This window comes from Citrus sinensis, chromosome 2 (genome assembly GCF_022201045.2).
Source record: "Citrus sinensis cultivar Valencia sweet orange chromosome 2, DVS_A1.0, whole genome shotgun sequence".
Taxonomy (NCBI): Eukaryota; Viridiplantae; Streptophyta; class Magnoliopsida; order Sapindales; family Rutaceae; genus Citrus; species Citrus sinensis.
The window spans coordinates 10,424,644-10,545,869 of NC_068557.1; the positions used below are offsets into that span (position 1 = coordinate 10,424,644).

The window sequence follows — 121,226 nt, forward strand, 5'->3', positions numbered from 1 at the left end:
TGAAAGGAAATTAGCCACTCATAATTGAACTAGGGGAAAAATAGGAATTTATTAAAATACAAAGAAAATATAAGATGGAGAAGGAATTACAGAAAATGGATCCCAAAAATGGATTCAGAGATATCAAATTAGGGGGGGAGGCCTCCTTTTTATAGATACATGGAGTAAATCATGGCCATCGGATTAAAAACAGTTTGGACGCTCAGGATTGCGCCACATCATCAGTCAACAGTCCACGGTTTGACCACGCGGATGAACAGTAACACGGCTTGACTCGGATGAACAGTAACGCGGTTTGGTTGAAAATAATCCTGTGTGATGCATGTACCGTACGCGAGATTTTTCATCCACTGATATGCTGCCGCATCACCATCAACAGTACATAAGAATTTTAGCCCAACAGGATCGTGACAACTCATCAGTCAATGCCACATCATCGGTCAATGCCACGTCATCGATCCGTCTATGTGAATATTGTTGTGAACAGTAACGTAGTTAGTACCGTACACGTGAATAGTACCGTACATATGAATAGTGCCATTTTTCCTTTTATGCTCCTCCTAAGGTTTTCGACCGTCCTGAGTTCAAAAACGATGTCCGTTTTGCCGTCTGATCTCTCATTTATTGTGAAATGACTATAATGCCCCTAAAATACATAAAATACTTAATTAAAATAAAACACATGTAATTAAATCACAAGAAGGTTAAATACATAAAAGTAAGGGTTGTTAGTAAGACTTGAAATGTAAAATGATGGTTTTATCCTTTATAAATATGCATTTTCTAACACTCAACACACCCCCCAACCAGCTTATTGCTAGTCCCTAGCAAATAAAGCGAAAACAAAATTCAAATGCAAAATATTTTTTTTTTAATAGAAACACTCGTATTTATTCAATCAAATTAATGATAGCAATCAAATAAAAGTATAAGCATTATCTCCAGTCTAAAGTAACATCACACCCACATCAACCATCCACATGAATCAACCCAGTAGACTTTGTTATAGCTACTTTCAAGAATGACATGTCAAACCCCAAAATCTCACTGGAAGTAGTGACACTCTCACAAAGAAATTAAACCCAATAAAAATAGTCACTCCAATGAATGATAATTGAGAGAAAATAATGAAAAAGTGATATCACATGCTCTCACCAAGATGAAATAAATATGTCCTCAGCTTAAAAATAATACGATCTCAAGTCAAATAAAAACTGTTAGTCAACCCAATTTATTTTTTTATTTTTTTATATGCACCACTACATCTTTTTAGCCCATATAACTAGCTTCTACTTCAGATTATAGTTCCCTAAAATCAGGAAGGACTTTTATTAGGATGTAACGTAGGCTAGGGACATGGTTAACAAAGAAAGGAAATAAGGAAAATAAAGTGTATGTTTGAGAAAAATGCAGAGAATTTTTTTTTTTTTTGGAAGTTGCAAGGTGGATTTCACCTATTATTGTTATTTTTATTCTTTTGAAACAACAACTTTTGTTTTGTTTTTTTTTTCTCTTTTTTTTTTGCTTTTATTTGGCACAACTTCACTGAACAAAATAATTATTTACATTTTTCTCAAACATAAATAGGTGATGGACCTTATAAGACATCGGGTAATACTCCAAATCGAAGTGGGTCAAGATGATAAGTTGACAAAGAAAATATTTTTTTTTTAAAGGCTCAAAAGGGTTAACTATGGATATATCACAAAAGGGATGGCTAAAAAGGCTCAAACGGGACAAAGATGGCCTTTCCATCGTCTTTTAGGGCTCTAAATAATCATCCATATCTACTAGTTAGATGGGCCTCCCAATGTAGCAACACACATTTTTTTTTTTTAAGGGTTAACTCAAAAGAAATCTAAAGATCGTATATAAAATAATAAACTGTTAAGCTATATAAAGAATGGGCAAAAAGGTTACTCTCCAAGAAAAATGATAGGCTCAAAAACTCACTTGGTACTTATTATGACATGTTCATTCCTTCAAGAAACTTGGCATAAGATGGAACTTGTTTAATAGCATCAAGTAAAGGGATGTTAACACTTACCTGTTTGAAGATTTCAAGAATCTCACTTGTGGATTTTCCCTTCTTGCCTTTAGCTAACCTCTGAGGGAATGGAGCTTTGGGAACGTATTCTCGTGGGTTGGTTTCTTCTTTCTCCTCCGGTGATGAGTCGTCAACATTTATAGGTACAATTTGATTTTCTTTTTTCGCCGGCATCTCCACTTTATTGTCGACTTCTTTTCCTTTTCGCAAGGTCATGACTGCTTTGACCTCTCCATGCTGCTGTGGTGAACTAGTACTTGCTTCATGCACTCCTTTAGGGTTAGGCACTGGTTGACTTGGAAACTTGCCTTTCTCAACAGTCATTGCCAAGGTCTGAACTGAAGAAGCAAGTTGTCCCACCATCTTCTCGAGGCTTGAAACTGATTAAGCTTGTGAGTTGAAGCCTGCTCTCAACTCATTTCCTAGTCCATCAATGGTGCGGTTCTGTTGCTCAATCGTGGAGTGAGTAACATTCCTGAAATTATGGAATGCATCCTCCCATGGTCTAGGTTGAGAGTGGTTCTGGTTTTGATTGTATGGTCTAAATGGTGGCTGAGAGGCTTGAGGATTTTGTGGAATTGGTGGAGCTGGAGCTGCTGGTCCGTTCTGTTGGAATCCTTGAGACCATGAAAAATTGGGGTGGTCTCTCCATCCAGGGTTATATGTGTTGGAGTATGGGTTGTAATTCGATGGTTTTCTCATTACACCTATGGCATTAGCTTGATCTGAGTATGAGTCATGGTCATGTGGCTCTGTTGATTTAGCAGTCGATAATGATGCTATTTGTCGAGAGAGACCTTCAATTATCGCTTTGACTTCTTTAATTTCTGAACTTGATTCGCCAATGTGAACCTCATTTACTCCTTTAATTCTTCTAGTATTCCTGAGTGATCAACTCCGTTGTTGGGAATTATCCGCTTGTTGCTGGAAGAATTCCCAAATCTCTTATGCACTTTTTGACATTAGCTCTCCTCCATTTGTTGCCATTAGCCATTCTTGCACATTCGGTAGTAATCCCTCCAAAAAGTATTGACATTGGTGCCATTTCTCGTACCCATGATGTGGACACTTCAAGAGTAGCCCATTGAATCGCTCCCATGTTTCGAAAAACTGCTCGTCCTCTCTCTGGGTAAACTCCGAGATTTCCCTGCGAATAGCGTTGGTTTTATGCACTGGGAAATATTTATTCAAAAATTTTGTAACCATTTGTTCCCATGATGTAATGCTATTAGCAGGCAAAGTATTTAACCATGAACGAGCTCTATCCTTTAAAGAAAATGGGAATAATCTGAGTTTAACATCATCGTCTGAAAAATACTCATATTTAAATGTTTGACAAATGGCATGAAAATCATTCAGATGATTATATGGGTCCTCATTTTCTAAGCCATAGAATGTGGGGAGACAATTTAGCACACTAGGTTTTAGTTCAAAACTTCTAGCAGCTACATTTGGGTATTTATGCATGATGTGCTCAAATTAGTTAAGGAACTAAAATAGTCCTTAAATGGCCTCTCTTGTGGTGCTTGTAAATCCATTCCAAATTTATTCTTAATGTGCTTTTGTGTGCGAAGTGTTTTTTCTAGTTCAAGGTCTATAGGTTCAAGATTAGGAAATAATGACCTACGACCATGCATGCAAAACAAATAAAATAAAAATAAAGATGGGGATAAAACAAATAAAAATAAAGAAGAGGGAGAAATTACGATACTAACCTTATTGCGCTATTACAACCTTTCTATAAAAATACACAAAAATAAATACGTGAAATAAATTAACTAAAAATTAAATTAAAAAAAATTACAAAGAAAAATAAATTCAAAATTAAATTACAGAATTTTAAAGAAGAGAAAGAGAAAAGAAATACTAACCTTTAAATGTAGATTCACTTTTTTTTTCTTTTTCTTTTTTTTTAATAAAAAAAATACAAGAAAAAAAAATAAAAGAAATTATTCACAAAAATTAATTCTATGAATTAAAATTACTTACCTCCCCGGCAACGGTGCCAAAAACTTGTTGTGCAAATTTTAATGTACTCGCAAGCGCACGAATCTATTGCAGTATAGATCAATGGTGACGAGTGTCGATCCCACGAGGAGGTAGATTTTAATTATGTGTAGAACTAATTTTGTAAATGAGTGGTTGGATTTATGGTGGAAGTGATTTGGAATATGCTAAAACTTAAATTAAAATGGCGAGAATAAATTCTAAAATTGGAATTGCAATTGAGAGAATAAATTGTAGAGAAAATCTATTAAATTGACATACTTGGGTATCTGGATCCGTATCAAGATGCATCATGGGCTAAATAATCCGTATTAATGCCAATTAAATCATGAGGGGGGAATCCACACCTCATGAACCACGCTCTAATCAATATGGTGCTAAGGGCTTATCGTGCCAAATAATAATAACCTTGTACTAGAGGGCCGGTGAAACCAAGGCGGTACTAGACAAGATTAGTATTATTTGTCGACGAGAAGTCAAAACATCCACAAAAACTAGAGGGGAAGAGAAAATAAATTTACCAAATTAAGCCCATGACACATGTTGAGACTTCACCTTCAGCCCAAGCTTGAAAGGAAATTAGCCACTCATAATTGAACTAGGAGCAAAATAGGAATTTATTAAAATACAAAGATAATACAAGATGGAGAAGGAATTACAGAAAATGGATCCCAAAAATGGATTCAGAGATATCAAATTAGAGGGGGAGGCCCCCTTTTTATAGATACATGGAGTAAATCATGGCCATCGGATTAAAAACAGTTTGGACGCTCAGGATTGCGCCACATCATCAGTCAACAGTCCACGGTTTGACTCGGATGAACAGTAACGCGGCTTGACTCGGATGAACAGTAACGCGGTTTGGTTAAAAATAATCCTGTGTGATGCATGTACCGTACGCGAGATTTTTCATCCACTGATATGCTGCCGCATCACCATCAACAGTACATAAGAATTTTAGCCCAACAGGATCGTGACAACTCATCAGTCAATGCCACATCATCGGTCAATGCCACGTCATCGATCCGTCTATGTGAACATTGTTGTGAACAGTAACGTAGTTAGTACCGTACACGTGAATAGTACCGTACATATGAATAGTGCCATTTTTCCTTTTATGCTCCTCCTAAGGTTTTCGACCGTCCTGAGTTCAAAAACGATGTTCGTTTTGCCATCTGATCTCTCCTTTATTGTGAAATGACTATAATGCCCCTAAAATACATAAAATACTTAATTAAAATAAAACACATGTAATTAAATCACAAGAAGGTTAAATACATAAAAGTAAGGGTTGTTAGTAAGACTTGAAATGTAAAATGACGGTTTTCTCCATTATAAATATGCATTTTCTAACACTCAACACTGTTGCCGGGGAGGTAAGTCATTTTAATTCGTAGAATTTATTTTTGTAAATAATTTATTTTAATTTTTTTCTTGTGATTTTTTTATTTAAAAAAAGAAAAAAATGAATCTACATTTCGAGGTAAGAATTTCTTTTTTTTTCTCTTCTTTAAAATTCTGTAATTTTCAAGTTATTTTTCTTTGTAATTTTTTTGTTTATCTTACTAATTTGTTTTTAGTTAATTTATTTCACGTAATTTTTAGTGTGTTTTCATAGTAAGGTTGTAACAGCGTGATAAGGTTAGTATCTTAATTTCTTCTTCTTCTTTATTTTTATTTGGTTTGTTCTCATTTTTTTTATTATTCTTTGCATGCATGGTCAAAGGTCACTATTAACTAATCTTGAGCCTATAGACATTGAACTCGAAAAAACACTTTGCACACACAAACATGTTAAAAATAAAATTGAAATGAATTTGCAACAACGACAACAAGCACCACATGAGAGGCCATTTAAGGACTACTTCAGTCCCTTAGCTAATTTGAGTACATCATGCATAAGATATCCAAATGTAGCTGCTAGGAGTTTTGAACTAAAACCTAGTGTGCTAAATTATCTCCCAACATTCTATGGCCTAGAAAATGAGGACTCATATAATCATCTGAATGATTTTCATGCTGTTTGTTAAACTTTTAAATATGAGAATTTTTCAGACGATGATGTTAAACTTAGACTATTCTCATTTTCTTTAAAGGATATAACTCGTTCATGGCTCAATACATTGCCTGCTAATAGCATTACATCATGGGAACAAATGGTAACACAATTTTTGAATAAATATTTTCCAGTGCATAAAACCAATGATATTTACAGGGACATCTCAGAATTTACCCAGAGAGAGGACGAGCAGTTTTTCGAAACATGTGAGTGATTCAATGGGCTACTCTTGAAGTGTCCACATCATGGGTACAAGAAATAGCACTAATGTCAATACTTTATGAAGGGATTATTGTCACTTGTAGAATAGCTAATGGCAACAAGTGGAGGAGAGCTAATGTCAACCCACGAGAATACGTTCCTAAAGCTCCATTTCCTCAGAGGCTAGCTAAAGAAAAGAAGGGAAAATCCAAAGGTGAGATTCTTCAAATCTTCAAACAGGTAAGTGTTAACATTCATTTACTTGATGCTATAAAACAAGTTTCATCTTATGTCAAGTATCTTAAAGACCTTTGTACTAAAAGAGAAACATTCATGTTCAAAAGAAGGCATTTTTAACAGAAAACATTAGTTCTATACTCCAACACAAAATTCCTCTAAAATGCAAGGACCTAGGCTCCCTCACTATCTCATGTAGCATAGGAAACTACACAATTGAGAATGCTTTGTTGGATTTAGGAGCTAATGTAAATCTGTTACCCTACTTAGTAGTTGTGAAACTTAGACTGGGAGAATTACACCTAACTCCAGTAGTGTTACAGCTTGCAGATCGGTCCACAAAAATACTTCGTGTTATTGTGGAGGACATGCTTATCTAGGTAGATAAGTTTTATTTTCCTGTTGATTTCATTGTAATTGACACTCAACCAATCCAAGATTCAAGGAAGCACATCCCCATTATTCTAGGCCGACCTTTTTTGGCAACTGCCTATGCTCACATTCAATGCAGGACCACAAATATGCAGTTGTCCTTTGGCAACATGACTATGGAACTAAACATCTTCAACATTGCCAAACAACCCCATAATGCAGATGATGGAATTGTTGATGTGGATTTAATAGAAACATACTAAACCTTGATGAAAATACTAAACCTACTAGGGAAATGCAATGTCGGTTAAATCCTAACATGAAAGAAGTTGTTAGAACTGAAGTCCTTAAGCTATTAGATGCAGGTATCATTTACCCTATTTCTGATAGTTCATGGGTCAGTCATGTGCAAGTTATCCCTAAAAAGTTAGGAGTCACAGTAGTTACCAATGCTGATAATGAATTGATACCAACTAGAGTAACTACAGGATGGCGTGTTTGCATTGAATTTAGAAAATTGAATTCTGTCACACGTAAAAACGATTTTCCTTTACCATTTATCTATCAAATGCTTGATAGATTAGCAGGCCATGAATTTTATTACTTTCTAGATGACTACTCAGAATATAATCAGATTCCCATAGAACCAAAAGATCAAGAGAAAATCACTTTCACTTGCCCTTTTGACACTTTTGCATATAGGAGGATGCCATTTGGATTATGTAATGTACCTGCAACATTTCAACGATGCATGTTGAGCATTTTTTTTGATATAGTTGAACGATTCTCTAAAGTCTTTATGGATGACTTTTCTGTTTTTGGTGACTCATTTGATTAATGTTTACAGCATCTAACGCTAGTTCTACAGAGATGTATCGAGAAGAACTTAGTCTTAAATTGGGAGAAGTGTCATTTTATGGTAAAATAATGTATTGTTCTCGGTCACATCATTTCGAGCAAAGGTATTGAGGTTGACAAAGGCAAGGTGGATCTCATTTCCAATCTTCCTCCACCTAAAACAGTCAGAGAAGTAAGATCTTTCATTGGGCATGCTGGTTTTTATAAACGTTTCATTAAAGCTTTTAGCAAAGTTTTTAGACCCTTATGCAATCTACTTGCTAAGGATGTACCTTTTTATTTTTGATGATTCATGTCTCGTGGTATTTGAAAAACTAATGCAATTGTTGACATCATCACCCATCATTCAGCCCCAAACTGGAACTTACCATTTGAACTCATGTGTGATGCATATGATTATGCAGTAGAAGCAATATTAGGACAAAGAGTTTATCGAATTCTCCATGTTATTTACTATGCTGGTATGACATTGAATGATGAACAGTTGAACTATTCAACTACTGAAAAAGAAATGCTGGTAGTAGTGCTTACATTGAAAAAATTTTGATCTTATCTCATTAGTTGTAAAATAATTGTGTTTACAGATCATGATGCTCTTAAATATCTTCTCACAAAGAAAGATGCAAAAGCTAGACTAATTCGTTGGGTGTTACTTTTGCAGGAATTTGACTTGGAATTTAAATATAAGAAAGGCACATAAAATGTTGTGGCTGACCATCTCTTTCATCTCTATTTTGACACGATTATGGAACCATTACCATTGAATGAGTCATTTCCAGATGAACAATTAATGAATGTGGAAGTATTACCATGGTATGCTGATATAGTTAATTATCTTGTTACAGGTCAACTTCCAGAGCATTGGACCAAGCAAGACAAGGCTAAATTTTTTACAGAAATAAAGAATTTCTTTTGGGATGATCCTTATATGTTCAAGTATTATGTAGACCAAATTGTTAGACGATGTGTCCCAGAAAGTGAAATTCAAAATATCCTTTTATTCTGCCATGAACAAGTTTGTGGAGGTCATGTCAGCGTTAAGAAAACAGCTACTAAATTTTTACAATGTGGTTTTTATTGGCCAACTATATTTCGAGATACTTACACTTTTTGCTCTTCATGTGATAGGTGTCAACGAATGGGGAGCATTACATGAAGGAATATGATGCTACTAAATCCAATTTTAGCGGTTGAGATTTTTGATGTGTGGGGTATCGACTTCATGGGACCTTTTCCTCATTCTTTTGGCCACCAATACATATTGGTTGCTGTTGACTACGTATCGAAATGGGTAGAAGCAATTCCATGTAGAACTAATGATCACAAGGTGGTGATAGGAGTTTTGAAAAATAATATTGTTTCACGCTTTGGATTCCCTCGAGCAATAATCAGTGATGGTGGTGCCCACTTTTGTAACAAAGCATTTAAAGCTCTTTCGACAAAGTATTCTATCACTCACAAAGTGGCGACTCCATATCATCCACAAATCAATGGCCAAGTTGAGATTTCCAATTGAGAAATAAAGCACATATTGGAAAAGACGGCGAGGCCAGACAGAAAAGATTAGTCATTAAGACTTGATGATGCATTATAGGCATATAGAACGGCTTTCAAGACCCCGATTGGGATGTCACCCTATTGGCTAGTGTATGGAAAAGTTTGCCACCTACCCGTGGAACTCTAGCATCGTGCATACTAGGCCATCAAGAAATTCAACTTTGACATGCAACATGCTAGCTCAGAAAGAAGATTACAACTGGCAGAACATGAGGAAATTCGCAATGATGCATACAAAAATGTCAAGATTTACAAGCAACGAATGAAAGTATTTCATGACAAGCAAATTATGAGAAAATCTTTCACTCCAGGTCAGAAAGTGCTTTTATTCAATTCTCGCTTGCAGCTATTCCCAAGTAAGTAACGCTCTCGATGGTCTGGCCCCTTTATTGTTCACACTGTTTTTCCACATAGGGCAATTGAAATTAAGGACCCAAATAATGGTGTCACGTTTAAAGTTAATGGTCAAAGATTAAGTCATATTTAGAGTACCAACCACATGGAGAGGACACCGAAATAAATTTGAGTGACCCACCAAATTTGAATTGAGATTTTTCTTTCTTTTCGGTGTTTTATTTATTTATTTTTCTTTCCTTTTACTATTCTTTTGCTAATTGAAATTATTTTTGCATAAGTGAGTTTAACTGTTAAGTTTTCTCTTATCATTGTTAATTATGAGTGCCTCATATAAACAGTTCCTCTTGGACATTCTTAGGCAACTTCAAAGTGTAAAATCTCATCTCAAAAGGCAGATTCGATTTTGTAAGACACATCATATTTGGGTTCTACAACCACCAGAGTTAGTATCCCATGTTGAAGATTTAGAAAGCCAACTCAGAGATATTGAAGGAGGTGTCTACAACATCCAGTTGGAGCTTGAGGTAAATTCAATAAGAGGACGATTGTAATTTTCTTTCTGTGTTTTAATTTATTTTTCTGTTTGTGTGCTTTGGTTTGTTACCCCGGTGAAGTGGCGGATAACGGTACTCCGTGATAATCAAGTCGGTTACCTCAGTTTCCCGTAACAACTGATATTCTAAGGTGAAGGTATGGACAGAAATGAGATTTTAGCAAAGCTTCACAATCAATTCCATTCACTTCCTCAGAATACCCTTCTTACAATCTATAAACCTCAGTCCGAATGTATGCGATTGCTTATGAGGAATAACATACTTGCTGACATCTGCTGGTTAATCGAGGCAAAAGTACGAGTGGCATGTGAGTTACCTCTAAAATTTATTGCATACATGTCTGGTTGTGGTAAAGAAAATTATGCAAGAAAATGAAGAGATCGAAGAATTTCTGTTGCTTGTCATAAGTGTGCCAGAATAAGATGCGATAAAAAACCATGTTCGTTAGGAATGATGTCTGATAACAGGGTAGATAAGATTCAATTCATTAGGGATGACTTGAATAAGGAGTCATTGGATGATATCCTTTTGTCTCTTGAAACACATCCCAGTGGATATGTGCAAGGAGCGATTCTCCAGTTATGGTCATTATTCCAGAAAGAGCATGCACGATATAGTCTCGGGAATCTGACTATAAACGACCATGTTTGCCAGTTTATAAGAAAACTAAATGGGAAGCCTATCCTCGACCCATAGAGGGCGTTCAAGCTGTTTCTGGACGTAAAACTAGAGGAAGATGTGAGCCACAGTCGCAACTACCTATAAATATCTTTTTACTTCACTGTTGTTTTATTTCACTGTTATTTTATCATTTGCATTATTGTCTTTAATAATTTTATTTTGTCATTTTTTTCCTTTTTACTGTTTGCTTTTTTACTCTCGAGTCATGTGCTTCATGCGTTAATTGACACTGACATGCTACCTCATACACAGCTGTGACCCACTATCACCAAGATCCTTAAATATGATTTGTTTTGTTTAGCACTCACAAATTATTTTTAAGAAGTATCTCAATGGCAGCTACTCCCAATAAACAATTCAAGAACATTTGTGTGCTTTCTGGATTTAACTATGACAAACATAAAGAGTTCGTTGAAGCAGCCATAGATTTTGGTCGCAGTATAGCAGAGAGAAAATTACACCTAGTGTATAGAGGAGGTAACCGAGGGTTATCAAAATTGGTCTCAGTAGCTGCTTTTGTCAGAGGAAGCCAAGTGTTAAGCATAATCCCAAGAGCCCTAAAACATTTGGGCAGTTTGTCTGACTCACCGACTGGAGAAGAGTTAGTCATCTTAGGTATGCAAGAAAGAATAATTGAAATGTTTAATCATGGTGATACTTTTATTTTCCTACCAAGAGATCTTGCAACTCTAGAGGCACTTATTACATTAGCATCTTAGGCCCACCTGCACATTCACCATAAACCCATCGGTTTGTTAAATGTCAATAACTTTTATGATGGTTTCATCGCATTTCTTAACCATGCAATAAAAAACTATTTCATTCCTTTCACAGCGAAAAAACTTTTTATTTGTGCTCACACTGTTAATGAGCTACTTGATCTGTTACAAGCTTATCGACCAGAGCCAGAGCCCAGGACCTTAGTGTTGGAGTCTCCAAATAATGATGGTAACAATAGCCGTAGTAAGAAGTACAAATTAGATTTAACTCTCTACTTCTAAATATTTTCTTCTGTAGTGCACCACCCAGGTGATGTCTTCTAAACTCTACTTCTTTCCTTTACAACATTGAGGACAATGTTTTGTTCTGGTTGGGGGGAGGGAATAGTTGACAATTGTGGAATCTTGGTTAAATTTTTACTAATTTTTTGTTATAGAGAATAACAGTGGCTAACTTTTTGTGTTGAAGATGGCTGAATATGGAGTGTAGTTACTCTAGAAATGCATCTTCTTCGTTTAAAAAAAAAGCAAAAAATAAAAAATAAAAAATTCCGGACATTTTCTTTTTCTTTGACAATCATTTTCTTTTAACTTCTTCTTTCTAATTTCTCCCTTATAAATATACACTTTCAAATTTTTTGAGTCGAAAATGGCTGAATATAGAGTGTAGTGCCTCTAGAAACGCATCTTCTTAAAAAAACCATTTTCTTTTTCTATTATTTTAAGTGTCACTTTTCTAATTAACTTTTCTGCATCATTTTCAGCTTTCTGCATGCATATTTTCTTTTCAAGTTTAGAATAGGTTGGGGGGTAGAATGTCATTTGAACCTTAAAAAAAAAAAGTTTTGTGATTTATTTTAACATTGGATGACATGATGATTTTCAAATTTTAGTATTTGTACTATCTTTGGTCTTAAGTGATGTTACACCATGTTTGCTAATCTACATGTTGATGTCGGAGATAAATATGAGTTGCTTGAAGGAAGGCACATGTCATAATGAATACCAAGTGAGTTTTTGAGCCTATTATTTTTCTTGGAGAGTAACCCCTTTTTTGCCCAGTCTTCATACAGCTTATCAATTTATTATTTTATATGATCTCTAGATTTCTTTTGAGTCAACCTTCTAAAAAAAATTAAGATAAAAAAAAGAAAAAAATGTGTGTTGCTACATCTTGATGTCCATCTAACTAGTAGATATTGAAGATTATTTAGAGCCCTAAAAGACGACAGAAATGCCATCATTGGTCCATTTGAGCCTTTCTAGCCATCCTTTTTATGAAATATCCATAGTTAACCCTTTTGAGCCTTAAAAAAAAAATTCTTTGTCAAACTTATCATCTTGACCCACTTTGATTTGGAGTATTACCCGATATCTTACAAGTTTCATCACCTATTTATGTTTGAGAAAAAATGTAAATAATTATTATGTTCAGTGAAGTTGTGCCAAACAAAAGCAAAAAAAAAAAAAAAACAACAACAACAACAAATTATTGTTTAAAAAAAATAACAATAATAGGTGAAATCCACCTTGCAACTTCCAAAAAAAAAATCTCTACCTTTTTCTCAAACATATATGTTGTTTTCCTTATTTCACCTCATTTGTTAGCCATGTCCCTAGCCTACGTTACGTCCTAATAAAAATCCTTGATTTTAGGGAACTATAGTCTGAAGTAGAAGCTAGATATATGGGCTAAAAAGATATAGTGATACATATAAATAAATAAATAAAGAGAAAAAAATTAATAAATAAATTGGGTTGACTAGGATTTTTATTTGACTTGAGATAGTATTATTTCTAAGCTGAGGGCATATTTCTTTCATCTTGGTGAGAGCGTGTGATATCATTTCTTTATTATTTTATCTCAATTACCATTCATTGGAGTGACTATTTTTATTGGGTTTAATTTCTTTGTGAGAGCGTCACTACTACCAGTGAGATTTTGGGGTTTGACATGTCATTCTTAAAAGTAGCTGTGATAAAGTCTACTGGGCTGATTCATGTGGATGGTTGATGTGGGTGTGATGTTTCTTTAGACCGAAGATAATGCTTATACTTTTATTTGATTGTTATCATTAGTCTGATTGAATAAACAAGATTGTTTAAAAATAAATAAATAAATAAAAATAAAAAATAAAAAAAATTATTTTGGGTTTGAATTTTGTTTTCGCTTTATTTGCTAGGGACTAGCAATAAGCTAGTTGGGGGGTGTGTTGAGTGTTAGAAAATGTATATTTATAAAGGAGAAATCGTCATTACATTTCAAGTCTTACTTTTATGTATTTAAACTTCTTGTGATTTAATTATGTGTGTTTTATTTTAATTAAATATTTTATGTATTTTAGGGGTATCATGGTCATTTCACAATGAATGAGAGCTCAGACGGCAAAACGGACATAAATTTTGAACTCAAGACAATCGAAAACCTTAGAAGTAGCATAAAAGGAAATATGGCACTGTTCACATGTATGGTACTATTCACATGAACGGTATTGTCAATGTTACTGTTCACGACACTGTTCACATATACGGAACGATGATGTGGCATTGACCGATGACGTGACATTGACCGATGATGTGGCATTGACGGATGAGGTGTCACGATTCCATTGGAGAAAATTCTTATGCACTGTTGATCGGTGACGTGGCAACATGTTAGTGGACCAAAAATCGCGCGTACGGTACATGCATATACACAGAATTATTTTCAACCAAACCGTGTCACTGTTCAAGCCGGTTGACTGTTCAAACCGCGTGGTCAAACCATGTCACTATTCAAACCGCGTGGTCAAACCGCATACTATTGACTGATGACATGGCACAATCCTGAGCGTCCAAACTGTTTTTAATCTGATGGCCATGATTTACTCAATGTATCTATAAAAAAGAGCCCTCCCCCCCTAAATTGGGCATCCTTGATTCCATTTTTGGGCTCTATTTTCTGTAAGTCCTTCTCCATATTGTAATTTCTACATATTTTCATAAATTTCCATTTTCCCCTAATTCAATTATGAGTAGCTAATTTTCTTTGGAGCTTGGGTTGACGGTGAAGTCTCAACATGTGTCATGGGCTTTATTTGGTAAATTTATTTTCTTTTTCCCTCTAATTTTTGTGGATGTTTTGACTTTTCGTTAACAAATAATCATAATCTTGTCTAGATACCGCCCTGGTTTCACCGGCTCCCTAGTACAAGGTTATTATTATTTGGCACAATAAGCCTTTAGCACCATATTGATTAGAGCGTGGTGCATGAGATGTGGATTCCCCCCTCATGATTTAATTGGCATTAATAAGGAATATTTAGCCCATGGTGCATGTTGATGCGGATCAAGATACCCAAGTGCTTCATTTTAATAGAATTCGCTTCAATTTATTATCGCCATTTCAATTCAAATTTAGGATAATCTAAGTTATTTTCACCACAAATCCATCCACCAATTTAGAAAATTAATTTTACAACATAATTAAAATCCACCTCCTCGTGGGATCGACACTCTTCATCATTAGTCTATTCTACAATAGATTCGTGCACTTGAGAGTTTAATAAAATTTTCACAACACATGTCATTCTTGAAAATAGTTGTGACAAAGTCTACTGGACTGATTCATGCAGATGGTTGATGTAGGAGTGATATTTCTTTAGACTAGAGATAATGCTTATACTTTTATTTGATTGCTATCATTAGTCTGATTGAATAAACACGATTGTTTTTTTTTTTAATTATTTTAGATTTGAATTTTGTTTTCTCTTTATTTGCTAGGGACTAGCAATAAGCTGGTTGGGGGGTGCGTTGAGTGTTAGAAAATGTATGTTTATAAAGGACAAAATCATCATTTTACATTTCAAGTCTTACTAACACCTTTACTTTTATGTATTTAAGCTTCTTGTGATTTAATTATGTGTGTTTTATTTTAATTAAGTATTTTATGTATTTTAGGGGCATCATGGTCATTTCATAATGAACGAGAGATCAAACAGTAAAACAGACATCACTTTTGATTTCAGGACAGTTGAAAACCTTGGGAGGAGCATAAAAAGAAAATGTCACTGTTCACATGTGTACTATTCACATGAACGGTACTGTCGATGTTACTGTTCACGACACTGTTCACATATACGGAATGATGACGTGGCATTGGCCGATGATGTGCATTGACTGATGAGGTGTCACGATTCTAGTGGACAAAATTCTTATGCACTGTTGATCGGTGACATGGCAGCATGTTAGTGGATCAAAAATCACGCGTACAGTACATACATAAACATGGGATTATTTACAACCAAACCACGTCACTATTCAAGCCGCCTCACTATTCAAACCGTGTGGTCAAACCGCGTACTGTTGACTGATGACGTGGCGTAATTCTGAGCGTCCAAAATATTTTTAATCCAATAGTCATGATTTACTCAGTGTATCTATAAAAAGGGGGCTCTCCCCCCTAATTTGGCATCCTTAAATTCATTTTTGAGTTCAATTTTCTGTAATTCTTTCACCATCTTGTATTTTCTACATATTTTAATAAATTTCCATTTTACTCCAATTCAATTATGAGTAGCTAATTTTCTTTCAAACTTGGATTGAAGGTGAAGTCTCAACATGTGCCATGAGCTTTATTTGGTAAATTTATTTTCTCTTCCCCTCTAATTATTGTACATGTTTTGACTTTTCGTCGACAAATAGTAATAATCTTGTCTAGATACCGCCCTGGTTTCATCGGCTCCCTAGTACAAGGTTATTATTATTTGGCACAATAAGTCCTTAGCACCTTATTGATTACAGTGTGGTTCATAAGGAGTGGAAATCCCCCTCATGATTTAATTGGCACTAATAAGGAATATTTAGCCCATGGTGCATGTTGATGCAGATCCAGATACCCAAGTGCTTCAATTATAATAGTTTCCAATCTAATTTAATTCCACCATTCCAATTTAAATTTTAAGATAGTCTAAATCACTTTCACCACAAATCCAACCACCCTCACAGAAAATTAATTCTACATATAATTAAAATTCACCTCTTCGTGGGATCGACACTCTTCACCATTAATATATTCTACAATAGATTTGTGCACTTGTGAGTTCAATAAAATTTGTACAACAGCTGCTTTGGTCTTCGATCTTATTTTATTATCTACCATAAAAAACTGATATGCTAGTAATTTATATATTATTTTTATGTTTTCTTAACTCAGTTTTAAGTTAAATTATATTTTATTATATTAATTTTTATTTTAATCTTCATATTTTGTTATTAAGGAATATTATGAACATTCAAGTGAAAGGAAGCTTAAAAAGGAAACAAATTGGCGCTTTAGGAAATAATTGCGGATTGTGAAAGAAAAGAAGAAAGAATAATGCTTAAAGGATAATTATTAGATTTAGTACCAAATAATGTTATAGATTCATTAGCTAATTGTACAAGTCACGTGAATGATTACATAAAGCATTGGCATTTGATTCACGTGCATGGGCTTAGAAAGTAGGCTAGGTTTGTTTCGTTTTAAATCCTTTTGATTTAAGGATTTGTGGGCTGAGCAATAATATAAAACGAAGGAGAAGCAAAACCGAGAAAAAAAGGATAAGCCTCCCAATGAAATTGATTTAGGATGGTTGTGTAGAATAAATAGAGTATCTTCCGGAGGTCATAACTTAGGCTATTAGTATTTGTTTTTTTACTATCATATATTGCTTTGAATCTTACGATGAGACAAACCAAACTCAAAATTATTTATGATGTTTGTCCTATGGTCGGGTCGAAAATTCTGCTTATTTCCTATTCATTTTCAATTTCAAGTTATTTTCCTATTTTTGTTACTTTTAGGATTTTTATCTTTTCTTTTTTAGATATCGGATTTAGATGCCACTTGTTTTGGTTTCCTTATTTAGATTAGAGAAATTTTATTATAAAATAATATTTTACATTTATCTATTTTGATAAATTTACTATATTTAGGGTTAGTATAAAAGGAGATAAATATTCTAATTTTGCTCATTCAAACTTTTATAATAAAACTTTAATTATTCAGAAATTTGGTTTCCTTTATCAATTAATCTTTTGCGTTTTTGCATCCTCTCACAGTCGCACACAAGATCAGATTCCTTAAGTTATTTCCATAAATCAGTAATTGTAGTTAGGTCAACAAACTCCAATTTTATTTCAGACTCAGTTTCATTTGACACAGACAACGTACATAGCCACAATTTCAAATCAACATAGATCCAGTAATTTTTTTTTTTTGCTAATGAAGTTACTTTTGAAAATTACATGTTCTTTTAATTAATAAGTATTTTAGCCATAATTCTGTACGGTCTAAATCAAGATGACCTATTCTCATTACTTTTCTTCTTTTTGAAGATAAAAGTCAAAATTCACAATCTTGAATGCGCTGACATTGTTTGGAAAATTGAAAAAAAAAGTTGTTTAAATGCAAACGCACACACTATATGCAACTTCGTGTTGATTTTATAAAGAATTTATTTCTTGCATTGCTCTCTGGTAAAATATTGAACGGAGAAAACAATATAGGAGAATGAGTCATAACTCGGTCTCTGATTGGAATTTGGAATGAGAAATATATAAAACACACTTATCACCAACGTCAAATTAATTGAGTTCTAGCTAAATTTGTTGAATTTATTTACCAAACACTCATAAAAATCATTAATAATAGTTGGTTTGAACCTGAAATCACCATTACTGGTCCATTCGCACAATTGATCTGATAAAAATGGAGAGCAAAGCAAGAAATCACAACCTTTTGATCATGTATTCATGCCTCATACTGTTGACATTGCAGACTAGTTTCCCAGAGACAGATAAATTACTGCAAAACCAACAGCTTAATGATTTGGATGAGCCGCTTGTTTCAGCTTCAGGGAAATTCATGCTGGGATTCTTTAGCCCTTACTTTAGTACAAATAGGCCGGCGAAAGAGAGTGGGTGCTATAAGCCACCAGTGTGGGTTCCAACCGGAGCACCCCAATCTCTCATAATGAATCGGCAAGTCTTAGGATCGATAGCAATGAATTAAATTAATTAAAGTGTATTTAAAAAACTTCATATTCAAATTTTATGTGTTAACTTTTCCAAAATATCTGTTGAAATATATGGATTGAAATAAAAAAAAAATGATGTAATCAAACTTCGTTTTGAGGACCAAGACTTAAAATTGATATATCTGTGTGTGTGTGCGTGTGTATAGAGTCATCATATACATACATGAATAAGTAATATATATTGGGTTGAGATGTCCAAAATTAAATTCATAGCCATGCTTTTTTCAGCAGGACTGAAGGAGTTTGCATAAAAACTTAAAACAAAACCATATGAATTTGACTCAAAGTAGATAATAGATATCTTAATTACTCGACAGCCACTCGCAAACAGAATGACCAATTCTAATAATTGAGTCAAAAAAAAAAATTTCCTTGTTCTTGGTGCTCAACAAATATTGTAGCTAAACAGTGTCGATTAGGATATATACCAATAGTTAGTCAATTATACAAGTTTTTGTTTGGGGAATAAAATAGGGTGACCACGATAAGGTGTTTGCTCAGACGCTATCGTTCTCTTCTCAAAGTAAAATGTGAGCAAATAGTTGATAGACTATTAGGAGAAAATTTTGGCGACCTTGAGCATACTATCTTGACTAGGATATTATTTGGTGAGCTTGAGTAAGCTCCCTGAACTAGGTGGTAATTTTGAAGACCTCGAATAGATCACTTCGACTAGGATATTATTTGGTGGTCTCGAGCACATCACTTGGACCAGAAGATTATTTGGTCACCTTGAGCACGAGATTATTTGGTAACCTCGAGCAGATCATCTCTATGAGAAGGTCACCAAGAAGCAAGACTCATTCAAAACAAACCACCACAGATCTCCTCAGAAAAATCAGGGTAAAAATTTGATCCATTAATGGTTATTGCCATGATCTAAGGTCGTGGGTTTCAAGTGTTTATAAAACCCCAGGAAAATCACGCCAAGGAGATTCTCTTTCTCTCTCTGGGACTGGCAACTCATTGGATCTTTTTCTCTCTCTCTCTCTCTCTATCACTGAGAAATTTCTTTCTCTCACAACTTCATTTTCTTTAAGACTGATTATTTTCAAATTCTTTTCCCTAAAATTTGCTTAAAAGTTTTTATTTAAAGCAATCATAATTAAGCCACGTGAATTGTGGCACAAGTTTTTCTAAGTAGACTTAGATCACTGACTTGAGTATCGGAGGGTTAATATCCAAAAAATATCTGGCACCTCTTATCATTTTTTCTGGTTTCTGGTACTTGTTGATCATTAGCTTGTAGTTATCTGCTCATCGATTATCTACTCATGGTCGGAGGATCTTCTTGGACATTGACATGTTGTTTCCCCACCAAACCAGTTTAATGGTGACGCATGAGTTTGATATGAAGTCGCTAACTCGATCAGATTTCAGCATCAACAATTTTAATATGGTGACAGGATATATTATTATTACGATAATATTTACAAAGGATGGTTAGAAGTATATATTCTCCTTAGTCAATCCAAATCTTCGAATTAATAATATTCAAAAAGTAGTAAAAGTCTTCTTAGATTAAAGATTCATTTGAAGCTGCCTTGAAAAGTCCAGATATCAGCCGTGGGGCCACGTGGGGCTGATTTTTATTACCACCTACATCTCTCACAGGTCCTAATAATTAAGCCAACATTTTGGTAGCTCGTTTACTATGTTGATTGTTTCTGTAATGAAACCAGCAGTTCAATTAATGGCCATCAAATCAACAACAAAGAATAATCACACCCTTTTGAGCTTGATTTCATTCTTATTAGTACTGTTACCAGGGCTTTGCTACTGCCAGACAGACAAATTACAACAAGGGCAAGTCCTGAAAGATGGGGAGGAGCTTGTTTCAGCTTTTGGCAACTTCAGGTTGGGATTCTTTAGCCCTTACGGCACGAGAAACCGTTACTTGGCAATATATTACAAGAAGCCTAGAGATAGAGCTGCCGATGTCTCATTCGACAGTTATAGCAGGTGTAGACCTGTTTGCTATGCAATTGGGAATCGACCAAGGAAATATCCATACAGCCCAGCAATAAAAAAGCAGCCAGTTTGGATTGCCAACCGCGAGACCCCAGTCTTACGAAATGAATCAGCAAGTCTTATTATAGATAGTACTGATGGAAATTTGAAAATTTTACGCAATGGAAAAAATCCCATTGGGATAAGTTCAGTTCGAAGAGCAGGTAATACAACGAGTGCTACTCTACTGAAAAATGGCAATTTGGTGCTATATGAGATGAATTCGGATGGATTATCTATAAGGAGGGGGCTTTGGCAAAGCTTCGATTATCCGACTCACGCACTTCTGCCAGGGATGAAACTGGGGATTAACTTGCAAACGGGGCATCAATGGTTTCTCCAAAGTAGCGAATCTGCCGAAGGTTCATACCGTCTTGGTCTTGGGACCGACCCCAATATGACAAGCAAGTTAGTCATTTGGAAAAATGATAAAGTTGTTTGGACAAGTGCTATTTGGCTCAACAACTCCTTACCTTCCTATACTCGAAGCAGTGATGATGAAATCAACAACTCCTTACCTTCCTATACTCGAAGCAGTGATGATGGAATCAACAACTGCTTACCTTCCTATAGGGGGAGCCGTGATGATGATAGCAACTACTGCTGCAATCCAGCGATATTTGATTATGGATTCTATAACTTCAGCTACACTTCAAATGAACAAGAGAGATACTTGACTTATTCTGTAAATGAAGATGTCACATCATTTCCAGTGTTAACTATTGATTCCGCCGTCTCAGGGATGACATTGGAATAGATATTTCATGCACTTTTTTCGGAGGATGTGAAGATCAGACCACTTCTTATGGCTCTGGCCCCCCATTTTACAATAAAGAATCAGAAGGTAAATCTGCTTCAATGTTGAAGTAATTATTATTATTTTTAATTTTAATAGAGAATATGGATATGATTTCTGTGCTGATCGTTCTAAAGACATAGTCCCATTACTGAATATTCCGATCAGTGGCAGGTGGAAAAAAGAAGTGGTGGTTCTGGTTAATTATTGCAGCAGCTGTAGTTCTAGGGGTCTGCCTATTGCTTTACTTAGGCTATGTAATACGTAGAAAATACTTCGACGCTAAAGGTATGCAATCTTCTTTGAAAAATATATCTGCTTTCATCATTTGACAGTAATTAATTATCATCACAACTGTTAATTACATGCATTAGTTCATTCATAATATTGGTAATTAGCGTTTCATCGCAAATCAAGTATTTTACTTTTTGGTTTATTGCAGAGGAGAAACGGTGGATGTCTTTAGTCATTGTGGTTGGGGTGGTTTCAGTGGTGCCTCTGTTGAGCTACGTGTCTTTTCTGCTACTGAAAAAACTCAAGGCCAAAGGTAATCACTAGGAACAGTCTATTTGTTTATTTATCTTTACATCCTTAATGATGGACCAAACAAACATAAGCATTACATGAACTATACTTTCCATACCTCTCAACTAGTTGAAGGAATGGTGAATCGGCAAAAGCTATTGCGGGAACTTGGACACAACGTGTCGCTTCCCATCATATTTGGGAACAGAAAAACACAAGTTCATAATGATCAAACCGTGAAGCGTGACTTGAAGATATTTGATTTCCAAACCATTGCTGCTGCTACCGACAACTTCTCACCTGCCAATAGGCTTGGACAGGGTGGTTTTGGTCCTGTTTATAACGTAAAATATTCTTGTCTCGTTTGTTTTTGGTTGATGTATTTAGAGTATAATTAGTAATTCGAGACAGAGCCAATATGATTTCAGGGGAAGCTACTGGATGGGCAAGAAATAGCAATAAAGAGACTCTCAAAAAGTTCGGGACAGGGAATAGTGGAGTTCAAGAACGAAGCTAAACTCATTGCAAAACTTCAGCACACTAATCTTGTGAGGCTTATAGGATGTTCACTTCAGGGAGGTGAAAGGCTTTTGGTATATGAATACTTGCCTAACAAAAGCTTGGATTTCTTTATTTTCCGTATGCCTATGTTGATATGAAGTTTTTGCATGTACATAAACTTCCCCCCCCCCCCCCCCACCCCCTTGTTGACTACTCATTTGAAGCAGTCCACCTTGTGTTTTTTTTTTTTTAATATTATATATTATGAGACAGATTCTAGTAGAAAAAGTTTATTAGATTGGAAGAAGCGCTTCTACATAATTGAAGGGATCGTTCAAGGGCTTCTATATCTCCATAAATATTCAAGATTAAGGGCTATTCATAGAGATTTGAAAGTAAGCAATATCTTACTTGATGAACAAATGAATCCGAAAATATCTGATTTTGGCATGGCTAGAACTTACGCGATGAATGAACTGGAAGCAAATACAAACAGAATTGTTGGAACGCAGTAAGTATATGCATGTTGTATTTCCTGGAACTCATAGAGCATGATTACTAACTAGTGCATAAATAAATTTATTTCCTTAATTTCAATGACTGATTATTGCTCATTTATTTTGCAGTGGCTATATGTCTCCAGAGTATGTGATGAATGGCATTGTCTCAATGAAATCTGATGTGTATAGCTTCGGAGTTTTGGTACTGGAAATTGTAAGTAGCAAGAAGAACAACGGTTCTTATGACACAGAACGCCCACTCAACCTAGTCGGCTATGTGAGTAATAAAAAAATCCCCTGTTTATTTAATCAAAAATAGAGCAAGATTAGTTTATTTAAGCAAAACTTTCCCCTGTTTCAGGCCTGGCAGCTATGGAATGAAGGCAAAGCTTTGGAGTTAATGGACCCAACATTGGATGAATCATGCTCTTCCGACGAAGTTATGAGATGTATTCATGTGGGTCTTTTGTGTGTTCAAGACCGAGCAGCTGATAGACGAACAATGTCGGATGTGGTTTCCATGCTTACCAACGATACCATGGCTCTGCCTAAACCAAAGCAACCGGCATTTTTCATTAATATTTCTTCTGATTATGAAGAGCCAGACGTTACTGAAATCAAGTTAGAAGTTTGTTCTGTGAATGATGTGACGATATCAAGGATGGAAGGTAGATGAGTCTATCCTACAGTAGTATCATTATTTAAGAATAATCTGAGTGATTTAGTATGATAATTTGTTCGCCCATTTTATGATTTCATATAATGAATGTATGACTTACTATTTCGGGTGACATTTTGGGATAACTTTTGGAATAAGCGGCATCACTCTGCCGTCTATTGTAAGACTTTCAGATGTATCAAAGAGTAATTGAGTACAAAAATTTTTCGTTTTTCATTCTAAAAACATATTGTGAAGAGTTTCGTTATATAGGGGTTAGCTTTTGATGTGTAAATTAACAAGTATACTAGTCGGTATAAGTAATATAATGAAAAGTAGAGTATCGTCCCACAGAAATTATATGTCATATTAGTTATTGAAATTATTTTAATCCTAATTTATTTGAACAATCGAATAGACGAATTTAGATTAAAATAAAATAACTAAAAATTAAATAAATATGCAGGCAATAATAGAAATCACCAAGAGATTAAAATACTAGGATATCTGATTTCACCACAACTAATCTAATTTAATCCTCCATCTTCAATATCCTCTCTCGAGTAATATTAAAAATACTTTCACATATTAACCCACCATTATCTCTATGTGAATTTAAATATGCAAAATTATATTAAGCTCTATGGAAATTCTTAAAAAAACTGCATGAATCACGTTGGCATATCTCTGTCTTTCGTTCAATTCATGGCATACATTACACAGAGTAAAAATACATAAATCTCCTCTCGATCTCATTATGTATCCTCAAGTCATTTAAATATTGGCCAGATATTTAAAAGCATTAAGCACAATAATGAACACTCAATCATGGAATAATAAATTAAAAATACCACAGATTTATAGAATTCAATCTTTATAGTTAGGCTACATCGTAACTGTAACACCCCAGCCCGAACTACGAGGGCAAATATGTTCACAACTCACATATGAATTTAAGTAACTCTTTACAAACAATAAAATTCAAGCCTCAAAAACAAAAGCCAGCCGAATACCTTAAAAATTTAACCAAACCATCTACCATCCTCAATTCAAATCCATCTTCTCACTCATCACGAATTAATCATGACTTCTGGAAACTAAATCACAATAAACTATAATGAGTACAAAACCCAGTAAGCAAACTAGTTTTTCTTATATGAAAATATATACATACTTATACATAATGCAATAGATGATATGCCATGATCTTTTGGAAATACTGTAAAACAAATTCATAAAAATCTCTTTTTTTCGCTTTCAAACTTTCTCATTTTCTTTCAATGAAATACATATTCTGCAATTGTAGCACTTTGTGCTGCGCGTGGCACTTTGCACCATGCGTGGCACTTTGCGGCGTTCTGTCCCTCAAGAGGTGGCCCCCACACAACTTCAAGAGGTGGCCCCCAATGCAAAATCTCATAAAACAGAAATTTTGTTTGCTAAAATCCACTTTCTCATTCATAAACTCAATGCATTTTCGTGCTCATGCCAATGAACCATCACACATACACATGCCTATGTGCATAATCACGCCCAATACTTAATAACACATCATATAAACACATGAGCAGAGACATATAAATCTATATTTGTACATATCAAAATAGGCTTTTCATAGAAGTCAAACATATATATTGTTTATTGTGATTCGTTTTAAAGTCTAGTTTACTTACCTTTTGGCATCCTCATGTAAAAAATACGTACTGATACCGTCAACCTAAAATCATCAATAAATCCTCATAAGACATAATCAAATCTCAATCATAAACTCTAATGTCCTCAAATATCTCAATTTAAACATCTCCTAAGCTCAACCTCAATGTTCTCAATAATTGGCCCTCAAAACAGAACAGTCTATATTCTCTGATTTTTAATAAATTATTCTCTTATTGGAAAAATCTCAAATTTTACAGACCATATGCTGACACATTGAAAGCTCATTGATAAAAATTTCATAACATAATTCCTTCAAAAACTATTGAAAATAATTGACGTTTCAGACATCATTAATACAGTCAAATAATTTTCTGTTTTGAACACACTTGCTTTAAAAATACAAAACCATTTATTGCTTTATCATAAAATCATGAAAATTTCCCGAATAATACTAGACATATATAAAAATCATTGGCCCAAATTTCATAATATTTGAAGAAGTCTAGCTATGGTAAAAATAATTTCGTAATTCACGTTATGCACTGAAATCAGAAATTTTCAGGTTTTCAGACTTGAATTTGAAAAATCGTAACTAATTGAAATCTTATCCGATTAACTTGAAACAAGTTTCAAAACATTCTAGACGATGTCTAGTTTAACATATCCAAAAATCAAAATCAAAATCAATTTGTACAAATTACTAAGATTTTCGTAATAATTCACTGTCAGCATATTTCTGCAAAATCTTAAGTTTCTACTTCTATTGCAATCATACTTCTCCATAACAAATTAATAAAAACCAAGAATTAAAACTTACCTCCAAATCCAAATCTTCTCTCAATAATACCCAATTCAAATTATGCAATTTGATCTCATGTGTTGTCATGACTGAACAAAGAAGAAGAATATTTTCTTCTTTTCTTTTTCTTTTCTTTTCTCTCCATCTCTCTCTCCTTTTTTTGTCATTTTTTTTTTGTCTTAGCCGATTTCTCCTTCTTCCTCTCTCATAATGAAAAAGATATCTTGTTCTATTTATACTAGGGTAAAAGGGATCACTAAAAACTAAAAAGACTTAAATATCCTTAGAAGATTTGTGGTATTATAGTAACCCTAGTAAAATAAACTAGTTCATGGGAATATAAAAAGAATCCATAAATTTAATTAGGAACATTCAAGCAAAATAATCGAGAAGAGAGAAAGAAAAACTCAAAAATTAATGCATCTTCCTCCTCCTCCTTATTCATGCTACTCTCGGCTTTGGCTTAAGATTTGCAGCTGCTGCTCTATTCTTTTTTTCTCTTCTTGGCTCCAATTTTTTGCAGCTGCCCTTATCTTTTTTTTCTCGGTTTTGCTTCTCCTCCGTTTTATATTATTGCTCAGCCCACGAATCCTTAAATCAAAAGGATTTAAAATGAAACAAACCTAGCCCACTTTCTTAGCCCATGCACGTGAATCAAATGCCAATGCTTTATGTAATCATTCACGTGACTTGTACAATTAGCCAATGAATCTATAACATTATGTGGTGCTAAATCTAATAATTATCCTTTAAGCATTATTCTTTCTTCTTTTCTTTCACAATCCACAATTATTTCCCTAAATGCCAATTTGTTTCCTTTTTAAGCTTCCTTTCACTTGAATATTCCTAATATTCTACAATAATAAAATATGAAGATTAAAATAAAATTAATATAATAAAATACAATAACAAAATATGAAGATTAAAATAAAAATTAATATAATAAAATATAATTTAACTTAAAATTGAGTTAAGAAAACATAAAAATAATATATAAATTACTAGCATATCAGCTTTCTATAGCAGATAATAAAATAAGATCGAAGACCAAGGGAGCTATGGTTTTGTATTGCTACAGAATAAAATGAAATTATAATCTAATCATGCAAAATAAACATAATAAACAACTTTGAAATTGTACATGCATTTTTGTTAAATTTGAGTGAAACAAACTAGTAATACATAGTTGGGCCCACTATGTTCCACTTTGGGCCTTGGTCCATTGCTTTTCAAATAATTTTTTTTAATTTTTGTTGACCATTTATGTTCAAATCCTAAGAGAATCAGAGGTTACATAACCGATATATATGTTATTAGTAGAAATAATTTTATTTGTAGAAAACTTGAATAAGAATTTTTTTTTTTTGAAGACTTCAATAAGAAAGTTGAGTTTTATGAATTTCAATTTTTTCTTAAATTCCTTGTGTCATTAATATTATTACTGTTGTTGTTGTTGTTGTTGTTGTTGTTGTTTGGTGATAAAAAGAGAGAGGAATTAATAAAGAAAAAAGAATTTTTGGGGGAATTTGCCCAAGTGGACGTGCTCTCCTTATTTTTCTCAACCAACCATTTTACTTGTAAGATGCAGTGACTAAACTACCCTGACCAAGCCCTAGTCAATTAGAGGAAGCCAACACGATAGAAAAGGGGAAGCGACTATGGTGAGACCATTAACGAACCGAGCTCTCGATCTCTCTAAGGCATAAAGAAGAGAACCAAGAATAAGATAAATAAAACCTCATCATCATCATCCTAATATTTACATTATGATTATGAATATTCACCATCCATTTCATCACCTGTATCATCATCATCATCATTTCAACTACATGTGAAACTACAAATTTACTTTTTTAGTAAATCCATAAACTCACTTGAGCGTTGAAAGGTTAACACCGGAAAAACTTTTGGTTCCTTTTAACATACTTTGTGATTTTAGATTTTAGTAGGTTATCTATAAGTGGATGCAAGGCAATCTCAACGATTGACAAGCTATTTCCCCACCAAGTAAATTTAATGCTTACTTAGGGGCCTAGTATCAATCTGCTAATTGACTCGACTAGATTTCGGCATCAACATTTGGTGCCGTCTGTAGGGTCGGTACAAAAAGCTAACTCATTGTCTCTGTCAATTTTTCATCTGGCTGAAGGAATTAAAGGCAGAATATTACCATGCATTAATTCATGAGGTCCCTCAAACAAAGACGCCAATCAAAACCAGATGGAAAACTGCCTGTGAAAGCTTTGACTTATTTATCTCTCCGGTTTCTAAGTGAATCTTTATTAAAACTTAAGCTGCAATTGCTATGATGATTAGTTATCAAGAATGAGATGCTTGGAAATTCTTCAGTAACATACATGCATGCTTCAGTAATATGCATGATATCCTTGATAAAAGAAATGACTATTATCTTTGGGAATTCGTTGAAAATGTTTTCTTATAAAATAGCTTGCCAGAATGGGCATCATTCATAATTGATTGAGTAAGATACATTCTATTACAAATGAATTTATTTTGTACTTTCCCACAACATTGGCATAATGCCTTAAATAAGTAACAATTAGCTTTGTTCTGGCTACTTAGATTTGTAATGTCGTTATCATCATTATTTAGGTGACACATTTATATTCACTGATTGATTATTCTCGTTTCATTGGACTCTAGACATAAACTCTGTCCAAAAGAATAATTGATTTGCGGCGTATCAATATTCAAGTTCCTAAATAAACGTTACTCATGTAGTTACTATTTGGTGATAAGCACAAAAAATCCATAGATCTTTGGTTTCTTCAAGATATTTTCTTCTGGTTTTAAACCATAATTTGACCATGTAGCTCGTTTTTGTGTGAAGAATATGCACGGAAAGCATTCAGAAAAACTCTAGTATGAAATTCAGATCAGGTGCAATTGCTTTTTGATGTTAATTTGATATTTACCTTTCAAATTCGTTTGTTAATTTGAGATATCTACTAGATGGGGTTTTGACTCGTCATCCTCAGCCATTTTCTAGTACAAAAACTATGTGTTACAACATATGTAATTTAGTTCTATATCATCATAGCATATGCGTATGATTTAATTGTTTAAATACATGTACTTTCATGAATTATGCATTAAACTGGTCTTTAAAAAGTTTTAGATCAATGAAATGATCTTAAAATGTATTATTTGTGGCCAAATACTAAAATAAATGTGCGAAATCATTAGTAGAAAATGGATTACCATTATCTCAATAAACGGCTAACCGTTTTCGGGTAGAAATCTTGACAAGCATTCTGGAAGCTGTCGCTTCGCCGATATCTATATAACGGCTCGTCATTTTCATGAAAAATTTTGGGATCTCTCTGGACGCTATCGGTTTGCCGATAGCATAATAACGGCTCGCCGTTTGAATGAAAAATTTTGGGAGCTCTCTGGACTCTTTTGGTTCGCCGATATCTATATAACGGCTCGTCGTTATCACGCGTTAAGTGCACAGTGACCCATCTTCTTCCCCATTTCGTTTTTGTCCTTAACTCTCTCTTTCTCAACCTGCGACTACCACCACCTCTTCCTCTCAAATCCATCATTCTTCTTGCTATTTCTAACCAAATTGAACCATTCAAACCTCATATTATCTTCCTTAGAACCTTTTCAACCAATTAAAACCGATTTTCACATCAAAAATTGAAAAATCCCAAATTGAAAACCCTAGAACTAGCTGCACTACTCTTGTCAAATTTGACCTAAATTTCTTCCATTTTCCATCCAATTTCAACTTGTAATCACTCTCTCATCTCTCAAACTTCCTTTCTACTGATTTAAATTCTTTCAAAATCATAAATGGCTTCACGACCGAGGCGTGTCCGAACCAAGCAACCAGCTCCAAGCAATCCCAGTTCCTACAGGCCTCTTTCTCAAGATTTTGACATCCTGCATTTTCCAAATGGTCAACTGGCTCAACGATTTCACGAGAAATTCATGGGAAAAGCGGTAACTACCTCATTCTATATGATATTGATGATTTATCTGATATTACTATATGTGGTATAACTTTGGCTCAAATGCTAAGACAATAGGATGAAGCCTTAGGCATTGAAGAACAAGTCTATGAAAACTTAGTTATGGTGTTTTACTCTAATATGAAGATTTCGGTTAATCGAAAAGATAGGATCGTAACACATGTTGGAAGTGTTAGAATTGAGTTCGATATGTTTAAGCTTGGTCGTATTCTTGGAATCTTTAATGAGGGGCTAGACCTGTATACTGCCAGAAAAGAGCTTCATTTTAACCAGTTTACTCACTTTAAGGGCGTTAGAAATATCTGTAGACACAGTGATCTTTCTGATGAGGTCTGCTCATTGTCCTTTCGGTCTCAGTTGTTACTTTTCCAGGTCCGTACTCTTCACAGTATTATCCAGCACATGATTACACCTAGGTAGAGACACAGTGATGAGGTGACTAGATTAGATGTTGGTTTATTTGACTCTCTCATCCGAGGAAGGAAAGTGCACCATTCATTCACTATTATACGTCACATGCTCTCCACCCATGCTGTGTCTAACAGGTCTCTTCCATATGGTAGCATTATCAGTAAGATTCTGAGATACTTTCGTGTTCCTTTGACCAAACCTGTCTATATTGAGACCAAAAAGATGGGTAGAGAAATAATTTTGGGGATTGGTTTTCATTAGAGGCAAGGAAAATGGATCAAGGTTAATTCCTCTAAGAATCAAGATACTTTGGTAGCTCCGAATGATAACCTTATGCTCAATGACGTTTATTCCGAGGATGAGTTACCTGACTTTCAACTTGGAGCTCGACCTCATGCCCCTCGACGTGCAGCTGCAGCTCCATCTCAGGATGAGGAGCCAGCCGAGCCGGCTGTGCCTCCTACAGCATCTTCTGCTTCTGAGGACCACCTTTAGCCGCTCTTCGACAAAGTGGATGCACTCTCCCAGCAGCAGCAGCACCTTCAATCAGACTTTGTGACCTTTCGGTAGCAGATATTAGATCAGCATATGGAGTTACTTGCTGGACAGCGCCGTATTCTTGGTTACCTTGGTTATGACCCCGGCAGTTCCTCTTCACCGCCCCCATCTTAGTTTTCTGTCCCTATGCATTTCGCACAAACATTATTCATCTCATGTAGTTGTTGTGATACTATTTGATTTTTTAATGTGGTTGTAATGCTTTTATAATGATTTTGTTGGATATGTGGACTTTGTTTATCATTTAATTGATTTTGATGACATGTTTGATATTTTTTTTTTTTTTTTGCTTATGGTAATGTTGAATTTGTTGGTATGAAGGTTGGTTGCTAAATTGAAGTTTATATGGGAGTGTTTTAACTATTTTGTTATTGAGGATATGTTCTTTTTTAAGGGGAGATTCTGCCGAAATGTTTTGCCATGGGTAATCTCTGAACTTCTCTTTTCACGCTCATTTCTTTTTTATGATGAAGGGGTAGATAATTTATAAATAATTTGATGAATAATTTTTCTTTTTATTAAATTTATTTTTTTGGTTAAAAATTGATGGGCACATATTTAGAGGGAGCTAAACTCTACAAATATTTTACTTAGGAGAAGCACATATTTAGGGGGAGGAAAATTGGACAAGCATTTTCTTGAAAAGTTTGTCGTCATCAAAAGCTCAAATTATTCTTTCATTTAGTTTTCATACTATAAAGGTTTTATATTCAATAAAAAGTAATTTTATGATCTTCTTGGTAATGATTTAAATTGAAAAAGTTTTGAAACCTTTGAAATTAGCAAATATTACTTAAAATTCTGAAATGGACTTAATTGTCAAGATTTATAAAGTTTTGGGACATAGTATAATTTTATAAAGTTTTGAGCCAAACTGTAAATTCTGCAAAATAGTTCATTGTAAGTCATTGTAGAAAACGGCGATCCGACATCTTGATAATGACTAGCGGACATCGAACATAATTGAAGATTAGCCTCTGGACACTAACGGTGATCCGACATCTTGATAATGGATAACCGACATTGAACAGAATTGAAAGATTAGCCTCTGGACACTAATGGCGATCCGACATCCTGAAACCGGCGATCCGAAAATTTGAAAAATCAGCCCAACGTTCATATTGACCAATCAGAATGACGATTTGACATTTAGTTAACGGCGACCCGATAGTGAGCAAAAAGTCAATAACGGCTAGTTTTCATATCCAACTATAAATAAGTTCAATCAAATTCAAACTTTAAAGATTCCAACAATTGTCATTGAGCAAATTATTTAGCATACAAGTTTCTTTGAGCTTTAAATTCTTGTATTCATCTCATTTACTCACACTTTAGATTTTCATTTGTAATCAAACACATTGTGTGAGAGAGATTTATTTTTGTAATATTTTTGAAAAATAAATTGAGAAGTTGTAAGTGTTGAGATACACTTGGGATAAAAATTTGGCGATAATCTTTTTGTGTAAAGGTTTATTGACGTCTTGGAAGTCAATTGTAAGAGCAGTTGAAGCCTTGGAGGCTTGCTTAGTGGAATATTTAAGCCTGGTGAGCTTGGAGGCGTGGACGTAGGCACGGTTAGCCGAACCACGTAAAAATCACGTGTTTGATTTCTCTTCCCTTACTCTTTTATTATCTTGCTAGATTAAATTTATTGTTTTTGATTTCATTAAGGCAATAGATTTAATTGTTGTGTAGTTTGCTTAGTTTTTTTTTTAATAACCCAATTCACCCCCCTCTTGGGTTGCGTAGATAGTATTTCAGTTTGGGCTTCAAAGATCTGTCATGTTTCAACCAAGCTCTCTTACTAAGCAAGGTTGGAGAATTATGCAAGCTCTTGATTCTTTGGTGGCCAATATCTTGAAAGCCAGGTATTTTAAGTACTCAAACTTTATGGAGGCTAATTTGGGATCAAAGCCTTCCTACATCTGGAGAAGCATCATATGGGGAAGAGAAGTATTGGTAAAGGGTTGTAGATGGAGAGTAGGTAATGGACAGCAGCTGAAAGTCTTTGAGAGCAGCTGGATTCCTAAACCTACGACTTTTAAACCAATAACTCCTCCAAGCTTGCCGAAAGGAACTCTTATTGCTGAGCTAATTAATGGAGACAACCAGTGGAATGAGGAATTAATATACCAATATTTTGGCAAGGAGGATGTAGATGCAATTATGCAAATTCCTCTACTAAGAAAACAAAATGATGATAAGTTGATTTGGCATTATGATCAAAGAGGGCAGTATTTAGTGAAAAGTGGCTATCAGGTGGCTCTAAAACAAAAACATTTGGATTTCCCAAGCTACTCAAATTCTCATTCAAACTATTGGAACTCTATTTAGAAGATGGTAGTCCCTGAGAAAGTAAAAATCTTCCTATGGAGAACAGCTAAGGATCTGCTACCCACTGCTAAAAATCTATGGAAGAAAAAAGTGGTGCAGGAGGCAACATGCCAAATATACAGAAACCAAATGGAGAGTATCGCTCATGCTCTTTTGGATTGCAAGATAGCAAGAAAGGGTTGGCAAAATTCCCCTTTTGGTAAGCCAGTTCAAAGAGAAATGTCTTCGGATGTAATCGGCATTATCCAATTTTTACACCAGCAGCAAAATGAGTTAAGTGGTGAATTAATTGCTTCTCTTCTTTGGGTGATATAAAATGCCAGAAATAAAATGTTGTTTGAAGGGATCAATGAAGATCCAGTGAGGTTGGTAGCTAAAGCATTTTCTGTGGCTGATTCTATCAAAAGAATTAGAACACTAAAGTTGAATTTTTGTACTGAGAAGGCTACTACAAAACATCAGTAGTGGTGTCCACCAGGAGAGGGATGAGTGAAAATTAATGTGGATGCTGCAATGGATAAGGAAATTATGTTAGCTGGGCTGGGAGTTGTAATCAGAAACTCTAGAGGAGAAGTCATTGATGTTGCTGTCAAAATTGAGAAAAATGATGGGAATGTGGAGACGGCGAAAGCAAGTGTTGCTATGTGGGGATTACAGGTGGCTTTCAAGGCTGGAGCAGCCTCTGTGGACTTAGAGTCAGACTTAAAGGGTGTTATAGAACTAATCAACAACAAAGTGGGCACACTGACTAAAACTTTTTGGGTGATCTTCGACATTTTGGAAACCAAGAATTGTTTTCAAAATTTCAAAGCTCCACATTTACCTAAAAGTTGTAACATTATAGCTCACTCTATGGCCAAGTTAGTTTAAGGAAAATTGACTCCTTTGTATGGCTGGATGAAATTCCAGCTGATGTTCTGTGTTTCCTCGCTTCTTGAGTAATGAAAGGCGTACTTTCTTTTTTAAAAAAAAACAAGGATAAATCCATGTATATCTTCTATAGTCATTCACAAAGCTAATATAATACTTGTAGCTACTTTGAGAGAGCACTGGGGAAGTTCCTCAAAGATTTGTGTGGATAAACTCAAGAATATATGTGGTTTTTGTATATGTAATTGAAAAATATAATATGTGATTCTTTCCCAACTAACAAGTTTCACACAAACTATAAGCATAATACTTTAAGGATTGAAGAGAGACTTTAGAACAATTATAGAATTTTAGCAACTGCATTAAAACATTGAAATTTAGATGTCCAAACCTTTTATTTAACAAAACTAACTAGGGGTGGGCAAATAATTCGATCTGATCCGATCCGATCCGACTCGATCTAATACGAAAAATAGCGGGTTTGGATCAGATCAAATTATTCAGCTAACCTGATTAGACAGCATTTACCCAACTCGATCGGATTATGATCGGATCAGATGAAACATGATCCAATCCAAAAACCCATGATCGGATCAGATGAAACATGATCCAATCCAAAAACCCAATCGGATTGGCTAAAAAAACAATTAACAAATAAAAAACAAAATAAAGTTATAACACACGCACACTGTGCACATAGCCACAAATTGTTTCTCACTGCCTTCACAAATCATAGCCTCACGACCATCACCCTTACATTCACGACTTCACACAAACACACGCACATTGCAAAAGCCAAAAGCAAAGCGGCAGCCGGTAGCAAACGCAGATAAGACACAGACGAAGCGCAGCCCACGCACGCAGCCACCTAACCAGTGATCGGATCTACTGCTCTGCGACCCACGACCCAATCTGCTGCTTCTGGATCTGCTATTACCGGATCTACTGCTACTGCCTCCACTATCACCAAGTTTCTCCGAGAACCGACAATTCGAATTCTTTTTTTTTTAATGCTTTGATGGTATATAAATATAATAGATATTGTTTGTTAATTGTTAAGTATATGTATTATTAAATGTTAATAATAAAATTAGGGAAATTCTTGTATTGAAAATTTTAGAGCTTGATTGATTAAGTCCATGGAAGCTTAAATTATAAGTATGAATTGATTTTTTTTCATTTGTTTTTAATGATAGATTAGGTAGATTAAAAATCAAAATTAAATATTCTGTTATATTTGATTTGTGTAGTAGCTTCACCCGATCCAAATTAACTAGAATTCAACCTGATTATTTGACTCGATTTGATCCGATCCTAACATGTTCGGATTAGATCGGGTTACAGTTTCAGGTTGAGTTTGGATCAATTCTTTTCTAACCCAATCAACCCAAAATCCAATCAAGTTGATTTGAACCCGATCCGAACCCGAAAATACCCACCCCTAGGACTAATTGATCAATATTTTGTGTACAATTAGGAGTAACAGCATTGAAACAAGTTTTGGTAGAAGCGCTACACTTATTTGACACCTTATTGTTTTTTACAAAAGAAAACATAGACAAAGGTTTCTTAAGATCAACAACTAATAAATATGACTTAATAGAAGCAAAAACTGAAGGATGTGGATTGGATTTAAATTACAGCTTGTATAGTTCTTTCTCAGCAAGTCCCTGCAGAAGAACTTGCCTCTTCACTTCATCCTTCACAAAACAAACGTTGTCACAAAATTCAACAAAGATGTTATCGTCTGAGGTTAGTTTAGACATGCTTAAAAGATTATTAGTAATAGAGGGCACAAGAAGTATATCCTTTAAGACAATGTGAGTAGTACTAGAACCAGAAAAATTGATAAATGCATTATCAATATGAGTGATAATTAGACCTTGACCATTGCTTATAATAAGTTGATCAGTACCTTTGAATTCTTCTCTAATTTGCATGTTGGTCCATGTTGTTCGTCAGGTGATGTATAGTTCTACTATCCAAATACTAGCCTTCATCAGCAAGTCCTTCAAAATTGGCTATATAGGTAGCTCTAGGAGAATATTGAAAATTAAATCCAGGCATGTATGCAGGAGATATTCCATTCATGTATTCATTATAACTAGGCATATAAGGTGACAAATAGTGAAGTGCTTCAAAATTAGCCACATAACCACTCTTTGGACCTTTTCCCTTGCCATATATTCTAGGTGGTAATGGAACAAAATCTTCATTGAATCTATACTCATCAACACAATGTCCAGGCTTAAAACAAATTTGACATATTACAATTTCATCAGAAACACCAATAGTGTTTGGAGCTCCGCCAAAGTTAGATGGCATAATGGGAGACATGTTATTAAACACTCATTTTCCCTTCAAGTACTATATATTTTAACCTCTACCATAACCACTTAAACTAGAGCATCCTCCATTAAAACCATTAAGACCAAAAAAGTTTTTTTGGAGGAAAACTTCCACCAACACAAGATCCTCTTCCATCAAAATTACCATGATAATTGCTTGGAAACCTCTTGCATAATTGTAATACCCGAAATTTTCTTTTTGGAAAAAGAAAAAGAATTATGAGAGGAGAAAAATTCTTACGTACAAAAACTTTCTTTCCTTATTAATAAGGATTATTATACTTAATTGGGGTTCATGGGGTAATTTTGGAAAAGATTTATTCTTTCCAAAATTAATAGAGTTTCCTATGGTTCCCTCTTCCATAACCCTAAATTCATAGTGGCATTTTTCCTATTTTCTCATATCTTAGAATTTGAAATGTTTCTTGGGAGAGAGTTTTAACGATTAATAAGCTTTACTATCCCTACGCTATACTTGATTTCCTATCATTGTGCTCTATTAAGGGTTTTATTTGCACGATTTTAGAATATTACAAGCTTTTTGGCATGATTTAGGATGTGTTTAAGTTGTTTTAATGTATTAATTTATTATTGAATCATGTTAGTTAATCCTTGATGCAATAAACACACTAAACAATTCTGGACAGCATGAACATTTCGAAATAACATATATTATATGAATAATTTTTAAGAAGAGCCTTATCTCTTTGTAAACTATATATAAACACACACACACACATGTATGTATGTGTGCATTTGTGTGTGGTCATTCTCTAGTGCGGACATCATCATTTTATTTTCATGCGGATACACATTAAAAATGTGGAGTTTAAGAGAGTGAGTTTTTAACTTTCTTAAACCCCACAGTTTTATAGTTCATTAAAAAATTAACTCTTTTAAACCTTGCAGTTTAAAAGTATGTTCGTATTAAAAAAAATGCCGTTGTCCTCACCTAAGAATATATATATTTCTCCGTGTGTGTAAGATTTGACCTTATTTTCAATTTTATATGGATTTTTTATGCTAGCACTATTACATTAGAAAACTGTGATTTCAGCATAATGACCAACATACAAAATTATTTGTGGTGTCAAATAAACTCGACAAATGTTGAAATTTTAAACAAAGATTAATATACCGTCTAGTATTTTTCAATTTTAATTTCATTATTTTCTGATCAATATATAACTTTATAAAAATCTCAGAACCCAAATAATTTCGTTAAGATACTGTGAGACAATTTTTAACTTGTCAAGAAACAAATAACTTTTAAAATGCTTTTGGCATTAGATCCTCTTGAAAATTTTATGGGAGATACCCATGGATGTTCAAAACAGTTATGTATAATATTGTGTCATTTTGATTATTAAGTTAAGAGTTAAAATTCAGATAATCAGACTTGTACAAGTATGAATTAGAAAATCAAGTTCTTGGAATAAGTTGTCAATAGTTATATCTTACATTTGTTTAAAGTGTTTGAGGCTGTTAGAGGCCTTGACATGTGTTTAAATCATTGCTTTTTTGTCGAGGTAAGTAATTTCATTCCCGATGTATTGGATATAATTATTTTGATGTTATTATAAATGCATGTATTCTTTATAGTTCTTTAAAAATTAATTAATTTTCATAACAAAATTAGTTTATGTTTTTCAAATTTGAAAATTATGTTTTTTTTTATTCTAATAGAATACTATAAATGCCTTTAATTATGTAATTTGTTTTGCTAAATATTATCCTTTATGAAATTGTCTATAAAATATTATAATGGAATTTGTTTTGCAAACCTAATTCATTGTTATGATCTTTTATAAGTCTGATAAGAATGTTTTGATCACGTATACAATAAAAATTATTTATGGTTGTTTAGGGGTCACCTATTGAGACTATATGGGGGCCACCTCTCAAAGGCTAGGGAGCCGCAAAGTACTACATGCAATAAAAAGTGCCATGTGCAAGTCATTACATATGAAAAATAAATTTAAATATTTTGGCTCATTGTCCATAACTATTCTGATTTTGATTCTGATCATATTATAACATATATATGTTTTGGACTAGTACTGGATTTCTATTCTGAATGTGTACATGATATACTAATTTTGATTCTGTTTCTGGCTGGGTCAACGGGAGTATAGATGGCACTTTATGACATGAGCTATCATTTTGTTTTCTGTATATATGCTATATGATTTGCTCCCATTATTAATTATGTTTATGATATTATGAATTACTATGAATTTAGTCATCTTGTTGTAACATATTATTTTATGAAACATATGTTTTTGATATTCCAAATTATTATGAATTTATGTCATCTTGTTGTAACATATTATTCTATGATTTAAAACATATGTTTTGATAAAAAGAAGGCTTGCAATATTTTTGGTACCCGATAAGGTTAGCGCGTTGGGAATGGTTTTACTTATTGAGTTGACGGCTTATCTCTCGTCATTACTTTTTGCTTATTAAGTAGCTTTTTGATAAATGTGCTTATCTTTTGAGGTAGAAATTTATTCACTTTTGTTAGTTAAATAAGAGAAGGATGAACTTCTGTTTCCTTAAGTTTGTCTAATTCTAAATCTGTATTTGGGGAGTTTTGAGGCTTTTATTGTATTTATGTCTTTGGGAGAATATTTTGTATTAGAGCTATGGATTTGACAATTTGATTAGTAAAAGTTAAGGTATTTCAATTTGAGATTTTTGGTGTAAGAATTGCGATTTGTAAGTAACCTCATTTACCACGTTCTTGTTGGGAAAGTGACTACCACAAGCAGCTATAAATTAAGCAGAAACAAAACTCCTCCTTCTTTGTGCGATTAAAATATAATGTGCACCACAAATAAATAGACATAAAAATAAACCTATAAATCCAAAGCAATAAAATCAACCACAAGAGACACAGATTTTACGTGAAAAACCCAATGTGGGAAAAATCACAGGACTATAGTTCGATATAATCTTCCACTATATTAATGAGATTACAATAAAAATTCTTCTCTAGATAATACTAGAGGCTACCAACATCAAGAATCTCAATATTTTGGTTTACAGTAACAGCCTAAAAATTGTCTCTCTAAGAAGTGGCTATCTCAAATACTAGCTAACGAGAGGATAAAATAAAAATCAAGACCAGTAGCATTGTAGAGGGCGATGCCAGGAACTTACCCTTAAAATTTGGGAGAAACCGAAGTTAATTTCGCCTTCCGATCGCCCAATTAAAGATTGCAAATCTTGCCTCCTAATTATAGTAACCAGCCACTGGCTTCTCTCTCTCTCTCTCTTGTCTTTTTCTTCTCCACTCGTCTTTTTGCAATGCCTCAAATTAGGGCTACCGCTTGCTTTTAAAGCCAAATTTCATGGCAATTTTCATCTAAGTCCAAAGCTTAATATTAATTGAACATCAAGCAAGCCTTTTTAGATTTTGGGCTTTTGGGCCCACAAATGAGATGAACCCAACAGGTTCTCCGTACGTGTTAGACATAAAGTGTTACAATAACTACATCTTCTATAGTTTCCCCTTATTTGTGCAAGATTAGCATTAAACATGCTTTGTGCAAAATTAGCATTAAAAACAGTTTTGGCGTCATACTCTGTTGTCGGCCAAATGATTTGGGCTTGCTTTTTAGATGGTGGAAATTTTTTTTAATTATTTGTTTACATAATTATTCTTTGTTTGTGATTTATGTCACACGTTAAAAGATTTTTTTTTTATAAAAATATTAAAACATAAACAGTAAGCACATTTAACCATAGTTGAAATGTACTGCTCAAGTTGAGATTCATGAGTGAGCAGCAATGCATATGCATCATCAAACTCCATTGTACAAGCAGTAATAAAAGAGGCTAAATCTAGATAACCTGCTCCAAGTCCATTAAGAATGTGCATCAACATTCTCTATCCCTCAAAAGACTACTAATAGTCCAGCACAAGCAAGCTTATCAGCTAATGCTTTCATCTTCATACAATAATCTTCTATAGTCATTGATTCATTCTTTATAGTAACTATATCATACTTAAGTTGAAGCACTCTAGCCTCAGATTGTACTCGAAATTTCTTCTCAAGTGTTTTGCATACAACATAAGAACTATCAAGATTAATAATAAGATGTTAACATATATGTTTTCATAATGTTGATTTTGATGATAACAAATAAGATTAAGAATGATTAATCTTTTAAACTCAAATTATTTTTTATACATTTTAAATAAATCATTATTTTCACCTTATAAAGGTTTTATATTTAATGGAAAAATAATTTTATGAAATTAGTTGTTTTTTAAGTTTATGGTTTAATTGAAAGAGTTTTGAAAACTTTGAAATCAACAAGTATTGCTTAAAATTTTGGAGGACTTATTTGAAAAGTTTCATAGCATTTTGGGCCGTATCATAATTTCAGAAAGTTTTGGGAATAGCAAGCATTATTTAGAGATTCTGTAATTGGAGATATTTGCAAAACAATATAACATTTTGGGCCATAATACAGTTTTATAAAGTTTTGGGATCAAATATAATTTTGAAGAATATTGTTAACATAAATATTTTTTTATTATTGATTTTGATGATAACAAACTTGATTAAGATTGATTAATCTTTTAAAAACTCAAAATAGTTTTCATATACTTTTAAATCATCATTCTCACTTTATAAAGGCTTTATATTCTATGAAAATGTTTATGGTTATTCTCATGTTAATGGTTTCAATTGAAAAAGCTTTGATATTTTTTATAATAACAAGTATTGCTTAAAATCCTGAAAATGGACCTAATTGACAAGTTTTATAAAGTTTTGGGCCATCGTATAATTTTACAACGTTTTGGGGTCAAACTATAATTTTACAAAAATAGTTTACTGTAGCAGTTACTGTAGAAAATGACGATCCGACATCTTGATAAACGGCTCGCTGACATCGAACAGAATTGAAGATTAGTCTCTGGACACTAACGGCGATCCGACATCTAGATAACGGCGATCCGACAATTTGAAAATTAAGCTCAACGGTCATATTGACCAGTCAAATGGTGATCCGACATCTAGTTAACGGCGATCCGATAGTGAGCAGAAAATCAATAACGGCTAGTTTTCAACTCCAACTATAAATAAGCTCATTCAAATTCAAACAAGATTGATCACAACACGACCATTGAGCTTATATTCGATAATACAATCTTCATAGAGCTTTAAAACACATTCTTGCTTCATCTATTCACACACTGGGAATTGATTTGTAATCTTAAATATTGTGTGAGAGAAAAATAATTTTTAATCTTTTACTTTGAGTGATTGTAAGTGTTGGGATACACTTGGGTTAAGAGATTGGGGATAACCTCTTGTTGTAAAGGTTCATTGACACATTGGAAGTGAAGTGTAAGCATTTGAAGCCTTGAAGGCTTGCTTAGTGAAATCCTCAAGCCCAGAAAACTTGGAGGCGTGGACGTAGGCGAGGTTGGCCGAACCACGTAAAAATCTTCGTGTTTGAATCTCTTTTCCCTTATCTTTTTATATTGTAATTGATTTAATTGTTATTCCATTAAATTCATTTTAGATTTGCATGATAATTTGTTTTAGAATCAAATAATTTTTAAAATCTCAATTCACCCTCCCTCTTGGGTTGTACACTTTTATTTCATTTGGTATCAGAGCTTGGTTCTCTTATTAGGACTTAACCGTCTAGAGTAAAAGATCCATGGCAACCTAAAATGACTCAACCTTTAGGGAAGGGCAGTCCACAACTAGACCACCGTTCTTTGACGGAAATGACTATCCATATTGGAAAACTAGGATGAGAATTTATTTACAAGCACTAAATTATGAAATTTGGGAAGTTGTATGTGATGGTCAGTTTTTTTCCCTAACTAAAAATGAAGTCGGGGAAGATATTCTAAAACTTTCAAGGGAATAGAATGAATTGGGAAAGAGAAAAGCTTCTCTAAATTCCAAAGCTAAGAATGCTTTATTTTGTGCACTTGGTAAGAAAGAATTTCATCAAGTATCTAGTTGTGAAAGTGCCAATGAAATTTGGCACAAACTTGAAGTAGTCTATGAAGGCACAAATCAAGTGAAAGAGTCGAAAATTAGTAGGTACACTCGACAATATGAGTTGTTCTAAATAGAACAAAATGAGAGTGTGTACTCTATGTATACAAGATTTACGGACATAGTAAACACCCTATGAGCCTTAGGAAAGACCTTCTCAAATAGCGAGAAAGTTAAGAAAATCATTAGGTCACTTCCAAAAGAATGGAGACCTAAAAGAACTGTTATTGAAGAGGTTAAAGATTTAAATACTTTACCTATTGATGATTTAATTGGTTCTCTCATTTCATATGAAGAAGATTTGGCAGCAGAAAAAGGGCATGAGGAGAAGAAGAAAAGCATTGCTCTTAAAGTTTCAAAATATAAGAGTGATGGGGAGAGTGAACCGAATGATGAAGAGTTGGCCATGCTAGCAAGGAGGTTTAGAAAATTCTTCAAGAAAATTGGAGAGCGAAGAAATTTCAGAAACTTCAAGAACCAAAGGGAGAAGAAAGAGGTAATCACATGCTATGAATGCAAAAAGCCTAGCCATATAAGATCAGAGTGCCCACTTATCAACAAACTTAAGAAGAAAGCCATGGTTGCAACTTGGGATGATAGCAAGGAAGATTCAAGTGATGAAGAAGGATCAAACCTAGCGCTTATGGCAATAGGAGAGGATGATGATCTCAATAAAGTAAATGATCCCACCTATGATGAATTGTATGATGCTTTTAAAGAATTGCATAATGAGTTGATAAAGATTGGCAAAAAGAATGTATGTCTTAAAAAGGAAATGACAAAGGTTAAAAATGAAAATGAATATCTAAATGCAAAAATTACATGCCTAGAAGTAGAGAACAAAACATTGCATGATGAAATTGCATTATCAAATGAGAAACCTAGCATCTCACATGAGCATTTAGAATCACACATAGATGATTTGAAAAATGAAAACGAAACGCTTAAGAAAAAGAGCAATGAGTTGAATGAGATTGTTTTGAAATTTACAAATGAGCAAAAGATGTTGAATAATATGCTTAGTTCACAAAAATGTATGTTTGACAAAGGAGGTATTGGTTATAAGCCAAACTTGAAACAAAAATATTATAAAAACTACTTTTTGAAGAGTACATCCAGTAACAATTAAATTGTATGTCATTTTTGTAATTAAGATGGTCATATGAAAAATAGATGTCCAGTAAAAAGAAATGCATATTATGGTATGAAATACATTTGGGTTCCAAAAGGAATCACTACTAACTCTCAAGGACCCAAAAAGTTTTGGGTACCTAAAACTTGAGATTTTCTTTGTAGGGCTTGAAGAATAAGAAAAATAAATGGTACTTGGACAGTGGTTGTTCAAAGCACATGACCGGAAACTATGTATGGTTCTCAAGCTTCACCAAAATTGAAAATGGTGGAGACGTATCTTTTGGAGACAACTCAAAAGGAAAAATTCTTGGAATTGGAAATGTTGGTAAAGTTTCCTCAACTCTAATTGAGAATGTATGTTTGGTTGAGAACTTGAAATACAACTTAATTAGTATTAGTCAATTATGTGACAAAGGTTATAAAGTTATCTTTGATAAATTTAGTTGTGTTATTGAGAATTCATGTGATGGCAAGATCTTATTTATTGGGAATAGATGTGGTAATGTTTATATCATTGACATAGAATGTGCATCTACTCTTGATAAATACTTTTCAGCATTGCATGATGATAGTTGGTTATGGCATAGAAGGTTAGGACATGCAAGTATGGATTTGATTTCAAAAATTTCGAAAAATGATCTTGTCAATTTGGAAAACAAATCAAAACATCTTTTAAAAATAAAAATCATATTTCTACTTCAAAACCACTTCAACTTCTTCACATATATTTATTTGGGCCCTCTAGATATGCTAGTCTAAATGGCATATATTATGCATTTGTGATAGTGGATGATTATTCTAGATATACATGGGTATTATTTTTAGCTAATAAGGATGATGTTATTGACGCCTTTAAAGTGCTTTGTAAGAAAATTCATATGAGCTTTGGAAAAATAGAAAACCCAATATTGGTTATTTCAAAGTTTTTGGATGCAAATGTTTTATTTTGAACACAAAAGATAATCTTGGCAAATTTGATCCAAAATTCGATGTGGGTATTTTTTTGGATATTCAAACTCAAGCAAAGCTTATAGAGTTTATAACAAAAGAACTCTAGTTGTAGAAGAATCGATGCATGTTACTTTTGATGAATCTAACCCCTCCTCTACGGAGAAAGTTGTTGATAATGATGTAGATGAAGACTTACAAAAAGAATCATCAAAAGATAACCAAAAGGATGCGTCTCATGGGAATCAAGATGAGCAACATGAAGAAATGAATGTAAAGCAAAATGAAGGTACTTCTCAATCACTCCTCAAAGAGTGGAGTTATGTTTCTTCTCACCCTAAGGATGTAATTTTAGGAGATCCCTCACGAGGTGTTACAACTAGATCATCACTTAGGAATACTTGTGAGCATAATGCATTTATTTCTCAAATTGAACCCAAATCCTTTGCGGATGCGGAAAATGATGAATCTTGGATTATGGAAATGCAAGAGGAGTTAAATCAATTTGAAAGAAACAATGTATGGGAATTAGTTCCTAAACCGGAACAACAATCTGTCATAGGTACTAAATGGGTATTTAGAAATAAGATGGATGAATCCGGTGTGGTTGTAAGGAATAAAGCTAGATTAGTGGCTCAAGGTTACAACCAAAAAGAAGGAATTGATTTTAATGAAACATATGCACTCGTAGCTAGACTAGAATCAATTAGAATGTTGTTGGCATTTGCATGTCATAAAAGATTTCATTTTATTTCAAATAAATGTGAAAAGTGCTTTCTTGAATGGTTATATTATGGAAGAAGCGTATGTAAAACAACCCCCTGGTTTTGAAAATGAAAAATTTTCAAATCATGTTTACAAGTTATTTAAAGCTTTGTATAGCTTAAAACAAGCACCTAGAGCATGGTGTGATAGGCTTAAGAATTTCTTGTTAGAAAATAATTTTTCAATGGGTAAAGTGGATACTACTCTCTTTGTCAAACATAAGAACAAAGACATAGTTGTTGTTCAACTTTATGTTGATGATATTATTTTTGGTTCTACTAATGAATTGTTGTGTAAAGAATTTTCATCTTGCATGAGTAATGAATTTGAAATGAATATAATGGCACTACTAGAAAAATGGGCTTTACTGACACCAATTTAGTGTCAGTAATTACTTTTGCTGACACTTATTAATTGTGTCAGTAATGCTCAAGCCAGAACACACTGACACTAATCTTTGGTGTCAGTGATTTTTGCGTCAGTATTTTGTGTCACTATAGTATCACCACCATAGTGATACTATGATGTTAGTATCAGTTGATACTATTTTTATGTCAGTATTTTGTGTCACTAGAGAGTCACAAGGATAGTGACTCAATCGCGTTAGCATTTAATGATACTATTTACATGTCACTGATTTATGTGACTACAGTATCAGGAATCCACTGACTCAGTAACATCAAAAATTCTTATCGTCATTTAAATAATTAGTGTCAGTATTAACGGTGCTATACCGGTTGTGTTTTATTTTTTTTAATGACATTATTCATGTTTATTTTATAATTAAAATAAACCCAAAATATATTAAACATACCAAATCTTGTAATGCAATTCACATAATACACATTTCAAATACATCAGTTAAATTAAAATAGTTCAAATACATCATTGTTTGGGGGTAAAAAACATGTTCAAGTACAAAATTAAGCTTTGAACAAGTAGTATACACGATAAAGTACTAAATTAATTTCGGAAAATTTAGCCAAGAAGAAAAAACAGATAACAATGTCACTGATTTTGGAGTCCGCATATGCCTTCATTTTTTTTCCACCTACAAGTATATAAAATCAATTAGCACACCACAAAAAATAAATCACAGATTTGTTTTAAGGAAAAATAATCATAAATTACTTGTATGTTACCTCGCGATTGTAGGCTGTAATTAACTTGGCAACGTATGTAGCCCACTGATCACGAAGTCGCGAGAGGTCCTTGACAGTGTATTCCTCAACTCCCTTGAACTTTAATTTTAAAACAACAAGTTATTCACCGAAAATCCTTGACTAAACTACTTAATTATCATTCATTTAAATACATTTGTGTGTTAACAATTAAAGCCAACAAATAAACTCCAACAATGTTACTGTTTTATCCAAAATTATATAGGTAAATACTGAACATCCTGATCATGGTAATTCCAAAAAAAAAAACAACTTGTGAACCCCAACAACAATAATATTTGATAGCCGAAGCAACTTGTGAACCCCAACAGTACGCGATTTAATACAAATATGGATGTAGATACAAAACCTTAATTAGGATGACAACTTATCCTCATCAAAGTAAAGTACAAGCAACGACACCATAGCACATCCCCACTAACAACTACTTTGCAACCCAAACAATTGTTTTGTGTTGGGATATGCAGTACATTGTGTATATCCCAAATCCTAATTCATGTCTATATGGATATTCATATAATCTATTCAACAGTATGCAACATAGTCACCATTATAAGTACCCTCACAGTTTATAAAATGCATACAATACGCAATAAAAAGATAACTGTAAAGAAGCACACAGGTGTTTGAGCTGATTCATTTCACAATAAATTAAAACAATATGATACAGTATTGTAAAAATCATTTTCAATACTTACATTATTTTTCAGAACGTTCACATTTGTGACGATATCTTGCATGTATTTCATCACATAGTAACCACATTCAAAGCTGCTCGGCTACCTCGGACACTACAAGATCAAAATTACATTAATTTTTTACTGTACGTTAACAATAATTAGTTAGGTTTGTCTGATTTTTACCTTGACAGGTATCCATTGAACATTGGCCTTTGTATCAGAATTTAAACTCTGATGTATTCGAATCCCCCTACAATTAAGAGACATAGCTAACGTTAGCAAATAATTAGCATAAAACATAAAAATAAAATAGCATGATCAAAGATACAAATAACAAACTTAACTGATTGACAATCTGCATTAGCTCTTCATCAAGACTACCTTCCAAAGGATCAAGGTAATAGGTTGTACGTCTCACCATATCAATTGCCAATAACACCCAGTGGGCACTAAACAAAGTAAAAATTGTTCTCACACATGAATTACAAGTAAAAGTGATTAATCTACAAATTAAAGAATATTACTAGCAAATGAAAAAGGTTATACCCAGGGTTATACGGGAATACGATGACTTGTCCCAATTCTGCCAAGCCTAACAGTTTTGAAATGTATTGAGTCCTGTCTTTGAAACTGACCCTTGGATATAGCTTCTCAAAAAGCCCAAACTGAACTGGTTTAGTACTTCCATTGCTCTCCATCTCCTCATACAGGTGTCTAAGAGGAAACAAATATATATAACGAAGTAAGTTTAAATATAGGAAACAAAATAATAGGGCCAAGTTTACTAAAACATAAGTTATGATTTACCGTACTTGATCCATATGTTAATGATGCAGTTTGAGACCTCTTTAAACTCGATGATTTCAGCACAAATCATTTTGTCCAAGTGTGTTTCCCAAATTTCACCAAAGGTTGCTGTGTCATGCCGAATCCTGATCAACCGAGGTAAAGAATTCTCGATGAACATGGTAAACATGTTCATATATTCACTCTTGTCATTCTTTCTTGATCGTGCTGTTGCCCGTGTATTCTTCACACATACATTGAGGTCTTTTGCTGCTGGTCTGATGACTCGGGGTTCTTTTTTGGCTATTTCTGTTGGTCTGATGACTCGGGGTTCTTTTTTGGCTACTTCTGCTGGTATGATGACTCTGGGTTCTTTTTTGGCTACTTCTGCTGGTCTGATGACTGGTGGTTCTTTGTTGGGTACTTTGTCATGACAGGAGAACTGCCTATCTAGTACTTTAGGAGTTAGTCGAGGAGATCTTCTCGGTGTGGGCTTTGAAGTAATTTCACAGTCTACTTTTTCGGGGGTTTGTTGAGGAGTTGCTTGGGAAATTGTGGTGGGACTGTCCTTGATTTTACTCTTCATAGATTTTGGAGTCGACTTACCCGATGGGAAATCAGCCTTTGCAATAATCAAAATACATACCATTAGTAGTAATACATGCATATACAAATGGAAATAAAATAATGACATGTAACAGGCCATATACCTTTCTTTTTCCAAGAGTTTCAGGGGATTGTTGATCATTGTCAATCTGAACACCAGTGGAAGTTTTGGGCTTAGGAAAGTTAGAACTTCCAACTTCAGTATTGCTGTACGCATTTAACCTTGCATTCATGCGTTCTAATTGAGCAGACATGAATTGGAAACTCTCTTGATACATCTTTCTTTCTCTTGCTAACTCAGTGGCATCAGGGACATGAAAGTACATAGATGGGGTGACGAATTGCCCCACTCCTTGCACCCTACTTCCATTTGGCTGCTTCTGAAGAGCTTCACCTAGAATGTCATGTGACCCTTGTGATTGGAATGTTCCTTGTTCAACATGACTCTTCAGCTCATTCTACAAAAAAAAAAAATATTGTAAATCCGCAATTACGAGTACAAGACATCAGCTAAACTAAACTAATATCCTTCTTGAATCTTTAACAAAGAGCAAATCCATATACAGTTCAAATTGAAACTACAGAAAATATTACAAGACAACACCTCAAACAAGTTTTAACCTTTTAATATGCGAAGAAATAAGTTCTGATGAAATCTTACTGAGTTTCTATCAATTGTAAATGTTGCCATACAATTATTACAAAAAGCAGTATAGATGTACGTTAATATCTACCCCCCCACACACATATTATAAAGAAAATTCATAAGAATTAAGTATACAAGTGACTTACTATTTTCTCAGCAATTGGCGTCACATCAGAAGCATATTTGCCATCTCGGTCTGCTCGTGCCATTAACCAAGCTTCACTGCGATCAATCTCCCGCTCAGAAACTCCACTCTCATTTTTCTGTTACAAGGTGACATAAAACATAAATAATTGATTCTATTATATTATACGCATTAGATTACTTATGTTACTGTAATTACTCTATATTACCACACTTACTTTTCTATACAACATGCCACCATATCCTGTGCTACCCAAGCGATGGTTGTAGACATTCTTTGCTCTTTTGTCTTTTGCCTTCTTACTTTTTTCCTGCACAAACAGTTTATATGAAGAACAAAAAGTTACCACTGATTATTAGTAACTACCAACAATTAAATCAGGTAATATTAACAAACAACACACCTGAAATTGTTCAGACAAAACTTTGTCAACAAAAAGTTTCCAATCTTCTTTTTTAATGCTTGGATATTCAATAGGAGGCAACCTTAGTGACTTTCGATCGTCCTTGTTAGGTAGAACGAATTCAGTTGCCAGTTCACAACGAAAGTTTCTTGATGCAACCCCCATCCACTTTAATACTTGGCTTTTGCATTTCAAGCTCAATTTGAATTTTTTCTGTCAACCAATAACATGGATTAGCAACAACTTTAAAAAAATCTGGAAGTTATATAAAATCTTTAAACATACTATGAAACAAGAAAACAAAACCTGAAAATGAACCCACAAAGTTTCCTTCATCTCCAGTGGCACACGCCTCCAATCATCAAGTAAAATTGAAATTGTTTCACGTACAATGACTCCAATGTAACTCCTAAGATCATTTCTTCCCTTTCCAACCGGAACACCATAAGAATTGTACTCAATTGCAGCTTCATGACTAACTTCTTGTTTTTGCAAACCTTTTTTTTTTTGTTTGTTTTCTTCTCCTTGGTCTTCCGTCGAGCTCCGGAAGTGTGAACTCAACATCGTCAGCCATCTCCTACAATCCTGAAAATGATTAAAATAAATAAGTCTATCATTTAGATTAATAAGTTAATACAAGAGCAATAGCATATAATGAAATAAATAAATCACTTACTGGAAAACTTTGAAAATTGGTGCTGGAAACTAACTACAATAATGCATTCATTGATTTTCTAAATCAATAGCTATTGGAATAGCATCACAATCTTTTCTGTCATAAATTCCTTCATCATCTTTCTCATCCAACTCACATACTGGAAGTTTGTTAGATAATGGAGAAAATACATCCACGTCTTCACATCTTTCCCCATTTAACTTATAAGCTTTGTCGGTCACTGAACAAACTATTGATTTATTATTCTCTAGCTGGTCCTTTACATAAAATACTTGCTTTGCATGACAAGCCAGAATAAAGCAATCAGATTTATAGCCAATCCGATTTAAATCAACTACAGTGAAACCTAAATTGTCAGTGCAAACCCCTCTATCATCTACCCAATCACACTTGAAAAGTGTTTTTTTAACCATTAGATAATCAAGCTGCCAAATCTCATCAATGACTCCATAAAACGTCATGTCTCCAAAATGAGGACTTTTATCTTTTGAGCTTGAAATCTGTAGAGTGTTAGCAACAACCCTAACACCACTATTTTGGGTCACACGATTACAGTCTCGGTCCCTCGTTGTAAAATTGAAGCCATTTATCTCGTAGCCAGAGAAGGTCACCACGCTTGAGCGTGGTTTGTTTGCTAACCAGCACACTATTTCGTCAATCGGCACATTATTTGCTTTATCATGTGCCACCTATAAATTAATTTAACAAGTACAGTAATTAGTAACATGTAGAAAAATCTTGTTAAGTTTATATCCTATATTGTATTTAGTTAAGTAATTCTAACCTTTGCTTGTAACCAACCAGAAAATGTTCGTATGTGTTCATTTTGCAACCACAGATTTGTTTTTGCCTTATAAGGGTTTCTTGATGCCAAATAATGCATATGCTCCCTACAGTGAAACATATTAAGATTTAAAAACTAGTATATTAATCTAATAATACAATAGTAATATTTTTTTGAAAAATTAACAACTTACTCGATATATATTTGGATTTCAGGGGTGTTCATTAGAACACACCGGTGTGCTTGTGCCAACAAAGGATCATCAACCACCTTTATGTTTGCACCTCCCAAAGGCTTTTCGATAGATAAATCAGTTAGACAACCAGTAGGCAGCCCAATAACATCACAATTTGAGAGGTACTCAGCACAAAATGCAAGTGCTTCTTCTGCAATATAACTTTCTACAATACAACACTCAGGGTGGTAGCGATTACGAACATAATCCTTGAGAGTTTTCCTTTGTCTCTCAAAAGGATACATCCATCGAAGATAAACAGGCCCACATAACCTAACTTGTTCAACTAAGTGGACTGTTAAATGGATCATTATGTCAAAAAAGCTAGGTGGGAAGTACTGCTGCAGTAAGCATAAAGTGATTACAAGTTCCTCTTGCAATTGGTCAAGAGTATTAGGATCTACCACTTTACAGCACAATGTATTAAAAAAGAAGCACATCCTGATTATGGCCGTTCTCACATTTATAGGCAAACAGTTTCGAATGGCTAGTGGTAGAAATTGTTGCATCAAAGTATGACAGTCATGGGACTTAAGGCCTTGAAGCCGACAATCATCTATTGAAACAAGGTTTTGGACATTGGAAGAATACCCATCAGGGACTTTCACACTCAGCAAGGTTTCACAAAACTGTTTTTTTTCTTTTTTACTCAAAGTATAAGGAGCTGGAGGTAGGACTTTGTTTTTTTTGTTTGTTTCATCAGGAACTAGTTTTCCCCTGATCTTCAAAGACTCAAGATCTTTTCTAGCATTAATCCCATCTTTTGTTTTGCCTGGTTGATGAAGTAATGTGCCATATATGTTTTCGCACACATTTTTTTCAATGTGCATCACATCTAATTGATGGCAAACTAATAAATGCTTCCAATAATCTAACTCAAAAAAGATTGACTTTTTTTTGTACAATTTTTCAGTTATGTTCTCATCATCACCACCACCACCACCGCCATCATGTTTCCGCTTTTTGGCCTTCTTTTCCCCGAACTTAATATCTATATCTTCCACCATATTAAAGATTTCCTCACCAGACAAAGTTTTAGGAGGCTCATTCCACTCTTGCTTCCCATTAAAAACCTTTTTCAGTTTCCGAAATAGGTGATCGAGTGGTAGAAAGCGGCGATGGCCCATATATGACATTTTCCTACTATGTGGCAGCCAACATGCACAAGTGTCTATCCCACAAATTGGGCAAGCATAATAGCCCTTAACAGTACAACCAGAGAGGTTTCCGTATGCTGGAAAGTCACTAATTGTCCACATCAAGACAACCCGTAAATTAAAGGTTTCATTTCTATAAGAATCATAAACATCAATACCTACATCCCATAGAGTTTTTAAGTCCTCAATCAAAGGTGCTAGGTATACATCTAGATCATTTCCAGGTTGTTTAGGGCCAGATATCAAAAGTGACAACATCAAAAACTTTCTCTTCATACACAACCATGGAGGAAGATTATATGTTATTAATATAACAGGCCAACAACTATAAGTAGTGCTAAGTGTACTATGTGGGTTAACCCCATCAGTTGAGAGAGCTAAACGGAGATTTCTAGGTTCTTGTGCAAATTTTGGCCACTTATTGTCAATTAGTTGCCAGGCTGGTGAGTCTGCTGGGTGGCGAAGTTTGCCATCTCTAATTCTTTTATTAGCATGCCATGTTAAATTTTGAGCTGTTTGTGGTGATTGAAACAATCTTTTCAACCTAGGAATAGGTGGAAAATACCATAATACCTTTTTAGGAACCCCTTTCCTAAATTTTGTTGAGCTATCTTTTTTTTTTTGATACCTAGATGCTCCACAATTTGGGCATTCAGCAAGATCAGCAAATTCATTCCTATACAAAATGCAGTCATTTGGACATGCATGTATTTTTTCATACTCTAAGCCTAGCACTTTCATTGTTTTCTTAACCTCGTACATTGACATAGGTAGAGTATTATTATTTGGCAAAATATCAGCAAGGACTTCTAACAAAGCAGAAAACCCTTTATCGGACCACCCATAGTTCCCTTTCACATTGTAAAGTCTCATTAAACTAGATAACTTTGAATGTTTTTCACCCGGGTACAAAGGCTTTTCAGCATCTTCAAGCATATCCTTAAAAGAACTAGGATCTCTATCACAATGCTCGTAAGCATCTTTGACCATGTCAATTATATTACTGTAATCATGACATCTAAATCTTTGACTATGTGAATGGTCTTCACAGTTTGTAAATGTAGATTTAGAGTCAGTCTCACCATGCCAAGTCCAAACAATATATCTTGGGAGAAAACCTTTTTCAAATAAATGATCCTTCACTTGTTGAGGAGTATGAAACTCCATATTACAACAAAAGGTGCAAGGACATCTAATTGACATTCGATTTTCAGCATTCAAAATGGCAAAATCTAAGAAATCAGCAACTCCAGAACGATACTCTACAGACAATCTATCACAAGTTATCCAACTTCTGTCCATTTCAAATATTTTACCTGTTCACATATGTAATGTTAGTTTAAGTTTAATTAAATTGCATGATTAATTTAAAGTTCAATGTTATTATGATTATAGTTGTAATAATAAACTTATAATTCTGGAAAATCATTAATAGCCCTATAAATCATTAATTATAATAATAATTTAGACAAAATCCTGAAATTGAAACAAAATAAGTTTTGAAACTTAAATAGGAGATTAATAGGTAAGATGGGTGCTAATGGCTTTTTAAGTAGTCGAACTAATTCATAAGTCAAGTAACTAACAAAAGTTAAGAGTTCAAATAAATAATGTCTTCATACCACTTTGCAAGCCATTTTTTAAGATTCTATAAATCATTTTTTAACTTCAAATACAACATGCAGAACTACTTTAAAACAAGCATTTCTTTATTGAATCAAACACAAATCATCAACTTTATACAATCTCAAAATACTCACAACCACGAACTTAATTAATTCATATCATAGTCATTGTCTCTATTACAAATCGTCCAACCAAAACAGAATAAATAAACAAGTAGGATTATATAACAAAATTTGCCTCTCTTTACATGAAATAGAGATGTAAATAGTTTGTAACCACTAAATACACAGTCATTCAGCCAATATAACACCCAAACAATCATCTCCTAATCACAAAGGCAAAAGCTAAAATCAAATTTCATATTTTAGTACATTCAAAATCAACTAACTTATTGCTCAAAGTTAAGAAACGGAGCTAACAGTTTATTTCAGAAACTAAAAAAAATGCACATTCTTAGTTTTAAATAACAATGACAGTAAATCACATGCACAAAAGTTTGAAACTGACCTCAAATTTGGCAGAAAAAACAGAGTCGCAGCAGCAAGTGTTTTGAGTTTAAGTAATGCACCACTTCAAATGCCTGTATTTTTGGACTGCATGTGAGTGAAGATATAGAAAAATAAGAATTCAAGTTACGAATAAATAAATAAATAAATAAATAAAATATATTTGGAAAACAAAACCCACCAGGGTTGCACGACTGTTCAATTTCTGAATATCTGAAACAACCCAAAAATAAAAATTCAAAAATATTATTCATAAGCCAAATTAAAACAAACCCAATAATTAAATTGCACAAAAAAATAAAACATTCTGCCATTACCAGTTGATAACCTCCTCTACAGTTCTTTCTCTGGACTTAACTTGTCAGGGAGAATGAGATTACCTGAATACCGAACCGATGGTGCCACTTCACCCCTTGTCGATGGCTTTTACTTGCTTGCCTAGTATAGGCACTGGATGGTTAAGTTGGAGAAAAACCCCTTCGATAACAAGCGATTAGGGTTTTGGTTTGTGTCTCAATTTGGGGAAAATGGAAAAACGAATCAGAGTTTTAGGTTTTCATTATCTATCTAAATTAATTGAATTTAATTTGTAAATGGATAGTGCAAAACAGAAGAGATCGAGAAGAGAAAAACGAAAGCGAAAGTGAACGATGAAAGCAAGATAGAGACAATCGATATAGTCTAGATGGGGAGAACAAGTGTGTTTTATGTTATTGTTATTTATATTTTCATTTTTTAATAATTTAAATATTATTATGACTTTGACTCATCGAGATTTGATGGTCTGTGCTCCAAACATTAAAGCTTTAAATCTTAGAGCTCCCAGGTTCGAGTTGGAGCTAAAACAAAATTTTTATGAATTTTTTTTATCATTGATACTTTAGTGTTAGTGATTTTTGATGTTTAGTTTACTGACACCCTAGTATCATTAATCTCTGATTCCTATTTGTCAAAAGCAGAAAATGGTGCATATGTACATAAGTACTGACACTTTTTGCAAAGTGTCAGTAACGAAGTGTCAGTAAAGCTCATTTTTCTAGTAGTGTGGGAGAGTTGAAGTACTTCCTTGGGCTGCAAATAAAACAAAATGAGGAAGGAATTTTCATAAATCAAGCCAAGTATGTAAAAGATCTACTCAAAAGATTCGGCATTGATGACTCAAAGACCAAAAATACTCCGATGAGCACAACAACCAAGCTTAACAAAGATGAAAAAGGCCAAGAAGTGGATATCAAAATGTATCGAGGTATGATCGGATCTTTACTTTATTTAATTGCATGTAGACCCGATATCATGTTTAGTGTATGTTTGTGTGCAAGATTTCAATCATGTCCCAAGGAATCTCATTTACTTGCTGTAAAACGAATCTTCCACTATTTAATGAATCAAGCTTTCATTTAATCTATTACCACCTAATCTATAACTAACTGTTTGATTATCGAAGATAGAAAACTAAATAGAATATAGAGCACAATAAACATGCATCACTAACTAAGTTGAGCTGTCAATGATCTAGTACTTCCTCAATCGTCCTGCTGACTTGGCTTCTTAGTCATCCTTTGTGTTGACTCATCTTGATTTAAGAAGATGAGATGTGCTTCCTTAATATCATGGAACCCGCTGTCTTGGATGCTGAAAACCCATTTAGTTTTGATAATATCACATAAATTCAAGTTTAAAAGGATAATTTTTTAAAATTAATGATGTGGCGCAAAATGATTTATCCAACAGTAAACATGAAAATGAAAAGCCAAAATGCTGAAGTGTCAATACATCGTGGATCAGTGCTTCTCTCTCTCTTTCTCCCTTCAGATCTGCGGTCTTTCCTTTCTTCCACAATAACAAAAACCAAAATAAAAAAATTAATAAAATATTTATATAATATATATGTATGTACGTATGTATTACAGACTTAGCTATGGTGCAACTGTAATATCATACCACAGTTGCACCCAACTATTGGATTTCTCAGCATAGCTGGATCCAATAGATGGGTGCACCATAGCCATATATTACACTCTCTCTCGGAACTGTAATTTATAAATTCTGACAAAATTTGCTTTGATTGATCTCCCTCCCTCTCTTTCTCTCTCTCGTTTTGTTTTGTTGAATCAAAATTTTCCCTTTCCTTTACTTTAAACGCGTTTTGTTCGTGGTTAGGGTTTTCGATTTCTTATTTTCTTTCATTTTCTTTCGTTTTCTCTCTCACTTTGACGAGAAAACAAACACCACCACCAAGACAACGGCTTCAACGGTACGCTTTTTTTCCCCCCCTATTTTTTTTTATCTCATTCACATTTCTGTTTTTCCCTTTAACCAAAATTCAATAAGTTAGTCATCCTTTGTGTTGACTCATCTTGACTTAAGAAGCTGAGATGTGCTTCCTTAATTATCATGGAACCCCCCGTCTTGGATGCTGAAACCCCATTAATATTGGTTTTGATAATGTTTATTACCAAAGCCTGGTCCTTGGGAAAGGCTTGCTTGCTTCAGATGTGGTCCTTTTCACAGATCCTGAATCAAAACCAACTGTTCAAATCTTTGCTAATGAAGACTGGAAAAAAGGGAGAGATACGAGGGGATTGTACAGCTTTCAATGTCAACTTAAACCTAGTTTCATCCTAAACGGTAGCATGTACTAAATAAGCGTGGTAAATAATACGCATGCAAATATTTAATATCTGTTGTTCTTTTTACATTAATTCTTTCATGTGTGAATGATCATGATCATAAGCATTGGTAGACTAGTAACCGTTGGTGGCTGAAGGTGCACTGGTAAACTAATCCATCCGTCCAATGTCTCCGAACCGAAAACCAACCAACCAACATCATCGAGAGAGAAGTCATCAAATTACGCGATGAGAAAGATGAATGAATATAATAATATTCACACGACATTGTTCCATTAAGCTGTATCTATATAAATTTCTTAGTTTTTGTTCGGCACACACCGTACACAGTATCATGCACAAGTATACACGAGCACCAGCAATTTTCATTTTTCACAGTATTGAGTGGCACCTGGGGATTTTTTAACGGCAGCACTTAACCCTGTATGAATTGTCCTGATAAGAAGAATTAAGACGGGTGGTCGTGTACAACACCAACAATCAAATTACAATCACCGGACAAAGGTGAAAAAAGACAAATCTTATGCAGTGTGTTTGCCTCTGCAATCTTCTTTATCTCCATATCAGCTATCGCAAATTCAAGAATTCCACACAAGCACCAGCATATAATAATGGAGTATTCAAATTATGAAAGCTCATTTTTAGCTACCTCATATTTCGAAGAGCAAGAATCATAGACCTGACATTACCATGAAAGTAAGGAGCATGTGTTCATGAACACGAGGAATGCTTGCAAATTTTGAGGTTGCATTTCGCAGAGATGGTGATGGGGTTGATGTTGCTTCTTTGCATCATGTTTGTAGATACAGAATATAGCTGGCAATTAGGCCAGAACAAACAAGTGGACGCGCAGGATTAGCCAGTGAAAGGAAAGTGTACAAAGTCCCGAACTTTTTCAAGCCAAACAACTCGGAGGCAGCTAACACATCATATACTTGTATCCCCATGACAGCGCTTAGAACTTTCTTGGTCGTGTTGGTGGGGGTTACTTTTTTTTTTGGTTTTTTTTCTTGATAGAAGCACATGGTTGTTGAATTCACTTGTAAATTTTACTTCAGATGTGGTCTTTCTATTCATTCTGGTGACATAATTGAATAGGGACTATGATTGGCTCATCTGATCAAGATTATCAATCACTGTCCCCCATCCAGAACCCAATAGAAGTATAAATTGGGCATCAACAATAAACAAATTACCCAAATTCTGCAATTTTTAATACACTTCAAAATTTGCCCCTTGCATGTCCTCTTATAAATAAAATAAAAAGTTACACTGAAATTCACATTGGAAACAAGCTAAAGTATACACCCATTATAAAGATCACAATCTACAAGAGGACCCAGATGGAACAGCAACCTTCCTCAACTCCATTCTCAATATTTTGCCAGCAGCACTTTTAGGTATAGCATTGATGAAAGCTACGCGCCTTATTTTCTTGTACGGTGACACCTACAATCAAATAATAATAAGCATTCAAAACTCTTTAAATGGTTACAATATTTGTAGCAATTATCTGTCAGCATTACAAATTATAATACAGCATAATTACATATATATGAAATTGGAACACCCAAGTTAACAGTTGTATAGGAAGCACCTGTCTTGCCACAAATTCCATTATTTCTGCCTCATTGAGACTGCTGTGCGGCTGCCTTACCACAAAAGCCATGGGCACCTGACCAGCTTCTTCATCAGGATATCTGCAAATATGAATTTTCTGTTAATCAGAATTTACTCTATATTCTTAGCCGAACAACACAATGGCTATTATAAGAATTCAAGGAAAAATAAATAAATAAGGGCTTATAAACTAGTTACGGAATGACTGCAGCGTCAGCAACCTCCGGATGGGACAGAAGCAAGTGTTCTAGTTCTGCAGGGGCAACCTACACAATGTAACAACAACGGAAATGGAAATGGAAATATTAGCTGTATGATCTTAACAAACCAAATCAATAGAGGAAAAACAAGAATTTAAGCAATTTAAGACACCTGATATCCCTTATATTTGATCAAATCCTTCAGTCTATCCACAATAAAAAGGAAACCATCCTCATCAATGTAACAAAGATCACCAGTCCTCATCCACCCATCTGGTAACAAAGTAGCTGAAGTAACTTCTGGTTCTCCAACATATCCTGAAGAAATCAATTCGACAAATGTGCTACTCTAATCACAGCAGTATCTACCAATCTTTCAATTGTAACATGTCAATTATATTAGTTGTTGCAATAACTGAATTTACTCGAAATGGGGCAAGAATATACCTTTCATTATTGTAGGTCCTCTAATCGAAAGCTCCCCTTCTTTACCTGGAGGCAACGAATCCCCTGTTTCAGGATCCACAATTTTTGCTTCAAGACCAGCAGAAAGCCTCCCCGTTGACCCCCAACGCCGACATTCGTCCGGACCCACCGTCCGGAAAACTCCCGCCGTCGATTCAGTCAATCCGTAAGCCTTCATCATCAACAACCGCGCCACTACACAGCTTAAAGTTTGCATTTGTGCGCCAATATATTTTCCTAAAAGGAAATTAAATAATAAAAATGAAAACCAACACTGACCTGCACCAAAACCACTTTCGGGAACTTCGAAGCGAACGCCATGATCGTGTCCTTTCCCAGTGGAGCCGCGCCGCACGCTACGGTCTCAAGCGAACTCAAATCATAGCCGTCCGTTGAACCGCCTTTGGACATGGCCACTACTATCGGCGGCGTCACTGCCGCGTGTGTAACTCTGAACTCCTCCACGGCCTTCAACATCATCTTCAAATCAAACCTCTGCATCACCACCGCCGTCTCCATCAACGCGGCCGCCCTGAAGCAAAAGAATAAGCCGTAAATATGAAAATACGGCATCGTAAACAGCATTACCGCCGGAGACACTCGCTTTGGCGAAGAAGCGAACGAGGACGCAACAGCTGCCGTCAAGTTCCTGTGAGTCAACATCACTCCTTTCACTCTTCCCGTCGTTCCGGAAGAGTACATGATCGCCGCCACGTCGGATTGACACACTTTGGCGCGGTCGAGCTCGTGTTTCGAATTCCAACTCATAGTCATTGAGTCGAACTCGGGGGAGTCGATAAGGATGGTTCGGTGCTTGAGTTTGGCCAGCTTGTGAACCACTGATGACGTGGCGAATGCAATGACCGGATTAGATAACTGAATCTGGCGAGAAATCTCTGACTCGGTGTTGACTGGATTCGCCGGAGAAATAATAACGCCGAGTGAGAGTAGAGAGAAGTAGAGAATCGGTATTTCGATGGAGTTTGTAGAGAGTACAAAAGCGGTGTCGTTTTTGGAGAGTCTGGTTACGTTCTGGAGATAAGAAGCTAGTGAGTTGGTTCGGCGAGTGAACTCGGAGAAAGAAACGCGCAGGCCGGTGACTGAGTTGATCAAAGCGACAGTGTCGTCATCACGCCAAGGCAAGGTGGCTCTGAGTGAGGAAACGTAATCAACGGCAGAGATTGGCGCGTCTTCCGGTGGAAGATCAATGGGGGGCCTCAGGCTGTGAAATGTTTTCGTTGCTGAGTTGAAGCCGCTCTTCGTATCGAACAGTTGCGGGGTCTTTTTCTCCATCCGGACACGCTTTAGAGAGTATTTTCAATATTGTAACGGCGGCAGTTTATAAGGTAAAGTTCGAACTTTGTTGTTGGAAACATCAAGTGGTCGACAAAAGGTTTTGTCAGCAGCTCTTATCATTTTTGGCTTGAGTAGATAGCAAAGGAAAATTAATAATACTACTTTTAAGTCATTGGGCACTCCTAGCATGCCAATGGTCACGGCCCCGCCGTGGATTTATCATTATCAAATCCCACTTATAAAAAATTTAAATTATCAAACTCACCCATAACAACTTACAATAAATTTTAATTTTTTAAAAAAAATTTATATGTTGTAGATTTTAACAATTACTAAATCCACCCTCATAATAGATTTTTTTGTGAGTTTTCTCATTTAAAATCATGAATATAAAAAAAATATTTTTAATAATAAATAAAAACTTAAATTATATAATTCAAACTATAAATAAACAATAATAGCCTAAAAAATCCATAAACATTATTCAATTCTAAATTTTATCAATGTAAATAAGAAATTAAAATTTCAACATTAAAAAAATACACAAAAAATATTAATTTAGAACTAAATATTTCTATTGTAGGCAAATGATAATCACTAATATCAATGCCTTCCTTCATATTTTTATCAATATACAAGTATTATCAATAATATTAAAAAATAGATTTTATACAAAAACAAGCAAAATCAATTAAAGTAAAATAAAATATTAGTAACAAAAATTATAAAATTTCTACTTACTGAAAGTTTATTGTATATATGTTGCAGTGAGATAAGTTAGGTTTAGGAATTAGAAATTTTAACTTATATATATTTATGATTAAATTTTTTAATGTGATTATTCTTATTAAAATAAAAAATATAAATAACTAAAATAAAGAATGTGGGTTATTGGATATTTGTGCTGATACTCAGTAGAAATTTTTTCTCAATACCAAGTCCATTGGCAACCCACAATAAATTTAAGTTTGAAATACTAAACCCGCCCGCAACTCACAAAATTACCCACAATAGATAATTTTTTACTTGTGAATTTAGACAAATTTATGAATTTACGGATAATTTTACCATCCCTAGACAGTACCGATTTTGAGTGTAACTTGCCACACCTTTGTTATCTTTTTGTAAATTAACAAGCCACGTTTTCAGTTGTTTTTTTTTTTTCCCCCAAACAACTCTCCCTCGTGTCGTAACAAGTATTAATGTGACGGTATCAGACACTTCTCATATCAATTTTATCAGTTCTTTAAAGATTTGAAGAATAAGCGCAAATGTATATGGATATTAGATTTAGGCAGTAAAACAGTTTTATTACTGAACCTTTTGCAGAGATTATATTTGGCAGTTACGAGTTCTTTGTATTGAAGAATGAAAGATTTTTGAATTATATATTTATTTATAAACTAAATTAGATCCACATCGGTAGAGTTTAATTTTTATATTCTATTAACTATGACAACCGTACTTAACTTGAAAATTTAAACTAGTGACTATCCTTTGAGGAGTTCCTTTTTAGTGTTGTGGGAATTATTTTTATATATTTTTTTAATATTTTATATTATTATAATTTTATTACATTAATATAATTACGAAAAGTATCTGCGACCATCAACATCTGCCATTTGCCCATCTCTAACCGACTAGCGGTCGTCGACTGCCATATTGTCGAGTATGTATATGTTATAAAAGTATTTCACTTGTTATTTTTGTTACTTTAATGGAAAAAGAAAAAGACATCAATGCCTTTTAAGAAATTTCTTGCACAAGTAGTCAATGAGCGATAAATAAATAATTTATAGTTGACGAATGATTGACAATCAATCGATAAGTAAAGTGTTAAATTGAGATATGTTTTTAATTTCGAAAATAAATCTCATCTAAATGCCGAATATGCTTTTTAAACTTACTTAACCAATTGATCTTCATTATTATTTGAACAAGTTATCTTTTAGTTCCGGAGATAGCATTTCTATTCTGCATATTCTGGAATTTTAAAAAATTTAAACAACTTAGAGATGGATAAAGAGGTAAGAATTTATATAGTATGCATCAAAAGTCCATTGATGAGAAGGATTTAAAGAAAGTTTGAACCCAATTCCGGCACTGATATGAACATAATCTTTTACCTTTTGTTTTTTACTTGTCAAAGAGAGAAGCTGGGCTCCCAATTTAAAAAGAGTTATTTTTATTCGGTAACAAATTGATCAATAACTTTTTAATTATAAAAGCACTTTCATAGAAGCGGGGAGAATCCGCACCAAACCAAACACACCCTTAGCAAGTGAAAAGTCCACTTCGCCCTTCCCTGGTAGGAACAAGGAGACTCAGATTTTTTTTGGTTTCCCTCCAATCCGATTAGACAGTAACGACATCGTTTGTCCATCAAACCCACGGCCTCCGGAACCTTCTCTTATCCTACCCGACACATACACCATATAAACGCAAAACTGAAAGCAACAGCAACGTACCAAAAAATTAAAAAAAAAAAAATCCAAAACTAAAAATCTCACGAATACTCACTCTTACTTTCATCGCCGATTCTAAAAATTCGCAATCCTAAAGCTAACCCTAACCCAATATCATTTTTCATGGAAGCTTCTTGTTCTTTACGCAGCAGCAAATTCATTTCGCCGCCAATTCGGCCTCCGCATCACCCTCTTTCAATTGCATCCACTATCTCAATCTCGGTCATCAGAGACCCTAATTTCGGTTCTTCATTGCGACTGGTTCGCAGAAAAAACCGGTTCTCGATTCGCGTCTCCAGCTCCGATACTTTGGTCGCTGGCTCGCGCGAAGTTGTGAGCAAGAAAGAGGAGGATCTTGGTGACTTGAAATCTTGGATGCATAAGAATGGATTGCCTCCTTGTAAAGTTATTCTTAAAGAAAAGCCTTCGCATAATGAGAAACACAGGCCTATTCATTACGTTGCTGCAAGTGAAGATCTTCAGGTTAAATTTTGTTCTTGTGTTTTATTCTGGTTTCTTGAGTTAGGTTTTATGATATATTTTTCCCTTTGAAATAGGCGGGTGATGTGGCGTTCTCGGTGCCAAATTCGTTGGTAGTGACGCTTGAGAGAGTGCTAGGGAACGAGACCATTGGTAAGGTGCATTGTTTTGTTGACGGGTTTATTTTTATTTTAATCAAGTTCATGATGTGTAGTGACATTGAATCGTGTTGGATGCTTGAGTATCTTGATTTCTTAGCAGTAACTTGTAATGTCTTGGTATAATCTTGATGTTGAGGTTGGCTTGATGAGTGAGATGCTGAGAGATACAGAGGAGTCGGAAGTCTTTGAGTAGTACTGCAATAAGTTGAGCAGCCATTTAAGTTTCTTCTTGCTCACTTCCACTCATCTCACTTTTCTCTCTCTTGAGTTCTATTTATACGGAGTGCTAATTTATTTTTATTAATTAATTTTCAGAACAAGGACAGGTTCGTTCTGATTAGTAAGCAAGAGCAGAACCACTGTTCTATAATGCAGTAGCAATTACAAGATAAATAATATGCTTATTAATATAAAATTTCCAAAAATAACTGATATAAATCACCTGCTTTTGTTTTGTCACTACATGATGCTTGTCGATTTTGTAAACAATGTGAGTATTTTCTTGTGTTGGGATCTTGTTGGCTGGGATGGTGAGCATTTTTAATTGATATGGGAAAGGGCAATTACTTAGAAGAATTTGTGGTTTGATTTTGGTAATTTGTTTCTGTGCCTGATGCCAAATTTTGCCACCAACAGTGTAGTTGAAACAATTTTGAATTGAAGAGTCCGTGGGGCATACTAGAAAACAATGGATTTAAAAGTATATTAGTAGAACAAGAATGAATTTAAATTTATACTAGAAGCTGTCTATAAATGCTATTTTGGCAATACATTTATCTTGGATGAACTCCTGTGAGCTATAATAATGGTAGGACCATACTGAAGAAGCCATAGGAAGTACGCTTTCAACTTTGTAAGAGAAGAGTAATGCTTAGTTTAGTGCATTCTGAGAATGTGGCTTACAGTAATTTTGGACATTTCAATGTCTGTGTAACAGTTGTTCTGCTCAACTAGGTCAAGCAGATCTCTCTTGTACCATGATCAACTATGGTAGTATAATATCATCATTAACTATATCAATTGAATTTAGTAACAAGCAAACTTGATTTAGGTGTATGATTTAGTTCCATCTGCTTTTTTATTATGCAGCGGAACTACTAACTACCAACAAATTGTCGGAGTTGGCATGCTTAGCATTATATCTAATGTATGAGAAGAAACAAGGAAAAAAGTCATTTTGGCTTCCATATATCAGAGAACTTGATCGTCAACGAGGGAGAGGCCAACTAGCTGTGGAATCACCACTTCTGTGGTCGGAAACTGAATTGGCTTACCTAACAGGTAGCCCCACTAAGGTATTTTTGGCTTATTCGCTTAGTTGAAAGATTAGTGCTACTAACATTGTGCTACATGCCATCCTCTCATATCTGAGTTTTATTATTGTTTAGTGGTTCCAAAAGGTTTAAAGATGATTTTTGGGATTAATGACTTAGGCTGAAATTCTTGAGAGGGCCGAAGGAATTAAAAGAGAGTACAATGAGCTTGACACTGTTTGGTTCATGGCTGGGTCTCTATTTCAGGTTATATTCTTGCACTTGTTTTACCGCTACTAGAAATAAGTACGTTTTGTTTCGATGACCAAATATATTATTGCTTTAGTAGTTTGTCATGGTGCGCATGATCTGACATAAGTTGATTACTTTATGTGCATTTTGCAGCAATACCCATATGATATACCAACTGAGGCCTTTACATTTGAGATTTTTAAACAAGCTTTTGTTGCTGTCCAGTCTTGTGTGGTGCATTTGCAGGTATTTCTTTGTTTAGCTGGGAATCCTTGTGACATATATGAATTAATACACAATGCTTTAATTGCTTGTTTGTATGTTTCATGTGTTTACATGGTAGGCCTTCTGTTTGGCTTCAATTTTGTTGATTTGTTGCATTTGATATTTTGTAATCTTAATGTTCCTAGGCATCATTGCCTTTAGAGCCTGACATCGAAATATTTGAATTAGTAGTTAAAGGAAGCCGTTTGCATTCTGTTACTGTGAGTAATATTGTTATCAATTGCTCATCATCCGGGTTGCATTTTGTTCTTAACAGCCTTTTTTATCAATAAGCAATTGATTGGCACTCCATGAAGTTGTTATCACTGAACCGATGCTTAATTCATCTAGCGTTGTGGCTGCACACCACAAATGGGAACTGAATCATTTGCTAGCCATTTGGTGCATCTCCAAACATCATGTACAACCACTCGCACTCCCCTTTCTCCTACACATAACCCAAAAGAGGTGGGGCCGGGGGAGGGTGGGGGAGTAGTAATAATAAATAAAAGGGGGATAGAGACCCAAACATTTTTGCTCTCGTTTTGCTTTATAAAATAAGCATTCTATTGATTAATTAAGGCTTCTTCCTTCTCAGAAAGTCAGTTTGGCTCGGAGATTTGCTTTGGTTCCTCTTGGACCTCCATTGCTAGCTTACAGTAGCAAATGCAAGGCAATGTTAGCAGCTGTTGATGATGCTGTTCAATTGGTGGTTGATCGTCCATACAAGGCTGGGGAATCGATTGTTGTGTGGTATAACATCAGCTTTACTGGCCATGATTTCAAGTTGCTTTTTTAGTGTTTTTGGTAATAAAGACTTGCCTCCTTGTGGCACCATTTGTATGCTTGATTATAACATAAGAGTTTATATCTTCTTTTGTAGGTGTGGCCCTCAGCCTAATTCAAAATTGCTCATAAACTATGGTTTTGTTGATGAAGATAATCCATATGACCGTTTAGTGGTTGAGGTATAATTTTTACCCTTTGGTCTCTCATGCTTGCAATTTTGCTTTTGTAAAGCCAATCTTGTTATGCTTTCTGTACTACTGTATATTTTCCAGGCAGCTTTGAATACCGAGGATCCTCAATATCAGGATAAGAGAATGGTTGCCCAAAGAAATGGGAAATTATCAGTGCAGGTTTTTCATGTATGGACCTGAACCTTTTACACAATTAATGAAGTTTTCTGTATTCATTTTAGTTAATGAGATCCTCCTGCAGGTGCATGCGGGGAGGGAAAAAGAAGCTATTTCAGATATGCTTCCTTATTTGCGATTGGGCTATGTTTCTGATACATCTGAGATGCAATCTGTCATTTCTTCTCTTGGTCCAATTTGTCCAGTAAGTTCCTCTCTTTCAAGCCCTCTCTTTCTTGGCCTAATTAAATTTGTATATCAGATTCTTAAATGTTACTAACTTGAAATAAAACTTAGCATTCTCTATGTAGAACTCAAGGGCCTTTAGAATAGATAGTCCTAATTAGCCCTGTTTCAAGGTTAAATGTTTTTCTAGTCTTGCTTATCCTCCCGCCTCATCCATTTTTTTCTTGCGTAATTACTTGAGACTAGGATGTGACATATTGTGACTTGTATGGTTTTGCCTTTTCTTTATATTTAAGTCGTCTAAATTTAACTCTGTTTTTTGAGTTAATAATTTTATAATCCAGGCAAAAGAGTTAAATGCTACATATAGTCTATTCAAATGGGAAATGAAATATTTGACCATGATATTTTTGGGATCTTATAGGTGAGTCCTTGTATGGAACGGGCAGTATTAGACCAACTTGCCGATTATTTCAAGGCAAGACTAGCTGGCTACCCAGCTACCTTGAGTGAAGATGAGGCTATGGTAACATCTGCTCAATATCCTTTGATTGTTTAGCCCTATTCTATTGTTTACTAGGTTTTAATTGAAACAGTTTCATTTCGTCAGTTGACAGATTATAACTTGCACCCTAAGAAGCGAGTTGCTACGCAGCTTGTTAGGATGGAGAAGAAAATGCTCAATGCATGCCTACAGGTGACAGCTGATATGATAATGCTGTTACCTGACGTCACTGTTTCTCCGTGCCCAGCACCTTATGCTCCTTTATTGAATTGAAAGGCATCTCTCTCTCTCTCTCTCACAGAGTCAAACACACAAACACGCTGGCTTGCAATCTGCTGTACAGTTGTTGCTTCTATAATTGTTCATCAGATTTATAAGGATTGTGATAACTTATGCAGAAATTGCTACTCTCGTAGTGGTTTTGCAAATTTGTGGAACTTCTTTGCAGTACGTGGGAATTACAGGTTCTAATGTGAAAACATAAAACAGGTCAGTGGATTGAAACCTACAAAAATTATGATAAATAATTTTTTCTTGTATAACTGTGCTTGATAGGCCAAGCTAATTGATGAGATGCATTTGTGTGTATATGTTAGAACACTTAATTGAGCCATTTTCTTACTTGACGAAGCATAAAGTAACAAAATAAGAATTTCTAAAACTAACCAATGATTGGAAAAACAGAAAAAGTAACATTGTGGATAAAAGCTCCCTAATATCTTTGAAAATGCTAGGCGAGAGGTTGGCATTGCACTTTTGCATGGCCTTGTTGAAAAGTTTGGATTAGTTTTGAAAGACTAGTCTACTTAAAAGTCATTTTATCAGTTGGTAAAGTATAGTTGATTTGATTGAATGCATCTTTTGCTTCGTTGAATGATAATTCTATTTTATGTCCTAAATCCAATTTATTTTCTTGTTTGCAGTTAGATTTAAGCTGTTACAGCTGGGGCAACCAAGGGTTACAGGTAGTTGTCACTGGCTGTTAGGTCTTAAAGAGAGACACCTGTGCTGGTTCATTTGACTGGAACAGTTTAATCCATTTAGTTTACTCTGGTTAATCTTAAGTGCCCGTAGAATTGTCATTCGGTAGAGAAGGGATTGAAATCACATTGTTAACTGTGGGTTTGCACAGATGCATTGGCCATTCTTTGTAAATGGAGTTGTGGATGACCATTGTCAGCTAGATGTTTCTGTAATCTGGTTTTCTGTAATATAGAAAGGATACTTCTTTTCCATGTGGTTTGTGGTTGCATGATCCAAGAGTTCTGTCCCATACCTCACAAGGGACAAAGAACAGTCGGATTTGCAACTTGGAATCATATTATTAACAAGTTGGCCCCTTGATTTGCGTAAAATTGTGCACCAGCCTCGAATCTCCAGTCTTAGCACTGGGTTATATGAAGTGTGCATGAGTCCTAAATTTTGTGGTGTACTAACTAGAAGATGTCGGAAATGATGAGAAGGTTATTTTCAGCCAGTGTGGTAACATACTTTATTATCGAAGAATGAAGGTAACAATCTTTTTCATTGTTAACAAAATTGAGTAAAAGAGGTTTAATAAGATTGTAGATCAACAGACATTTAGCTAAAGGGAAAAAATCAATTCGGCAAAACTAACCTAATTCAAAAATCGAAATGCCAGATCCTGAACCTATCAAAATCTTACAAGGTGTTTAGAAGGTAATGAGTTTTATCATAAATGCAATTTGGTTCTCCACATTTCTCCGATAACCTTCCTTGGCTGTGGATTTTCTGGTCCTCTGTCTCGCTGCCCAGAAGTAAAATACAGCCATCCATCCCAGAAGCCAGTCAAGGTGGTTTTTATACGGTAAGGAAGCTTTCCGATAACTGACCATGTCTGAAATTGACAAAAGAAGATAAAACTTTCAAATATTAACAGAGATTAACTGCCATCATCATCGAAGACAGGTAGATGTTGAACTATATGGAATGGTAACATAGTCAATAAACCCAAAGTTATCTCCTTGCTTTCTTCGAACAGAGGACATCAACTCGCATGTGAACCCCAAAATCTGGATTGCAGGGATGGCTTGTATAAAGAAAACATGATAATAAGTTTGTCACAGTCTCAATGCAACAGTTGCACACATAAGAAAACACAGTATTAAGTTGCATGCAGATTCAATGCAAGATGCAAGTTCTATTGACTGACCATTTATGTTCCTGGTAGTATTTTATTACATTTACAGGGAAAAAATAAGAAACAAAATCATAGACTCGAATAGAATGAAACAGAAAGGATGACAATGAATATCAAGTGGAAACCACATTCTTCTTGCTTACAGGCATTACAGTTGAGCACTTGATATATTGAAATGAACCCAAAATTTGGTAATAAAGAGAATACGAAATAAGAAGTGACTGCAGACACATATAGAAGCCACTGGTTGAGGAAAAACAAGGAAAATTTCGGCCAATGTGAAAGGACTGACTGATAAAACCATAAGGAGAAGCCCGTCTAGAAAAAGAGGAAAAACTTGTTTTAGTTTGAAGATGGGTGGAAAGAATGGAGCAGAGAAGAGATAAGCAAGATGGCAAATAAATTCAAGTTTGACATGTCCCTAGATAAACAGAGATCACTGTGACCTCTCACGGCCATGAGGCACATAGATAAAATCCGCACCAAAAATAAACCAATACATTAATGAACATGCATTATATTTCACTTTGGAGGCCTGTAGTGATAGATGATTACCAGTGAGTCTAAGTGGAATTGAAAAACTTCTCCAACCAGGATCATCCTTTTGGTCATGGGGTGCTTTTCCGTTGTACCACCTGTTATGATAATTGAATTATTGACAATTACCCAAGCACACTCTATATGAGAGTTGGGCTTTGGCATTGGAGGTAACACTTTCCACTTCATTTCATCATCCAACATATAAACATCACCATAAACTACCTGAAACGAAAACGAAACAATCCCATCATAAAGGAGACATATAAATGATGCATACGAAACTAAAGTGGAACATTCATGAATATAAGTAATAAACGGCATTTTTTATTCATTACACAAAGTTATATGTCAACTGTACTGTAGATCCAAGTACTCTACATATGAATGAAGCATACATCAGGAACATCACAACATGGTCACAACCAATTCAAATGCAATAGCAACTGAAACACAATCATCATCTTATATACCTCATGCCTGCGTGAGCATTTGAAAATTGGAGACCCAGGTTTGGCCATGAAATCACCCTCTTGACCACCAACAACAAAAAGACGATCATTAAACACAAAGCAAGCCCTGTTAGAAAATTGATTTTTCATGATCAGGAATTGTGATTCTGAATTTGAAATTATATTCCCATGGCACTTGAATCACATAGAAGTTTAAATCCTCCACGCTAGAAACTAATGACAGATATATAACATGAGGGAAGCCCGCAAACCTATGTGGTCCACCACGAGGAATAGGTATTTCAGTCCTCCATGCTTTCTCCAATGCCTTTCCATCCTTTACTGCAATACTCCAGTGCTCCAATCCAGGTGTGTGGCGATTCTCTTTGCTGCCACCCATCACATGAAGGCGGCCCCTCCATAACTGAGTTGCTGGAGAATATCTGAAAACACTCCTGTTAAAATATTTCATCTATCTGACATAAAATCAGCAACTGATAGGATCCAATTATATACCTGGGAGATGGTAATGGGGGCATGCTGTCCCATTTCCTTGTCTCTGAGTCAAGAACAAATGTACGAGATGTAGGCCCTCTGCATTGAGGGCCATATTGTCCTGAAACTATATATATGTATCTCCCGTCGCTTACAACACCCAAGTGTGAATGCGCCATATCTTTTGGCATATCAAATCTGTCTACCCATTTGTTATCTGTGAAATTATATACATCTACATGAGAATGCACCTATTGAACAAAACACAGGCATAAACAGACCCATCAATTTTGAAATCACAGAAACAACATTCAATTGTTTAATTGGAAAGATTCAATGATGTGAAATCTAAGAGACTAACACCACAATTCAGAAGTTCAAAGATTCAGTTGTGAATTAATGCTCACATAGTCAAGACTGCCATATCCTGCAAAGACATAGAAGAGATTCTTAATCTGAATAGCTGCTCCATCAAGACGAGGCACCGGTGCTGATGGCATTTGCTCCCATTCTAAATCTGGCGCTGGTAGATCAGCAAATGTTGCTGACAGGAATCTCTCAGCATCCTGGCCCTTCTTATCTATCACAGCTACTGATTTTCTCTACAGACAGGAGATTCATGGTTAATTTACCAATACCAATTTGTAAGTCAAGGTTACGTTCTTTTGGTGGGTACCACAGCAAAATGATTAACAAGAAGAACTTCACTAACAGAATCATAAAATAAAACAAAATAATTCAAAATATTTTATTTGAAACAAAAATTTCACTTAATTGTTTCACTTAAGGTGACATTCCCTTTTTTTCGAACTAAAACACTACATAAGAAAACACCATTTATCGATTCATTTCCTTGTATCAGTAACCTAACATAAGGAAAACAAAAAGCATAAGAACCCCACTTCCTAAATCCATTCGAACAAAAAAAAAGGAAGGAATTTCTATCAAAACTAAAAAAATTTAACATATGCAATACAAGAGGGAGAGAATCGGAACCTGTCGATCAATTTTGGTAGCATTAACATGTGGTATAACTACGACACCGGATTTCTCAAGAGCCCAGTTCGATGCGACTGATAAATGTGCAGATGATGATGAAAAAGAAGAAGAAGAAGAAGCCCACATGAAATCAGCAATGAGTGCAGCTCCTAAAAGACCAAGAACACATAAAAACCAACATCCTGTTTTCGTGTATGTGTGCTGCTTGTGGTGATCAAACCTCGCCATTTTTTACACAAGTTCATGGATGGAACTAGCAATTGGTTATTTCTCGTTTTATATAATATATGTGAAATCAAAAGAGAGAAAGAGAATGCTTGAAGTTGAAGGAGAAAATCTCAAGCAGCACAAGAGTTGGGCGCCAACAGTTTTTTGTTTACTTTCAGTTCCGCAGTTTTGTTTCTGCACATGTTTGGATTTGTGCTTGTGCTCCGTTTGTCGCCTCACTGTAAGGATAATTTCACTCTAGTCCAGATATTTCCATATTTTATCTATTATCTTTGTAGGCTTTTTTTTTTTTTTGAAAATAACATTTAAAGATAGAATAAACATTTGGTTGCTGAATTTTAGTAAAATTACAATGATGGATCTCCAATAAGCGCCTCTCACCCAATCCGATTACAAATTTACAATTTACTAGTTTAAGGCTCAATGAGAAGAAGATAACACACACATCTTATTTAACAAAACATCTCACATCGCATTCTTAAATTATTTTATAAGTTTTGGTTCCCCTAATTAACTAGATATGTTTTGGGTTGTAAGGTCTAATAACAAAATCATAACAGGCTGTGTACGCAAAATAAACAATATTTATTTAGTTGTTGGGTTTGGATTGTTACATAATTCATAGAAAATTATGATAGATTGTGTATTTAAAACATATTATATCTACTTAGTTGTTGGGCTTGAACTGTTAAATATCCAATGAAATTTATTTTAACCCTGAGAGAAGAACCAAGGAAGCAACATGGCGCGTTTATATTGTTGGTGGAGCTTTTCATTTTGCATTTTTGATATGATACAATGACTGGTTAAATAACCAATGGGAAATTATTCTTTTGTTTTTTTTTTCCTATGAGAAGAACCAAGGAAGCAATGTGGCATGCTTGTAGGTGGAGCTTTTCATTTCACATATTTGATATGATACATTCACTTGACACAAATAAGATATAAAATTATGAGGGAGTTGAGGTTAGGTTGGTCAAAATTGACACAATTATTAGAACGAGTAAAATTCAAATCATTTATTTAACAATTGTATCGAGTTTAGATTTTGATATGATAATTCTTTAATGTGATGATCAACAATTTGATTAACTATAATATAATGACTTACTTTTCATTCAACAAAATTATGTTATATTTACTATATTTAAAAAAAAAGTTGAATTTTAAACAAAATTAGTTAGAGTTTGAGTTAGTTGTACAATAAATAATTTAGACAATGTATTAAAAACATGTTAAACGAGTAAAATTTGACACAATAATAAATAACTAGGGTTAGTGTCTAAAAAATATTGAATTGATTAATAGCCAACATAGTTTTTAACTTTAAAATGGTATGTTAGGGTTGTCACCTCCTTCAGTTACCAAAAAGAAAAGAAATCTTATGAATTTCTGCCTTAGTGTCTAGCTAGGTTTAGGATAAAAGTATGGATAAAGTAAAATCTTCCTTGTGCTTGGCAATGTAAAATAGTTACTGATTCGAAAACCATGATAGTAATTAATTCAATGCAACGATATGGAGACAAGTTTTTTTTGTGGTTAATAATTAAAAGAAGGAACACCTTTTAACTAAGACCCCCGACATTGGCTTGTGCAGCTGAAGATGATGGCATTCGCAGCCTCCTTTATCGCTTCTTTGGAAGTCTCTCTCTTCTGCTTAGCTTCCAACTTGTAATGTCTGTCTGTGTATATATGCATGTATGTATATATACACTAATAAAAGCAAACTATAACGTGTCTCAGAATGGTCACTTCATCTAACTCGTGTCCAAATTATATATACTTTCCCCATTTGTGTGTCCATTTGGCCTGAAAAATGTTGTCTCCACACAAATCAATTATGTTTTTTGACCGATAAGTATATCACATCTCTCTCTTCTCAACTCCAAATCACTAACTCGTAACATTAATTCATGTGTGCATGAGTATTTGTTATCAAAAAAGGGACACTTCATTTTCACTCACGTCACAATTATCTATGCGTCCACAGCGTACATTCGGATAAATTCTATTGGCAAGAAAATGTTTTCTGTGCATGATCATTTACGTTTACTGTACTGTGCATCTCAGATAAATATCAGTACTCCCTTTTTAGTTATTGTCAAAAATTATGTACACGAATATTCTTTTCCAAAGGAAGTAATACATAAGGCGGCCTTTAGAAATAGGAACATCAAGCAACTCAACAAAACTTAACAACATTATTCTTTAAAATACGAAAATACTGAAACTTTGGTCCTCATAATTCCATACAACAATCAAAGAGAGTCAACCACTCCTTGCACACATGTAGATAGACAGACGGATAAGAGAGACTCATGCATCTCCAAGCATGCATCATTTCTACTCATAAATTAGCCACTTCATTCTCATTCTTATCAATATCATTTACGATTTATCAAATATGGATAGGTCTTACTAACTTTAAAAATATTGTCTAAAGAAGATCAAGTTACATTTATTAGCAATGTGCATTCAACTCCCATTTTTGGTTGTTACCAAAAAATGAAAGCACTTACAATGGACTCCCCCACATTTTAAAGTGATAGCATTAATGTGCTTGTTAGTTGAGGATAGAGATGGCAAAACCCCGGGCCGGGTCCGGGTATTGCCATGACCGGACCCTGCCCGGATGCAACCGGTCCGGATTTTAATCCGGGTACCCGGATTTTATATTTTTTAATATTTTATGTGTATATATTTTTTATTTTTTGATAATTTTATAAGTTTTAAATTTATTTCAATAAAATTTGACATGAAAATATAAACTTTAAGTGTTTAAAACTTTATATATGTATAATAAATAAGTCAAATAAATATAAAATATTTAAAATAATATATTTTATAATTTTTTTTAATAAAATTCGGGTTCCGGGTTTATCAAGTGATGCCCAAGACCGACCCGGCTTCATACCCGGACCGGGTATTACCCGGCCCGCAACACCCGGGTACGGTCCGGGTCCGGACCGGGCGGGTATTTTTGCCACCTCTAGTTGAGGAGGCCTGAGATAGGGCTGTGTTCGTGTGGGTAAGTGTTCACGAGTGCCCCTATTGGGCTTAGAGATATGATATTAATTGTTCATATAGTGAAACTATTGGCACATTTTCATTATCCCTATAAAAACATACTTGAAATAAAATTACAGATAAGAACATATAAGAATTAAACATATAAACTTTTTTTTATAATCATTTCTTTTTTTTTTAATTTTCTACCTCTTACTTCTATTTAACTAAAATAGATCACACAAATTTAGAATAAGTATTGTTCTTTTTCTATTTCTTATTTATTATATATTCCTGTATTTATGATTGCTTTCAAATTATAATTTAAAATATGTATGATTTAAGCTATTGATTAACATTAAAAAATTTATCACCTAGAAAATTTTTTAATTGCATGTAGGGTTACAATAAGATTGCAAAAGAAATGAAAAATAGCACAATACTACTTTTGGCTCTAACAATTAAAAAACTAAATGAAAAAAAATAAATGTGTGTATTTAAAAAAAAGAGAATATTTTTTGAAATTTCACGAGAAGATTAGAGGAGTGCCAATAGTCTATCATATATATATATATATATATATACACACAAGTATATTTTTTTAGCATGCATGGATACCCTCACTAACTACAAGTGAGTTTGTAAATGCAAGAATCTTTACTGAGTGAGTGAACAACATTCATGCCTCTCACTCTCAATGATTCTGCGTGGCAAATTAAAAAGTTGTGTATTTGTGGAAGGTTTTACACTTTTGAAGAGTAAATTGAAGATTGTTATTTCAAGTGGAAGGTTTATCCGTAGAAGCTTTATCTTTATAATAAATAAATAAACTTATAAAGGAAAGCATTTTGGGTGTGAAAAATAATATTAACAAAAGGGATTTCGATACGTGCTCTCCGAATGTTGTGTAACCTATTACCTCCCAAGATCCAACACCAATCAATTAAATATTCAATTTTGGACCAAGTGGGTAAGCTTTGACGTGGATTTAGATAAGCCAAAATCTAAGGTTTGGCCATGCATTTAATCCAACAAAAATGTGCTGATTGTTAGTTGATGAGGCCTTCGAGCTATATTCGAGTAGGTAATTAGTGGGCTCATAGAAGGTGCTCAGAAGTGGATCTATTGGGCTTGGAGATCTGGTAATAATTTTACGTGTGTGTGTGTGTGTGTGTATATATGTATATAAATGAAACGTTTGGTGCATGTAGATTTTTAATATAGCACTTTATAAAGGAATCATAAAAAAATGGCCATAAGGGGAGTTTGATCCTCCAATGAAAGATCATTTACCAACCTAATTCTTATTACTATCATGATTACTCTACCTTAACCTTACTTTAAAAAATAAATAGAGGTAATGCTCTAATTGCTACTTCCGCGACATATATTATATATAAAAGAAAATGATATAGTAGTTGGTGGGTGCTGAGGTCACTGGTTTAGTCTGTAAAATTTATTGAGTTAATAGCCAGTTCAATTGATAAATTTAAGAAAGAAAAAAAAAGCAAATGAATAAGGATTTAGTTACTAATAGATAGTATATTGATATGGTCATCTAGAAAATGATTTTTTAGTATTTTATTCTTAAGGTTATTTATATTTTTTTTGAGTTGTCATCATGGTTTGATTTGACCAACTAATTTAAATTGTTATCATAGTTCATTTTAACTAAGTAAAAATAATTATTGTGCTTACATAATTTGAGTGGAACATGGGTTCTGTTGTGCTCATAATTTTTAGGTTCAAGTTCTGTAAGTTAGTATTTAAACTAGCTTCAGTGTCAATAATAGTAGGCTAATATTTTATTTGACAACTGAGTATTTGTCATTGGCGGTATTTGTTACTTTAAAGTACCAAAAACATATTTATGGAGATTTGGACTTTCTCGAATTAACTCATTTATCACTTGTTCCTTTTATTATGTACAATTTGTGCCTATAACATTTGCAATGACAATCCAAAAAATAATTTTTTTAGTAATTTTATTCTTAGGTTATCTTTATCTCTTTTGAGTTGTTATCGTAGTTTATTTTGACTAAGTTAAAATAATCCTTGTGCTTACATAATTCTAGGGAACATGGGTTCTATTGTGCTTATAGTCTTTATGTCCAAGTTAAGCTAGTATTTACATTAGCATCGATGTCAATATTTTACTTGGCAATTGCGTAGTTGTAATTAGAGGTATTTGGTCCCTCAAAGAACTAAATACATGTTTATGGAGGTTTGGATTTCCTTGAATTAACTCATTTATCATTTATTCTTTTTATTTTGTCTGATTTCCCCTTGTAGTTAATTTGTGTCTATAACATTTGCAATGATAATCTAAAAAAATATTTTTTAAGTAATTTTATTCTTAAGTTATCTTTATTTCTTTTTAGTTATTATCTTAGGTTATTTTGACTACGTAAAAGCAGTTGTTGTGCTTACATAATTCTAGGAAACATGGGTAACATGGGTTCTGTTGTGCCTATAATCTTTAGACCCAAGTTCTGAAAGCTAGTATTTAAACTAGCAACAATATGAATAATGGTAGGCTGAAATATTTTATTTGGCAGATAGATAGTTGCAATTGGAGGTATTTGGTCCCTCAAAATACCAAAAACATGTTTATAGAGGTTTGGGTTTCCTCGAATTAACTCATTTATCACTTGTTCCTTTTATTTTGTTTAATTTCTTGTTGTAGACAATTTGTGCCCATAACATTTGCAATGAAAAGAATTTTTTAAGTAATTTTATTATTAAGTTATTTGTGTCTCATTTGAGTTGTTATCGTAGTTTATTTTCACCAAATCAAAATAGTTGTTGTGCTTCTAGTGTGCTCATAATCTTCAGGTTCAAGTCCTATAAGCTAGTATTTAAAGCAGCATCTATTTCAATAATGGTAGGTTGAATTATTTTATTTGCCAGATAGATAATTGCAATTGGAGGTTTTTGGTCCTTCAAAATACCCTAAAACATGTTTATGAAGGTTTGGGCTTCCTTGAATCAATTTATTTATCACTTGTTCTTTTTACTTTGTTTAATTACCCATTGTAGACAATTTGTATCTATAACATTTGCAATGATAATCTGAAAAATAATTTTTAAGTAATTTTATTATTAGGGTATCCTTATCTCTTTTGAGTTCTTGGTTTATTTAGTAGTAGTGCTTGCGTAATTATAGGGAACATGAGTTCTATTGTGCTCATAATTTTTAAGCCCAAGTTCTGTAAACTAATATTTAAACTAGCATCAATATTAATAATGGTAGGTTGAAATATTTTATTTTGTAGCCTAGTAGTTGTAATTGGAGGTATTTGGCCCCTCAAAATACTAAAACATGTTTGTGAAGGTTTGGGATTTCTCGAATTAACTCATCTATCATTTGTTCTTTTTATGTTGTTTGATTATCCATTGTAGACGATTTGCGTCTATAATATTTGCAATGATAATCTGAAGAAAAAAATTTTAAGTAATTTTTTTGTTAACAATTACAATGATAATCTAAAAAATAATAAAAATAATTTTAAAGTAATTTTATTCTTAGGTTATCTTTATCTCTTTTGAGTTTTTATCTTAGTTTATTTTCATTAAGTAAAAGTAGTAGTTGTGCTTACATAATTCTAGGGAACATGAGTTCTATTGTGCTCGTAATCTTTAGGCCTAAGTTCTGTAAGCAAGTATTTAAACTAGCATTAATGTCAATAACAGTAAGGGGAAGTCGTTGGCCCCTCAAAGTATCAAAAACATGTTTGTGGAGGTTTAGGATTCCTCGAATTAACCCATCTATTAGTTGTTATTTTTATTTTTATTTTTTTGATTACTCATTGTAGATAAATTGTGTCTAAAACATTTGCAATGATAATTTGAATTTTTTTTTCAAGTAGTTTTATTCTTAGGTTATCTTTATCTCATTTGATTTGTTATCATAGTTTATTTCGACTAAATAAAAATAATTGTCGTGCTTACATAATTATGGGGAACATGGGTTCTATTGCGCTCATAATTATTAGGTTCAAGTCTTATAAGCTAGTATTTAAACTAGCATGAATGTCAATAATGATAGGCTAAAATATTTTATTTGGCAATTGAGTAGTTGTAATCGGCAGTGTTTGGTCCTTCAAAGTAGCAAAAATATTTTTATGGAAATTCCAATTTCCTCAAATCAACTTATTTATCACTTGTTCATTTTATTTTGTTTGATTTCCTGTTGCAGACAACTTGTATCAATAACATTTACAGTGATAATCTAAAAAATAATAAAAATAATTTTTTAAGTAATTTTATTCTTAGGTTATATTTATCACTTTTGAGTTCTTATCTTAGTTTGTTTTGACTAAGTGAAAGCAGTAATTGTGCTTACATAATTCTAGTGAATATGAGTCCTATTGTGCTCATAATATTTAGGCTCAAGTTCTGTAAGCAATTATTTAAACTAGCATCAATGTCAATAATGGTAAAATGAAATATTTTATTTGGCAGCTAAGTAGTTGTAAGTGGAGGTATTTGGTCCCTCAAAGTACCAAAAACATGTTTGTGGAGGTTTGAGTTTCCTTGAATTAACCCATTTATCATTTTTTTTTAAATTTTATTTGATTGCCCGTTGTACACAATTTGTTTCTATAATATTTGCAATGATAATATGAAAATAACTTAAGTAATTTTATTCTTATATTATCTTTATCTTATTTGACTTGTTATTATAGTTTATTTTGACTAAGTAAAAATAGTTGTTGTGCCTACATAATTCTAAAGAACATGGATTCCACTATGCTCATAATCTCTAGGCCTATGTTCTGTAAGCTAGTTTTTAAGCTGGCATAAATGTCAATAATGGTAGACTAAAATATTTTATTTGGCAAGTGAGTAGTAGTAATTAAAGGTATTTGGTATCTCAAAGTACCAAAAACATGTTTATGAAGGTTTGGATTTCCTCAAATTAACTCAATTATCACATATTCTATTTATTTTGTCTGATTTCCCCTTGTAGACAATTTGTGAATATAACATTTGCAATGATAAGTTAAAAAATAATTTTTTAAGTAATTTATTCTTAGGTTATCTTGATTTCATTTGAGTTTTTTTTCTTATTTTATTATGGCTAACTAAAAGTAGTTGTTGCGCCTACGTAATTCTAGGAAACATTTTGTTCTAGTGTGTTCATAATCTTTAAGCCCAAGTTCTGTTATCTAATATTAAAACAAGTGCCAATGTCAACAGTGATAGACTAAAATATTTTATTTGCCAATTGGGTCATTGTAAGTTGAGGTATTTGGTCCATGAAAGTACTAAATATATGTTTATGGAGATTTGGACTTCTTAAATTAACCCATTTATCACTTGCTTCTTTTTTTTAAATTTTGTTTGATTACCCCTTGTATGCAGTTTGTGTTTATAACATTTGCAATGATAATTTGAAAAATAATTTTTAAAGTAATTTTATTATTAGGTTATCTTCATCTCATTTGAGTTATTATCATAGTTTATTTCAACTAAGTAAAAATAATTGTCATGCTTAATAATTTTGGGGAACATAGGTTCTGTTGTGCCCATAATTTTTAGGTCCAAGTTCTGTAAGATAGTATTTAAACTAGCTTCAGTGTCAATAATAGTAGGCTAATATTTTATTCGACAACTGAGTATTTGTCATTGGCGGTATTGGTTACTTCAAAGTACCAAAAACATGTTTATGGAGATTTGGACTTTCTCGAATTAACTCATTTATCACTTGTTCCTTTTTATTTTGTACAATTTGTGCTTATAACATTTGCAATGACCATCCAAAAATAATTTTTTTAGTAATTTTATTCTTAGGTTATTTTTATCTCTTTTGAGTTGTTATCGTAGTTTATTTTGACTACGTTAAAATAATCCTTGTGCTTACATAATTCTAGGGAACATGGGTTCTATTGTACTTATAATCTTTAGGTCCAAGTTAAGCTAGCATTTACATTAGCATTGATATCAATATTTTACTTGGCAATTGAGTAGTTGTAATTAGAGGTATTTGGTCCCTCAAAGTACCAAATGCATGTTTATGGAGGTTTGAATTTTCTCGAATTAACTCATTTATCATTTATTCTTTTTATTTTGTCTGATTTCCCCTTGTAGTTAATTTGTGTCTAATCTAAAAAATATTTTTTAAGTAATTTTATTCTTAAGTTATCTTTATTTCTTTTCACTTCTTATTTTAGGTTATTATGACTAAGTAAAAGCAGTTGTTGTGCTTACATAATTCTAGGAAACATGGGTCGTGTTGTGCTTATAATCTTTAGACCCAAGTTCTGAAAGCTAGTATTTAAACCGACAGCAATGTAAACAATGGTAGGCTGAAATATGTTATTTGGCATATATATAGTTGCAATTGGAGGTATTTGGTCCCTCAAAATACCAAAAACATGTTTATGAAGGTTTGGGTTTCCTCGAACTGACTCATTTATCACTTGTTCCTAAATGGGTTAATAAACACTTGTTCTGTTTATTTTGTCTGATTTCCCATTGTAGACAATTTGTGACTATAACATTTGCAATGAAAAGTTAAAAAATAATTTTTTAAGTAATTTATTCTTAGGTTATCTTGATCTCATTTGAGTTTTTTTCTTATTTTATTATGGCTAACTAAAAGTAGTTATTGGGACTACGTAATTCTAGGAAATATTTGTTCTAGTGCGTTCATAAACTTTAGGCCGAAGTTCTGTGAGCGAATATTAAAACAAGTGCCAATGTCAACAGTGATAAGCTAAAATATTTTATTTGCCAATTGGGTCACTGTAAGTGGAGGTCTTTGGTCCCTGAAAGTACCAAACATATGTTTATGAAGATTTGGCCTTCCTAAATTAACCCATTTATCACTTTTTTTTTTAAATTTTGTTTCAGTACCCTTGTATGCAGTTTGTGTTTATAACATTTGCAACGATAATTTGAAAAATATTTTTTAAAGTAATTTTATTATTAGGTTTTCTTTATCTCATTTGAGTTATTATCATAGTTTATTTCGACTAAGTAAAAATAATTGTCGTGCTTACATAATTCTGGGGAACATGGGTTTTGTTGCGCTCATAATCTTTAAGTCCAAGTCTTGTAAGCTTGTATTTAAACTAGCATCAATGTCAATAATGATAGGCTGAAATATTTTATTTGGCAACTGAGTAGTTGCAATTGGAGGCATTTGGTCTCTCAAAGTAACAAAAATATGTTCATGCAGGTTGCGGTTTCCTCAAATTAACTCATTTATCACTTGTTTGTTTTATTTTGTTTGATTTCCCATTGTAGACAACTTGTGTTTATAACATTTGCAGTGATGGTCTAAAAAATTGTTTTTATTATTTTTTAGATTCTCACTGTAAATGTTAAAGTAATTTTATTCTTATGTTATCTTGATATCTTTTGAATTCTTATCTTAGTTTATTTTGACTAATGTTAGGGAACATGGGTTTTATTGTGCTCACAATCTTTAAGCCGAAGTTCTGTAAGCTAGTATGTAAACTAGCATCAATGTTAATAATGGTGTACTGAAATATTTTATTAAGCAATTGAGTAGTTGTAAGTGGAGGTACCTAGTCCTTTAAAGTACCAAAAACATGTTTTTAGAGGTTTGAGTTTTCTCGAATTAACTCATTTATCACTTGTTTATTTAATTACCGGTTGTAGACAATTTGTGTCTATGACATTTGTAATGATAATCTAAAAATAATTTTTTAATTAATTTTACTCTTAGGTTATCTCTATTTCATTTGAGTTTTTATCATAGTTTATTTTGATTAAATAAAAATAGTTGTTGTGCTTACATAATTCTAGGGAGCGTAAGTTCTACCATGCTCATAATTTCTAAGCCCAAGTTCTGTAAGTTAGGATTCAAATCGACATCAATGTCAATAATGGTAGACTGAAATATTTTATTTGGCGAGTGAGTAGTTATAATTGGAGGTATTTGAAACCTCAAAGTATTAAAAACATGTTTATCAAGGTTCAGGTTTACTCAAATTAACTCATTCATCACTTATTCTTTTTATTTTGTCTAATTTTCTGTTGTAGACAATTTGTGTTGGTAACAATTGCAATGATAATCTAAAAAATAACTTTTTAAGTAATTTTATTCTTAGGTTATCTTTATCTCTTTTGAGTTCTTATCTTATTTTATTTTGACTAAGTAAAAGTAGTTGTTCTGCTCATATAATTATAGGGAACATTAGCTCTATTGTGTTTATAATCTTTAGGCTCAAGTTCTATGAGCTAGTATTTACACTGGCATCATTATCTGCAATGGTACATTGAAATACTTTATTTGGTAATTGAGTAGTGGTAATTGGAGGTATTTAGTCTCTCAAAGTACCAAAAACATGTTTATGTAGATTTGAGTTTTCTCAAATTAACTCATTTATAACTTGTTTTTCTTATTTTGTTTGATTTCTTGTTGTAGACAATTTGTGTCTCTAACAGTTACAACGATATTCTAAAAAAATATTTTTTATATAATTTTATTCTTAAGTTATCATTATCTCTTTTGATTTCTTATCTCAATTTACTTTGACTAATTAAAAGTAGATATTGTGCTTGCATAATTCGAGTGAACATGCATTCTATTGTGCTTATACTCTTTATACTCAAGCCCTTAAAGATAATATTTAAACTAGCATTAATGTCAATAATGGGGGGTAGAAATATTTTATTTGACAACTAACTAGATGTAAGTCGAGGTACGCGGTCCCTCAAAATACCAAAAACATGCTTATGCATGTTTGAGTTTCCTCAAATTAATCTATTTATCACTTGTTCTTTTTATTTTGTTTGATTACCCGTTGTAGACAATTTGTATATATAACATTTGCAATGAGAAATATGAAAATAATTTTTTAAGTAATTTTATCCTTACATTATCTTTATCTCATTTGACTTGTTATCATAGTTTATTTTGACTAAGTTAAAGTAGTTGTCGTGCTTACATAATTCTAGAGAACATGGGTTTTATAGTCTCATAACTCTAAGCCCAAGCTTTGTAAGCTAGTATTTAAACCGGTATCAATGTCAATAATGGAAGACCAAAATATTTTATTTGGCAAGTGAGTAGTTTTAATTGGAGATATTTGGTCCCTCAAAGTACCAAAAACATGTTTATGGACATTCAGGCTTCCTCAAATTAACTCATTTGTCACTTGTTCTTTTTATTTTGGCTGATTTTCCGTTGTAAATAATTTGTATCTACAACATTTGCAATAATAATCTAAAAAATATTTTTTTATGTGATTTTATTCTTAGATTATCTTTATCTCTTTGAGTACTTATCTTAGGTTATTTTAAGTAAGTGGTTGTTGTCACTACAAGAAAAAAAGGCCTACAATGACAGTTCCTTGTGTGACGGTTTTTTATCTGGAGACCTACAATGATGGATTTGTGTTAGATTTTATTTCTATCATGCAATTATGACATAATTGTGATATAAATTTCGTCTATCAAAAACTTAGGATAGACTCATGATAGATTTTTTAACTATCAAGAATTTATGATTGATATTTAATTTTGACTTCAGTTATTCGGGTTTGACTGTATTTTTTAAAATTATTTTATTACAAAAAATTAGTATTAAAAGGAAACGCAGTCTTTTCTTTTGCAACCAAAACGACAACGTCTTTTTGGCACGCAAAACGACAACGTCTTTTTGGCACGCAAAACGACAACGTCTTTTTGGCACGCAAAACGACAACGTCTCTTTGTCGAATATAAAATTTATAATTCTGAATAAAAGTTGTGACTTTTGGGAAAAAAAAACATAAAATGCAGAGTTTTAAAGAGATAACTCATTTTAAGTGTGAGAAATTCACTCTCACACTCAAAACACACAAAAGACTTCGAAAAATTAAGAGAAAATGAAGAAACCCACGACAAACCCAGAACAAACCAAAATCATTCGAAGTCATTCTCATTGCCTACCATTCTCGCCGCTATTTTCGATGTCGTTCGTCTGCCATTCTCACTCATTCGCCATTCGAGCTCTGCCGAAACCTGCTTTTGTCAAAGATTTCACCCTTTCGTTTGAACACAATTTCTACTCTGCGCTAGAGATATTTGAAGTCCCAGTTTCTGCCATTGTCATTGCTTCTACTTTGGATTTGTTGATAAACCCTAACAATTTCCATTGTACCTATCTATTTCGCCAGCAAAGCCCTAACGGAAGAACTGATTTCTTTGCACTGTGAAATCATCAGTTCATTGGTATGAAATTCATCATTACCTTTAATTTTTGTTTATTTTTGTTGATTTTCTGTATTTGTATGTTTGTATAAAAATGAGACTTCTAAAAATATTTTCAATTTAGGAGCATTTGTTGGGGACTTGACTTTTGAGGAAGATACGAGTAAATATGTGGAAGTATTTGTTTAATTACTTTGAGGTCTGATCTCTATTGGATATTTAGAATAAAGATCAAGAAATTTATGCCATTTTAAAGAAAGAGTTGATTCTTGATAAACCAGATTCTTGTTCTTTTTAGAAGGTTATTTTGTGAATTCAATTTGTTTTTAATTGAATCTGTTGTTGTTTTTGGTAGCGATGATATATGGTTTGAAGAACTTAAGGAAGAGCTTGAAGAATGCAAGAACCATGAAGTAAGCAGAAGCTTTAATATTTGTTCTTTTTATGCTAATAGGTAGCCAATCTTTTAGTGATTATATGTTTAGTTGTTAGTTTAACAACTTAGGCATGGTGCTACTTTTAACATTGATTCATTCTTTGGGAAATAATCAGTTGAGAGATTGACATAAAGTACAAGCTTAAGAATTCAATTGTTGTTGTTGATCTGTGCATTGTTTGAACTGAAAATTTGAAAGCTTGTAAGTGATTAGGTAGCTGTTTGTTGGATGTTGATTAGACCTGTAAGTGTATAATACTTCTTGAGCTTACATTAATGCAAGTTATTCAGATTTCTGGGTTTAGAAATTAACTTGTTAAATAGTTGATGCACAAATCAGATGATTACATTATCCAGTTCAATTTTTATTTTATTTTGATAATACATTTATCCATCAAATAGAAAGGAATGAAAAGTGAGTTTAGAAAGTACCACTTGTCATTGTCTTATAGTTTGATGTAGAATGTGCATAAGCTAACTGTAACATCCCATATTCCTTTAACTGTGATTTTATTAACTCTTAAGTTTAAAACCAATATTATATATTTAGCCATTTTTAAAAGCCTATTTTCTCTATTACTTAACTAAATAGCTTAAACAATATGTTTGCTTGTCATTCTCATGTGTAAGAAATGGAGTCAAAAGACATTGCCATTATCCACCATTTGAGAAAAAGAAACAGAACCTGATACAAAGTTTAAAAAGCTTTTTTGATTTCACCAATTGAGCTTCAATTTCTTTAGTTTCAATGTCAATTTGAAACATATCTTGCCAAGGCTTTAGAACCATTCTTGCATGTTAAATTATCCAAGCTTGGCAGCCTCAAATCCATCAAAATTATAAGTCTACCTTAAATTGCTTTATATGTATGTTAATTTACTCTCCTTTCTATAGTTGGTGTAAGTTTGAAGCCATTGTGAGCTATTCTTATGCTATCTCAGAACTCTTGACTCACCATTGTAGTCCAACCACTGATTTTTCTCCTTTTATGATTTAGGGAGAGTAGAACTGGTGTGGGGGATAAAAATCTGGTTGTTTTGAGTAGTCTTTTTGGCAGAAGACAATGGGCTTCCTTTTGTTTTAGGTAAAACCCCTTGATTTCTCAATAACTTCTTATGATTTTGTTTAATGGTAGTGTGATTGATTATTATTTCTTTGATCTTTTATGTTTTGAGTAGTCTTTTTGGCAATTCCAAGGCTGAGGTTAATACTTGAGAAGGTGGCAGAAAGCTTTAACAGGCTACAAAGTTAAAGCTTGTGATTTAGGTAGGTAACTTTGGGCAACTAATGTTCTGTTTTTGTAGTTCACTTACATAGTGCATAGATACTTTTTTACAATTCAATAGAAAGACAACATATTCTGATGCTGAATTAGATGAAGTTCGTATTGAGTGGACAAACCATGTTTCTGAATTACTTGCTATTATGTGAGGTAAGCCTTACCTATTATGTTGTTATAGTGAGTTCATTAATGAAACAAATTAATTTACCAAACTTTTGTTCATTGAAAACAAACTTTGCTAGCTATTATTCTAATCTATATGAGTTGTCACAGACTTTGAATTTGTTATATTTTACTTGTGCAGTTACCTAGCTTCTTACACTTGCTATGTTGGAATTTGATGAAGATGGTGGGTATTGCTGGAGTTCGCTACCTTTTTTATTTGATGCAAAAACAGGTCCTGAATATTGAGGCAACTTTGCATATTTAGCTTCTTCTTATATTGGTATTTGTTGTATGCTTCACCAAAACTGTTAGAATGGATTTTCTTAGTCTGATCAGTGTTGTTGGCTTCATCTTTTGTTGCTGGAAATGAACTGTATTCTTGGCTTTCTTTGTGTTGCTCTAAATGACTATATTATTGGCTTCCTTTTGTTGCTGGAAATGAACCGATCATGGTACATTAGTCTTGTACATGTTGCAGGAATTTAGTTTTTATGTTGTTACAATACTCTTCTATTTATGTTGGACTTGTCACTTGTATTTGGATAAATTATGTTTGTTCACAATTATCAATAATTAACCAATGTTATTTATTTTGTTTTCTTTGTCAATGAATTTTTAATTGCAATTAATTTTAATAATCTAATTAATTAGCTAAATTATGAAATATTAATTTCTAAATCAATTGTAGGATTTTTATTAAAATGATAATAATTTCAAGGTACAAACAAAATAGTTATTTTTATTAATTATAATTTCAAATTTCCAATTAATTGAAAAAAATCAATTAATTATAATTTCCATTTTCGCTGCAAATTGAACATTTCCTACCAAAATTTAAAAAATAGCCCGCGAAATTCAAAAAAGGCAACCCAAATTCAAAATTATTATATTTCCCTCTAATTAAAATTATGATGGTTGTGTGACTGACTATATCCATCATAGGTTATAATTGGTATTATTCTGTCATCAATTCTTGACGCTGGCTACAATGACGGTATGACCAACTGTCATCCACCCCATACTATGACAGTTTTTGCCTGTCATCGTAGGTACTTTTTCTTGTAGTGTGTGCGTACATAAGTCTTGGAAACATGGGTTCTATTTTGCCTATAATCTTTAGCCCCCAAGTTATATAAGCTAGTATTTAAACCAGTATTAATGTCAATAATGGTAGGCTGAAATATTTTATTTGGCAAGTGAGTAGTTGTAATTGGAGGTATTTGGTCTCTCAAAGTACAGAATACATGTTTATGGACATTTGAGTTTTCTCGAATTAACTCATTTATCACTTGTTTTTTTATTTTATTTTGTTTGATTTCTTGTTGTAGACAATTTGTGTCTATAACATTTGCAATGATAATCTAAAAATTAATTTTTTAAGTAATTTTATTCTTAAGTTATCTTTATCTCTTTTGAGTTCTTATCATAGGTTGTTTTGACTAAATAAAAGTCATTGTTGTGCATGCATAATCGTAGCGAGCATGGGTTTTATTGTGTCCATAATCTTTAGGCCCAAGTTCTGGAAGCTAGTATTTAGACTAGTATTAATGTCAACAACAATAGGCTAAAATATTTTATTTGGCAATTGAGTAGTTGTAATTGGAGGTATTTGGTCACTTAAAGTACCAAAAACATGTTTATAGAGGTTATGGTTTCTTCAAATTAACTCATTTATCACTTGTTCTTTTTATTTTGTTTGATTTCCTATATTGTAGACAATTTGTGTCTATAACACCTACAACATTACTCTAAAAAAATAATTTTTTAAGTATTTCATTCTTAGGTTATCTTTATCTCTTTTGCATTTTTATCTTTAGTTATTTTGACTAAGTAAAAGTAGTTGTTGTACTTACATATTTATAGGAAACATGAGTTCTATTGTATAGTCAATCGGCCAAAGTTTTGTAAATTAGTATTTATAACTGCAGCAATATCAATAATGATATGTTGAAATATTTTATTTGGCAGCTAAGTAGCTATAATTGGAGGTATTTGGTCCCTTAGGCTATGTTTGGGAGATAGGATTAAGTGTATGATTAGACTAATTATTGGGACAAAATATTAATACCATGTTTGGCATGCTCACTTGGATTGGGCTAATGGACTAAATTCAAATTTTAATCTTAAATTCATGGGATTGCTAATCCTAATTTTCATGTGGGTTTAGTTGGGACTAGATAATGTCAAGAAAAATATTTGTCCATTTATAATATCTTCCATAATTTATTACACTATTTTATTTATAACTTTAAAATTATTTATTTATTTATTTATTGTTTTTAATTAAGTAATTTATTTTTTATTCATGATTTACTTAAAAGTTATTAATTAATTTATTATTTGAATAATTTTATTTAATGAATTGATATAACTCTTTTGAAATAACCTATAATTTAAATAATTTATACTTCTTTATTTGTGTGTGAGTGTATATATTTCTTATTAGTTTTATTTTTAATTAATTATAATATTTCTTGTTAAATATCTATAAATAGTTGATATTTAAATTCAAATATTAATGTAAATACTATTTAATTTTATGTAAATTTAATTTAGCATGATCTAATCTGATACCATACCAAACATAAGTCAGCACTATATATAATCCAACCTAATTTAATCCATTTTAATATAATCCAATTCTAATAGTTAGTCCAATCCAATCTTGCATGCCAAATATAGCCTCAAAGTACTAAAAATATATTTTTGCAATTTGGGTTTCCTTGAATTAACTCATTTATCACTTGTTCTTTTATTTTGTTTTATTTCCCATTGTAGACAATTTGTGTTTATAACATTTGATATGATAATCTAAAAAATAATTTTTTAACTAATTTTATTCTTATGTTATCTTTTTCTCTTTTTAGTTCTTAATTTATTTTCACTAAGTGAAAGTGGTTGTTGTGCTTACATAGTCCTAGATAACATGGTTCTAAGTACTAAAAACATATTTACGGCGGTTTTGGTTTTCTCAAATTAACTCATTTATCGCTTGTTCTTTTTTATTTTGTTTGATTCCCCGTTGTAGACAATTCGAGTTTGTAACATGTACAATGATAATGTAAAAACTAATAAAAATAAGATAAAAGGACATCTACACCCCCAAGTCTTGTGAAAATGATCACCAACACCCCCAAGATTTCAAAAAGGAACACTAAGACCCCCTTTAGACTATTAACCCTTTACCACTATTATTCCACCAAAGTTGATTTGAAAATTTATAATAAATACAAATACTATATAAATAATGTAATTTATATAGTAGACTAGCAATATTAAAATATTTTGATATTTTAATGAATTTAAATATGTAAATTATTATATTTATTTTAATAATATAGTTTTTTATTGTATAGATTTTAAATAAATATTTGCATTAATTACATTTTACAATAAAAAAAATCTCACATGCTAATAATGTTAAAATTATAATCTAGAATATTCAAAATAATTTAAATTTTAATATATTAATTTTAATGTTATGATTCTATTTATTATATAATTTGCTTTAATATAATAAAAAATATCTAATAGATTGTAAATATTAAAATATTTGTTAAATATTGAAAATTTTTCAATATATATATATATATTGTTAAATTTTTTTAATATTATATTTCTATTTATTATAAAACATTAGAGAATTTTTTTTGGGATAATAGAAATAAACGGTATTATGATTAAAAAGGAGTTTTGGTGCCCATTTTTTAAATTTTGGGGGTGTTGACTATTTCCTCGAACTTTGGGGACGTGGATGTCTTTTTTCCTAAAAATATTGTTCTAATTAATTTTATTCTTAAGTTATGTTTATCTCTTTTTAATTCTTATTTTAGTTTATTTTGACTAAGTAAAAGTAGTCTTTGTGGCATAATTCTAGGGAATATAGATTCTATTGTGCTTATAATCTTTAGGTCATTTGAAACCAAGTCAACCAATGGTAGTTGGCAAAGAGCAAAGAAGAGTAATGGTGTCACAGTGGGGAATCAATGGGAACAAATGGAGGTTCTTCAATTCTTTTGATTGACTCCATTGAATGCATGTTGGGTTGGAGAGAGCTAAAGTTGGTGATGGAAAATACAATGATTAAGGGACAGTTGAGAAGACTTTTGCTTCAAAAATTTTACCCTTGAGGACAAGTGTATTTTCTAAAGGGAAGGGAATGATATAATCTTTTTTAAAAAAAAAATTTCCAATAATTTTATTCTTAGGTTATCTTTGCCTCTTTTGAGTTGTTAATATAGTTTATTTTGACTAAATAACATGGGTTTTATTATGCTTATATTCTGTAAGTCAGCAAGTTAGTATCTAAACTAACTAGCATTAATGTAAAAAATAATAGGCCAAAATATTTTATTTCGCAATTGGGTAGCTGCAGTTGGAGATATTTAGTCTCTTGAATTACTTAAAAAACATGTTTACAGAGGTTTAGATTTCCTCGAATTAACTCATTGATCATTTTTTGTTTTGTTTGATTTCCCGTTGCAGACAATTTGTACCTATAGCATATATCCTCATTATGGATCTGATCTACAAAGTTAAAATAAAACGATTAATAAATTAATTGTGCTTTAACCATTAAGGTTAGACATTAACTTCCAATTGCTCTTTATATTCTTATATCTAAATCAGAGAATGACATTCGTTACTTTTATTATTGTTAAATGTTACAATTTTACCTTAAAAACAACTAAACTTATTAATAAAGGATGGTAAATTTCTAAGCCCTTACTCATGAAATAATAACAGTTACAACCAAACGAATTTTTTTTCCAAACCAAGCACAACTTTCGGGGGTAAAAAAATAAAAAATAGTTGTTATTTTGAAAGAGAACAAAAGGGTTACAATCAATAAAATCTTACAATTTAAAAGCACATCATTATAATTTATAAATGTACCTGAGCTATAGCAACTTACTGATCCAATAATAAAATTATAAGGACGGTTCATGCACGCTACATGATATTGTGAGAATTTGTCAAGAAGAATCAGAGGATGAGCAGCCTGATACGTACGTACATCTATACAGCCAATTAAAGAATCTCATTTCAATCAGAAAGCATCCTATCCCTAGGGAAAAGTCGCTAGTGATGAGCCGAGACGTATTGTAAAACAAGCTAATGAAATAAACAATCTCCTGTCTAAGCGTCAGCAAAGAAATTAAGGTTGATGCTGATCTGAAAAGAAATTTAGGTATGGGTTGGCAAAATATTTAATGTTCTATAATAGGTACTGACTGGCTCGATTGATAGCTAGTAAGATCTCTTGCGGTGCTGTCATTAATCGAGCGATGATAGACCGCTGATTGGTATAATCACACAGAAGAAAAATATATAATGAATTGTAAATTTTTTATAATATCTTTTTTTAAGTTGAAATAAATAAAATGACGTTGTTTTGTCTGAGTTTAATTCTTTCATTTTTTGGTCTTATACCTCACCTACAAACGACGTTATTTTAAATGAGTTTTTATCAAAATCTAGCTAATGTTGAGTTCCCAAATCATTTTCCATACATAAAATTCAATCATTCAACTGGGAATCGCTGGGTTCAAAACCCTTTCCAAATGAACAACGATATCATGCCATGTATCTTATTAATATATTTCGACTCCCATCTAATTGGTCGGAATAGGCCAATCATATCCCCTCAAGATTAATGAATGATGATTGGACCATTTGTTCTCAGAAATTAAAGAAGTCGCACGTGATTGGATAAATTTCAACAAAGAAAATTTTCAGGAAACGAATATCAAACCGATAAGCCCAAAATAATAGTACCACGTGGCGGCCAATCCCATCAAATGACGCTACAAATCTCTCCCTAGATCCACGTCTTCATCTGACCATCCACGCGTCCTCATCGGCTTATGCAACCAACGCCATACACCCCACTCTGAACCACGAGCGTGAAACAAACGTGCGGCAAGAAGTGACTGTACAATGTTCTCCACGCGCGTAAAAGAGAGTGGAATATTAAAGGCACCTGTTGTTTTGGTAGCAAGATGAAGATGTTGTCTGGTAATAAGAGTCCACCACGTTGCACTTTCTGGAAGCTCCCTAAAAGTATTTTCATTTACAATTTTTATTTTATTTTAAAAATTTGACACAACAGCAACAGCGCGTTATTCTCAAGGACAAAAAAGCCCAGGTGTACCATTCTGTCGGCCAGTGCTGGGTACGTTCTGATTTCTCAATGGCTGAGACGTGGGACCAGGGCTAACGTTCGATTACGTGGGATCATGCTACTTTGGGAGTGGGTCCCATGAAAATAGAGAGGTCTCCCTACAGCTGCGAGTGTTGCCCTAGACACGTGGTGCTATCGCAAATGTATGTACTCTTTTGCATGATCATGACTGCTATCTGAGCTTCTCTTTTTCTCCTTTCTCAGTGTCTCTGCAAAAGTGAAAGAGAGAGAGAGAGAGAGAGAGCTGAAATGGAAGGTAAAGGGTGTGGTAGTGGGACTGGGAGCTGGTGCATGCTAAGATGCGCAGGTGGTGCGCATGATAGAACGGGTATCGATCGGATGATGCTCGGATTCCGTCCGATTGCACCGAAACCGATGACCGGAGGGAGTACTGGTTCGGGTAACTTGTTAAGTGACAACAAGAACCTGGTGATTAGTAGTAAGAGATCTAAAAGAAAATACGTTAGGGTTCGAAAGAATAATTATAGTTACAGATCAAGAAAGAACAAGAAAGCTGATCATGGAGGATGTGAAAGTAAAGATGAGATTGTGACGTTACAGTTGTTGCCTGAGAAAGAGAAAGCTGTCGACGATTCGGAGGATTCAACGAGAAGATCATCATCAGAATCTTGGTGGTGCAATATCGACACTGGTGGTTGTACGGGAAGAGAAAACGTGCAGGTGTCAAGGACGAATGAAGGAGAGACGGACATGTGGCTAGGGTTTGGAGGTATGGTGAGAGATCAGACGGTGGTGGTGGTGGAGTCATGGGTGACAGTGGAGAGCGCGTCGGGGGTATGCATGGAAGAAGGGAGAGGGTTTGGGAGTCGCGAGGACGTGGAGATAATGAAGAATCTAGAGAACGACACGTGTCCGGGGTTTGTATCGGATGGCCTAAGTTATAAGGTTATGTGGGTGAATGAAGCGTACAAGAAGATGGTGACGATGGTGAGGAAAGAAAACGACGTCGTCGTATCAGCTGGGAGCGTAGTAGTAGTGATGGTTTCGTTGGTGATGAAAGTGAAGTTGCCGCGTTTTTTCACTTCGTTAACGTGCAGGGTTAGAGTAGAGTACACGTGGCAGAATGAGAAGTACTCGAAGATAATACCTTGTGATATTTGGAGAATGGAGTGTGGAGGGTTTGCATGGAGACTCGACGTTGATGCTGCGCTCAGTTTGGGTCGTTGAAGAAACTCATGAAAACCAATAATCAGGTACATCAATGTGCTGAATGGTCAAATCCCAAATGTGCATAGTAATCTCGGTAAAGAAAAATTAACACAAAACAAAATTAAGTTGGCATAATTAGATTTAATCAGATGCCATTGCGACCACTAAGTTTTGTTTACGTGTGTGTGTGTGTGTGTGTGTGTGTGTGTGTGTATAGATATATACACAAAGACTTATATAAAATAATCCCAGAAATCGGGGAATGTGATGTGGGAAGATGGGGCTAGGTGGTAACGTAGGATTTGTTGATTGGAGTATGTATAAGAGATAAGTACATGGGTATAATTAATTAAAGTTATTATTTTCTATCTTGTTTGCTAATCGTTCATAGGCAGAGAGAGCGGAGCTGAGGGAAAAGGCAATTGTGAAAACAATAACTAAAAGGAAGTCTAAACAGAGAACTGAAGAGGAAAAGAGAAACATTGGTAACATCAGTCAATACATGTAGCATTTAGACAATTAATGCCACTACAACTAATAATAAGCTACAAAAAGTTAATAATGTACTAGCACAATTATGCAAATGCAAACTACATGCTAAGCACATTTCGAATACAATTACCATCACAAATAATAATGTTTTGTATCAATATTATTTCTTAACTAATACAATTTATTCTGTTGCTGCCAGGTAGGATAGAGGGGTCCAAGTTGAGTTGGAATTATAGTCCGGTTGTTATTGATAGCTAACTAGTTAATGAAGATGTTGTCCTTACTTTTTGGAACGGTCGGTCGAGTCCATCGTGCTTCATGCACAAACTTAAAACATGTCATAGCTGAAGGGGCAAATGACATAAAGTTTACAAATCGTACGATTAATAAAACTGATGAGGGCTTAAAACAAGCACATTTAATTAATTTTAGTTTGTTGAAAAGTCAAATTAGAAAGGCAACCTAGCTTGTAATATAGCTCTACTTGCAAAAATAATAAGTTTCATATTTAAGATGTGGTATAGAAAATTGACTAGGGTTTTTGGAGAATAGCTTGAGAGTTTGTATTTTGTGGGAGCTAATGTCTGCTAGGAGAGAAAATTTATGTGGGATAGATTTAATAGGACCATCCACTGGTGGGCCTAATATAACTGCAGTTAAACTAATTTTATAAGATGACAACAAAAACAAAGAACGACAGTTGTACGTTAGCAGCAATGGTTGCGTTAAAGTCTATTAGGCACACTGGATTGGATTGGATTGGATTAGATTAATTATTTGGATTGGACTAGATTAAATTAGATTGAATTAAATTGGATTATATTATGAGTTGTATTATATTTGGTACAATATCGGATTGGACAATGTTAAATCATAGTTAAATACAAAAAAATATTTATGAATATTTAAGAGTAATAATTAAAATTAATTTAAAAGTAATTAACAAGAGCATTAAATATGTAGTAAATTAGTTATTGGGTAGTCATAATTATAATAAACAAATATAAATTAATAGAACTATTTAATTATTTAATTAATTTTTATTAGATATTTTAGATATATTTTATTTTATCAAAAGTTAGCAAATAATGTATATGTAAAATCAACTATTTACTTGTATTATTAATTTTCATGATTATTTTTAATATTACATTGGTGATTATTAAATTTAATAAAATCAATTATTATAACGAATTATTAAATAGTTAATTTTATTGGAGTAAAAGTACCAATTTAATTAGACTATAAAAACAAAATAAAAAATAAATTGAAGTAAATCATGAATAAAATAATTAATTAATTAAATAAATTTTAGGTTTAATTAATTAAATTTTAGGTTACAAGTAAAAAATACTGTTATTTATGAAAGAAATATGAATAAATCTTTTTCTCTTATCCTAATCCCATCTAAACCCACTTATAAATTGGGATTGTTAATCCCATGATTTAAGGACTAAATTTAAATTTAGTCCTCCCTAATCCAATCCAAGGAAAGTAGCCAAACATGGGATAAAATATTTAATCCCAAAGTTAATCCAATCCCATGCTTAATCCTACGGATCAGGGATTTGGGTTGATTTTTTTTTCTTCTCTCATCCTGATCAAATTAGAATTAGAGAAGAAATTTTCCTTTTTAGTGATAAAAGATAATGATAAAAAAAGAGATATTAAGTTTCTAAGAAACTGAGAAACATTAAACATAAATGGATATAAATAATGACTAACATAGACGAATTAAAGATAAGAATTATCTGTTTAAATAATATAAACGAAAAGTTACTGATTAGAATGTGAAAATCATTAGAAATAATAAGAAAATAATTTTAATAGTATGTATTTAGAAATGGGGCTTGATGAGATAAAAATTGGGACGTAATAGCTCTAGCCATCTGTTAAGACCAAATTTTAAGAAGTCTAAAACACTTCAATATAGTTTAAATAGCCCATCCTCTCAAAAAAAAAAAAAAAATAGCCCATGCATTTTTAAAAGAAAAAAAGGTTAATTTCGCATAACTCCCTTCATTAATTAGTTATCTTCCAAGTTACCTTTTACTTTTAAAAATCCGAATTTACCCTTCACTTTTGTTAAGTAGACCAAAAAAAAAAAAAAAAATCAACCCCCATCCAGTTTTTCTTATCTTTTGACTAAATATAGGGTAATTTGAGTTTTTTTTAAAATAAAAAGGATGATTTAAAGATAGTCAATTTAAGGGGAGGTAATTCAAAATTTACCCTAATTTTTTCTTTTAAATGATGGGGATATTTTGATCACACTTTTTTGTGTAAATCCACCTGACTTCTAAAAGTATTTACAACAAGAATAAATTTTTATAATTAATTAATTAAATCATTCTCATAACTTTTTTTTCTTACTTTAGTTTGTCTGACAATCATTAATCATTCAAGTTGCTTTAACATAAGTTTTATTTGACTATTATACCCTTATGACATAAAATGAACAAATTGTCCTAATAAATATATGTTCTTGTATCTAATAGTTTAAGTATTTAATTTTGTGACTTATATTTATGATTTATAATCTAACATTTTTAAATAAAATCTAATAATATTTAGTACTCTACATGTAAAGTATATAAATTTGACAATTTGATCATTTACATGAGTATAAAACCAAAAGACATTATGTTAGTTTAATTAAAGATTAATAATCATACTAATAAATTAGCATTGACAAATCATTTAGAAAATAATGAATGTTGCATAAAAATTAAAAAAAATTGAAGTTAAAGTAAATTTTGGTGCTTTATAAGGGTAAAATGGTCAAATAAAATTAAATTATATAAAATTAAAAAAAGATAGATTCAATTAATTACTTCTCTAAAATTCTTTTTATTTGAAATTTTAAAAAACTATGCAAACTTTTATAATCATTTTTCTAAAAGCTAGGTGGGTTAACAAAATGTATGGATGGAAATATCACTTACTCTCTTTAAAATTGAAAACTTAGATTAGAAGGTGCTATAAATTAGAATTTGGCCATTCTTAAAACAATTTAAAAGCTCACAAGGAGGGACTTCATTTGGTCCGCCTATGGGACCATCCAATAATAAAAGATCATGTATAGTTATAATTATTTTTATTCTTTATTATATATTGGATATTTTAAAATTTAGTATATATTGTTCAAAATATTATTGGGTGGATGCATCGATAACGTGGTGTGTACATCTCATATAAGACCTTCATTCTTCTGCTAGGAACTAATAATAACATAATGGAAGAGCACCTAACGCTTCGAAATAAATAATTAAAACTAGGAAGTATATATGGGAATTATATATAAAGTTATTGATTCCTTGCAGCGAAAATTTTATACAAACACACACAAACACACAAGAATCATGTAAATAGTTTTAAATAACTTGCATCCTCTAATCTTAGTTGATAGATAGGCTTGGAACTATTATAAGTACATTCAAATAGTAATTCTTTTAGAAATTAATGAAAGTGATATGCGAACATGTACATAGGTGCATATACATATTTCTTTATTTGTAGTACATCATATATTATCATAGGGGTAAAAGCTCGTTTTATTCCTATATTTTAAGGTTAGTATCCATTTCATCTTTATATTTTTAAAAATGCCTCAAAACATCCATACCTTTAAATTATTCACATCCCTGCTGTTACTTTTTGTTTTTTTTTACTTACTTTTACAATATTACCAATTTACAATAATGTTTCTTTTTATGAAATTAATATAAAAAAATAAATTATCAATTTAACCTCAAAAATAAAATGAAAACAAAAAGAATATCTATTAATTTTTGTGAAAGCCTTACACGTGTCCCAAAAAAAATTATTGTAAAAATAATTAAATTACCTATTTTTTTGGACATTACTAAAAAATAATTAATATATTAACTCCTCAGCAGTGTGTTCCAAAAAAAGTAACATATATTAATTTTATTTCTATTTTATTTTTTGAGATTAAATTGATAATTAATTTTTTTTTCATTTTACTAATGTCCAAAAAAAATGTTGTAGGAGGGTAATATTGTAAAAATCAAGCCAAAAGCAACAAAAAATAAGAGGAAATGTGCTAATAATTTAACATCGGGGATGTTTTGAGTTATTTTAAAAAATATAGGAACTAAACGGGTATTAATCTCAACATATAGTGACTAAATGAGATTTTATCCTTATCAGAGCATTCCCATGTCATGCTGAACTTTATTTGTTTCGGTAAGAACCTCATTTTTAGAGAACTTACAAAAGATAAAACATACATAACCTTCAAACTATTCTACTTATAAGGCCTTGTAAAAATACTTAACATTTACGATTAAAACGTAAAACAAACAACTGTAAACAATAAGTTTATCCCCAACAAATGGTGGAGGGTTTGAGTTCGAGTCTTTATCTGTGATTATGAAAGTATTGCTTGTGATTTCCATATTAGGCGTTGATAGTAGGTTTTTGTAAGAACTTAGGAACACCGTTTACACTGTACATAAGAAAAAAAGTTAAATACTGCAAATAATTGTACAATTAGCATATTGTTATAGATCAACAACAATATCCCCGTTGGTGATACTAAAGCTCTGCGTATATTTATAGCATAATTATTGAATATGTTTACAGCTCAAATCGAAAAAATTTCCAACAAATTTAATTATCTCATTCTTTTTGCTTAATTGATGAACCATCTTTATCAGTTGCTAATCGATGTTGTTATTGTGGCAAAAGCCTTGTTAAAATGAAGGAAGACTAGCCAGAAAGCAGCAGCGGATCAAAGAAGCTTCCGACAAAGTGTGGACTCTAAGTGTATATATCTATTATATATAGACATATGTATATATATAGCAAGTAGCCAAGTTAGTAAATTAAGTATTGAATAATTGAAGTAGTTTAATCTCCGATGACAAGTGGTGGATGCATGAGTCCAAGTACTCAAGAAATAATAAAATAAAAATTTACCAATCAAATTAACAGCTGATTGAGACAGATAGATGTGTTTGGATTGGCTGGACAGCTTGCAGAAATGAAGCTAAGAGTCGAGACGACAAAACAAATATTTTTTGTCGGTAGCAAGTCAAGAATAGGCTGTTAATTTGTATATGTTATCTGTAAACAAGTAGCTAGTTTTCTAATATTATGATCTGATCTTTTGTAACAATTTAGTGGCTTTTGCTGCTGACTTGATGTGATCAGGGACCGGCCGTATAGGTAAATAGGTGATCGGCAGGGCACGGCTACTAAACATACATGTATCACATACATGCAAGTAATAGAAAAATAAAAAATATATAGCAATTGTTTGGCTGCTACAAACATTTATTAATAATAATAATAATAATAATAATAATTGGGAATTAAATAATAATAATAAATAATATATTATTTAAATATAATAAATAAAATAATACTAAAATAATAATTATTTTAGTAGTAAAAGCCACATAATAATAAAAAATTAGTTTCAAATTTAATGAACTCAATTTCAAGATCAAAGGTAGAAGTTCTATATTTATTGGTTCATTATTTGTAAGATTTTGATGATTGCAAGTTAATGATCCTGTGTTTCATATTCATTAACCTAATTTTCAAGTTACTTTGGTTTTGATTTTAATGGTCCTAATTTCAAGAATAATGATAGATGTTTCATATTTATTGGTCCATAATTTGCACGACTTTCGAGGTTGCAAGTTCATGATCCTTTGTTTCATATTCATAACCTTAGGTTTCAAGTTCCACTTGTTTCATATTTAATGGTCATGATTTCAAGATTAATGGTAGGAGTTTTATATTTATTGGTTCATAATTTGCATCACTGTTAGGGTTACAAGTTAATAATCCTATACTTCATGTTTATTGCCTTAAGTTTCAAGTTACTCTGGTTTCTATTTTAATGGTCATGATTTCAAGAATAATGGTAGGTGTTTAATATTTATTAGTCCATAATTTGCATGACTTTCAGGGATACAAGTTAATAATCATTTGTTTCATATTCATCGCGTTAGGTTTCAAGTTCCACGGGTTTCATGTTTAATAGTCTTGATTTCTAGATTAATGGTGCTATTGTATATTTATTGGTTCATAACCTGCATTATTATTAGGGTTGCAAGTTAATGATCTCATGTTTAATGTTCGTTGTCCAAAGTTTCAAGTTTCTTTGGTTTCAAGTTAGTGGTCCCGATTTCAAGATTAATGGTAGGTGTTTCATATTTATTGGTCCACAATTGCATGACTTTCAAGGTTGCAAGTTAATGATCCCATAATTCATATCATTGGCCAAAGTTTCAACTTTCTCTGGTTTCAGGTTTGATGGTCTTTATTTTAAGATTAATGGTTGGTGTTTCATATTTATCGGCATAATTTGCACCACCGTTAGGGTTGGAAGTTAATGATCCTATATTTCATGTTTATTACCTTAAGTTTCAAGTTTCCTTAGTTTCATGTTTAATGGTCCTGATTTCATGATTAATAGTTGATGTTTTATATTTATTAGTCCATAATCTGCATCGCTGTCAGGGTTGCAAGTTAATGATCCCATATTTCATGTTCATTGCCCAAAGTTTCGAGTTCCTCTGGTTTCAAGTTTAATGATCATGATTTCAAGATTAATGAAAGTTGTTTCATATTTATTGGTCCATTATTGCAATGGTTTATTTATTGCAAGTTTATGATTCCATGTTTCATGTTCATTTCCCTAAGCTTTAAATTACATTAGTTTGAAGTTTAATGGCCCCAATCTTAGGATTAATGGTAGGTGTTTCATATTGATGGTTGATCAATTTTTTTTTTTAATATGAAGCCTAACCAGCATATGGTAGAGCGATATTTTCCGCTAAAGGCCGATCAAAAGCCATTAAGGCTCGGCCCAAGTCCAGCCCGTTCAAAATAAAAAATATAATAAGAATGCACTAGGATATGTTATATGTCATTAATCTGCCATTTTGTATAAAAATTTAACATGAGCATTGCAAGTAGATCATTAGATTTAACAACAGTCATCGTACCAATACTATTTACTTAGTCTTAAATCTAACCATTCAATTGATCACCATATATATTACAACTTATTAACAACTAAATTTTTTAAGCTTTTGCTGACAATATATGAATTGACATTAATGGAAGTGTAAGAAATAAACTAGCATATTCAACATCTAAAAATTCACAACATGATCACATGAGAAAGTGATGGACCACCTTTGTAACTTTTGACTTTTTGTCAATAATAATGGGATAAAATGGAGGAGAGAAAAAGCCTTCAGGTTAGAGAGAGGCCAACAAACAAGGACCCATTTCAAAACTTTATATTGTTTTGATTTGTTAGGACACTTAGACCCATTTTAGTGGTTTAATTATTCAACTGCAAAGTTCATTTCTATCATAAAATCTTGGACTCTTAAAATTGTCAAACGGTGAGTTTGTATGAGTGATGAAGGGCTGATAATCAAATATATATATATATATATATATATATATATATATATATATATATATATAAGACCAGCTTTGTAGTGATCAATAAAAGCAAATTCATAACAAGTACATTGACATGCATAAGAAATATTTAATTGTGATAAAATTGGTGACATGTAAACTATTTTGTAGGTGGACTAATTGAGGAGAGAAGAAAAAAAAATACATGAAGAGAGATGATTATTACTCCAAAGTTGAGGGAGTTTGAGGAGATGATAAGATTGAAGAAAATTTAAATTGATAGTAGCTACTTATACAATTGCTGTTATAACAACAGCAAGCTGCATAAGGAACTAATTATACTGCAGTTGCTGCTGCTGCATAAGCAACAACAACTGCTTATGGAGCAGTAGCAGCAACAATTTATGCAGCAGTAGCAGCAACAATTTAGAGATGTTTTAGCATTTAATGCAATATATAAGAAAAATACATACAACAAACTTGTAGTCACATCTATCGGTGTAAATCATCTTAAAAGAACCACCTTATTTGGATTTGCAATACTTTTTATGAAATTGTTAAATCATATGTATGGCTTTTATGGATTTTTTTGTCAGTAATGAAACAGAAAAAACCCATGAGTATCATAACTGACGGTGATAAAGCAATATTGAAGACTATAAAAAAATCATGGGTGGATGTGTACATCGCTTGTGCTATTGGCATCTTGAGAGGAATGCACAAGCAAATGTGAACAAAGATAAGTTCACGTCAAAATTTCTAGAGTTAATGTTCAAACCAATGTCCACTAATGAGTTTGAGTGACAATAGTTCTCTATAGTCTATGATCTGGAACTGGACTAAAATCCTTGGGTTTAAAATATGTATGTAAAGCATGAAAAATGGGAAAAGCTTATTTAAAAGGTATATTTTTCGACGGAATGCGAACCACCCAAAGGTGTGCGAGCTTGAATTCATACTTGGGTTGGTTTGTTGAATACAAGTTGAAATTATATGATTTCATTAGACAAATTCATTGTGCAGTGTATTGCATTAGGCACAAAGAAGTGCAAGATGAGTTTGACACAAACTACACAGCCCTTATCCTTATAATACATCTGCACAACATTGAAAAACATTCGTTAGAAATGTATATAAGGAATGTATTTCAGTGGGTTCGGACGAATATTCTTAATGAAGCCACACTCATTATGCTTTAATGTGCCAAGATTAGTGATTCCTATATCTATACTCTGACAAAATTTCAGCATCCTGAACGAAAATGGATAGTGGTAGTTTATAATGAAAAAGTTAATATCAGTTGTTCATACAAGATGATGGAATTTACAGGTATTCCGTGTAGGTATATATTTCACGTCATAAAGTTAGACCAACTAGTTCGTATACCACTTCCCTTGAGTCTTGCTCGATGTATCAAATCAAAGAAGGTTAGTACAGTGATGAAAATGACTGCTGCAACCTTACATATCGATAAGGAAATGTCAAAACTAGCAAAGTTCGGCTCACTAACAGTATGTAATAATCTGTCTTTTCACTGTAAAGAATAAGCAAAGTTATATAATAGTGTTAGGAGATTCAATGGCTGACAGTTTGCTTTGAACAAATGCTTGTCGATGATAAATCAGCAAAGTAAGCCAAATATAACGTACTTCAAAGAGGTTTGAAGTTGAAAGATCCAATTTTTTTATTAGTAAAAGTTATGCCAAAACTGGAAAACATAATAGGGTTAGAAATCGCAAATGTAGTCAATGTTTTCAGCCTGGGTATACAAAATAGATTTGCCAATTAAATACGTCAATGTGCATATAGACTAATGAAGGTGACTGCAATGTTAGCGCTAGAGGTTGTGCATCCAATGACATGTACTCAATGCCTCTTAGTTATAATGTGTTTACACCAATTGATTAGATGGCATCAACCTCGCAAAGTTCCCTAGAATTTACATTCGAGGTAACTCATCCTTGGATGCATGACATTTCAGAAGAAACTGATGTCCGCTACGACAACCGCAACGCATTTGGTATAACTTCTAAAACTGATGCTAGCATATACAATAATTGGTGGCCTCATCATAACTTGCAAGTGATCAGCTACTTTATTTAATTTGCTTAACTAACTTCCTATGTTGTTTAACTAATTTGGATTTAAGTTGTGCATAGTTGAAGATGATATACATCTTTAGACGATGCGAGATTGTCGCTAACGAAGCATTCTGACTTTGACCGTAGGTGGGAGAGCGAGCTTCTTGAAAGTCAATGTTTTAGTATTATCATGTATGAGTGAACGATGACAATACTATGATATTATGCATAGTTGGTTATAATAGGAACATTAACAATAATTATTTTACTTTGAGTAACATATATTTATTATCGTTACGACCGTAGAAACATGTTTTCCCTTACTAAAAAAATTTGTGAGAAGAACGCATGACAGTAAAAAAAAAGAAGAATTGGTCTTAACTATCTGATAGTCTTAACATCAATTAAAAAAAAAGCAGTCCCAGTTTTCCAAAATTCTTAATATCTTGTCAACTATCTTGCATTGTAAACAACAATAACAACCTATTAGATAACAAATAATCAAAGTAGTGCACAAAATCCATTTAACATAGACTGGCCATGAAAACAATGTTCAATGAACTTCGACACATTCCAGTTGGAAGCAAATTTTAACAATTACGTTTGACTAGCGAACAATTTAGGGTCATTTGTATCTACAACATTCTTCATACTTTTCACCTTGACTGACTTTTCCTGGAACTATTCTTATGGTCTTTTTATAGTGGGTACATTATAATTTTTTACTATTGATGCCAACTTCAAATCATTTAGATAATTAACAGGGTTAGTGTACTCTGCATTAGCTAACATCAACAATTGATCGCGTTATTCATTGAACGGAGAGTTCATAAATTGTAACACAAGTTACGCCCAAACATTTTGTGAGTCATACTATCGAAAAACCATGCAATGACATCATGTCAATGTTCCAATAATATTAATAACAACAATGAAGTATACCACATAAGACGAATAAGAAAGCGTATCAAATATGATTTGTTGGTGATGATTCTAGGAGTATCCATAAATTTGATTACATAGACTCCACAATCAAAACCATTAGGTTACCGAAGAACTCCTTCACCATGTGTGACTCCAAACAGTAAGAAACTCCAGGCTACTGGATATGTAGCTTCCACAACACCATGAAGTATAACATCTAACGAGTGTAACTATTTTCAAGTGAAATTAACATCAACCTTTAATAACATAATACACACAAAAGTCAAAATGCCTTTGAGCAAAAGTTGATCATATTTACAATGGTGTTGGCTTGGATTTCCCGATCTCATATTTGGCACGCATCCAGTAGTGGAACCCAGATCTCAACTTATTTTTCTTTAATTTTGACGAATAGTAGAAACCAATGGTGGCCAACATCATGCATGGAAACAAAGATTTATTTAAGAACATTAATCAATTATACCATACATGACAAAATGATAAGATAATTTAAATGAAGACACACACTACCTATTGGCATTGTTGCAAATCTTACATATAACATTTGCAATATTGGGAAGCTGCCTTGAACCCATCCAAGTGTGCATTTGGTATTTTAGTAAATCGCTAAAAATTTATGACATAAAATTCAAAGAAAATAATAGTTAAATTATCGTAGTTACTTATAAGTAAAATGATATGAACTAAAAAATAGACAAGTGAGAAGCACTAACTGCCTATCTCATTGGTAAGAACCAACTGATTAGTTGCTTATGGCTTTTACAAGACTCACGCCGTGTAAGGTAATCACTCATCATGCAAATAATCTAAACATAAGAACAATTATAGTTCATTTTATTAACTAAAATCAAGCAAACATGAACTTTCATGACAAATATCACCATTCATCAATACAGTAAAATGAAGAACAAACCTCCTCATCAAGTAATGCATCATACAAAAGTGATAACAAGCCTCGGAGTGATATCCTCATGACTTGATTATACAACTATAGTAAAGCACATGATATATTAACACAAATCAAATAACTATGACAATTTATTTGGAAACAACTTGATGTGGGAGCATGAGAGCTTCGTTACTCTAGGCTAGCATTTTTGTCGAATTTGTATTGGAGCATTTTCAATTAATCGACGGTCACTGGCTCATTCATGAAAAAAGGTCCTGCTCGATATTTTGGCTTTGGACCACGTGATACTTAATCATATAGGGACAACTTGTACCACTCTTACTTTCGATTTTTGTATAGCGAGGAGGAACTAAAGACAACGATTTAAATTCTTCAGATTGTTGAAATTTTTTCACTTGCTGCGTGGAAGACTATAAATTTATTAAAGACAAAGAAATAAGCAAGATTAAATGTAAATGGTTTCAGTAAAAGTTAACAAATCATTAGTGCATGCATACCACCTCTTCAAGTTCAAGTACTAATTTAGGCTTCATCATATCCTCCAATACTCTTGCTAGCTTTTCCTTTAGGACAACCTCTTCATCAGTGAATGTGTTGGGGTACACAGCTTTTCGAACTTGAACTTTGACGAGTTGACACTTTTCACGTACTAGAGATAAAAGTGTGACAACTGTAGGGATGGGCGGGTGCATCTCCATATTTGAAGAGGAAATGATTGAACCATTAGCTGCCTTGGCACCATTATAAGTAAAAGATGATTTACTATTATCAGCCATATACTCGTTCTAACTTTTCTACCTTAGTAAGAGAGTCCATTTTCAAGGCTATTTTTTCTAAGACTTTATTACTTCTTTTCATATGTTCCTCCACTCTATTCAATACTGCCAATATGGTATGTAATGAATGCTACATTGCTACTTCACCACTGTCAATTTGTCCATCACTTTGAGCAACTGATGTGCAACAACAGACTTCTTATATTGGAACCTACATAAACTATAAAAAACCATCAATAATATATTCAATTTAATAACATAATTACAAAACAACATACAATTATTTAAGAGAATTGACTATATTGCTCTCAAAATCACTATACTTTTGTTGCTACTTGAGAAATCTTTTTATCCCACTACTAGTCCATGCACTGAGAGGACATCCATTCTTAGTAACAGAAAGAAAGCTAAAACTTAGTTGATGACATGTAGAACAGCTGCAAACAATAACAAAGTTAGTTAATACGTGTTATAGAAAATATAAAATAGTCAATAAAGCAAAAAGTGATGCCCCTCAGGAATAGGGAGCGGGAATTATGCTCCACAGGAATAGGAAACAATAGAATCATGTTCCTTCAAGAATTGGGACTAAGAATTATACTCCCCCAAGAATGAGAGCAGGAATTATGCTCCCTAGGACTAAGGAGTAGCAGAACTATGCTCCGCTAAGAATGGGGAGCAACAGAGCCTTGCTCCCCAAAGAATGGGAAGTAGGAATTATGCTCTCCCAAGAATAGGGTGCAAGAGAGTTATGTTCCCCAGGGAACCGAACCATGGTCCCCTAGAAATGGAGTCCATGAGTGGAGGATGGAAAAAGTCATAGATCTAGGGGGCCCTTGACCCAGTTTTAAATTATGGACCGCATAAGAAAAGCCAAGTCTAAAAAGAGGAGCTATCGTTGAATCAAGCCCAGCAAAATAAAAGTCGACAATGAAAGGACATTGCTTGGTCCAGAAGAAAATTAAATAGAGTTTGACATGGATACAACCTATAAAAAGGTAGAAATATTTTGTAATTAAAATCCTAGAGGATAAAGGAAAGTTAAATAGAGTTTAAGTTAGAAAAGAACTTTATATATAGAAAGTTATAAAAGTAGAGGTCTCTCATAATATAAGGCACCAAAAAAAAAAGTAGCAAATGGAGGAAAAATTGAGTTGTAAGCGTGATCTTAATAAAATATTTATTTTTCTCTACCGTGGACGTAGGCCAAAGGCTAAACCACGTTAATTCTTTGTGTCTTTATTATATCGCCCCATCTAATTTAATTCTCTAGTTGACTAGAAATTTGTGTCAATAGTTTGGCGCCACCTATGGGGAGCGGTAAAAAGACTGTTACTAAGGTTGCTTCAAACCTTCGGTAACCATGAGTCAGCGTAGTTATCGTAGCCACAATAGTAAGTTGCCCCTAGTTCTTAGTCCACTAAGAAGGTAGTATAATAACGCTGGGTCACATCTACCACTCGCACAACAAATGGTTGATTTAATGCAGAATATGGTCAGGGTTCTCCAGTATATAAATAACCAGGAACATAGAGCAAACCCAAATTTGCCTTTGCGGGAATAAGAAGAAAAAGGGTCGTAGAATGACTTGCAAGATGCTTTACAAGATAACAATAATAGCTCACAACGGGTTCGTCAGAAAAGCAACCCTACTAGATCAGCCAAAAGAGCAGAGACTCGTGCAAGTCATACTAATTACCTAAGAGACCTCCGACATGTGCTGGAAGCCAAGTAGGATTTACGCTATAAGCTAAATTCAAAACATCAATATAAGAAGCATAATTCAGAGGCTCTAGTGCTAGTTCTGGGTCGACAAGTCTTGAAGCAGAATTGACAAAGCTTAAAAAATGAGTGGATGGGATGGAGAAAAGTCTTGCAGAACCACTCTTAGAGGAGGTAAAACCACTATTCACTAAGGATATAATAAAGGCCCCATTGCCAATAAAATTTAAGAAGTCCCAAATAAAGTTATATGGAGGGGAATAAGACCCAACTAAGCATCTGGAGACCTTTAGGTCATGGATGAAATTACAAGGGCAACTAAGTGTAAGGCTTTCTCATTAATGCTTATAGGAGCAGCACGTAAGTGGTATAGAAAGCTGAAGCCTGGTTCTATCTCTTCATTTACCTAACTTAGTCAGATGTTTATTAGTCAGTTTGTGGGAGTAAGAGACCATCAGCTTCCCCCAACTCACTTGTTATCAATGAAGTATGGGAATGATGAGTCATTGAAGGACTATATTGTTCGTTTTAACAAAAAGACAGCGTCCTATACATAATTGATAACAAGCATCATCAATCTTCTAGAAAACAACAATCAAATTGAGGGTAGCAGTTCTCAATCATGGCTTTAACCTCGGCACCACCTTTTAAAAATTCTTCATCAAGGATATTCTCAAATCAATAGAAGCTTTGAACTCTTTAACAGTTGAAGCCCCTTCATACTTGGAATTTGGAGGTTCAATTGGCCAAAGGAATTGGACAGTTCTTGAACTTAGGAATGAGACTGAGCTAATTCTTCTTTTACAACATTAAGTTCCAATTTCAATTGCACCACAAGAGCTTTCTCTTCACTTATAAACTTCTCCAACTCATTAATCACTTTCCTAGAAGTTTGGCCCGACTCAAGTAAAGCATTCCTCTCCAGCGTTAAAGACTTTATCTTTTATTTGATATTTGAACAGCACAACCAAGCTATAGGAAAATGAACATAGTTAGAACCCAACTTTATATCAATAATAGTAGCACAAAAGCAATATTACTACTACATGATAAACGTTAGTAAGCATGGCTTCAACAGGATCAGGGTTCTTCATTTGCCTCACATTATTAGCAGAGACAAACTGAGGCCAAGATTGAGGGAAAAAGCTCAAATATGCTTGAGAAAGCTCTTCCCAAGTGAAGTTCTATAAACCATCAAATAAGGGCAGAGTTCCTTGGCTTGGGCCTACTGAAAGAGGTGTAGACATATGAGTGTTAGTGGAATCAGATGCAGAGCCAAAGCCAACAGGTTGTGGATATGAACCCTCATGAGTGAAAGCTGGAAATAAAATTTCTTGTTGCAATCCTGGAGCAATTACAGGTGTTTGGTGCGACCCTTGAGCATGTGCATTAGTGGAAACAGATGTAGAATAAAAGCCAACAGATTGAGAAAATGGAGTTTCATGAGTGCAAGATGGAAACAAAGTTCTGGTTGCAACCTTGGAGCAGTTTAAGGAGTCTGGTGCAACCCTTGAGCAGTTTCAATTTTTTAGGAGGATGATTCCACAAACTGAAAGAATAACTTATCCCTATATTTCCTCATAATCTTTGAAGATGAGTATTTGTCTATCTTCTTCTTTTTCCGTGCGGCGACTTCCCTAAGAGCCATAACTAACAAAAGATAGAAAAAGAAAAGCAAAACAAAGTGTTACAATCTCCTAATAGCATAAAAAATATTATGCTTAAATAAAACTCACTTGAAGATTGAATATTAGTAGAAGTAGAACGGATAAAGCCAAAGGCGGTTAGAAAACCTGGTTGAGAAAGATATTTGTAGGATTACAAGTCTATAAGATCTTTAAAAACTTCATTGATTTGATGTTGCTCAGTAAGATCAATAGAAGTGTAGCCTCATGACACTATAAAAAAAAAAAGACAAAGAAAAAGAGTAAGTACACTAATAAAAAAAAAAGCACATCCTTTAACAATTTCTTATGAAGCTATTTGGAGTTGAAAAATGGGTTTGAACCCGATATCCGGGTACATATTAAGAGAATTTCCTAACTCCCAAACCCTAAGGGCAAAAAGGTAAAAATCTTTCCAAGAATCATCATGAGATTTGCCCTAAATGATTAAAGGGGAAGATTTAACCTAAGCATGAACATAATACCAACCCTTGAAATGGGAGTCTTTATCATCTGAAAGACTTATTAGTTGATAAATTCTCTGAAACTGGCTAAATGTGGGATCTAACAAACCTATCAATTTTCAAACGATGTACATGCCAATTATAGCACATCAGACGTTGGGGGAAAGCTATGTTGGGGCATAGTTCAAGCAAATTAGCATATATCTCAAAAAGGGGTGCAACAACAACCTAACACCATGGCGAAAAAAATCAAGATGAAAGTCAACGGTCTCAAGGGGGGCTAGCTGGAGAGCTCACCAATTTGAGGCTTCTTAAGTTCAACTAAACTTAGAATTTCATACTTGACTCTAAGAGATGGAATGGATTTATTAGAAATTGCATTCTCCACCCTATTGATGGACCGGTTGGGTTGGAGGTTAGTTTAGCCATCAAGGTCAAATGATGCAAGAGAAAAATTTACAGTAAGAGGTATATGGTCGGAGGATATATGACAGTAATCATCATCATCATCTTCAAAGTACTTATGGTAAAGAGAGTTAGAGTTATTTTCAGATTCAGAAGACATCGAAATTGCTAAAAATAAGGAGAATGAAGAGACATTCACTAAGCAAATGAAAACCAAAGGGTTGAAACTCCATGGGGTAGGCGAATGGTGCAAAAGATGGTTTATATAGAAATGAGAAGAGAGAGAAATAACTTGAGCTCTTATGCTTCTGTTGGAACAAGAAGCCAAGAGTTGGGGGAGCAGCAGTTGTAGAAAATATAAAATAGTTAATAAAGCAAAAAGTGATGCCCCCTAGGAATGAGGAGTAGGAACTATACTCCATAGGAATGAGGAGCAACAGAACAACAAAACCATGCTCCTTCTAAGAATGGGGAGCATGAATTATACTCCCTCAAGAATGGGGAGCAGGAGAGTCATGCTCCCAAGGAGCAGAATTATGCTCCCCTAAAAATGGGGGTAGGAATTATGCTTCCTAAGAATAGGGAGCAGTAGAACCATGTTCCCCCAAGAATGTAAGAATAGGGAGCAGGAGAGTTATGCTCCCCAAGGAGCAAAACCATAGTGCCCCAGCAATAAGGTCCAATAATGCAAAAGTCATAGATCCAGGGGCCCTTGACCCAGTTTTAGATTATAGATCACACAGGAAAAGCCAAGTCCAAATAGAGGAGCTATCGTTAAATCAAGGCTAGCAAAATAAATGTCGACAATAGAAGGACATTGCTTGGTCCAGAAAAAAATTAAATAGAGTCTGACACAGATAAAACCTATAAAAGCAGAAATATTTTATAATTAAAATCCTACATGATAAAGGAGAGTTAGATAAAGTTTAAGTTAGAAAAAAACTTTATCTATAGAATGCTATAAAAGCAAATGTTTCTCATAATATAGGGCACCGAAAAAAAAAGTAGTAAAGGGAGAGAGAATTGAGTTGTAAGCGCGATCTTAATAAAATGTTTATTTTTCTTTGCCTATGGACGTAGGCCAAAGGCCAAACTACGTTAATTCTTTGTGTCGTTTTATTATATCAGCCCTATCTAACTTAATTCTCTAGTTGACCAAAAATCTGCGTCAACAATACGAAAATAATGATAAATAATACCATAATCGTTTAACTAACAACAATACAAATATAGTAAATAAACCATATTAGTAAAAATATAATGCATCCGCTCATTGAGGAAACTTGATTTTCATTGAACTTGAAACTCTTTCCCACAAGAAGTTGAAAGACCAATTAGCCCAATTTTTAGCGTGAATGTTATTCACATCTTTTAAGGCATGAAAGTATGATGGGTTGATGTATATGGTTGGAGTTGGACACAAAATAGTTCCAATAGTAAAAAGACTGAATAGAATACATAAATCCTCATCTGCAGAGCTATTTGTCTTTAATTTGTCAACTAGAGTACCTATTAAGATGCCCCTTCTTTCCTGTGCAGTACTTGGCCCATAAGTCAATTATCTCATTATCATCTCCAACAAGCACAATCGGCGTTCCTCTGTCGCCAACACCCATAATGCTTGTAAAAGTTTTTAGGGTAAGCTTGTATTCCATTAGATGAAATGTTATAGACCACCTATCTACGTTACATTGTTTAACTAGTAATCTACATAAATATTGCCGAAGTCGCCCACATCTTAAACCTAAAAAAGTTTCAAAACCAATTTCTCTCACAACATCTTGTTGTTCAATAGATAGAGAAGATATAATGTTGAAGAATTGCAAAATGCTGCATCGAGATAATGATTACCCTTATTAGAATTGTTCCCACTATTGGAATCGATTCATTTAACAATCCGCTAGGGCATCTCGTGTTATTTTCAGCGTTTTCATTATAATTGTTAACAAATTCGGCTTTTTCTTTCGAGCTAAGTTTCAACCTATGTTTTCACGACAAGAAAACTGATGATAGATGACATATATTTTATGATAGATTTTGAGAAAAATGGCATACATCATAAAAGCATGATCGATTTGTGATTAATTTTTTGTCTATTATGTATTCATGACTGATTCGTGATGGACTTGTGATAGAAATAAATTTTGTCAAGAAAATATGATGTCTTTGGAACGATGACATTTTGCACAAAAATTTAAAATATTAAATTTTTAAATTTTTTTAAAAACTTAAAGCGCACCATTTTGGTGCTGAGATAGCCTTTAATCTTTAATTTTTCATAAGTATCAACATACAACTCATAAACATACAGACAGTAGGCTAAGGCTAAAACCCTCGATTCTGACTTCTCTTAATCTCTCATACTAACTTCCTTTTTGCGTTATCTTACTGAAATTCCGGCCATCGTCATCTTGCCATTGTCTTCCTAACATATTGGTTATCGATTGCATTGTGAAATTGACTGAGTGAAGGTGCATTTCATTGTATCGCCATCTTCTTCTCCGCCATCATGTTCCTTGCCATCGTTTATCTATCCTCATCTTGTTATCTTTCTTACCGTCATTTTTTCAAAGCCCTTGGTATGATTTCTATTTTATCTTCATTTTGCATGTTGTTTATTTATATTTTCTTTTCTTTTCCAATATACTGTATTTGTTGAATATCGAGTGAGATGGTTACGTGTGTGCTTGTAAAAATTAATTTAAAAAATGGAATTGCAAATCACCCAGTGAAATATGTTTAGCCCATTTTAAAAAAAACTTTTCGGCATTAATGCTTGAATTATTCGTAGGAGTGAATAAAACTTAATATAATTATAATTTGGGCAAGCCACCAAAAAACACTACTGCTGCCATTTTGAGGAAAAGTCCAAGATTCAATCCTTCAATCCCAAAGGATTATGCAAATGATGAGAGGAAAAGAGTTGGAAGTAGTAAAAAGTAACTGGATTTTGACTATGTTGATGGTATAGCTGATGGTATATAGGAGATTCATCCTGACAGCCTAACAAAAAAGCCACTTTTGAAAAAGGATAAAGCCAAAAAAGTTGTAGTGCAACCTATGAGGAACATAATGAGTGCAATATTCAAGCACCAGAACAGACATCCTATGTTGCAACTATTTGGGAAATTGTGAGAAATATCTGCCTGATGAAAATGATGGTGTTCTGACATATATGATTGATGATAAGGTATTCCAAAGAAATGCTTGTGCTTATATTGGGAAGAAAGATTGCAATGAACTGTTGTCAATGCAAGCACTAAGAGTAAATGTTATTCAAGTATATATGGCGTAAGTGGTTTAATGAGTTTTCTTTATACTATTTTATATCAACTTAGTATACTTTTTTATTTATGCACTTATTTTCTTTTCAGGATGTTGGATTCTACCATTCTACCAACTAGAAAATGAATAAAACCATTTGAATTCATGTGTCCAAGTTTGGTTTTCCCAACAAATCCAAAAGGCGCCAAAATAATTTCGCTCGAAGAGAGTTGAGCATATTCACAACCGCTTGAAAAAAGCCAAAAACGGACAACTCATTCTCATGCCATACAATCCTTCGTAACTTTTAATTTTCATTTAAAACTTTTATAATTGTTTATGAATTTATATTACTTTTACAACTGTTTATTAATTCATGGTTTGTTTTTTTTTTTCAATTGCCTTCTCCTATTGTATCTACCATTGGGTGTTAGCTTTGTTTGATGTGGTGAAAAAAAAAGTGTTTTATGTAGATCTTGTGCAGTCCAATTCTGATACTGATTTAGAACAGCTCCTTAAAATGTATGTGTGCCAGTCCATTTCATATTTTAACTTTTTTCAATATGATTAAGATATAATAGTTTAGTTTTTTTTATAGCATCATGACACTCTTCACAACAGAGGATAGTAAGGAAAAATGGAATTATAATACCAAGATGAGAATTGTAAAGGTAAAAAAAGTAACCGTACAAAAACTATATGTGCCTATTGATTACGTAGCTTAACTAAAATGGATGAGTTTTTGTAAGATTTTTTTTTTTTTTTTTTGCATAAACAGGCTCCGAAACAAAATATCACAAAATTGGAGTGTGGCTATTATGTGTTAAGGTACATGAAGGAAATAATGGCAAATGTTAGTTTGTTAATGAACAATGTAAGTTGACAATGAGATTTCTTAACTTTCTTTTATTCCATATACGTGACATTGATTTTTAAATTTGACCTCTTAATAATCTTGTGATTAACAATTTCATGGAAAGAAAGTATACACTCAGGATGAATTAGAGACATATACGTGACATTATCTTTTAAGTTTGACCTCTTAATAATCTTGTGATTAACAGTTTAATGGAAAGAAATTATACACTCATGATGAATTAGATGAGGTTCATTTAGAGTGGCTAACTGTTTTTCCAACATCCTTATCGCATTAGCAAAACGGTTAGTATGAGTATGAACTATAAATATTAGTTGTTAAAATTTTTTGAAATTGAGTTATAGTGTCAAAGGGAAATTTGTAACCTACCCCCAAATAAATTGATATTTTGCACTGCGTCCCTAACAAATTTGACTTGTTGCACCGCACACCCAAAAAAATTGACATTTTGCACTACGCCCCCAATTCTGTTAATTTTTCAATTATTTCTAACGGCTCCGCTAATTTTTGATTGAATGACAAAAAAGCCCCTCTATGTAAAAAAACAAAATTTTTAGCTCATTTAATTTTTTTAAGGTTTTTTTTCAATTGCAATAAAAAATAAAATTCTTCTTACATGTTCATTGTCACCACTATTATTTTTCCTTTAATTTTTTAAAGATTTATTTTCAATTTTAATAAAAAATTCTTGTTACATGTACATTTGTCACCACTATTATTTTCCTTTAATTTTTTAAAGATTTTTATTTTAATTGCAATAAAAAAAATTTCTTGTTACACATACATTGTCATCACTTTTATTTTTTCTTTAATTTTTTAAATATTTTTATTTCGATTTTAATAAAAAAAATTCTTGTTACATGTACATTTGTCACCACTATTAGTTTCCTTTAATTTTTTAAAGATTTTTATTTTAATTTTAATAAAAAAATTTCTTGTTACATGTACATTGTCATCACTATTATTTTTCCTTTAATTTTTTAAAGATTTTTATTTTAATTGCAATAAAGAGAATTCCTATTAAAATTAATTTAAGGAATAAACTTCTAATTTTACCCCTCCATTGTTAAACTTAACTGAGAAAATAACGAAATTGGGGGCGTGGTGCAAAATGTCAATTTTTTTGGGTGTGCAGTGCAACAAGTCAAATTTGTTGGGAACGCTGTGCAAAATGTCAATTTTTTTGGGGGTAGGTTACAAATTTCCCTAGTGTCAAATTATAGGGTTAATTTTGTCCTGCCCCCAAATGTTTCAACAATATTCACTCCACACCCAAATCCGTTATTTTGACCGTTAGACAAAAGGTAAATTTGGAAATTCATATCCTAAATATTATTTGATAATGATAAATTAAATTTATTTGATAATTTAATTGATAGAATTATTATTAATAACCTTTAAATAAAATTTTTTAATGTAAACATTAATTATTAAATTAACATTTTATCTCATTTTATTTTTCTCTAATTCAAGATAAGGGGTATTTCGAATATTTACTTAAATTTCAAATAGCTCTGTTAAACATAACGGTCAAATTAACGGAATTGAGTGCGGAGTGAGCATTGTCGAAACATATGGGTGCGTGGTGAAAAATGTTGAAACATTTGGGGGCAGGACAAAATTAACCCCAAATTATAATGGTTACTATTAATGATTATAGTGTACATGTTGTGTATTCGACAACAATGGGTATTTTGATTGATTCTGAATAAATTGGTTTGTTGGGTTTGTGTTGGAATGTTGCTGGGTATACGTCTGGAATACCAGTGGTGTATGAAGATGCTAGGTTGGAAGATGTTGGGTTGCTGTTGAATGTGTGTTGGAGTGCTGTTGGGTATGTGGCTATTGGACTATCGGCGCCGAAAGATGTACTGGAAGTTTTGTTGGCTTGGTGGCTAAAATTTGAATTTATTTTCTTGAAGTTTAATTGGATGAATGTTTAAAAAAAAAATTGGGATGTTGATTATGTATTGGTAGTGATGACAATTTTGGATACTAGATGTATTTATTTTGAAATTAACTTGTTGGAATGAATGGATGTTAATTAATACTAATTGCCTTTAGTTTTTTTTTATGATATTCATTTTTATTAATTAATTAAATTTGTAAACGAGAATTCACAAATAAATTATAATCGTAATTTTTAAAAATATATATATAACTTTATGACGGGAAATACTCATCATAAAGTCTGTCATAAGCAATTTCCCGTCAAAATTGAATAATAAATTCACAAATGACAATATAATTTCCCGCCAAAATTTTAAAAAAAGGTCTCAAAAAATTTAAATAAATTCAAATTTTAATTTAATTATTTTTTCACATTAAAATATTGCGTGATTGATATATGACTGTAAAATATTACCGTGAATTCATGATGGAAAATATTCTGTCATAAATTAATGACAGTGACATAGATGATGGATGAACTTTCGGTCATGCTCCCCTTTTTATGACAGTTATTTCCCGTCATCTATTGCTTGTTTTCTTGTAGTGCATGTATACGCCCTTTAACCTACACCCAGAAAAAATATTCATTGATCAGTCTGAAATACTAACTAGGCAATCCAAGAGGGGGGGATGAATTGAGATTTTAAAAATTAAGCTAAGCAAACCACACACAAATCCAACCTAATGCCTTAATAAATTCGAAAACAATAAATTCAATGAAAGCACGATAATACATGAGCAAGGGAAGAGAAAGCAAACTCAAGGATTTTTACGTGGTTCGGCAATCCCCGCCTACGTCCACGCCTCCAAGCACACCGGACTTGAGGATTTCACTATCCAATCCTTTCCAAGGCTTCAAACGTTTACAATTGACTTCCAGGTGTCAATGAACTTTTACAACAAAAGATTCTCTCTCAAATCTCTTCACTCCAAGTGTTTCTCACACTTGTACACTCACAAATTGATAAGAAATGAAAAATACAACAATGAATCTCTCTTTAAGAGTGGATATACAAATTGAAGAACAAAGATGATTTAATAAATGATGAGTTACGAAATTGAAGCTCAATATATGTTGTGTGCACTTGTTTATGCTTGATTGGATTACCAAAAATGAATTAGTTTTGAGTTTATATAGTTTGACCCCAAAACTTTATAAAACTATACTATGGCCCAAAACGTTATGAAAGCTTTTAAATAGGTCCAATTTTAGAATTTTTAAATAATACTTTGTCAATCCCAAAACTTTTTGAAATTATGATTTCACCCAAACTATGTGAAATTATAGAATGACCCAAAATATCTAAATAGTTTCAAATAGGTCCAAATCCGAAATTTTAAAAACAATATCAAAGGTTTTAAAATACTTTCATTTTAGTCAAAAACACTTTAATTCCATAACATCATTTTTCCATTAAATATGAAACCTTTATAATTTGAAAATAATGATTTATTTAAAAAGAAAATAATTTGAGCTTAAAAGATTAATCATTCTTAATCTTGTTTGTTATCATCAAAATCAATATTATGAAAGCATATATGTTAACAATCTCCCCCTTTTTGATGATGACAAATATTTCATGTATTTAAGAATGATTCCACAAATTGCTCCCCCTAAATACAATATTCTCTTACAATTTGCCAATTAACTAAATTAACAGATTTAAATACATAGATTTTTCTCCCCCTTCATCATTAAAAAGAAAACTTAATTGGCAAAGAAAAAGAGTAGTAAATTTTTATAAATTTAAAAACATGTATTCTTCTCCCCCTTCATCATCAAAAAGAAAACTTAAAGGAAAAGAATAAAAGTAGCAAATTTGTTACCCATGTTGTCCGAATAGAAATTTCGACAAAATCTCCTCCTAACAACAAGCATCACCTCAAATACAATATTAGTAATATTACATCCAAATTATTATAGATCATGATAAAAGCCAACTCCATACACAAATAATCACACTAAAATATCATGAACCATTATTCCATCAATTACCAAGTCAACAACTCATAACATAAATTTATCATATAAAACACCCATGTAATCAAATCGTCATTATATCTCAAAATCATCACCATAATCAAATATCATCAAAATCATCACCATAATCAAATATCAATCATTAAAAGAATACTCAAAGTGCATATTATTCTCCTCCTTTTAACAACATCGAAATGATATATTACTTTGTCTCCCCCTTTGGACAATAAAATAGTTCAAAATGCATATTATCATATTATATGCTCCCCCTAAATATATGGCCAGTTTAAAATTTTAACCAAAATGATTTTATCCAAAAACAGATCATATTTGTCTCCCCATATCAATCATCAAAACCTCAAATCAAGCACATTAGTTCAAAATTATCCAAAACGTAAGTAAATAACATAACATATAACTATATCAAATCCATATAATTCAAAACAGACATATAATCCAAAATCACAGCAAACATCCATATAATCCAAATGCAAAATAAAATAAAAATAAAATAGTAAATGTTGGTGTGTTCAAATACAAGTATAAAGGATTTGAAGTGAAAAAGGATAAGATTGATGATTTTAGAGAGATATTGCGTGAGAGAGGAAGCGGTTTTTAGTGAGAGAGTAACTGATTGACTGAATGAAGGAGAAGAGAATGAACAAAATATCAATGCCCGAATCCGGCTTGCCGGATTCCACTAACCGGTTAGCCGGTTAGTGACCAGAATCATAAAAGCCGAAAACGGCTTGCCGGTTTGCTTAAACGGCTGGCCGGTTTTGAGACAGAATGTGGGCTTCACGAATTCGGCTTTCCGGATTGACTTTAACCGAAAATTCGGTTATGTGCCAGAAAGATCTTCACTCGAATCCGATTTTTCGGATTTGAAGAACCGGCTGACCGGTTATGAGGCAAAGAAGAGGCTTAGCAAATCCGGTTTTCCGGATTGAAAATTCGGTTATCTGAATGTTGTCCCGAGAGCAACCAAAGCTAATCTGGTTTAGACTTGAAAAACCTTTTGTCTCTAATTGAATATTGGCTAGCTCTTATACTTGTATTACACTCACCATTTTATTTTTGGCTTTTAAAATTGA

The 121,226-nt window shown here is 33.1% G+C and overlaps 6 protein-coding genes, 2 long non-coding RNA genes and 1 other non-coding gene across 21 annotated transcripts; 5 read left to right on the forward strand and 4 right to left on the reverse strand.

The window, feature by feature from the left end:
- Window positions 1-3,098: 3,098 nt before the first annotated feature.
- Window positions 3,099-3,202, forward strand: LOC127900509 (small nucleolar RNA R71). Its single transcript, XR_008052692.1, has one exon. It is a non-coding gene; the product is annotated as a small nucleolar RNA R71 (small nucleolar RNA).
- A 17,086-nt stretch (window positions 3,203-20,288) lies between these two features.
- Window positions 20,289-23,934, forward strand: LOC102617823 (G-type lectin S-receptor-like serine/threonine-protein kinase CES101). 3 transcript variants are annotated; one of them, XM_052435567.1, is made up of 8 exons: window positions 20,305-21,561; window positions 21,682-21,801; window positions 21,956-22,060; window positions 22,168-22,382; window positions 22,467-22,687; window positions 22,820-23,050; window positions 23,166-23,316; window positions 23,401-23,934. In XM_052435567.1, the coding sequence occupies exons 3-8, from the start codon at window positions 21,970-21,972 to the stop codon at window positions 23,713-23,715; spliced, it is 1,224 nt and encodes a 407-aa protein (XP_052291527.1). In that variant the 5' UTR covers window positions 20,305-21,561; window positions 21,682-21,801; window positions 21,956-21,969; the 3' UTR covers window positions 23,716-23,934. The 3 variants fall into 3 exon arrangements, 1 of the variants encoding a protein (XP_052291527.1); XR_008052617.1 differs by lacking the exons at window positions 22,168-22,382; window positions 22,820-23,050; window positions 23,166-23,316; window positions 23,401-23,934 and having other exon boundaries at window positions 20,289-21,561; window positions 22,467-22,709; XR_008052616.1 differs by lacking the exons at window positions 22,820-23,050; window positions 23,166-23,316; window positions 23,401-23,934 and having other exon boundaries at window positions 20,289-21,561; window positions 21,688-21,801; window positions 21,956-22,709.
- Window positions 23,935-24,538: 604 nt separating this feature from the next.
- Window positions 24,539-26,678, reverse strand: LOC102617540 (uncharacterized). The gene is made up of 3 exons (XR_369685.4): window positions 26,171-26,678; window positions 25,371-25,414; window positions 24,539-24,794 (listed from the first exon to the last, which is right to left on the reverse strand). It is a non-coding gene; the product is annotated as an uncharacterized LOC102617540 (long non-coding RNA).
- A 24,048-nt stretch (window positions 26,679-50,726) lies between these two features.
- On the reverse strand, window positions 50,727-54,157 carry LOC127900284 (uncharacterized). The gene is made up of 4 exons (XM_052434901.1): window positions 52,630-54,157; window positions 51,657-52,470; window positions 51,464-51,569; window positions 50,727-51,368 (listed from the first exon to the last, which is right to left on the reverse strand). Exons 1-4 carry the CDS (start codon window positions 54,155-54,157, stop codon window positions 50,727-50,729), a joined length of 3,090 nt encoding a protein of 1,029 aa, XP_052290861.1.
- Window positions 54,158-58,807: 4,650 nt separating this feature from the next.
- On the reverse strand, window positions 58,808-61,328 carry LOC102617041 (4-coumarate--CoA ligase-like 9). Its single transcript, XM_006469943.4, has 6 exons — window positions 60,182-61,328; window positions 59,885-60,074; window positions 59,610-59,755; window positions 59,436-59,503; window positions 59,215-59,317; window positions 58,808-59,066 (listed from the first exon to the last, which is right to left on the reverse strand). The coding sequence occupies exons 1-6, from the start codon at window positions 61,193-61,195 to the stop codon at window positions 58,938-58,940; spliced, it is 1,650 nt and encodes a 549-aa protein (XP_006470006.1). The 5' UTR covers window positions 61,196-61,328; the 3' UTR covers window positions 58,808-58,937.
- A 2,262-nt stretch (window positions 61,329-63,590) lies between these two features.
- On the forward strand, window positions 63,591-69,133 carry LOC102615867 (ribulose-1,5 bisphosphate carboxylase/oxygenase large subunit N-methyltransferase, chloroplastic). Of its 3 annotated transcripts, none has more exons than XM_052434706.1 (14): window positions 63,591-64,146; window positions 64,221-64,296; window positions 65,394-65,599; window positions 65,738-65,824; window positions 65,963-66,055; window positions 66,425-66,541; window positions 66,672-66,826; window positions 66,957-67,041; window positions 67,135-67,221; window positions 67,295-67,418; window positions 67,845-67,921; window positions 68,006-68,176; window positions 68,299-68,389; window positions 68,824-69,133. In XM_052434706.1, the coding sequence occupies exons 1-12, from the start codon at window positions 63,787-63,789 to the stop codon at window positions 68,171-68,173; spliced, it is 1,635 nt and encodes a 544-aa protein (XP_052290666.1). In that variant the 5' UTR covers window positions 63,591-63,786; the 3' UTR covers window positions 68,174-68,176; window positions 68,299-68,389; window positions 68,824-69,133. The 3 variants fall into 3 exon arrangements, with proteins under 3 accessions (XP_052290666.1, XP_015383128.1, XP_006470001.1); XM_015527642.3 differs by having other exon boundaries at window positions 63,598-64,146; window positions 67,295-67,414; window positions 67,820-67,921; XM_006469938.4 differs by lacking the exon at window positions 66,425-66,541 and having other exon boundaries at window positions 63,602-64,146; window positions 67,295-67,414; window positions 67,820-67,921.
- Window positions 69,134-69,406: 273 nt separating this feature from the next.
- Window positions 69,407-72,940, reverse strand: LOC102616359 (kelch repeat-containing protein At3g27220-like). 5 transcript variants are annotated; one of them, XM_025094774.2, is made up of 8 exons: window positions 72,542-72,940; window positions 71,953-72,147; window positions 71,567-71,796; window positions 71,323-71,493; window positions 71,072-71,177; window positions 70,617-70,823; window positions 69,872-69,933; window positions 69,407-69,758 (listed from the first exon to the last, which is right to left on the reverse strand). In XM_025094774.2, the coding sequence occupies exons 1-8, from the start codon at window positions 72,770-72,772 to the stop codon at window positions 69,722-69,724; spliced, it is 1,239 nt and encodes a 412-aa protein (XP_024950542.1). In that variant the 5' UTR covers window positions 72,773-72,940; the 3' UTR covers window positions 69,407-69,721. The 5 variants fall into 5 exon arrangements, with proteins under 5 accessions (XP_024950542.1, XP_006470003.1, XP_024950543.1 ...); XM_025094775.2 differs by having other exon boundaries at window positions 69,610-69,758; window positions 69,872-69,950; window positions 72,542-72,939; XM_006469940.4 differs by lacking the exon at window positions 69,872-69,933 and having other exon boundaries at window positions 72,542-72,938.
- Window positions 72,941-85,540: 12,600 nt separating this feature from the next.
- Window positions 85,541-88,221, forward strand: LOC102615665 (uncharacterized). 3 transcript variants are annotated; one of them, XR_369683.4, is made up of 5 exons: window positions 85,541-85,969; window positions 86,073-86,147; window positions 86,304-86,361; window positions 87,382-87,468; window positions 87,563-88,221. It is a non-coding gene; the product is annotated as an uncharacterized LOC102615665 (long non-coding RNA). The 3 variants fall into 3 exon arrangements; XR_008052441.1 differs by lacking the exon at window positions 86,073-86,147 and having other exon boundaries at window positions 87,563-87,816; window positions 87,971-88,221; XR_008052440.1 differs by lacking the exon at window positions 86,073-86,147.
- Window positions 88,222-94,158: 5,937 nt separating this feature from the next.
- Window positions 94,159-100,820, forward strand: LOC102614992 (uncharacterized). 3 transcript variants are annotated; one of them, XM_025095605.2, is made up of 2 exons: window positions 94,159-95,229; window positions 95,877-96,533. In XM_025095605.2, exon 1 carries the CDS (start codon window positions 94,265-94,267, stop codon window positions 95,201-95,203), a length of 939 nt encoding a protein of 312 aa, XP_024951373.1. In that variant the 5' UTR covers window positions 94,159-94,264; the 3' UTR covers window positions 95,204-95,229; window positions 95,877-96,533. The 3 variants fall into 3 exon arrangements, with proteins under 3 accessions (XP_024951373.1, XP_052291510.1, XP_006469998.1); XM_052435550.1 differs by lacking the exon at window positions 95,877-96,533 and adding an exon at window positions 95,577-95,840; XM_006469935.4 differs by lacking the exon at window positions 95,877-96,533 and adding an exon at window positions 100,391-100,820 and having other exon boundaries at window positions 94,165-95,229.
- The last annotated feature ends 20,406 nt before the right edge of the window (window positions 100,821-121,226 follow it).

What these genes read in the sequence shown, in the direction of transcription:
- LOC102617823 (XM_052435567.1), top strand. Translation starts at nt 21,970, where the DNA reads ATGTCTTTAGTCATTGTGGTTGGGGTGGTTTCAGTGGTGCCTCTGTTG. An exon ending in GAAAAAACTCAAGGCCAAAG is followed by an intron (nt 22,061 to 22,167) that starts GTAATCACTAGG and finishes CCTCTCAACTAG; the next exon opens with TTGAAGGAATGGTGAATCGG. An exon ending in GTTTTGGTCCTGTTTATAAC is followed by an intron (nt 22,383 to 22,466) that starts GTAAAATATTCT and finishes ATATGATTTCAG; the next exon opens with GGGAAGCTACTGGATGGGCA.
- LOC127900284 (XM_052434901.1), bottom strand. Translation starts at nt 54,157, where the DNA reads ATGGACAGAAGTTGGATAACTTGTGATAGATTGTCTGTAGAGTATCGT. An exon ending in GAAATCCAAATATATATCGA is followed by an intron (nt 51,570 to 51,656) that starts GTAAGTTGTTAA and finishes GTTTCACTGTAG; the next exon opens with GGAGCATATGCATTATTTGG. An exon ending in CTGGTTGGTTACAAGCAAAG is followed by an intron (nt 51,369 to 51,463) that starts GTTAGAATTACT and finishes ATTAATTTATAG; the next exon opens with GTGGCACATGATAAAGCAAA.
- LOC102617041 (XM_006469943.4), bottom strand. Translation starts at nt 61,195, where the DNA reads ATGGAGAAAAAGACCCCGCAACTGTTCGATACGAAGAGCGGCTTCAAC. An exon ending in GCTGACGCTGCAGTCATTCC is followed by an intron (nt 59,318 to 59,435) that starts GTAACTAGTTTA and finishes TCATATTTGCAG; the next exon opens with ATATCCTGATGAAGAAGCTG. An exon ending in TGGAATTTGTGGCAAGACAG is followed by an intron (nt 59,067 to 59,214) that starts GTGCTTCCTATA and finishes ATTTGATTGTAG; the next exon opens with GTGTCACCGTACAAGAAAAT.
- LOC102615867 (XM_015527642.3), top strand. Translation starts at nt 63,787, where the DNA reads ATGGAAGCTTCTTGTTCTTTACGCAGCAGCAAATTCATTTCGCCGCCA. An exon ending in TATCAGTGCAGGTTTTTCAT is followed by an intron (nt 67,222 to 67,294) that starts GTATGGACCTGA and finishes ATCCTCCTGCAG; the next exon opens with GTGCATGCGGGGAGGGAAAA. An exon ending in TGAGTGAAGATGAGGCTATG is followed by an intron (nt 67,922 to 68,005) that starts GTAACATCTGCT and finishes TCATTTCGTCAG; the next exon opens with TTGACAGATTATAACTTGCA.
- LOC102616359 (XM_006469940.4), bottom strand. Translation starts at nt 72,772, where the DNA reads ATGGCGAGGTTTGATCACCACAAGCAGCACACATACACGAAAACAGGA. An exon ending in CCTCGTGGTGGACCACATAG is followed by an intron (nt 71,178 to 71,322) that starts GTTTGCGGGCTT and finishes ATTTTCTAACAG; the next exon opens with GGCTTGCTTTGTGTTTAATG. An exon ending in AATGCTCACGCAGGCATGAG is followed by an intron (nt 70,824 to 71,071) that starts GTATATAAGATG and finishes TTTTCGTTTCAG; the next exon opens with GTAGTTTATGGTGATGTTTA.
- LOC102614992 (XM_025095605.2), top strand. Translation starts at nt 94,265, where the DNA reads ATGGAAGGTAAAGGGTGTGGTAGTGGGACTGGGAGCTGGTGCATGCTA.